The sequence below is a fragment of the Lemur catta genome, chromosome 16, assembly GCF_020740605.2.
Source record: "Lemur catta isolate mLemCat1 chromosome 16, mLemCat1.pri, whole genome shotgun sequence".
NCBI lineage: Eukaryota > Metazoa > Chordata > Mammalia > Primates > Lemuridae > Lemur > Lemur catta.
Window position 1 is genome coordinate 41,828,375 of NC_059143.1, and position 141,866 is coordinate 41,970,240.

The 141,866-nt window shown below is 44.2% G+C and overlaps 2 protein-coding genes and 1 long non-coding RNA gene across 4 annotated transcripts; 2 read left to right on the forward strand and 1 right to left on the reverse strand.

Moving 5' to 3' along the window:
- Positions 1 to 2,002: 2,002 nt before the first annotated feature.
- Positions 2,003 to 9,486, forward strand: ST8SIA3 (ST8 alpha-N-acetyl-neuraminide alpha-2,8-sialyltransferase 3). Its single transcript, XM_045527431.1, has 4 exons — positions 2,003 to 2,255; positions 3,521 to 3,643; positions 6,077 to 6,634; positions 9,151 to 9,486. Exons 1-4 carry the CDS (start codon positions 2,077 to 2,079, stop codon positions 9,431 to 9,433), a joined length of 1,143 nt encoding a protein of 380 aa, XP_045383387.1. The 5' UTR covers positions 2,003 to 2,076; the 3' UTR covers positions 9,434 to 9,486.
- Positions 5,135 to 46,715, reverse strand: LOC123621584. Of its 2 annotated transcripts, XR_006729189.1 has the most exons (4): positions 46,482 to 46,715; positions 45,368 to 45,403; positions 6,393 to 6,606; positions 5,135 to 5,169 (listed from the first exon to the last, which is right to left on the reverse strand). It is a non-coding gene; the product is annotated as an uncharacterized LOC123621584 (long non-coding RNA). The 2 variants fall into 2 exon arrangements; XR_006729188.1 differs by lacking the exon at positions 5,135 to 5,169 and having other exon boundaries at positions 6,106 to 6,606.
- An 8,088-nt stretch (positions 46,716 to 54,803) lies between these two features.
- Positions 54,804 to 88,144, forward strand: ONECUT2 (one cut homeobox 2). Its single transcript, XM_045527432.1, has 2 exons — positions 54,804 to 56,031; positions 87,858 to 88,144. Exons 1-2 carry the CDS (start codon positions 54,804 to 54,806, stop codon positions 88,142 to 88,144), a joined length of 1,515 nt encoding a protein of 504 aa, XP_045383388.1.
- Positions 88,145 to 141,866: the final 53,722 nt, after the last annotated feature.

Here is a 141,866-nt window from a genome sequence, read left to right on the forward strand (position 1 = left end):
TCCTTGCCATCATTTGTTATGTTTTTTCTTTTTGATAAGAGCCAGAGTAAGCTTTTGAAATCAAGTCTGCCTGGCTCCAGAGCCTGAATGTGTAACCACCACCCTGATGACTTCCCCACCGCATGTTCCACTGACTTCTTGTTCAAGAAGACTTTTTCAACAGGTGTAATTTCTAGATAGCTCTCATAAGATCTTAGCCCCTTTGGCATTTTGCATTATACTCATATAATCTCTTTTAAAAAAAAACCATAGTAATTTTCCAAAAAACATGGTTTAACTGTTCACCATATTCAGGCATGCAACCCTTTTCTGAATTTTTTTAAATAAAAGAAATAGTCACATGGGGGAAGGAAGATTATTTGTGTCCTCTTGACCCCATTCTTAGATTTTGCTGTAAATGTCTTCAGTGGGTGCAAAGTGACCCCTTTGTCATTGGAAATGGAGCATTCTGTGTACTGCTGTCCACAACCACACAGATGTGTTTCACAAGGGAACGCATCTGGTCCTCATGCCCTCTGTATGAGACAGTGTTGGAGAAAAGAAGACGTGGTTCTCCTTCTGAAGAAGCTTACAGCCCAAGAGCTCACCCCTTTGAGGACTTTCCAGCCCCCAGACAGACTATAACATTAGGTCCACAAAAGCCCATAAGGCAAGAAGTCCAGAAGAGAAAGAAATCATTACCACCCTGGAAAAAAATCTCAACTTGCTTTATTGGAAAAGGCTTTCAAAGTTCAATTTCTACCCTCCAGCTTCTTTCATTAGTGCTTATTGACCAGTATTGGGAGGACCAAGCCAAGAGCAAAGCTAGGGTGGAAAAGGCCATAAGGTAATTACAAGGGATAGAACTAAAGAAACACATGCGTTTTCCCGGTGCACCCTCAGAGGCTGCCTCTCTTACTTGGTTCTTGGGTTCTTTCAAGAGAGACTTCGGTGTGTTTATAATGCCCTCAGCTTCTGGGTGGCTCAGGCCACCTAGTCCATCCAGAAGGCCTGGCCCCAAGGATGGATCCAGAAACCAGGCAATGGAGAGTTAAAACAGGGCTAACTGCTCCAGGCCTGGGCAAGTGAGAGGCAAGTACATTGTCTACCAGCTGTACCCTTGGAACCAGGCACTGGGAGGACAGGGGAGAGGAAGCAAGGCCCTCTCCACTCACAGGACACTTCCAAACTTTGCTAGGCACTACTCACCTTTGAGGGATAAACGAAATACGTGGTGGGCATAGGAGGCAGATAGGGGAGACATTCTTGCAAATGCCAAGGAGAGCTTAAGGCTCCCAAGGCAAGAAGGCCCAGCCACTGTTTGGGGCTTCCTGTGAAGCGGACGGGGGTGGGGGGCGCAGGCGGGGCCTCAGTGATGAGCGGAGAAGCTTGTAAACACCTGCCTTCCTAAAACCACTCTCCTTGCAGCTCTGAGAAGCACCCAGCTGTTGTTTATCCTCCTCCAGGGGCAGCAAATCCGGTTATTTGTCTCCCTATTCCGTGATGTTATAAAGAATGGTCCATTAAACTAAGTTTGGGCGTCTGTCTCCCCACAGCCGCCTCCTGGCTGGCACCCTCCTCCGGGGAGGCCGTGGGCGTGGGCTGCAGCCTCCCAGGGTCTGTCCCTACCCTCCGCCCCTTCCCCTCTTCCATCCCTCTCCCGCACCTCCCCCCCCCCGTTATTTGGGAGATTAGAGTTCATTAATTAAATCCTGTGCTTAGATCGAACTGTAACATTATTCCAATCACATTTATCTTGCAGGCGGCGGCGGCGGAGATGGCAGCCTCGCTGGAAACGCGCGGGGGAGCCTGAGGCGGCCGCCGGAGACGCACGACACGGCGCGCTCCCTCGCCAGCCACGCCGCGCACAGCCCCTCCATCTTCCTGCTCAGCCTCCTGCCCCGCTCGCCCCTGCCTCGGGGGTCCCCTGCCAGGCTCCTGCGCGCCCCCACCCGCAGCCCTCCGCAGCTGCCCTGCCCGGGTCCCCTCCTCCGCCACACACGCTCACGCGCGCGCGAACACACTCACGCGCCAGCGAGCTGCTGGCCGCTCGATGGATCGATTTCCCCGCTCTCCCTGATCCCAGCCCAGCCCGGGATGAGAAATTGCAAAATGGCCCGGGTCGCCAGTGTGCTGGGGCTGGTCATGCTCAGCGTCGCCCTGCTGATTTTATCGCTCATCAGCTACGTGTCCCTGAAAAAGGAGAACATCTTCACCACTCCCAAGTACGCCAGCCCGGGGGCGCCCCGAATGTACATGTTCCACGCGGGATTCCGGTGAGTGCGGGCCTCCGAGCGCCCTCGGGAATCCGGTTTATGGTGTGTTTGGGGAGGGGACGGGGGTGTTTTGGCTTCTCCGAGACACTTAGGGCGAGATCACTGCGTGGTCATTCCACCACTGTCTCTGCCTCTCCCTTCCTCCTCCCCTTTAATTTTTAACCCAAAGCCCGTACCAGCCGTTATCCTAATCGATGAGGTTGCTTTGCTGGTATTCTTCCTCGGCATCCCTTCCCCCATGTCAAGAATGGGGGGGGCGGTTAAGGAGGAGGACGGTGGAGGGAGGGGGCGGTGAACCGAGAGGTGGACAGGCGCGAGGTGGGCGCCCTCCCCGTGCCCTGTCCGCAGACCCCGCGGGCCGGCTGCGTGCGGGGCAGTTTAATGGCGGAGGCGCCGGGCTCCCCTCGCACCCGCCTCCTCTCCGCCCCCCCCCTCCATCAAATGATGCGCGGGTTTCTTCGCATGAAGCCCCTGGGGCGTTCTCCCTGGACACTTTCCCCCGCCGCCCTCCCCCTTTCCGGGATTTCTGCAATGCCCCCGCCCCCTGCGGGAAGGAGCCTCCTAGGGGCCGCCCACCCTCGCCCAGGTCGAAGGCACGGCCGGGCGCAGCTGGGCGCAGCTCGCCGAGAGCCCCCGCCCTACCTGTGACCCAGGGCGCTCTCCCAGCAGGGCCTCCTGATGGGCAGGTGGCAACTACAAGCGGCAACCTGTGGTCCAAGCCGGGCCAGGATGTGGGACCTAGAGAAGCCCCGCCTGGGCGGAGGAGGGGAGCTGGCCGGGGGTCCCTAGGAATAGGCAGGGAGTGAAATCGGGCTTAGGCTCGGGAAGGAAGAGGTTAAGGCAGCAGCCACCGGCAGCCTTCCCCTGGGTCTCCAGCTTCCTCAGCCCTTGCTCCAAAAATCAATTCTCTGGGCGGCGGGGGCGGCGCGGGGCGGTCGCGGGGAGACGCGGCCGCTGTCCGCGGTGCTGACTCGGGTCCCCCGCGCGGCAGCTCGGCGCGCGGCTCCCACCCCGCTCTCCGCAGGACGGCCATTTTATGGTCTCTCCCGCACCCGGAGGGCCGGACAATGGAGACGGGCTTCCCTGTTTTCCTTCTTTCTCCCGGGTGTGCGCGGGGGCAGAGGGCGGATCGAAGGAGAAGGGGCTGCGGGACGGAACCGAGCCAGCGCGCGTCAGCCCTCCCCGCGCCCCGGCTGGACTTTAATGGCTACCTCGGCTCCCGAGCTGAGGCCAGCACGTTTGTCTGTACCCATGCTCCTCTCCAGGTCACAATTTGCGCTGAAGTTTCTAGACCCGTCCTTTGTGCCCATTACGAATTCTCTCACCCAGGAACTCCAAGAGAAACCTTCTAAGTGGACATTTAATCGGACAGCGTTTTTGCATCAAAGGTAGGATAGGAGGAAAAGGTCCAAAAGGTGCTTTTGAATTATGGAGCTCAAACAAAACAAAACAAAACACAGAAAATCCCCAACAACAAACATTTATACTTCCTACCCTCACCACCAGGTGTATTTGCATTGTTTTCTTGACTTGACTGCGCTAAGCAAGACCAGTAACTCTTTCATACGTATGCAGTGCCCTCTCCTAATAAGGAAACATCAAGAGGACCAATTTGAATAGCAGAAAAAGATAGTTTCAATATCCTCCCTAACTTGGGCTTGATCGAGCACCATGATTTACAATTAACAAGTCTGGCTAATACTACCAAAGCCATCTGTTTAAAAAAAAGAAAAAGAAAAAGAAAAGAAAAGCTAGTTGCAAAAAGACCACCCAATGCATTCTCATTCCTCCACTGGAAAAATTTGAAAAATAAAATGAAATGGTGTTGTTTCACTGAAACACACACAAAATACCATAATCCATCTCAATCAAATTAATAGTGAAAATGTTGGCCCAAATATATGTAAGTATTGAAGTGTGATTTTGTTTTGGTTTGGCCTGTTTGTTTTCATTAAGCCTTTACAGCTTTTAACTTACTTACTGCAAAGCTACCTAACTTCATTCTTACTAGTTGTAGCAGCTTTATTTTATACATGAAGGAGGGTATTTTTGTTTTGTTTTGTTTTTTAGGTGGGGGAAGAAGGATTTGTTCAGATTGATTTATTCTACTCAGTTATTCTGGTCTACTCTTAGCAAACCCAGAGTTAAATCATTACTCCTTCCCTCTTAGTGGGATTATTATGCTGCTAAATGGGATGTGAGCCATCTAGTGTATTCATTAGAGGTGTGAATACTTATTTTACAAACCACTCTATTTAGGGAGTTGTGCTTTGGTCAGAGCATTTCTAGTTATTGCGCTCTCTCTCTCTCTCTCTCTTTTAATTTTAATCTACTGGTAGAATTAAAACAAATTCAGTGGGTATCCATGGTATTGAGAAAATATTGTTTACTTGAAAAGTTGACATACAGTCATATGATTATGATTAAAGTTTTTAAAACACTTATGTTTAATTAGAAATTAGTTTATGAAAATCAATCTGTTCTAAAACCCTAGAAGTACTTTTTAAAATTTTGGGAGGGATTTTAATTCAATATTAATTTTATAAACAACCCAGAAGATTTTCATGGGTAGAACATCTTGTATCTTTCCCCAAAACACGTTTCCAGCTCAGTAAAAATGTTCTTCCCACACTAGACCATGTGACCCAAATGACCAGTCAGAAGAATATATTTCCTTCTCAAAACTCCCCTCATTTCAATCCATTCATTAGGTAATCTTTAATTAATTTTTACTAGTATCATTTTAAATTTGCCTTACCTTTTTAACAGCTTGTAAGAACAGTACTGGTAACTTTGGAAGTTTTGGATTGAAGATTTCAGTTTATGTTGCTCTGTACTTTGAAGAATGGAGTAATTTTTTAACATAAAATTCCAAGCAAAGTTGTGATCTGCAAAGCATTTCATTTCCTTCCTGCTGTTTTTTAGGCAAAAGAAACAAGAGATTCAATGTGATTGCTTAGCACTGGAGAGTCTAGCAGCAAAGTAACATGTTACTGGTCTCTCTTGAATATTTTAAATAGCTGAGACTTTAAAAGGAGACATTTAACTGTACTTAAAGCTCAATATGAAAGCAACCTGAAATTAGTTCCAAGTATCACTCTTGCTTTGTTTATGCTCTGAATTGTTAAAATATATATCCATTTTGAGGATTTACAATAGCCTCATTTTCCAAGGACTAGATTTCTTCAACTAAATTGTGTTTCTGTATAATAAAGTAGAAAAATATCCTTGTTCCATTATTCAAAGGACCTTAATGAGATTATCATCTCATTTCTATTAAATATTCAACTACACCCACTGCTATTACCATCTTCATATTTTAATAATAGATGGTGCTATACTGACTCATATCTATTTGGTTCTTATTTGAACACCAGTGATATTTGATATTCTTTGAACACTGCAGTCCAATAGCAAAGTAGACCCTAGTTACAAACTCTAAGTCACTAATGTTTGTGCATAAATGTGAGCTCTTTCAATTGTGTAAATTGTAAACTGTGTCTGACACAGTTTGGCCTATGCCTCCTGCCTGATCAAATACACTCTTCACATAGAGCAGAAAACCAAGGAATGCCAGCTAAAACTGTAAGTTGCACTTACAAGCCTCAAAAGATTATGTTCAGAACTTGACTGAAAGATTAAAACATGTCTGCAGATTCTGAAGCAATCCTCTCTTCAAAGACCACAATTATGAATGTGTAATTTTTCTTGGATTCAATGTGCCTGAGATTTTTGTCTGAATGAAATGGCAGCATAAGACATAAGATGGAAAATCAATTCTTTTGAATGGAATGCATTTAATGAATTTCTTTTTATTTTAGGCAAGAAATTCTTCAGCATGTCGATGTAATAAAAAATTTTTCTTTGACCAAGAATAGTGTTCGGATTGGACAACTGATGCACTATGATTATTCCAGCCATAAATATGTTTTCTCTATTAGCAATAACTTCCGATCACTCCTTCCAGATGTGTCACCCATTGTGAATAAGCATTATAATATTTGTGCTGTGGTTGGAAATAGTGGGATCCTGACAGGGAGCCAGTGTGGACAAGAAATAGATAAATCAGATTTTGTTTTCCGTTGCAATTTCGCCCCTACGGAGGCTTTCCAAAGAGATGTTGGAAGGAAAACCAACCTTACCACCTTCAACCCCAGCATCCTGGAGAAATATTACAACAATCTTTTGACCATTCAGGACCGTAACAACTTTTTTCTCAGTTTAAAAAAGCTTGATGGGGCCATTCTTTGGATCCCTGCATTTTTCTTCCACACTTCAGCAACTGTTACCAGAACATTAGTTGACTTTTTTGTTGAACACAGAGGTCAGTTAAAGGTCCAATTGGCTTGGCCTGGAAATATAATGCAACATGTCAACAGGTGTGTATATTTTATTGCATTTTACTCATACCCCACCAGATAGCAAATCAATATTGTAATCTCTTGGGGGAGGGAGTGATCCAATTAGTTAGTTGCTGTGGTTAGTTTAGTACTTTAGGGCAAACTCTTATCTTTTGTAATGAATCATTCTAGGTAAGAAGTTCAGTCTACCCCCAGCTGGTAACCAAGTGCCAAATGGCAGGATTGGTGTTTCATCAGTCTCCCTTCTCTATTGTCCATCCCCTCCCTGGGTAGTAAGCCTAACCAAGCAGTCATAGAAATCACCACAAATTAAGAATTTTGTTTAAATGGATAGCTGTGTTCCAATAATGCCAGTGATTAAATTAGACAAGTGGTTTTTTTAAAGCAGATGCATTTGGCTTAAATTTTTCTCTTTCATTTGACATTTAGGTGTTTCGTAGATATCCAAGATTAGCAAACCATCTAGATAAATAATAAGTTGTACAACCTGCCTTTATAATTTGATATTTGAATGCAAAAACATATGAAAAATATTTTATGAGCTTGTGGTTATCCCTTGTAATTTGATAGACAGATTGACCAGAGATGCAATATTTTAGTCTAGGCTGGTGACTTTCAACTCTGGCTATACTTTAGAATCACTTGCAGAGCTTTAAAAAATACCTTTTTCTAGACTCTACCTTAAGAGAGCCTAATGCAGTTTTTCTGGCGGGGAGGGAAGTGGGAACCAGGTACTCAGTATTTTTTAATAACTCCCCAGATCATTCTAATATGCAGTCAGAATTGGGAGCCACTAATCCAGAGTATTTTATAAAGCAAGATTAATTGTAAGGTATTTTTTACTTTAAATCATCTGAGAAAAATTGCCTCAACTCCAGATTCCCCTGTGTAAATAGCCCCACTGTCTCAACGTAGCCACAGATAGTATTATGAGTTGGAGTGAGTTCTGGGAGATCTGGTAAACAGGGAATGCTAAAGATTTTTATTCCATAATAGATTATTCCCATCCTGTAGTCTCTTAAAGTCCTCCAAATTTAAGATCTGTGTAGCTGATGCCACATAGGAAGAGGAATCATAGTCTAATGCACTGGTATGTACCTCAGTGGTGGTGTAATACCGTAATTTACAGTCCAAACTGGAACTTTTCTTTGAGAGAAAGGAGGTGATAGGAATAATTACAGCAGGGATAACAGACATCAGCTGGGGCTGTCCCAGTTTCCCAGGATGCATGGTCACCCTTTTAAGAGGTAATGTAGCCCAACTCCTAAGTTTAAAGCAGCAAGAATTTATTTACCCAAAGTCATTGCCCAGAATGGGCAGACCCAGAATTAATTAGAAGGCAGACCTTCTGCCAGCCAGTCCAGTGGTCTTTTGACCTCATCATTTTGCTCCCCTTTTGCTCAATTTAAGTTCAGCTGTGCCAAAAGGACAGTCAGAATCATTCTAGCTCCTTAGATAAGAACATTAAAACCAAGGCTGAGCTTTTCAATTTCATCTGGAAAGGGAAAGGTTCACCTTCGAAGCCTTCAAGTAGTGAAAAAGGAACTGCATGTGCCTAGAAACTTCTGGAAACTGGCCTGTGTGGCCTACCTGCCACCAAAGGCCTGTGAAGTTAACCATAATGTTTCACAGCCACTCAGGCTTGAACCAAATACATTGGTCCAGTGAAAACTGGAAGGAAATACAGTCCACAGAAACCTGATTCATGAATAGTTTAGTTCTGTCCACACACAATGATAAATACACCTCCCGAACCCCCCACAGAAGTCTCAAATATTTCAGGTTGTGGGTAAGAAGGCTTCAGAATACTATCTAAATATGAAAGGAACAATAATCATAATTTAGCATTTTTTTAAATTCAGAAAATGTGTAAATACATTTCCTATGTCCTGGCATGCTGAAGACAGGCTTGAGAACCCCTAGATAGAAGACGGGGAATCAGGGAATACAATTTTTTATAAGAGGGTGCTGAAAAATAAGGCCCTGCAGTCTTCCCAACCCCAGAAAGAAGGATTAATTTCTAGGTTTGGGAAGGGAAGTAACAGAGGAGGTCCCCCTAGGTTAAACAACCTCCTCCACCATATCCAGGGCCCTCTACATAGGAGAAGCAGCGCCATTCTCATTAGTGGCCATCTGTTGTGTCACCACTGAGGCAGAGTCACCACTCTTTTAGGAGGACCCAGAGGCAGGGCCAGCATCCAAGCTGTGCTAGCAGTGTGGCTGCAGGAGATCCCATGCTCAGAAGGGCCCGACGCTTGGTTTAATACTTTGTTCTCACATTCTTGAAATTTTCAATAATTTTTGACCAGAGAGTCCACATTTTTATTTTGCACTGGATCTCACAAATTATGTAGCCAAGTCATGCCCAAAGGGTTTTATTTATTTATTTATTTTGTGGTCTAAAAGATAAATTCAAAGCAAGCACTGTTTAAGTTACCATGGACAAATCCACCTCCCCAGCCAGTCATATTGACCCAGCTGATTGAAACCTTCAACACTGACCTCTGAATCCACATGTACTTATTGTTCTACAGGTACTGGAAAAACAAACATTTGTCACCCAAACGACTGAGCACAGGTATTCTTATGTACACCCTTGCGTCAGCTATATGTGAAGAGATCCACTTGTATGGATTTTGGCCTTTTGGATTTGACCCCAACACAAGGGAAGATCTTCCATACCATTACTATGACAAAAAAGGAACCAAATTTACCACCAAGTGGCAGGAGTCCCACCAGCTGCCTGCAGAGTTTCAGCTGCTGTACCGAATGCATGGGGAAGGGCTCACCAAGCTGACTCTGTCACACTGTGCCTAAGAACTCTGAATGGAAAGTGCCAAATGGCTGTTTAAAAAGTGCCCCAAATCAAATTGAATAGTCTTCAGAATAGAGCCCTAGAGAATGTCTTATAAGGATTGTCTGCCATTTAAAAGGAAAGATGTCTTTTCTCTCTTTTGCACTGCTCTTTTAAGAGTTTTAGCAGATTTTTAGCAGGACAAATGCATTGAAGCCACAGGATTGAAACTTGATTGATAAAGGGAATGTTGCATTTGGAATTATGCTGCTAACAAAATGGTTTGAAGTATTTTCATGTTTGTATTTTGATAATAAACTGCCTCCCATTTTTATGAGGACCAGAGCTATAGTTTCTACAGCTCTGCTCAGATACAGTCCTTGTAATCAGAGGCCTCTGGCCAATTGGGGCAGGATCTCAGTTTTGCCAGTGGGATCAGACTCTTCAAAATGGAAACATAAAAAAAAACTGGTTTGCATATCTCATCTTTCTATCTCTCTATCTCATCATCTCTCTCCCTCTCCCTGCACTCATTCCCTGCCCTATTACCATGGAGTTTAATAATTTGCTAGGAATCCTATTGAATTAGCTTGCCTGTATGTATTGCATTTGTACTTGATGTGTTTAAGGCTCTGGGTAACTTTGATGTTTCATGACCAACCGAGCAAATCATGATGGGTCCTCTCATGATTACTTTTGTAAGAAATGCCTCGTAGGAAGTCCTCCCTAGTCTACACAGTCATTCTCCAGTAGGGCAGTCCCTCTGTGGTGAGAGACATGTAATGCAGTGCATTTTTCTTGATCACAAAGAAAGCCCAGGTCATGAGTGGCATTGCACGTCTTGACGTAGGTGCTGTTGTGGCAAATAATAGCACTATGGCCACATCTGCAAGGGCATTCCAGCCTAGGTTTGGTGCCTCCCACCATCCCAACCCAAGCACTGGGCTGGGCATTTTCTCAGAATATAGAGGCAAGGGTTGGCTTAAGATCCTGGGGCACATAAAGGACAGACAAGAAGGATGTTTAGAAGTTGTCATGGAATCCTGTATACCCTGAAATGTTGTAACCATGTTACCCATTCAGAGCCTTTGAGAACTAGCAGGGTTAGAGTGGAGGAGAAGCTTCGAGGCTGGCCAGGCCAGGCCCCCTTATGAACACTGCTGAGGTGAGGTCATTGGTCCACCATGACCAATCTGGAACTATTTGTTCTCTTCAAGACAAGTGTAGACACTGGATATTCCCTCTTTCCACTGAAGTCAGATCTATATGCCTACAGACTAAGCATTTCAAAAGGAAAAAATCATTGTGCAGTGGCAAGATTTGGTACTAAATAGCCCTTGGAATTTGAGATTACGTAGACCTGCCATGAAGAAATTAGTTGCCCATTCTCTTTTTCATTATTTCAGCCTCAGGAGCAGAAATCACATCATCCCCATCCCTGGCTTTTTACTGAGCAGCACTTTGTTCTTCCAATTCAGCCCAAAGTCTGGCCAAGTCGATGTTAAATTTTAATAAGAGTTTCTTTCTTCTTTCCAAATGCCAGTCAAGCACATTTGTTATACATTTGAGTGGAGTAGCTTGTTCTTTTCCAGAAATCTCATCTAGATTCCTTGCAATGTGACAAATACTGTTTTAAAAAAAAATTGCTGTAGTTCAATAATCAGCTCACTGCCCCTCTTTGGGAAGGTATAATCATGCCGAAAATTACACCAAATACAATAAGGAAAGACACAGGCCTTCTGCTCATGTTCTGCCTGGTCCTAAAGCTGTCTTATTTTTTTCAGAATGCTGTGTAATTAGAGCAGCTTACAAAGATCCAGATATTAACTAGTGAAAGAAAAAACACTCAGCTTCAGACGTGTCACCTATTGTGTCACACCTTATGTCAAATGAATGGCAGTCGTGCAAATAGACGGGAAGAAACAGGCATGAATGTTTGAAATGGGCAACACTAAAACAGCTCTATACTTGAAATAATTATAAGGGGAGATATTCAAAACATTTTTAAATTCAATGGTATAATTTGATGGGCATCAAAACCACACCATGTCTGTTCCCTGTCACTTTAAAGAGGACAGTGCCACCATTCTCATGCTGTGCTCCGTTCGGATCACTGTGAGATTGATAACTGACAGAAGTGTTTAGTTGGCTGTTCTTAAGCACTTAGTTCATTTGGTTACAGCTAAGTGATATTAATGCCAGGATTACACGGGCCAGTTTCTGACTCTGGAGTTTTAATCCCAATGTGCCCGTTTGTTTTCACTAAATAGAAATGCATAGACACTTTTAACCTAGGAAGGTTAAAAGAGCAAAAGACCACAATTGCTACAAAAAGATAATTGTTCCATGGTAGACTATTTAAATTTATCTCATCATAATGCCAACGTTTCTGGTTTGTTTTTTAAGTGCAAGGAGATTTGTAAAATCTCACTGCACTCTTGGCTCCATCTCAACCTTAGAGTGGGAGGACTTTCCCACCCCATCACCATGTTATCTGTCAATTTAACAAGAACTCACAATAGTGAGGAAATGGACTTGTCTCCGGAACTAGAAGGGGTTAGAGATCAGGCTCATCCCTCCTTATAGGCAGGTCTTCCCAGAGATGATCCCCAAAAACCACCCTTCCCCTTTTAAGAAAAGCAGCTTCTAGCTGATCACTCAGAATCTCTTTTTGTTTTTAAAGACTGTTTCAAAGATTAAACCTATGTAATCACTTTCACGAACAAGAGAGTTGGTGGGTCCCAAGTGTCCTGATTAGAAAGGCTCTCCTATGGCTCCCAGGCTTGTGTAGTCAAGTGCAGTGAACTGGGCAGACGGGACCTTTGGGTCGTCCCTCCTGATTCAGCTACGGGTACATGCCCCTGGCTTTTGCATTGACCTCTCTTTGTTGATTTCTAGACTAATTACATCCTTTTGTCAGAACCTTTCCCGTTTTCAGGATACTCACAGCAGAGTCCACCTTCAGCTATTGGAATAAATTTCACCATAAAGCCCCCAAGGCTGTCTACACTTGACGCCAATACAAATGACCAATTAAGTTACAGAGGAGGAAGAAAACCCCACAGACATTTGGCAACCTGCTTAATGCTAGACCCTCGGTTTTCATCAGCTGTTCTGAGTGTCATATGCAGGTGTGTATAGATCCAAGGGAGACAAGACAAAAAGGTAGTATCAAGAATTCCTCCTTCCCCCACCAAAAGAGTCTTTTCCATATTTGATTATTAAAATGTCTATAGTTCCTCTGCCTTTGTGTCTGTGTTGTCTTAAGTGTCCTTGACAATTATAAAAATGCTGTATGTTTAGTAGAGTGGTGTGCCTAGCAGTGCTGACTGGGATTGCTGTGCCATCTCTCTGTGACCTTGATGTCAGGCACCAGACCGTGGGGCTACCAGCAAGGATGTGCAAAGGAAGGCCCCCACCCCCAGTATCCTTGTGCCTGGGCTACCGGTTGTCCAAGATTGTGAGTGCCAATACAAGCCTAATTTTGTGGGGAAGCCAAGGAACAGAAGAACATTTCTTCTGACTTGGGGCAAGGCAGTAGTTATTAGATACTGTCAGATAACAGAGTGGTATTGACCTGAGGTCAAAGAAAGCAGGGATACATTGTAGAATGCTAGGCCGCTGGAAATGGAAGAGACTTTGAGCTTCTCCAGTCCTGATTCTTAACTTTACAAATGAGAAAATGGGGAAAGAGAGAGGCTAACTGATTTGCCCAAGACCGCATAGGTAATTAGTGGAGAAATTTTGCCTCCTTCCCTAATACTTCTTAGCCTTATCAGCATCAAATAAAGATGGGCTCACAGGGAAAGTGATTTCAGTCTGGGATCTTCAGGGAACATAACATAAGTTAGAAAGGCTGTAAAGGAGGAAAAAGGAGTCTCCCCTTCCCACACCAGAATTATTTTTCAGTGTAAAACAATAAAGAAGATGCTTGCATTGGTATACAACAGTCCACTGGTAAGCACCTACATTCTCCCCTGAGATGAAAGAAAACCCCCTTGGTAAATCATGATTTGGTAAATAACAATTCAGTACTGATGGTTCAGTTGACAGCTGGAATCTTATCCAATAATGTATTTGTCTTAATAAAACTTTGTTTTAGTAATATGTATGCATAATTTAGAAGTTGAAGGCTGAAAATGGTTATGTACTTCTGCATATGTATGATTTTCATCAGTGGTCCCTTGAGTTAAGAAATGTCTTCCATATATTATAAGTAATTTCAACAGCAGACTTTAAATTATTATGTTTAGTTCAATATGCTAAGAAGATAGACAAGTCTATAATGAATAACTTTGGTGCATCTTCATGTGCAAAATGACAAACTGAGCAATTTTCTGTATAATTCTGGACCCTTAAATCCGTTTCTTTTCCATAATTGTTCTAATGCACTAGGCAAAAGTTTCTGTTTAAACCTCTACTTCTCCCTGAATGTGTAGAACTGTCCTTTTGTGTACAGAGAGAGTTGGGGCTGTGTGTCTGTGTCCGAAGAGCCCAGATGGAGCACCATGGGCGCTGGGGATTGAGGGCACCTCCGCCAGCTGACTGACCTGTCTGGTCTCTGTGGCCCAATTAATCAAGGCCACAGATGAGTGGATACCAAGCACTAAAATGACTAATTATGCCTCTCTCACACTCTGATTGCTTTACCACATAGATAGAACATTTGAAATGGGAAACCTTTTAGAATGTCATTATAGTATGATGCAGTATTTCTGAACATTTATTTTTATTGTGATGACTTATTATTGAAGACGTGTGTGTTTGAATAGATGTTTCTATCCTCCATGAAGCTCATTCTCTTGTTGTTAATGACAGTGGAGTCACAGTGAAGAGGCTGTTGCAGATTAACTGACTCGGATTTAAGATTATAGCGGGGTTCTGGGGTTAGGACCTGGAATACACTGCTGACCCTCCAAACAAAGCTGTATGAAATTAAGAACTCTTCAAAACACAGTTCTTGCTCCTCGCTCCAGACCTTTGACTCACAATGTCCTGGGATACGTCCAGTTTACAAAAATTCCCAGATGATTCTGATATGGTCAGCATTTGGAACCCAATAAGAACATGTAGCAGTCACGTATACTGTTCTGAACAAAGCAGCTAAATGCTTATCCCTCCTCATGCAGTTAGTATCAGATGTTCCTTGAAGTTATCGTGATACATGGCAACATAGGCACAGTCGTAGTGATGCAGCCACGCAATGGTGTTGGCTGAATTGACCAGTTGCTGGTTTGTAAGTGAATAGTAACTGGTCGATTTAGCCAGAATGGATGCGAGCCTGGAGAGAAGTGAGGAGCACAGCTTTAATGTGCTTTACCCCAAGGCCAGCTCTTTATATTTCACTCTTTATATTTCAAACTAGGAGTCGGATCTCAGGTCACTCATCTTTATAAATGGATGGATTGAGAAACGGGGAAGTTAAATGATTCATTCAGATTCAATTTGGAAGTCATTTCCAGAGCCTAAACTACCTCTCAAGGGGTCTGATTTCTCAACCTCTAGGTAATGCCCAAAATGCAAAAGTCTTCAAGCTAAAATGAAAGAAATCAAAAAAGGAAATTTAAGAGGTTAAAATTCTAAGACCAACACAGTATAAGAGAGGTGATCAGTTATTACTAGCTGCCTTGTACTGGCCTCTGTTGAACAAGGTGCCACCATCCTAGTGAAGTTTTGACCGGGCTTATTTCTATAACTGTGCGCGTGTAAAGCCTTTAATCATCAGGGACACTGAAGGGCTCCTTTGATTTCCCTCCTGTGTGATTCAGAGGCAGTTTCAGCTCTTCAGTATGCTGCTAAATATTTCACAACTGGCTCTGGAAGAGAGTGGGACCCCAATGTGTAGCACCTACCAATTTCCATGGTGTCAATATTCTCATCCTAGCCAATTTCAAGCTACTAACTTAATGTCAGCCAGTTGGAAATATAACAATATGTTTCCAAGAGCCAGTAGGAGTGTGCTCCTGTACAACAACAGGAGCTGGCTCCAGCACAGCACTGCCTGAAAAGTTTCTGAGTCAGTGTGTACCAAACAGGAGAGGCTAGCAGGAGCCTGGGAGGGACTCCTAAGTGCCCTCCTTGGTGAGTTTTGCTAATTTTTAGTAAAAGAGCATATTATTGGCTCTTTTAGGCTAAGGTCCTAAGGTGTTCAAAATATTTCCTATCCATGTGACTCTTAGGAACCTTTCAACAGACTCCTCAGTACCTTAGGTAATTACCAGCTTTTCTCATTTCTAAGGGTGACTTTTCAGGTAAACATCCTTTTATTTAACTGCCAGTTAAAACCATGTTTGGCTGATCTTTTTTTTTTTTTTTTTTTTGAATCCTATAGTTCATCATTTGTTTCCCCAATTCTGTAGTTTTCCCTGTCCACTTGCTCTACATCCTTCTGAGATGGCAAAAAATTCACAGGCATCAGTGAAAACAGTGTCTGCAAAGGAGCAGGGGAGAACAAGACACCCGTTCCACATACGTGGCCCCACACGTCTGGAGAGGCTCCGTGGTTCAAAGGTCTTTACCCCACCAGGGTACACCGAGCTAACCATCATGCCCATGCTTGAGTGTGTACTCCGCTGGGGCTCATTTGCCCTCAGAAAAGTCCCTAATGGTCAAGGAACACCACTGAATAGGAGCTTCTCCGGGCAACGTCAGTGGCTGACTGGGCAAACTTTTTGGAGCAAGGCGTCATGTGGTGCTTATCCTTAGATAAGCTAGGGTGAGGCTAGACCCTGAGGGGGGAAAAAAAAAATCTACCATCAAACATTTGGCTACTGCAGGCCTCTGGCATTGAGCAGTAGAGACACTGTCTTTCCTCACCACTGATTGTGAGGGCCCTTCCTACTGGGTGTTTAGAAATCAGATACCCTGGTAATCCACTGAACAAGCTTTGTTTGCACATTGAAAGTTTTTCTGATGGAAGTTTTAGGCGGGTTTAATTAAATCCTTTGGAAGGTAATGCTGGAAAAAAAACATGTATTTAATTCCTGGGACATAATGAGTGGCCATAAGTTTTTATTCTGCATGCAATAAAACAAAATTAGATCGCAAAGGATCAAATCTGCTTTCCTTACTACAGGAAAATATCCTACAAGTTCTTTAAGGCATTTCTAGACTTCAAATGTCTGAAACTCAAGTTGGACATTTTCTACACTCTGTTTAAAAGACCAGGTTATACCTGTTTTCTGTTATTCTTAATAGTCATTGAAATGAGCTTGTTTCTCTGTACTGAGCAAGCTACATTTTGTTTTAAATGAGTCAGATACACATTCATATGTTTTTCTGTATTCCCAAACAAATTGCATGTTGTTAGCCTGGGCACAAAGTACGCCTTCATACTCTGGCTCTTTTCCTGACACCGAAGAGATAAATCCATTGCTACAAGCACAAGGAACTTGACAGGTAGGCCCCATTTTATTGTGAACAAATTCACAGCGAAAACAGCAATGAAGAACCAGCCACACCCATAACATTTTTGGCTGGGGAGATGGGGAAGAAAAATTGGTAGACAGTGGGAGAATTTGGCAAACGTGTATACGTGGAACAAAATCATTAAAGACCTTGCAGAAAGGAAGGGGAGGCTTCCCTCTGAAATTTGGAATCTAGACCATTTTTCAAGACTGAGAATAACTGGACCTCATGTTAGAAATGCTCTTTAACCATATTTCAAGACCCAGATCTGAGCCCATAGTATGCAGAAAAGCATCCTTACAGCCAACAGCCTGGGAGGGGGTTATTGACAGGCTGAGATCCAATCACCAAGCGTCAGTAATTAGCACTGAAATTCTCCCAGGACACAGAACAAACATATTGGAACATCATTTACTCACATGTGACAATCACCTAAGCCCATAGCAGAACTTCACGGATGTGGATGCTATCTCAGGTCAAGAATCCAGATCAACATCTTCCATGTGGAGATGAGACAGCTGAGGTTCAAAAAGTTGGAGTGGCTTATCCACCCAGCTAGCTAACTGGGTCTCCCAACCCCCGTCTCTGCAATCCCACCCCATGCTGCCTCCATGTGTTGGGTGGGAAGCCGACAATCCATTGTGAAAGCATAAATTAGAAGTCAAGACAAAATAATGTTTGTGATACCTTCTCTCTCACTAACCTACTTCGGTTTCACCATTTCACTTTAGCATCATTTAAAAGAATGGCATATCTGTGCAGAATGAGGAACAAAGCTCTTTATAGAGGACTGATGGAACCAAAAGGTTGAAAGGTGGGAGAAGGATGAATGTAAGTTATTAAAGAAATGAGCAAGTGTCAAGGAAAATACACGCTGCTTAAATTGTTATTACCACGATGCCCTCCCCCTACACACACATTCATTCGATGCATTTTTTTTTTTTTTTTGGAAAATGCAATTTTCTGCTGAGAGACTAGTACTGAAGACTTCTCAATTTTTCCCAACTGCATCAGAAGTTCTCTTGCTCTTTGGGAGAAGCCGCAGCCCTTACAAAGCAGACTCACTTGTCTTGTGAGAGGCAGCCTCGCCTGCCCTTGGAAACAAGCTGCCAGACTACAAGGGCTGCAGAGACCCGAGAGAAGCCAGCACCGCTAGACTGAGAAACTTGTAAATATCTCCTGCCTTCTGGGTGAACAGGGACAATCACCTTTCACAGAGGCAATAGCGTGTCTATTGTAACTGTGGTTTGTGAAGAAAACACAACGGTTTGCTCCAACAGCCCCCTAAATGTACCTGTTAAGTATGAATGTGCCTGCCCCATTGCCTCACATGCCAAACAGTACTGAATGCGTTGTTTTTAAATAAACTGTTTTCTCGTGCATTGGAAAACACTGCTGGTTGTCTCTCTCCTATTTGGAACCCCGCCCTCACCATGCACACTTTATCCATCAAAGAGATTGAGAACATCCTCCTTTTAATTATTCTCAGTGATCTGAGGTCTTCTCCTAGGAGAGTTGTAGGACTCCAGAAAGGTTGGGGTTGGCTGTCTACAGCCATGAATTAATGGCAAACACCCAAAGCATCCCTGTGCACAATTTTTCCATGGGTCCTTTAAATGCTCACTAATCATGCACCAGGCCTTAACATTATTAATAATAATACAGAATGCTACAATTACACACATTGGCTGAGGGAGAGGTGCTGAGGGACTTTGTCCATACTGAGCAGTTAGTAATGAGTCAAAATGGTAGCTCAGCTGACCCCCTGTCCGAGCCCCTTCCCCTGCACCTTCACTACATCCCACTCTTTCTGAGTCACCTCCTCCTGGAGGCTTCCCTGACTGCCACTGTCAGCCTCTATCCCTTTCTCTGTGCTAATTTTCCTTATAGCATTTTCGCTCATGACTGGGAACAATACTGTTTGTTTAGTCATTGTTTACCTGTGTCTCCCACTGTATTACAAGCTCTACCTTCAACAAAGCAGGGAACTGCCTGTCTTATTCACACCATGCCCCCAGTGCCTAGAACAGTGCCAGGAGCTTAGTAGGCTCTCCTGTTGATGTTTGTAGGATGGACAGATGGACAGATGGGTAAATGGATGGACAGATGCACACAGAGTCTGTGTATCATTTCAACTCTTTTTCGTTACCTCCCTCCTCGTCTTTGTACCCACACTGCAGACACCAAAAGTCTTGGCTCTTTTCTGACTGTGCTGCCTCAGACAGCACCATGAACAAAACTCAATAAGCATTTGCTGACTGAATGAATGAACAAACAGTCCTAGGAGTTATTTTTCTGAATGTTTGTGCTCTAACATCAAAAAATGTCCCAGCGTATTAATGCATCAAAGTGCATCCTATTCTTGTTCCTGGCTGATTGCAATTTACCAGCAAAAGGAGGAACTCGAGTAGGGTAAAATACACAGCATTATTGAAAAGACCCCACCTTCAGCAGCTACGGTTGCACCTGAGAGGGCCTGGGGCTCCTTAATTCAAATCTAAAGTCCTTATTTTTCACTACGTATAACACTGGGCAAGATACAAACGCAATAAAAAATTTGCAAAATCACAAGGTTTATCCTGAAGGAACTTAAAAATCTTATTGGGGAAATGGTTCAATACATTACAAGGGAATATCTTTTATCCTGGCAAGCTCCAGGGGGTATTGGGAATGAAGGTAAGGGACAGGGAGAAAGAGAGCAGCGGAGTGAGGAAAGGGGGACCCCATTAAATTCAAGAGAAGACAATAAAAATTTTTGAGGCCGAATGTAATGCTCAGGGCCTCTGTTTCCTGAAAACTATTAGCCAGGCTGATGCTCCTCCCCCACCACACACACACACACACACACACACACACACACACACACAGAAATGGTAACTTGTTCTAAAACAAAACAAAACACTTCACAAACTTCAGCAAAACATGAAATTGACACCAAGTTTATTGCAGGCTCTCTGCCTGGGGCAGATTAGTACAAATTAAATTTTAAAAGTAGAATTTTTTTCCTAAGAAATTCATTACCACAGCTTGATCAAAACAAAGAGAATAAAAAAAAAAAAAAAAGGAAAGAAATCCCCCCACATAAGAAGGCTGACCTGACCCAAGGCTGCCAAGCCAGGAAAGAAGCTTGGCCTTCTGCTTCAGTCCAGGCAAGAGCGTGAGCTCCTTCTGCAGCTGCATTTCCATACGGCCCGAGGGTCTGGCAAGCACTTGGCACCAGCCTCAGCCCCAAAGTGTTCCCCTGTTTTGAGCGTGCAACTCTTGGTAAGTGGGGTTAGCTCTCGGACTAGGCTGCTCTGAACACTAACTCATACCACTCAGCACATCATAGGTAATCAGAAACTTAAAGATTCAATAAACCCAATGCTCTCATTTCCAGAAGAAGAAACTGAGGCTTGGGGAGAGAAAGTGACTTATCCAAATGTACTCTCCTAGTGAGCAACAATTTAAATACGTGATCAGTTTTTACAGAAAAAAACCAGAAAGTTATTTTTAAATCAACTAAAAATTCTCAACTCTAAATGGAAGTATTTAAACTGACAGTCTGCTCATTTTACTTCAATTAACTTATTCTTATTGTTATAAAACTGTTCATCGAAAAAATAGAAAATAAAGATAAGCAAAAGAATATTAAAATTAAAAAATGCCTAAACCTTTCACCTGTTTTTCTGAGTGTGTGTTTGTTCTACATCAAACTACTACTGTGTTTTCTTTTTTCCCCACTTAAAATTATATCAACAGCATCTTTCCACATCATTAAATAGTCTATGATAAACATAATATAAAAGCACTATAACTGATTGTTGTTTCAAATTTACATTTCTAGCAATTTTTCATTGCTATAAACAGTGCTCTGATGAACAGCTTCCTAATTAAATATTTGATTATTTCCTTGGATAAATCCCTTGAAGTGGATTTCCAAGAGATATGAATAATTTTTATAAGAGGAGTCTTTTTCAAAGCTACTCAGAAATATTCAAGTAGAAGCTCAATGACCAAATTTCTAAATCTTTCTTTCCTTAGAAAACTTACAAAAAGGTTAGGAGAAAAACATGCATCATCATTGAGGCTGACTTTCTCAACAGAAGAATATGCCTTTTTGTGTACTAAGTACGGTAAATAAATAAGCTATTGTTGTGTGCTACTTAGATTCAGTTACCGCATCTCTTGTGTAGGAGCTGGGAGAACTTCACACACTCAAGAGAGAAAGCCCAGCCAATTGCATTCTCATTACTAATCAAATAAGAAGCACCCAGGACCATCTGGGAGAGACGAGCCTTCAATACAATGATAGATAGCTCTTTTCCTTATTCCAAGAGTATGTTTATTGCTTACTCAATCCTACTGACCTAATAATGCTTCCAATTCACATTAAGTCCAAGAAGTCAAAATGAGGAGGTTGAACTAAACACTCTACCTTGGGGCTACACAAATCCTATAGATCACTTGTTTTTGTTGGACCTCTTTTAATCAATATCTCCACTTCTGTAGGAGAGATGTAACTTTAAGCAAATTCAAAATATGAACATATAGATGTTCACAGCCGATATTATTAAGGGTGGCCAAAGCAATCACCACAGAATCCCCTATCTACCACTGTCCCTTTCTTAAATAAATCTGGATTTGCAATAACAAAAAAATTCCATGGATTTATAAAGTATGGTCCATGGAACACAATTCAATGATACACAGACTCAGATGTACTCCAGGTGTGATCTGTCTCCTTCAAAGGTAACAAATTCATCCTGCAAAAGTCCAACAGCATTATTGGGTGACACACATTATATCCTCAAATTATATTTTGCAAAGCTTTCCACTATCCTAGACCATAAATGGATGCTTCCAACAAACAGATTCAGAAACAAATCAAATATCACCTCCAAAATCAACAAATTCTAAAGACATTCCTAATACACAGGAAATCATTTCCCACATCCAAGAGGTGTTCGGTGCCAAGTAGATTGATCTTGTGTAAGTGAGTTTTCTGGCTGGGTTGCATGCACCACATTGAAGAACATGGATAGAGAAAATATGAAAGTTGATCAACCTATGACATGAAGGGGTAAGTTCAAAAGAAATGTCTAAGATGTTTCAGTAGACACAGTTGTTCTACACCTTAAGGATCAATTTAAAACTCATTCTCATCTTTGCAGCAGATATCACAGATATATAGATATAGATCTAAACAACTTTAGTCACTAACACTAATATGTCTGATTTAGCTTCCAGCAACCTCTGTGACCTAATCAGCAAACAAAACCTATTGGGAACTAAGGTGGAAATTTAGTAGGAGATATTTTTCTCAGAAATGGGACATATTGAAACTGTCTTTAACAATGTGTTGAAGATAGTAACAGAGGCTGATTCAGTGATTCCAAGGACAGAAAAGTTGGAGTTCAATAGAAAATCAGAAACTAAAATGGCCAAAAGACTTGCTTCCTCCTGTTGGAAGTGCTATGTCTTTCAAAACAGAATGTGTGCAAGAAAGTTTCCTGCCTTCAAGTTTGTCAATACCAGAATGACTGCTTGGAGACTTCCTTCCTGGGAGACAAAATTATGTGTAATGTGAAGGCCTCCACGAGGAAAGAGCCCAACTGGTCCTTCCTGCAGGCAGCCTGGGGCATTCAGTTGGGAGGCATATCACATCACACCCCCCCAACCTGGGTGTCTAGACCAGCACATGATCCTCTAGTGCCAGGGACCACTGTGTGGCTCATTTGTTCTCATTATTTGATCTGGCCCTAAGAGAAAGTATTTTCCATGAGATGGATCCAGCAAAAGCCAGAGGAGGGAGAAGAGGTGAGGTACGGAAGAGGTGAGTGCAGTGAGTCTTTGGTATAAAAGTGGAAGGTCAGGTGGATCTGGATATTATCTAAAGAAGAGAATCACGAACTACAACCAGGGACAAGAGATCATTCACCATGTTCCTCACTGCTGAATACCTATACTGTTTCCATGTTGTGGGCAGAGTTTACTCTCTGACAACCCCTTTAAGTGATCTGCTTTGGTCTGAATGTTTGCTTCCCCCTGCCCCGATTCAGATGTTGAAATCCTAACCCCACGATAGGATGATATGAGGAGGTGGGTCTTTGGGGGTAAAGAGATCATGAGGGTGGAGCTCTCACAAATGGGATTAGTGTCCTTGTAAAAGGGACCCCAGAGAGCTGTCTTGCCCCTTTCCCCAAGTGAGGACACAGAGAGACAGTGCCATCTGTGAACCAGGAAGCAGGCCCTCACCAGACGCCAAATATGCCAGCACCTTGATCTTGAACTTCCCAGCATCCAGAACGGTAAGAAATAAATCTGTGTTGTTTATAAGCCGCCCAGTCTATGGTACTTTGTTATGGCTGCCCAAACCGACTAAGACATGGTCTCAGCATGCTGCTTCGGGGAACTCCTCCTCATTTGCTTCCTTTCAGCTTACGGCTAACCTTCCTCACATTTTGACGCTATAGTCTCCCTCCCACTCAGCTCCCAGCTTGCCACCACCTTCTTGCCTGCCCCGTATGGATTAAGTACATCCAACTCCAGACCTCATCTTGTTCTGTAACTGGAGATCACTCTTTTTTTTTTTTTTTTTCTTGAGACAGAGTCTCACTTTGTTGCCCAGGCTAGAGTGAGTGCCGTGGCATCAGCCTAGCTCACAGCAACCTCAAACTCCTGGGCTTAAGTGATCCTACTGCCTCAGCCTCCCAAGTAGCTGGGACCACAGGCATGCGCCACCATGCCCGGCTAATTTTTTCTATATATATTTTTAGTTGGCCATATTATTTCTTTCTATTTTTAGTAGAGATGGGGTCTCTCTCTTGCTCAGACTGGTCTCCAACTCCTGACCTTGAGCGATCCACCCGCCTCGGCCTCCCAGAGTGCTAGGATTACAGGCGTTAGCCACCGCGCCCGGCCCGGAGATCACTCTTGAAGTGCACAAGCCATAATCTCAGGCTTATGATGGTGCCCCCAGCATAGGCCAGGCCCTTGGGAATGACCGAGCAAGCCCACAGCAGCCAAGACCAAGTCCGTCTAGGAAGGGCAATCGGACCATCATCTCAGTAACTCCAGAAACTGGGACCTAGGAAACCAGCTTCATCTGCTGCCAGTTTGGGGACACAAAGAAGCCCAAAGTTTAAAATAGGAGGTGGCCTTGTGATGAAAAAAGAGAAACGAACTCTCATATTATCTCAGTAGAGGAAAGCAGGATCCATTTTTCATCCTACTGAGAAATTAACTTCATTTTAACAATAGGTTTTTTGTTTTTGTTTTTTGAGACAGAGTCTTGCTCTGTCGCCCAGGCTAGAGTGCAGTGGTGCCATCACAGCTCACAGCAACCTCAAACTCCTGGGCTCAAGCGATTCTCCTGCCTCAGCCTCCCAAGTAGCTGGGACTACAGGTGAGGCTCCACTGTGCCTGGCTAATTTTTTCTATTTTTAGTAGAGACAAGGTCTCATTCTTGTTCTGATCCCAAATTCCCAAACTCAAGCGATCCTCCCTTCTAACCCTCCCAGAGTGCTAGGATTACAGGCTTGAGCCACCGCACCCAGCCCATTTCAACAATAGTTTTTAACCTAGAAATATCAATGTCTTCCTATCAGAAAGTCTTTATTATTCCACAGGCATGGAAAGCAGCAATCTATAGACTGGAAGGGCTGAAGGCCTTTCTGGAACCCCTCTCGCTGTGCTGCAAACAGCTGTGCTGACAGAGCCTGACACGGCATCAGATTAAACAGAGCCCATGAGATCACTCATAAGATCTGACTCCTAGATGCAGACTGTTGCTGATACACCGCTGTCGCTTCATATGGTCCGAGACATTTTAGAGATGCTTAGTTATATGGCGACTGTTTGTCCCTCCTTGCCCAGGACAGGGGCAATTTACAACACTTGTCCTGGCATAATTACCAATAGAGCTTCATTTCACTCTCAAGAACGTCATGATTTGGACAATATATAATAACATGATCACCCTACTTATTGATCATAGGGTCTGGCCACTTCATAGAGGAGGAAACTAAACCCCAGGGTAGTGGATGACTGATGCCAGCTCCCAAAGGATGGTGATGCACTGGCTGACCCCTCCCCAGCCACCCAGCTGTACCAGCCTCTCTACGCATCGGTATCTTCAGGACTACAACACTCTGCTGACAGTACTGGACTTTTCCATACCTATAAGCTAGATTTTCCTTTTTCCTACTGAAGTACTATTTACATGTAATAAAGTACACAGATTTCAAGTGTTTAGTTTCATGAATTTTAACCCCCAAGACAACATATAAAGCATTTCAGTCAGTCCTGAAATTTCCATTGGGCTCCATTCAATCAATTCGTCCATCTCAGAGAAAAACACATTCTGGTTTCTATCCCCACAGATGATCTTGCCTGTTCCTGGACTTTACCCTGGGTAAAGTGCAGTGGTGTCATCATAGCTCACAGCAACTTCAAACTCCTGGGCTCAAGCGATCATCTTGCCTCAGCCTCCCAAGTAGCTGGGACTATAGGTGCACGTCACCACACCTGGCTAATTTTTCTATTTAAGTAGAGATGGGGTCTCGCTCTTGCTCAGGCTGGTGTTAAACTCCTGAGCTCAAGCAATCAATCCTCTCTCCTCAGCCTTCCAGAGTGCTAGGATTACAGGCGTGAGCCACCATGCCCCACCCAGCAGCAGTATTTTGCAACCTTCTACTCCGTAACAAGAATTAGAAGTCTTCTATATATTGACTTACAATCTCATTTTTTATCTGACACAAAATCCTAGAATTGAAGAAAGGATATCCATATTCTATCAAAGAAGGTTATGAATTATGAAAAAACATAAATACTAAAGCCTCAGATTTGTAAAGATGTTTGTGCTTTTCAACATCTGAGATGAGAGAACCACAGCACAAACAGCCAACAGAAATGCAGTCACAACTGGGCAGGTACTAGAACTCACACGCTTTGATTCTCAGTCTAGTTGTTTTCTTGCTATGTTGTATTTTCTCCATAACATTAGTGGGAGATATCACATTAGATTGAGAGATCGGACATCATAAATTAGTGAATTTTTTCACAAATTAATACACAAATGTAACACAATTACAACCAAAATTCCAACCAGATTTTGGAAATAGAAGGCAGAGAGCAAGGCAAAGACCAACTTAATGTGGCAAAATGACTATTAAGCTCAGCCTGAAGAATAACTATGAGAAAATCATCCAAAAATTATTAAAAAAAACAATTAGTAATGAATGACTAGCCTTGGAAGATATTAAAACATATTTTGAAAGTTACTATAATTAAAAGTATATTACAAGTGAATGAGTCGACATAAAAATCAATATATTCTGTTCTTGAACAGAAATCCTGAAAGCAGATCCAAGAATTCAGTACATGATTATAAAGACATCTTAAATCAGTGATTAAACAAATGATATTGAGGAAAATGGCTAAGCACCTAGAAATGAATAATAAGAAAGTTAAAGTTATAATCACTCAGGTTCCTGTATCTAAAGAGAGATTTGTTGTTGCTGTTGTCATTGTACTGTTGTTTTTAACACAATCTCTCATGTTCTCCTTCCATTATACTTATTTTTGTCTTGTTTACCAGGAGATTTTTAACAGGTTACTCAAATGTTTGGATAACTAACCACCTTGCAAACTGTCACTTACCCAAAGTAAGCAACATGTTTTAATGGCAGATTTTTAAGAATTGGGATTTATTTCATATTATTGGCTCCAATGAAAAAGCTAAGGAATATTCTTTAGATATTTCCAAGGCTGAAATATTATTTACAAATATTCAATGAATTAAGCCCATTCTATGGGCCAAGTAGTATCGTAAGTTTTGAAGATAAAGAAATGCGTAAGGCTCGGTCCTACCTTCAAAATGCTATTTTAACCCATCATTTGAGGCGATGGACTATCTGCAACATATGTCACCTCTTTGCTTATTGTGAAATCATATTGTTTGGTTATAATTTTGTTATAATAATAACAGCACATTGGGTAAAAATATGAAATACCAGGTAAAAATCTAAAATTCCAGAAAAAGTATTCAATACAGCTTTTGCTTATTAGATCTCCGCAGAGATTAAGCAGGATCACTAGAACCTGATGCCCGTGTCTGAGGACGTTCACTCTAGCAGATTTGCTGAACAAGATGGATCCTCCAGTCTTCCCTCCTCGCCCCACAAAGCAGACACAGCTGGGAGCTCCATCGCTGCGCTACCCTCTCCCAGAACAAATCTGACAAGCTGATCGCATTAGGCCGTGACATACAAAATATGGCATAATTGTAGACTGTAATCATCACGATGATAGCTGACTTGATAAGAGAGGTCAAATCCCATTTTTATATCCTGAATTTCTAAAATATTGTTTCGTCAAAAAAATCAATTTCTCATTTTTCTAGCGTTAACTTGAAAAGGGTATAATTGATCAAGCCTAAATCCCTTACATCGCCCAGGACTGTGTGAAGGGCTCATACCCAGCAAGCCACTTGAGTTAGGGCCAGGCAGACGGCAGTCGTCCCCAGCATCTAACACCCATGGGCCTGAACGGCTTCAAAGCAAGAACACGTTTTACATCCTTTGGTTAAGACTGTGGGGAAAACACAGGCTCATGGAATATAGATGCTCAGCTGGCTCATTTGGGTTTTGTGGTCCAATTTGTGGATGAGATATTTATAAAATCCGGTGATTACAATGCCATCTCATTAACATTCGTTAAGTGAAAACCACAAAGTGCAGGATGAGACTCCAGTCTGAGGCGAGAGGGAGGAAGAAGATGAGTAGGGAGGTTAGTTTTCCTACCTCAGCACAGGCAAAAACAGAGATCCAATGTAGAGGACCCCTCCCACTTCCTTTAAGTGAGACTTTCTTCTTACTGAAGGGAAAAGGGAGGGGAGTGGAAGGTGAATAGTTTTGCCATTTGTCAATTTTGTTTGATCTCTGAGCAAACAAAATCCAAGTCAAGGCCAAGTCAATTTTCCCACAAATTTGAATTCTCCATTCCTTGTAAGATTTAGCCAAGGAGACACCTCCTCCAGGATGTCTGCCTAGACTAAATTTGCCTCGCTAGATCTCTGCATGCTCAATGAGGCCATGTGGACTGGACTCTTGGTGTTTTCAGCACAACGTTGCTGTTGCTGATTTGTGACTGATGTCTGCCCCCGTCCCTGTGGGGAAGCAGTGCGGCTTCATGGAGAGAACCAGGACTGTGCAGTCAGAAAAGCCTGTACTCCAGTCCCAGCTCTGGCACATAGTGGTCCCAGAACCTCTGATAATATTCACTTTGCAAGGATGTTACGGTGGTGGGCAGTGTGGGAGGAGGGACCATATGAATTCCACAGTATCTATCTAATGAGGCCACTCAGTCATGGTAGCTACAATTATTATTATTTTATTGATGTCACTGACTTTTCTAGTCAATCTCAAACTCACAAGTGGTTTAGATAATGCATCCTATGCATAACCAGCAATGGGGCTATCCATTCAGTGGACAGTCAGTAAATACGAACTGAATGTATGAATAATGCTACATCCAGCCGGAGAACATTTCAAAGTTAGGCTCCATTTTCAATGATCAATCAACCTTAGTGATGATGGCTGTGGTGTGTGCAGTGACTTTACTTCACGACTCTGCAAAACTTTCAGACCAGTCTTTCTTTTTTATCAATTATAGAAAAATCTAGATCTCCAGCATTCTTCTCTCCGAACACCCTACACCCTAGTCCCTGTGACAGGCACACGTGTGCACACACACACAAAAACACAGCCTAGATTGTTTCAGTAGTCCTTAGGGTCACTAAATATAGAGCCAGAAACTCCAAACGAAAATACAGAGGCCCACAGCCAAAGGCTGCTGGACTTCCATAACACGCTCAAACACAAATCACAACCCACATTTGTACCTTTTGCCAACATTTATGTTTCTGGCAATGAGAGGCAGAGAGCCATCAGCTAGAAAGGACTGCTTTTGTGACTTTAATTCCACACTGTGCTTTTCCTCTGCAGACCAGAGCTGCATGCATAATTAACCCTCTGCAGGCTGAGTAACTGAAGCACAGGATTGCTGGAGCTACCCAGTAGAAGCAGCAGACTGAGCCTGTCCTTCTGAGGGCCAAACAGAGGCCAACACAATGCATCCTATGTAGAACTTGTGGAATGACAAGTAAGAAGAGAATTTCCCAACTCTGCTATCCTGAAAGCAATCGAATGGGCTGCCTTGGGAGATAATGCAATTTTTAAAATGATAGCCACAGGAACAACTGGAGAGATTCTTGCACTGGGAGGAAACAGAAGTGGCTGGCCCCTGGGGCTCCTTCACCTACTCAGACTCAGCAAGCAGGCGCCATGGAAAGGCTGGGATCTGGAGATGAAGTAAGCACCACTGATGCAGTGATTCTGCAGCAATTAAGGCTTCAAAGCTCTGCTGCTACACCTCTCTGTTCCTGATGGGTAGGTTCACAAGAGCAGATTGTTATACACAGAATCACATCAGTCTATTCATTGAAGACTTTCAGTAAGGAAAGGAAGTCTGGAGAAGAGATGTTGATCTTCCTCAGCATTAGAATCTCAAACGTCTTGGTCTCTCACTTGAGAGTTCCTTCCTCACAGCTGGAATCTCCTTAAATTCCCCATTCTATCTCCCAAACACACACTCTCTTTGCACCTAGGTTTCTCCCTCAATTCTACTTCATTCAGCATGAGTAGACTCAGCAGCAGATAGCTTGGACTGATTCAAAAGACAGTCAAATTCCCTCTCACCTAAAGTCTAGTTCCTCTAGCTAATTGTAACTATCCCTGAAACTACTGCTATCAGACAGACAGCTTTAGGTTAAAGAAGTTCTTCCAGAAGGATTGTGGTAAGTACATGGTGAGCCCCACACACATGGAGCACATATTATTTTACCAACTTCCTAGCAAAGACAGGGTCCTGAAAAGAGTAGGAGCAAGACCAGAAGGTCTAAATGGGAGGTGAGATAATGGCGTGAGGCTGACTATGCAAGGTGAAAAATGGATCGTAAAGTTAAGAGAATAGGAAGCCCATGAGAAGTTCCAAAGTTGGAGAAGGGAGCTGAGTAGCCAACAGGTCTGCAGTAGAGTGGAAAAGAGGACGTCAAAATAGAAATAGCAAAGAAGTAAAACGAAACCTGGTCAATATTCATTTATTCATTCATCAAACGCTTCCTGAGTGGCTCTATGTACCAGGCACTGTTCTGAGCACTGCATGGTATAGAGGAAAAGTCAGAGACTTTGATGCTTTCTATCCACTGAAGTTTTGGCTCTGTGAGTCTAAACTTTCTAACTCCCAAAGAAGGAACCCTACTACCTGGGGGCACAATTAAGAGTCCCTTTGAACCTTAAGCTATAGCTGCCACCCAATTATTTTGGGGTCCTCATGCCAAGAGACCAGCAAGCAAGTAAAGGAAGCAAGCATCTGGCAAGGGTAATTGACCCTGGTCAACAGGAGGGGCTTTGCTTCTGCTACGTGACAGAAGTAGGGAAGATCGTGCTTGGCAATCAGGTGTCTACTGGGAAGTCTCTTGATGCTGCTGTGCTCATCACTTAATGGTGAATGGGTGAGAGCAGCCACAGACTGAGAAGGGCACAGTAACCAGGGGCTCAGGACCCTCTGAGATGAGGTACTGGTTACCTCCAGCAGGTCAGCCGCCCAGACCAGCACAGGCGCCAGCCAGAGTTGAAGGGAATACAGAACAAGCGGTGAAGAAGGACAGAATGAGGTTTGAGATCAAGTGCAGCAGCAAGAACTGTGGTATTTCCTACTAAATCTTTACTCATAAGCTCCCAGGAAATCAGACCAGCCAAAATTCAACAAGAGATGTTCCCAAATAGGGTGAATTTATCATAAGAAGTAGGTGGATTTGAGTGACACAGGGATGGATTGTGGTGCTCACTAAGGTGCTGCACCCAGATTCCCCTTTAGGACTGGCGCACACCACACCCCCTCCATGCCCACTGCTAAGAATATCGAGCTCCCGGGACTCGCTGGGAGCCACAGGAGCTGCCTTGTCAGGGGTGACGACCTCTCCTAGGGGACAGCCTATGGTCAATGGCTGGCGAATGAAGGGATGGATGTGCAGGTCTGGTCCACATGCATCCATGCAGAACAGCTCTGAAGGGCCATCCCAGCTCCAAAGCTCCCTGTAGAATTGGCTGAGACCTCCTTTGCTGCAGGAATACAGGTCAGTTCCTCCACTACCTTACAGACGGACCTCCTGAAAACACTCACACCAAACTTTCTATGTGAAACCCTGTCTCAAAGTCTATTTCCTAGTACACAATCTCGGACAGCCCTGCTCACACACAGCACCCCACAGCCCAAGCAGACTGAGCTGGAACAGAGAGCAGGGGGGTTCCTTGTCTTGGCTCCATCTCCTCAAGTAAGTTCTCTGTTTAATCAGATCTACCCACCCTCTCAGAATCTAGGTGAGTAATCCTCCATCCATGCCTCATTCTGAATCTATGAGGCTACACAAATAATTAAGTAAACCCTTTGCAAAGCACATTGCCTCTTCCAACACAAGTGACCAATACAGATAGTGAGGTAAGGGCATTTTAACGTCAGGAAGTTCACGTGAAGGTATCATGGTACCATGATAGACTGGTCCATGAGAAAGGGTTAGAAAGACTAGGTTGTTAAGGTCAAATGACTATGGAAGTCATTTAACCTCTGTGAGCCTGTTTCCTGATCTATCTAAAAGGCTTGTTCTGACTACCCCCAGAACTTTCCTGAGACTCTTCTCTATAACAATAACAGCACTTACCACATGGGGTTCTTAGAAAGACTAAATGAGATAACATATTACAACATCTGGCACATAGTAAACACACCATATATGGTCAGTATCAAATGAAAAGATACTTGCAAAATGACTTTGGAAATTCTAACATGCTACAAAAATTCCAGCAAATATGATTACAATGCAATATATTTAATATGTAATATTTTACATATTTTCAGAGGGTTAACTTTGTCACCTAAACAAGAATAGGATCCCTCTTTAACAAGAACAGGATCCTTCTTTTCCAGTTCATTTAAGTTCAAAGCAACCAGTGCAGTGTTTGCCACTTGGTAAATGCTTAAAATCTTTTTCCTCACTTGCAAGGCAGGAATCAGTGAGGAATACCGTGCCTCAGCACCCTGTGACTACTAGAAGTGCAAATGCTTCTGTAATGCTCTGTGGAAGAGAGATTTTTTTTCATTAGATCGAAAAAGGGGAGGAAGAGCTACATTTTCCCAAACCACCCACAACATCACCCAATGATTTCAAATGCATTCTCATTTTGTCTGAATGTACTCTATTCAAGAGTTATTTCTAACTATCTGATATTTGATATTTCAGGGTGCTGGTGTATGTTCCACTCATTTTCCTTTACATTTGATTAAATGAGAAATCAAGGATTACATCTATCCTATGCTCAAACTTTTTAATGGAATCAAAATCCTCTACGGATTATCGTAAAGCCAGGTAATATTTCTAAGTGGGACCTGAATTTAGCCAAATAGCTGCATGGTTAGAAACACGTCTATCTGTCTTCTTAAAGTGATTCCATGACTTTGGATTTCTGTATCAATGATCCGTGCCAATTTTGGCATATATATTATGAAGAAATTCAAAAAACATTCAGATAAATGGCAGTATGTCTCTAGATAAGGATGGTTAGGCAGCCCCAAGCTGTGTGAGGCTAACTTTGTCCTCTATCCCTCATTTCCTCATCTCCTTCTCTTTATCTGTGTTGGTACCCACAGTCTCTGCATCAGCCAAATAGCTTCTTTTTCCAGAATCTTCAATCTTTTCTCAAAGTTGACTTTCTATTTATGCCTTCATAATACACAGTAATTTCTAGAATTCATCTCACGTGTGAAACTTGGGATTTCCCCCATGTAAATGATCACTGCAGAGTGCCAAGCCAGAGACTTTGTTCAGCCTTGGTTCCTCTCCACCGGACTGCATCCAAGGCAGGAGCAGCTGCCGGCTATCTTGGAAAAAGCTGCAATCGTTACCTAATAATTACCTAAAACACTGAGTAGCATTTGGTATTTGAGTGACAGCTCTCCATTTCACAGAGGAAACACAACTACAGCATTTTTTTATTCATTCCTATTATAAAATGTCATTTCTTCATATTACCAATCTACGTTGATATTGCTAGAAGACCTGTGAGAGTCACTCATACTTGATTAACTTGGGACGGTGATTGCCATAAATTCCAGCAGCTACATCTCAAGCCAACTGTTGCACAGCACCTGAAAACATATCCTTGCTGGGTTCCAATCCCTGAGTTACTGTTCTATGCCAGAAGCATGAGTGCTGAGGTCTCGATAGCTGACTATGTTACTACATGCCTTTTCATGGCACCTGTTTTTTTGCAAGGTCTTCACTGGCTGACCTTAACGAAATGAGAAGGAATAGAAATTTCAGATGCCCTGGAAAGCCCAAGAAAGAGTCGCTTTGGGGCATAAAGTTCTGCAACTCTATCAGGTCATACCATGTAAATGGTCACTTTTATGTCAAGCAGATTCCACAATGTTCTTAGATGTTATTTTTCCCGGTGTACAAATGACCCAGTTGTGTGAACACACAGTGGCTTGTGAGACTTGAAATTTTCAGGGCTAAGAAGAAACACTCTTCACATCAGCCACAATACTACTGTCCAGGGTATTCACTCCTGCCTTCTCCTCCTGTTACTAAGCTTCAGATGAATTTCACATCTGACCCTAATGCTCTTAAATAACAGAACTTGGAATAGACTGACCATACAGAGTAGTAGTTAAAGGCATGGTTAGGCAGACCTCCATTCAAATCTCACCTTTACAACTTACTATCAGCAAGATCAAATTACTTAACCTAATCCTCAGTTTGCCCTTCTGTAAAACAGGGATAATAGCAGTCCCTGTCTCGTAGGTTTGTTGTAAGGATTAAATGCTATCAAACAGGTGTAGCCATTACATAGTACAACACACTGTAACAGTTCTATCAATGCATTGTTTTAGCCAACATTTGGCTACTCAGAAATCTATCCACCACCAAAATATGCCAGCTGCAAAACTGCTATGACATGCTATGAATGTACAACAACTTAACTCAATTTACCTATCTCCCATCTTTTATTTCACCATGCCATTTTAACTCTGTATATGTTACATCCCACAACACATTATTGTTTTATGTAATCAATGTTCTTTATATTTTCCTATGTTCTTGTTATTTCCAATGCCCTTCACTCCTTCCTGCATTTCTGTACTTCCATATGTAATCATTTTCCTTCTGCCTGAAGAACTCTAGAGGTCTACTAGAAAAAACACTCTCAATTTTGTTTATCTAGAAATGTCTTTATTTTGTCCTCATATTTGAAAGATTTTTTCACTGGGTATAAGATTCTAGATTTGCTTCTCCCCCCAGCACCTTAAAGATGTCATTCCATTGCCTCAGCTTCTATGTTATTGCTCTGCCAATTGTATTTTTGGATTCTTTTTATGCATTGTCTTTTTTCTCAGGCTTTCTTTAAGATTTTTTTTAGCAACTTTATTATGAGATTTTTTTCTTTGTGTTCATTTTTGTTGAAGTTCATAGAGCTTTTAAAACTGTTACTTGATGCATTTCATCTGTTTTGAAGGATTTTTGGACATTATCTCTTCAAATATTGCTTCTACCCCATTTTTCCCCTCTTGCTATTCTTAAACTCCAATTATGCATATGTTAGACCTATTCATAGAGTTATATAAATTTCTTATATGCTTTCCTGTATTTACATCTTTTTCCCTTCCATGTTTTAGCCTATATGTTTTCTACTTACCAGTATTCCGGTTCCCCAGGAAAGCAACCTGGCCTTCTACTACCATCTGCCAATAACGAGGCAGTCCTCCTACCCTTCCCTGGGAACTGTCAGAAGAAGCTAGCTAAAACAGAATGTTTAAATAAGATCCAAGGTCTCATAACACAATATACAAAATACCCATGGTTCAGTGGAAAATCACTTATACAAGTAACCAAGAAAATCTCAACATTAATTTAAAAAGGAAAAGCAATAGTCACCAACACTGAGACGACAGAGATGTTAGATTTTATGACAAAGATTTTGAAGCATTCATTACAACTACGCTTCACTGGCAATTATAAACACACTTGAAACAAATGAATAAACTATCTCAGGAAATAAATGCAAGATATGAAGAAGCAAATGGAAATTATAGACTTGAACAATAAAATAATCAACTTTTTTTTAAACTCAAATGATGAGTTACACAGCAAAATGTAGTGAGTAGAGGAAAGAATCAGTGGAGCAGAAGATAGAACAATAGTAATTACCCAATCTGAACAACAGAAGGAAAATAGACTTGAGAAAAATGAATAGAGCCTCAGAACTTGTGAGACTACAACACAATATTTGTGTAATTACAGTCCCAGGAAATGCTGAAAATGTACTTGAAGAAAGAATGACAAAAAACTTCTAAAATTTCACACAAAAAAAATACACCTACAGATTCAAGAAATATAGTAAACCCCAACAGTATAAACACAAAGATGTCCACACCAAGATAAATTGTAGCCAAAGAAAACTAAAGACAAAGAAAAAAATCTTGAAAGCAGAGAGAGAGAGAAATGATATTTTGCCTGTAGAGGAAAAACCACTCAAATAGCAGTGAATTTCTCATCAGAAACCATGGCAGCCAGTAAAAATGTGGCACAATGTTCTTCAAGTGCTGAAAGAAAAGAATTGTTGACCCAGAATTCTTCATCTAGATAAAATATTCTTCAGGAATACATGATAAATCAAGGCATTCTCAGATGAAAAAGATCTAGGAGAATTTTTTTGCCAGCAGACCTACCCTAAAAGAATGGCTAAAGGAATCCCCTATGCAGAAATAATATTGTAAAAGAAAAAATCTTGAAACATTAGGGAGGAATAAAAATATTTAAAAAAGCAAAAATATTAGTAGATACACTACATTTTCCTTCTCTTCTTGATTTCTCAAAATCATAGTTGACAATTGTAAGCAAAAATTATAACACTATGTGATGAAGTGTTAAGTAAATGTAAAGGAAATATTTAAAATAAATATAAATGGGGGAGGTTAAGATATGAAAAAGGAAGTAAGATTTCTACACTTCACTTGAACTGGCAAAATGTCAACACTAGCAGACTGTGATAAGTTATGTATATGTAATATAATACTTCTGGCAACCACTAAAAATGTTATACAAATAAATAATTTCAAAAATATAACAGATAAATCAAAATGAAATGTTAGTAAATTTTCAAGTGACACACAGGAAGGCAGAACAAAGAGAAAAACAGAGAGAACAAACAGAAAACAAAAAATTAACCCCTAATATATCAATAATTATACAAAATGTAAATAGTCTAAGTAAGCCATTAACAGACAGAGATTGGCAGAGTGGATTAAAAAACCATGACCTAACTATATGCTATCTACAAAAAACTCAATTCAAATATAATATATTAATAGATAGGTTTAAAATAAAAGGATAGAAAAGGATATACCATGTAAACATTAATCAAAGAAAGCAGATATGGGTATGTTAATATCAAAAAAAAAAGTAAACTTCAGAGAAAAGAAAATTACCAGCAAAAGGGACATTACATAACGATAAGGTCAATTTAATAAGAAGATACAGCAATCCTAAATGAGTTTTCACCAAAATCAGAGCTGCAAAATATATTAAGCAAAAACTGATAGAACTGAAAGGATAAATAAAAAAATCTACAATTATACTTGGAAACTTCAACACCCCTCTCTTAATAATTGACAGAACAACTAAAAAAAATAATCAAGGTTACAAAATTCAATATCATCAACCAACAGGAACTAATTAGCATCTATAGAACACACCACTCAAAAACAGAAGGATATCCATTATTTTTACATATTCATGAAACATAGACCATATCATGAGCCATAGAGCAAATCTCAATAAATTTAAAACAATTGAAATGATAGAGTGTGTTCTTTGTCCATAAAAAAAACCGAACTAGAAATCAGTAACAGAAGAGTTAACAGGAAATTTCCAAACATTTTGAAACTAAACAACACTCTCCTAAATAATTCATTAAGGGGTCTCAACATAAATTTAAAAATATTAGAACTGAATGAAAATCCAATATATCAAAAGATGTAGGATGCAGCTAAAGCAGTAATTAAAAGGAAATTCATAGCACTAAAATGCTAACATTAGATAAGAGGGAAAGTTTCCAATCAATAATCTAAACTCTCACCTCCAAGAACCTAGAAAAAGAAGAGCAAAATAAATCCAAAGCAAGTAGAAGGAAGGAAATAAAGAGCAGAAATCAATTAATTGAAAACAGAATGCAACAGAGAAAATCAATGAAACAAAAAGTTTTTGAAAACAGATCAATGAAACTGACAAACCTCTAACTGACTAACAAATAAAAATGAGAGAAGACACAAATTAGCAATATCAGGAATGCAACAGAGGATATCCCTTCAGATCCTGCAGACATCAAAGGGACAATAAGGAAATAATATGAATAATTCTACACACAAAAATTTAAAAACTTTGGTGAAATGTACCAATGCTTCAAAAAGCACAAATTAGTATTTAATATGAAATAGATTGAATAGTGCTTTAACTATTAAGGAGATTGAATTTGCAACTTTAAAACTCCCAAAAAAGAAATCTCCAAGCCCAGGTGATTTTACCAGAGAATTCTACCTAATTTTCCAAGAATTAACATCAGTTCCTTTTGGGGCATGGTGGGGCCCCTGCCTGTAATCCTAACACTTTAGGAGGCTGAGGCAGGAGGATCACTTGAGGCCTGGAGTTTGAGACCAGCCTGAGCAATATAGCAAGACTCTGTCTCTACAAAAAACTTTAAAAATTAAATAAAACTTTAAAACAAGATCAACTTTTTTAGATTCTGCATATAATTGAGATCATGCAGAATTTGTCTTTCTGTGCCTGGCTTATTCCACTTAGCATAATGTCCTCCAGATTTATCCATGTTGTCACAAATGACAAGATTTCCCCCCTCTTTAAGGCTGAATATTATTTCACCACGTGTGTGTATGTGTGCATATATACACAATAGTCTTCACCTTATCCATAGTTTGGCTTTCTGCACTTTCAGTTACCTACAATTGACCACAGTCCAAAAATATTTGCAGTCTTATCACTTTTCTCATTTTTTTCTAGACATAAGGAAAGAAGGGAAATCACAGGCTCTCTTTTTGGTACCAATTACATATGATGTTCCATCACCATTGCTAAAGCAACTACCTAACAAGAACATTCTAATTTTCCTAGAAAAATTGGTGCTTACAGTCACTCTCCTTTATGTTCATTTCTTGACTCAGCTTCCACTATTCTCCTACCTTCCTTGTCTCCTCCCACTCTGCTCACTGTGCTCAAACATGCAGAGCACACTCCTCATTGGCTTTTCTTTCTCAGCCTCTTTTGGTACTTTCTTCTCATGTTTCCAACAAAACAATTCCTGTTTCTTACATTTTCCCTATTTACATCCACTTTCTAGATGATCTCAACCAGTCCTATGTCTTCACATACCACCTATACACAGACAATTGTTAAATTTATATCTTTAACCCCAACTTCTCATCTCTACCCCTGACTCATATCCAATTGCCTGACCCATGTCTCCTCTAGAATGACTAGTAGACGTCTATACTGAACATGGACAAACATCTGATTTCTACCCTCTCCCAAACTGTTCCTTTCCCTGTCTTCCCCAGCTTTCCTGGAGTTCCCTAATAAATGGTATAATAGTTTTAAAACATGGGCCCAAACTCTGTGATGCTCCAATGTCCCTCCTTCTCCTTGAATCTGGATGGGGCTGTGAATAATTCTAAATATAGAATATGGTGGAAGTGACACTATGTGACTTCTGAGGCTAGGTCATGAAAGGCCATGCAGTTTTTTCCTGGTTCTCTTGGAGTGTTCTGTGGACATTTCCTAATGGAATCCTCCCTCTTAACACCCAGTCATCGTGCCATGAGAAGCCCATGCTAATGGAGGTAGTAAAAAGGGTTGTTTAAGTCCACTACTTCTGGGATGGTTCATAGTACTAGAAAATGGGAACTGATAGCAGGTTTACTCTTTTAATTATTCAGACGAAAAAGTCTAAAGACATGCTCGACCCCTTTCTTTCTCTCCCATGCCATAGCCAATCCATTAGCAAATCTTGTCAGCTCTCTCTTCAAAATATGCCCAAAATCTGAGCAGTTCTCACTGATCTGACCAATTCTGACCAATACTTCATCTATAAAAATGGAACTTTCCTTGGCAAAGTTCTTTGTGGGAAACAATGGAAACCAACTCAGGCTTTATCACAGACAAAAAAAAAATTAGTGGGAAGAAAAAGCAGATGGTTCACAGAATAGACTGAAAGGAGGAGAACCAAGTTCAGAAAACCATGTGAAATCAATACAGTTTAGGCACAAGGAAACACAGCCAAAGAACCAGCACGGCTGATGACAGAATGCACCACCTTGCCAGCACGAGCTCTCGGCTGTCTCCACACTTTGGTTTCTTTGGCTTCTGCCTTCAAAGAGGCTTACCTTACCGGTGGAGCTAAGTAATGTTTCTGAGTCACAGCTACCAAAGGATGGTAAAAAGGAGGGTTTGGGCTTTTGGGGTTTCATAGTAAAAAACAGAGTCCTCTCTCCCATCAAAACTCATTTCGCAGTTCATTCTCTAAGCAAAAAAGTGGAAATAAATTCTGAGCAGCCAACTAAAAGTAAATGTCTATGAGGAGGGTTGGGTGAGGAGAAAATGAAACATTTTCTACAGCAAACAAAAGGTTCTCAAAAGATGTTAATATGTTGGAAATATAACTAGACTATGAATTAAAGCCTTGATTCAAGTCCTGTTCTACCACTTACTGAACGTGTGGATGTTAACAAGTCACTTAAATTCCCTGAGATTCAGTTTTACATCTTTAAGATGGGAACAATAACATCTGCCCTGCTTATCTTACATGTTGTTTTGAGGATCAAATGAATGTGTGAATACTTTAGTCTCATTCATCTTTGTAACAATGTTGCCTCGATTAAGGCCAGCCTGGAGTAGGTGTTCCATAAATGTCTACAGAATGAGTAATAGTTATAGAAAGGATTTATATAATGAAATCCATTAATTAATTGATGCTACTAAATCCTCCATCTAGGTCAGAAAAAGTGTGATATTGTCACCTAGAGCCAGCCTTAAGTAATATCAAATATGCTTTGGGAGGAGACCCTTAACACTGATAATTTTTGCCACTGACCTCTTTATAAAATAAATATGGAAATGGCAGAGCAACTTATTCTACCATTAAATAGTATAAATTTGGTTCATAGAGCAAATTCCTTCTGTGACATGGTTTAAATGTTCTTGCCACAAAAAAATAAAGATATGAGGTAACACATATGTGAATTAGCTCAATTCAGCCATTCCACAATATAAATTTCAAATACAAATTTCAAAACATCATGTCATATACCATAAATACATTTTTTATTTGTCAATTTAAAAAATAAATTAGAAAAAAAGAGTCTGTCCTTCCTGAAATGTTCAAATATATATATTAGGACCACAACATAAAATCCATTTCCTATTATGGATCTCAAATGCAGTGTTAATGGATGAGTAGTGTTTAAAGTAACATAGAGAAGGGGAGGATAAACCAAGGAAAAATCTTACCCTATTAAGGATCAATAAACTCCTATAAAATGTATCTCCTCCACTGCCCACTTCACTCTACTCACCCCACCCCAAACACTCACCACTGTAAGCAACCCCAACATGCACAAATCAATACTTTAAATAAATATATATTTGTAAATTGTTGTTTGGCAGTTTAAGGGATTATTTACTTTTAAAATTGATCATATAGAGGGCTCACTTCAAGGCAAGTAACTTTGGTTTATTTTGTTGTTTTGTTTTGTTATTTTTTTATTTCAGCATATTACAGGGGTACAAATGTTTAGGTTACATATATTGCCTTTGCCCCGCCTAAGTCAGAGCTTCAAGTGTGTCCATCCCCCAGATGGTGCACACTGCACCCATTAGGTATGTATATACTGATCCCCTCCTCCCCCTCCCATCTGCCTGACACCCAATGAATGTTACTACTATATGTGCACATGTTTATCAGTTAATACCAATTTGATGGTGAGTATATATGGTGCTTGTTTTTCCATTCTTGTGATACTTCACTTAGTATAATGGGCTCCAGCTCTATTCAGGATAATACAAGAGGTGCTAGATCACCATTATTTTTTGTGGCTGAGTAGAACTCCATGGTATACATATGCCACATTTTATTAATCCACTCATGTATTGATGGACACTTGGGTTGTTTCCACATCTTTGCAATTGTGAATTGTGCTGCTATAAACATTTGAGTGCACATGTCTTTTTTATAGAATGTCTTTTTTTTCCTTTGGGTAGGTGCCCAGTAATGGGATTGCTGGATCAAATGGTAATTCTACTTGTAGCTCTTTGAGGTATCTCCATATTACTTTCCACAGAGGTTGTACTAGTTTGCAGTCCCACCAGAAGTGTATGAGTGTTCCTATCTCTCTGCATCCACGCCAACATTTATTGTTTTGGGACTTTTTGATAAAGGCCATTCTCACTGGAGATAGCGATGTCTCATTGTGGTTTTGATTTGCATTTCCCTGATGATTAGAGATGTTGAGCTTTTTTTCATGTTTCTTGGCCATTAGTCTATTTGTTTTTGAAAAATTTCTGTTCATGTCCTTTGCCCACTTTTTGATAGGGTTGTTTGATCTTTTCTTGCTGATTTTCCCACGTTCTATATAGATCTAGTTATCAGCCCTTTATCAGATGTGTAGCATGCAAATATTTTCTCCCATTCTGTAGGTTGTCTGTTTGCTCTTGTGACAGTTTCCTTGGCTGTACAGAAGCTTTTTGATTTAATCAGTTCCCATTTATTTATTTATTTTTGTTACTGTGATTGCCTCTGGGGTCTTCTTCATAAATTCTTTGCCTAGGCCAATGTCCATAAGAGTTTTTTCCAACATTTTCTTCTAGAATTCTTCTGGTTTCATGCCTTAAGTCTATTATCCACTGTGAGATGATTTTTGTGAGAGGTGAAAGGTGCGGACCCTGTTTCAGTCTTCTACATGTGGCTACCCAATTTTCCCAGCACCATTTATTGAATAAGTATTCTTTTCCCCAGTGTATGTTTTTGTCTGTTTTGTCAAAGATTAGATGGCTATATGAGGATGATTTTATATCTGGGTTCTCAGTTCTGTTCCATTGGTCTATGTCCCTGTTCTTGTGCCAGTACCATGCTGTTTTAGTTCCTATAGCCTTGTAGTATAGCTTGAAGTCTGGTAAATTGATGCCTCCCAATTTGTTCTTTTTGCTTAAGATTGCTTTTGCTATACAGGGTCTTCCCTGGTTCCATACAAAGCATAGAATTATTTTTTCTAGACCTGTGAAAAATGATGTTGGTATTTTAATAGGGATTGCATTGAATCTGTAGATCACTTTGGGTAGTACAGACATTTTAACAATTTTAACAATGTTGATTCTGCTGACCCATGAGCATGGTATGGTTTTCCACCTGTTTATGTCCTCTGCTATTTCATAGATCTCCCTGTAGAGGTCTTTTACCTCCTTAGTTAAATATATTCCTAGGCATTTTATTTTCTTTGTTGCTATTGTGAAGGGTATTGAGTCTTTGATTTGGTTCTCAGTTTGACTGTTGTTGGCATACAGGAATGCTACTGATTTGTGTACACTGATTTTGTAATGTGAGACTTTGTTGAATTTGTTTATCATTCCAGTAGTCCTTTGGCAGAATCTTTGGGGTTTGCTAGATGTAAGATCATATTGTCAGCAAAGAGCAATAGTTCGGCCTCTTCCACCCCCATTTGAATGCCCTTGATTTCCTTCTCTTGTCTGATTGCTCTGGCTAGGACTTCCAGCACTAAGTAGAGTAGAAGCAATGATAGAGGGCAACCTTGTCTGGTTCCTGTTCTAAGTGGAATGCTTTCAATTTTTTCCTGTTCAGTATGATGTTGGCTGTGGGTTTGTCATATACGGCTTTTATCATATTTAGGTAAGTCCCATCTATGCTTATTTTGTTAAGCATTCTTATCATGAAACAGTGCTGAATTTCATTGAATGCTTTTTCTGCATCTATTGAGAGGATCATATGGTCTTTGTTTTGCTTCTCTTTATGTGGTGAATTACATTTATAGATTTGCGTATGTTGAACCATCCCAGCACCTCTGGGATAAAGCCCACTTGGTCATGATGGATTATTTTTTGAAAAGCACCTCAATTCGCTTTGCTAGGATTTTGTTGAGAATTTTTGCATCTATATTCATAAGGGGTATTGGTCTGCAATTTTCTTTTTTTGTTGTGTCCTTCCCGGGTTTTGGTATCAGGATGATGCTGGCTTCATAAAATGTGTTGGGGAGGATTCCATCCTTCTCGATGTTGTGGAATAATTTCTGCAGGATAGGTACCAGTTCTTCTTTGTAGGTCTGGTAAAATTTGGGTATGAAACCATCTGATCCAGGATTATTCTTTTTAGGAAGGTTTTTTAATGCACCTTCAATTTCAGTACTTGATATTGGTCTACTCAGGAATTCTATTTCTTCCTGATTGAGCCTAGGGGTAACTTTGGTTTAAAATGTGTTCATTTTATTGACACCCAATTTTTTTCAGAACACCAAGAACCCAAAATATCTAGGGTTGCTGCTGTTTGCTTATATTGTGTAACAAACCCAATGTTAAACATGACCCTTGAAATTGTCCTCACATCTTTCCCAGTCAGATACTTTGATGATATAGTAAATATCACTATAGTACCACTCTGAAGAAAAAGGGTTTAAATATGGATTTGGCCCCATCAAATATTTTTTCACATAGAACTTAAAATCCTCTTCAAAAGAAATACCCACTTAAAAATCTATAGAAAACTCCAAGAAGTGACATAACTCTAAAGCAATTATGGTCTCAGCAATCACTTTAAATCATGATAAGTTTTTGTTTTTCTCTCATTCTCTGTCCTCTGTTCCTTCTGCCTTTCTTGATCTGAAAATTAATGACAGACAGGAGCCAAAAACTCAGAACATAATTCAAACTTGAAAGCAACAAGCCCATTTATCAAAGTAGATCATTTGGAATTAGAAATAAAATTCATTTTTGAAAAAGAGAATTCTGAAAGTGCTTTGTAATATGAAGTCAATCTTTATAAATTTATTCCATCAGAAATAGCTTTTTAAGGATATAAGCCCCAAAACTACTTGGATTCAGATTTAGGATATCTAAAGAGCCCAAAGGAAGTTAACCCAATCATCATAAAGACCCCAATTTGATAAAAGGGGGTCCATATCAAATCAGACTTTAAGCATGGAAGAGACCTTTAAAACATCTATCTACAGAAGGAAACAGAGGCTCTTTACCACACAGCTATACAATGATAGGACTGAGGCTAGAATGAATATCCCTGCCTCTAGACCCAGAACTTGTTTCTACTATGCCCTTGACCTTGATACATAGGGTGATGGACTAGCTAGACACAGCAACTCCTAGTCATTTCTAACTCCCATGACCAACATCCACCCACACCAAAAAAGAACAAGGAAAAAAAAAATTTAAAAACCAGGGAACTTAGTCCATTGCTTTGAGATAGGTTCTGAAGTTGTTGTTTTATTATTGTCTTTGTTGTTTGTTATTTTTTTCTCTGTATACAAAAAAGTGAACACATCATCATCACCTCACTAAAACGCAAGATCCATGAGAACAGGGACCATAGCTAACTCATTCTCTGTTCTATTGCCAGCACTTAAGTGGTGATAAATTTGGGTGTGCTTCTTATTTTGTTTCATTTGGTTTGGTTTGGTTTTTTACTGCCCACTATTCAAATACCTTTCCGATTTTGAGGTTAGTCCTTAAAGTGTGCTGTAGAGGTAGAATGCAGCACCCCCTTTCTCACTCCCTGGTGGTTAGAAACCTAGTATATTTCCTGGGAGAGGTCACCCCTCAATTGGCTCTTATAGAGGTGACTCAGAAACATAGGTGTAGCATGAAGTTACAATTGGCAACAGCAATAGAGACAACAGTGTTAGCAAAAGCTTCCTAATCAGTCTATTGCATGGTGTGACTTTAGTTCTGTTCCTGCTCCTACTCTCCCTTAGTTCCTACTTAACTTTCCTGCCTTCTTATCACTTCTGTGAGCTAGTTTCTTCCACAGACATTCTTTTCCACTTAGGTTAGTCTAAGGCAGCTTGCAACCAAAATCTCTAATATGCACATAGTAGGCACTCAAACATTTCTTAAATGAAAACATAAATTAATGAATTGACTGTCATCATAATTTTTTGCGTAAGTTTACAATTTTCAACCACTCCCCCATATCCTAATCATTGCACCTGGTTACTGACTCATTTATGTTCCAGTTAAGTTACAATACTTAACAAAGGCAAGTCTTTCTTGATGCAAGAGTCAAGTAAAAAAAAAAATTAAATCTAAACTAGGCTTAAACATTATTTTTCCAAAATATGCTATGAGATCTCACTGTTGTACTCACCACTACGAATGGCTTCATTTGAGTAATATGGAAACCCTAAAAAAGAAATTTAGAATATGAGATAGTGAGTAAGAGCTGGCAAGTATGGGGCATGAAAGTTAAAAATTCTTCAAAGGAAATGTGATGTACACTGAAGAGGTCTAGAAAGGAGAACTGAAACTTCAGATAGTAGCTGGCATTCACCAGGTGCACTGAAGGTGGAAATGGTTCATGCACTGAGGGAACAGCATCTGCAAAGGCAAAAATTATGCCCTTTCAAAATATAAAAATCTTTGCTTTAATCATATGGCTCTATCTAACCAAGGGGGTGGGGGTTATGCGGTTTGTGAATTCTTAAAAATTCCCTCCATCTACTCTACCTCTACTTTACTAGAAATTGAAGTCAACCATAATTCAAAAATTAAATGGGAAATTTTATGAACTTTTTACATTTATAATTACAAATGGTGTTTCAAAACTTGATGTTTCAGAATTGCCCTAAGAATTCCATGATCTCGTTACCAATTTATATTGATAAGGTAATTTGACATAGCACGTCTTATTTGGTTTATGTGAACATAGACAACTTTCCCCAGTCTGACAGTTGGAAAATCGTCACAAAATCCATTACACCATCTCAGTAAGCAAGAGAGGTAAGGACATTTTGTGCTCAGTACCTATATATACTTAGCCCCATGGATTATGTAGCAGGCGAGGCAGTAGAGCTAAGGTCCCTTTATGACTCTCTATATCTGATCTTCAAGGAGCCAGTGCACAACTCTTTCCAGGAAAAGTCTGAAGAACACATTTCACCAACAAAAGAAGATAGTACGTACTTAAGAGTAGTTTTAAAAAGAAAGAAAATACGAAGCACTGACGATTAAGTGTTTAAACGTTTGACGTTTTTGCTCCACACAGTCTATGTATTTCCTGTATAATTTGTGATTCCTTTAAAATGTATTATTAGTATAAAATTTTCAAATTGTAATGAAAAGCCGTATGGCTTTAAGACGACCCACGAAGAGGACACAAAATGATACCCAAAGACTACGCAATGCTTTTCTCATATAGATACTAAAAAAGAAAAAAGAAAAAAAAAGGAGGTTTCGGTATGCTGTCTGAATACATCACTTACTTCCTCTTTTTTGTGTCAATGGTGAGGCATTAACTGAAGTGGCTTCTTTAGCACGGATTCGCCTCACGACTGGGCCATCGCCTTGTTCTGAGGACACGCGGAGGCTCCTCCCCAGAACCAACCTTCCCGACTCGGGGCTGGGGCTGAGGAGGGGTCGCGGCCGCCCGCCGCCCTCGGGGCTCTCCCCACCCCAGGACTTGTTGCTCGGGCGGGACCTCGCGCGATCGGCGACTCGGGCACACCCTGCCCACGAGGAGCGCGGGGAGCCGGGCCCGGCCGGGCGTCCGCGTGGCGGCGGGGAGCGCGGCCCCACGAGCCGCTGACCTTCGCCCGCCTGGCCTGGAGCGCGGCGGCGGCCTCCCCAGGCCAAGCGCCCGGTTCAGCGGGGACCGGAAGCGCCCGCAGCCCGCCCTTCCGCCTGCGCCGGGCCGGGGGCGCTCCGGGGGCCGCCCCTTCCCCGGCAGGCCTCGAGGGAGCGTCTCCCCACCCTCCCGCGTTCCGTCTTCGGTACCCCTCCGTCTCCGGCCCTGCGCGGCAGAGCAGGCCCGAGGCGGAAGCTCGGCCCGCGGCCCCACGAGCTCCCACCCCGGTTCCAAGGCCGGCCCGCCGGGCCTAGTGGAAGAGGCGCCCGGGCCTCGGCGAACGGAGCCTGCCCCGCGCCCGGCCGAGGGCACCCGAGGGCCGGGGCCGACTCCCCTCCCTTCCCGGCGCCCGCGGCCTCCCAGCCCCCACTCCGCCCCGGAATCAATAGTGGCCGCTGATTTTTCACGACAATTGCAGCTGTCTAATTCATCAGTGAATAATTAAATCAGAGGCAGCCAGGCCTGCCTGGTGTCGGAGACTAAGGTCCCCCCTCTCAGATTCCACCAAATTGGGGGCCAGCGGGGAGCGGGGAAGGCGGAGAGGGGACCGGCCTCGCCCTGCGCCCAGGCTGGGAGAGCGGCCTGGACCTGGCGCGGTTCCCCACCGCGGGGGCGTGCGGCCGGCAGCCAGGTGCGGGGAGTCGGCCGGGCAGGCAGGGGGGCCGGGCAGGGCGTCCGCTCCCGGCCAGCACGGCCCTCCGTGCCAGTGCAGAGCCCGATCCCGCCCTCCCGCGCCCGGGAGCCTCGCGTGGGGCCGCGGTTCGCCCTCCTCTCGCACACTTTGCGAAGGGAGAAGAACCCCACCCTCGGAGGCGATTTGCCTTTGAGGAAGATGGAGAAGAGCAGAGAGAAAAGCCTAGAAACCGCATTGATTTAGACATCAATCCTGGCCAGCTCCCTCCGCCTCCGGAGACAAGGGGCCGCACCCCCTCCCCGGGAAGCGGCTCGGCGCGGGCCCCGGGGCCTCCGGGTTCGGGGGAGCCGGAGAGGGGAGCGGCCCGCAGCCTTCTGCGCCGCGGCCTCGACGCCGACCCCGCCCGCCCCGCAGGCCTCGCGCCGCGCCGGACCGCGCAGACACAACGCCTCGAGGCCAACAGGTCGCCCACGGCCCTCGGTGTCGCTCTCCCAACCTGGGCAGCAGGTCGCCCTCCGAGCTCGGGTTCTTCAGGGGCCGCCAAACCAACTGCGCCCCGCTGGGGCACTGGTTCGCGCGGGCCGCGGGGATGAGTCCCGCTCGGGCAGTGACCACGGCCCCCACGGCTACGAAGCGGCAGCCTCCAAACCCCGCGGTCCGCCCGAGTGGCTCCCTCGTACACGTTGGCAAACACAACAATTCAAAATCCCTATAGTGACATCGAAGCGATTTTCCAAAAAATAAAATGCTCCTAAAATAATCTGAATGTGCTCTGTTACTTTTGATCGTGTTATCCTGAAAGATCAGCTCAGATTCACTTGGTTCTTTAATTTTAGGGGGAGCTGATACTCGAGGAATCTAAAAAAGGTATCATACGCGTTTTTAAAAAAAAATCTAATTGGCATAAATATTTTAAACCCGACCCCCGTTGGCTTTGTAGCTTTCAAATAGAAATATTTCCTTTGTAATCGGAAATAATATCTCTCAAGTTTAAAATCTGGACAACTATGTTTTAATACTCCGTATTAAATTGTTTTGCATAGTACCTAGACAACTGAAATTAAACGCAAAGATTTTTAAACTGTCCTTTTTTTCATTGGGAGGGGATGTAGTAGGTATTTGTAGTAACGTCTAAACAATATTGAATCCTCAGTCAAAAATTATGATTTCCAGAGAAAATAAATTATATTTTTAAGAGAGTAATAAATAAAAAGTAAGCCCGTGCTTAGTGTTTCGGGGCAACTTGAAAACAGCTCCACTTTCAGGGAGTTAAATTTGTCCTTTTTACAATCAACTGCAACTTTTGCCGTCTTTTGGAAAGGACAACAAAAAGATTTCACGCACAACTTGACCTGAACAAAAGCGACATCACGCCAGTTTTTCTTTTGTGGGGTGACAACTGGAGGAGAAGAAAACTTTATTTTAAGCACACTTGAGTTGTACTTTTGGAACCCCCCTTGAAAGAGAAAATCTGAGACAGATACTCTCGACTTAAAACTCGAGGCTATCTATGATGCTTTGGGAGACAGGGGACAAATAGTGAGAAGGGAACTGAAAATCTACCGGGCGAAAAATTTTTCTTCATTTTCAGACTAGCAAATTGCTTATTTAAAATGCAACGAATCTTTGAGGGGAAAAAATGTCGGTTCTTGTAAGAGCCATGCTCCCTCCTCCTTCTCTCCAAAAAAAGCTCCGGAGTATTCGCAGGTTCGAATCCCCAACTTCCCTATCCCTTTTTAAAATTACATTTTCCCCAAAGAGGAAAATTGTTTCCCCCACTAGCTTTTCCAGTGTTAGCAGCCACGAAGACAAAACGGATGGGTGGAGTTGTCGAAAGCGCCGTGGGCCCCAAATTCGGGGGAAAGGAAAGCGCCCTGGCAGGAACCGCAGTCCCAGCACCCAGTCCGGAGGACCGCCACCGCCTGTCGGGATCAGAGGCCCCAGGCACCCACTCCCACCCAAGCCCCTCACGCGAGGGGGCCGGGGAACCCTGAGAGGGCAGAGAGGGGGCGACCCAAAGAAATGTATGTGTGTGTATGTATGTGTCAGAGACGCAAGCGGTCTCCGAGGACACAAAACTCCAGCAGTCCCCTACCTACGGGGGCAAAGGAGGGCGATCAAGGTCGGCAGCCCTTGTTCCTCGCGTTCTTTAAAACTAGGCAAGTGGACGCTCTAGCAGCTTAGTTGGCGGCGCTTGGGATTCCGGCTGCGGCTGCCCCTTCAGACCGACGGCCCCTGGAGCAGGTGCCAACGCTCTTTGAGGTGGGATCGCCGTTCCTTACCCCTCCCTCAAGCCTGACCACTCCCTGCGTCCGGAGTACTGAGGAAATTGTGGGGTTTGCTTCCCACAGCCTTGCTCCCCACCTTCTAATGCAGGCGCTGGGCTTTGGGCTCTGCAAGAACCCAGCTCGCAGGGCTCCTGGAGCTTCCTTTTCCTTTTCCTAAGAGGCCAGATGAGGGTGAGAACAAGACTAACAACCCCATATCTCTCTCCACCTCCACGCAAAGTAAATTTTGTCAACCAAAAAGTTAGGGGCAGTCCCTGCAAGCTCTGCTAACCTGGCATTTGATATTTTAACAAGATCAACTGAGAGGGGAAAAAGGACTCGTTCAGCCTCTTCACCCAGAAAACTTTTTGTCAAAAAACTTTTCTAGATCTAAGTGGGAACCTGACAAATGTCGGCGAATTTCTGAGCTGAGAGGCCGATGGCAGTTAGTGGAGCTGGGTTTCCGGTTTTTAGTTTTCTTCTCCCTGTACTCAATCAGCCCGAGCTTTCAGACAGAAGAAAATTAAAGCTAATGGAGATATCAAACAGAGCCACAATTTCGAAGGCTCCTTTTCCGCCACAAGCACCCACCGTCCACCCGCACATGTAATCACAGAGATTTGCGGCGTCTTCATCACCAGGGACTCCGAGGAAAGGGGAGAAAATTCTTGTGAAAAAAATAAACCCGTATAATCACTACTATTATTTGTGTATAGCAACATAAGAATTTCTTTCTCCTCTTAAAATTCCCCCACAATATTGAAACACCATTTGTTGTCCGATTCATGCAAACGCTTGAGGCCTTCTGGAAAACCATTACCATTCAATGGCTAGAAAATTGCTCTCCTTCCTTTTAAAAAAAAAAAAAAAGGCCGGCGCAGCAGCAGCTACAACAGACAACAAAAACTTTCTCCCACATAATCCTCGCTCGCGGAATGACAAAGAAATGATATTGACTTACCCCCGAACGGATGATGTGTTTGATAAGGGGGGGACTTTTTTTGAAGATTTCTGTTCGGGAGCTGTACAGACAGCTGCAATTCATGGGCGACGCTGATTGCCAGAAACGCTATGGATTGGCATGGGGTCTGCAGCTCACAGATCCTGATCAATACCCCTACACTCACACGCCAGATGGTTTGGGGAAGGACAAAAATAAAATAGTCCAAATCAACCCACCATTATGTCTTTTTGTATTGCTCTGATAAACCTAGTCATAGCACAAATGTGTTCTGCCCAACACAAAACCTGGAGAGATTTTGAGCACTGGGACAGAAATAAGCAGCTCCCCTCTTCCCTAGAGTTGGGTTGTGATTACTGTTGTTTAGTAAAAACAAAGCTGTTGGGCCCCTTATCCAGATTGGGTTTACTTGTGGTCTGTTTATTTTTTCGTGAATAATTTATAAAGTCTCTGTTTTAATTGAATAATCCTCTCACTCTCTGCCTAAAAACAATTTCAATGTGATAAGCACTTATGAAAAATTCTGACAATAAATATTTTCAGTCTTTTCCTGCAATTGCTAACTCAAGTTCAGTATTTTTTCTTTTACATTGCAATAGCCTTCGTTTGCTGTCAAAGCTGCATTTTATTGTCATGCTTTTTTTTTTTTTTTGGACCTATTTAAGTTTCTGGTCTTAAAGAAAAGTGGACCTGCAGATGTGCTATGCTAAGAAGTGTATATGCTGAGACTGATACAATGCTTGGCACACTGTCCACATTCTAATAGTCATGAACTAGCACTTATGATACCACATTTCTATACAGTCTATTTGTAAATCAAATGCTGTGGGGGTGGGCAGAGAATGGGGTGTAACTTCAAATTTTAAAAAAATCTGAGTTGCAGAACTTCTGAAGGTTAGAATATGGCTACTAAACAAGGGGCAGTTAAAAAGCAACTCTTCCTTTTTATTTTCTTAAAGAAATATAGAGAAAGAAGTGTCAAAAACATTTAAAAACATATTTGAAAATATTTTAGTATTGCTATTCTTAATATTACCTTGAAGTAGAAAATAAATATTTTTCCTTTTTAGAAAGAAAAAGAGTATCCAAACCTAATTCAGTGAAAACTGGGGTGCTCACTGAACAAGCACATTCATTTTCCTTTTAAATGGGTTTTGGGTTGAAACGTAAAACCTCAAACCGCCATTAGAAAAACAACATGAAAAATCTGCTTTAATCTAGCCCAATGAAATTATACACAAAGAAGCCAATACGATTTCATGATTTCCCTGAGATCGCCAATATTGATCGAGGGAAGGAGGGAGGGGTGGTGGAAGGGAGGGAGGAGGGAGGGAGGAAGGAAGGCAGCAAGGCAGCAAGAAAAAGCAACTCACCTTTCTGCTCCCAGGCGCACTGAAATGCAATTCCCAGGAGCAGATTTCTCTTGGTGGCCTGGGAAATGAGTTTATCATTTTGAAAAAATTATTTAAATGTCAATTTATATACTTAGGTTTCTGTATGGAGGCAGTGCCAGCTTAGGGTCACTGGCCACTCTTGAGCCTGAAGCCAGGGCAGCGAGGCTACCTTTAGCACCTGGGCACATCAGACTGACTATTTCCCAGTCCTGCTCCTCTCCTGCTGCATTTCAGTCACTGAGCACTCATGGACCAAGACCAGGTTGCACTCTTGTGAACTTTTGTTCAACCCAGTGTGTATTTCAAACATTAACTGATTCAAATTATCCCAAGTGTCCTGCTACCGTATACAAGGTAGGGCGTGGGAAGAGGGACAGAGAACGAGGGGGAGAGGAAAACCAAAGAAACAAAAAACTCAGTTATTTTACCTGTCTCCTGTTGTGACACTAAATATGTGAGCAGCCACAAAAGTATGCCTGGCAAAGCAGGGTATCTGCTGCTGCTTTCTTACCCAGGCTTTGATATCACAGAGAAGATGCTATTTGAAAGAATAATTGGCAACGTATTGGCCAGAGCTCAATAAAGTTGATCTATGAATAACGTCACTGTACATTCATGTGACAGGAGGGGGCTGGTTTGCTCTGAAGCCAGAAGAGAGAGGAGGGCAGCAAAAAAGGTCACCGAGAAAAGAACTGTTTTCCAAATGAATTAAACCTTTCTCTAGAGCCAAGAAGGCACATACAGCATTCTAGGCTGTGTCCTTGTTTTCTTATCAAGTTTTCTCTAACAGCTGGAAGTGGTGGAGGGGACTGTCTTAAGAAGACCCCCTGCTCTTCTTTTGACAGCTGATCAAAAGAAAATAGGTCACGCTTCTCAAACTTATGTCCACCCTGTCCTTAATTACTGTCTCTTTAAACAAAGGCAACATCTGCGCAACCTCAGCTAGCTTGAATCTTCGGAGGCAAACAAGCGCAACCTGCTTTGGAAGAATCTGTTACTTTTCTGGCTTTACGCTGGGTGTTGGCCTCTGTGGCTGTTTTCCACCGCCCCTCAACCCCCACCCACCCAGGCCGCGGAAATCTCCACCTCCTCTCTCCCCCAGTTCCACTCCCACCTCCCGACCTGGGATTGCCAAACGACAGAAATTCTAGGAAGACAAAGGTGCACTTTTTAAAGCTATGGCTGGCAAGCGTTCTGGAGCTGGCCGGGGCCCTGGTCTTTTCAGAAACACGGTTCGAATATACAGATGTCAGCGGAGGCTCGTGGTCAACTACCCACCCCCGCAACCTGGGGCTTTCCTCTCCCGGGATTCGAGAGAAACTCTGTGTGTGTGTGTGTGTGTGTGTGAGTGTGTGTGTGTGTGTGTGTGTGTGTGTGTGTGTGAGTGTGTGTGTGTGTGTGTGTTAGGGGGACTATCCGCGGGTGTCATCCCAGCTGGTTTGCATACTTTCTGCCCCCAGGAGAAGTTTGCTTACTACGGGCACCAGCAACATTCCTCACCCCCACCCCACCAGTTCTACACTGTCCCCTTTCTTTCCAAGTCGCTGATGGAGTAGGCACTTGATCACCTTGAAACCGCAGCTCCTGGAATTCTAGTTTTGTTTTGCAATCTAGCAGGGTCCTTCTGAAGCCTCATAACTGGGAGATTTATGGGCTCGCCGGGTAATTAAATGATGTTATTGTGTTAACTTTGCATGCAGTACCGCTGCCCGCGACGCGCGGGGGCAGCTGGCCGGCCGCAGCTCGCAGGCGGCGAAGGCGCTGGAGTTCCTCTCGCCCCATAGACATGCACGCCCCAGCCTCGGGAATTTACCGTGCATTAGAATACATTAGGGGCCTGCCTTTTAAAAGGCTGAACTACTGGCTCCCAGCTAGGGACTCCCGGGAAGTGGCTTGCTAGGCGATGCGTGTTTGTTTTTACACCAGCACATAGCGGAGTCTTTTCCTCCCGACTCACTCGCCTGGAGAAAAGCTTTGAGGTGAGGCGGAGGGGACTGAAGCAATGCCCCTTGCCCCAGATCGCAGACACCCGGGAGGGACACAGCGCAGCATCTTTCACATAATCTCTCTTCCTCGCTCGCACTCCAGCCTCTCTCCCTCTCCCCACCACCCTCTTCCCCTCCCTCCCTCTGTATCCTTGACGTTTGATTCCAGTAGCAAAGGAGGAAAAAAAGGCACCGAGCCGTCAGCCAAACGTGAAACGCGCGGCCCCGCCCCCTCCAAGTCCATTGGCAGCTTCGCACAAAAGGCCCGCCCCCCAGGACAGCTGCAGCCGTGGAGTGGCTGGTCGCGACGCCCGTCGGGCGCGGCCCCGCCCCAGCTCCGGGAGGGTAGGTTGGCTGCCCCGGCGAGCGGCAGAGCCCTTCTGGACAGCTCCCGCTCACCCAAACAGAAGACGTCGGCGCCGGAGCGGGCTCGGACATGGCGAGGCAGCGTGCCGGCCCGAGCGGCGGGGCCCGGTGATCCCTCCCTCCCTCCCCGTCCCCTCCCCTCTCCCGCACGCACGCCCCGTCCGCCCCCACCCCGCCCCCACCCCGGGCGAGCCCGCAGCCCGGGGCGCACACCCGCACGCTCGCTCCCCCTCCACACACTCGCGCACTCCCGCGCCCGCCCCCGCTCCGGCCGCGGAGCCCCGCCACGCGCGCTTTGACAGCCCGCCGGCCGCCCCCGCCGCCCCCGCCGCCCCCGGGCCCCGATGGACTGAATGAAGGCTGCCTACACCGCCTATCGATGCCTCACCAAAGACCTAGAAGGCTGCGCCATGAACCCGGAGCTGACAATGGAAAGTCTGGGCACTTTGCACGGGCCGGCCGGCGGCGGCAGCGGCGGGGGCGGCGGCGGGGGCGGCGGGGGCGGCGGCGGGGGCCCGGGCCATGAGCAGGAGCTGCTGGCCAGCCCCAGCCCCCACCACGCGGGCCGCGGCGCCGCCGGCTCTCTGCGGGGCCCGCCGCCGCCGCCAACCGCGCACCAGGAGCTGGGCACGGCGGCAGCGGCGGCGGCGGCGGCGTCGCGCTCGGCCATGGTCACCAGCATGGCCTCGATCCTGGACGGCGGCGACTACCGGCCCGAGCTCTCCATCCCGCTGCACCACGCCATGAGTATGTCCTGCGACTCGTCCCCGCCCGGCATGGGCATGAGCAACACCTACACCACGCTGACGCCGCTCCAGCCGCTGCCACCCATCTCTACCGTGTCCGACAAGTTCCACCATCCGCACCCGCACCACCATCCGCACCACCACCACCACCACCACCACCAGCGCCTGTCGGGCAACGTCAGCGGCAGCTTCACTCTCATGCGCGACGAGCGCGGGCTCCCGGCCATGAACAACCTCTACAGTCCCTACAAGGAGATGCCCGGCATGAGCCAGAGCCTGTCCCCGCTGGCCGCCACGCCGCTGGGCAACGGGCTGGGCGGCCTCCACAACGCGCAGCAGAGTCTGCCCAACTACGGTCCGCCGGGCCATGACAAAATGCTCAGCCCCAACTTCGACGCGCACCACACTGCCATGCTGACCCGCGGTGAGCAACACCTGTCCCGAGGGCTGGGCACCCCGCCCGCGGCCATGATGTCCCACCTCAACGGCCTGCACCACCCGGGCCACACTCAGTCCCACGGGCCAGTTCTGGCGCCCAGTCGCGAGCGACCACCCTCGTCCTCATCGGGCTCGCAGGTGGCCACGTCGGGCCAGCTGGAGGAGATCAACACCAAAGAGGTAGCCCAGCGCATTACCGCCGAGCTGAAGCGCTACAGCATCCCACAGGCGATCTTCGCGCAGAGGGTGCTGTGCCGGTCTCAGGGGACTCTCTCTGACCTGCTCCGGAATCCAAAACCGTGGAGTAAACTCAAATCTGGCAGGGAGACCTTCCGCAGGATGTGGAAGTGGCTGCAGGAGCCGGAGTTCCAGCGCATGTCCGCCTTACGCCTGGCAGGTAAGGCCAGGGGCTAGCCAGGGGCCAGGCTGCCGGGAGAGCTCACGGTGCTTGTGGCCCAGGTCTGCGCGCCCAGTCACTTCTCTTGATTCTCTCCTCTTCTCCCCTACAAACTTCTTCTTTTTTCTCGTTTTTACTTTCTTCTTTCTCTTCTCTTTCTCTTCTTCCTCTTCTCCCTTTCCTTTTTCTCTTCTCTTCCTTCCTCCTTGTCCCTGAGCTTTCATTTATGGACCCCCCCCTTTCCTTTGCCCTCTTCTCAATGTGCCGACCTTTGCCCTCTCTTTCCGACCTTACCCAATACTAAGGAGGTGGGATGGGGGTGCGTGGTGTCGGCTAAGAGCACTCGCTTTCCAAACCTCACAGAAAATGGGAACTGCCCTTATGCAAAATCTTGTGCACTTCAACTCTGTTTTTTTCAGACAGTTTTTCAGGCTGCTTAGTCTCCCTATATGGAGGCAGTTGAGGGCTTTGCCCTTCAGAAGGGAAAAAGAGCTCTCCGCTCTGCTACCCACTACTATATCAGGGAAACTTCTTTGGTCATTGGCAGGAGGCACAGCCTTGCCCGCGCGGGGAACAGAAGGCCAGGATACAACAACGCTCCCGGAGCCCATCTCTGGCCTTGGCGTTGGCGCAGAGACTTTCTGACCGGGCTTGACTTGAAAGAGCGGGCTCGGGCCAGTGTCACTGCCTACAGCAAGGGGAGAGTGCACGGACGAAGGTTGGACTGTTACATTCACCAATCTGGGAGGACGTGGGAGAGACTGAGGGTGGAAAGCGCCCTGCCTCACTCGCCGCCTGCCCTCGCCCAGCTCCTAGAGTTTGCTGGGATTTGCCGAGGTTTGCCGGGGCTCTGAGAGATGCTTAGCCGCTCGCGGGAAGAAGTGCTGAGAAATTAAAGATTCAGGTTAGTTAATGCATCTCGGCGGGCCGCGGGCTGCAGGCTCCGCCTTTGCATTAAGCGGGCGCTGATTGTGCGCGGAGCGCGGCGGCGGGGAGGGTTGGCGGCAGGCGGGAGGGGACGGATAGACGCGCCGGTTACATTGTTCTGGAGCCGGCTCGGCTCTTTGTGCCTCCTCTAGCGGCCGAGCCGCGAGGTACAGCCCTCTATTGTTCTAGGAATACGGAAACCTCCTGTGTGGGCGGCGGGTGCTGTAGCTGGAGGGAAACACACAGTAGCGGCTGCGACTGGCACGCAGTTGCGCGCTTTTGTGCGCACAGACGCCGCGCCCCGTGCGTGGCGACTGCGCTGTCACCAGGAACGAGCCACGGACCCGGAGGGGCAAAATGTCCAGGCCCCCCACTGGGGAGGACACACAATGCGCTATTGCAAGCCGGAATGGACGGCTTCTCTTGGACTGGGGGCGGGAGGAATCTCTCGGGATTGTGGGAAGATCTGGGGGAACAATTCGTGGTGGCACTGATTTGCATAGCGTGGATATTGGGATTCGCGCGGATCTGAGGCGGCCGCGCACAGCGCGCTTCCACAGCTGCGAGCTCAGGCTCCCACTCCCGCTCCCCAGGGCTTTGCTCGCACCGCTGAGCCCAGCTTGTGGGGCGCACTCGGCAAATGCCCCGCAGAACACGGGGATGTGACAGGCAGCGTGTTCAACCCCCGCTCGGGGAGGGAACATTTCCGCTCTGACAGTATCTTTTTTCGCTCGCGGCGAGAAAATTCCGACCTCCAGTCGGTAACTGCTCCGCAGCGTTGATTTAAGATGGTAAAGAAAACCAGCTTTCTCTTAAAGAGCTTCCCCCAAATCGGTGGGCTCCGAATACTTTTGAGTGGATTTAGAAATCTATGTAATCTTTCTTTCTCCTTTAGTTTACTCTTAATCCTCTCCCATAATTTTCTCCCATTTGCTCTTGTTTCCTGGGAAAGATAAAGCAGTGATCAGAGAGTAGTGATAAGAAATAAACTGAAGGCTTACTGACAATTCTTAACATTGTAGTACCCCTTTGTCTTAGATCCCCCCAAATGCCCCAGGCCCTCTCCTGAGGGCTCCAGCACCAGCTGGCTTCCTGGGCACAGGGGGCCAGAAGGAACTTGGCAGCTGGTCTTGGGGAATACAGTTAAAGACAGGATGACAGCTCTTCTACTCTGGCCCATCTCAGAGCGCTGCCGCCCCCTCATGCCTGTCGCGCAAAGAACACAGCTTTAAAAAAAAAAAAACCACGTGCTTTCTGCCTGTATAGGTCCGAAAGTGACGTGGAAAGAAATGCTTCACCTATTAGCGCATTCCTGCTTTTACAGTGACCCCAAGCATTGCTGGGATGGGGAAGAGTGTGGCATCATCCCGGGGGTTCCTCAGCCCCATTCGTGCCCAGGGTGCGACACACCAGGAGCTGTCCCTGGAGAGCATGGCCCAAGCCGCTGGATTTTCAGGGGAGCAGCGATGAAGCCGTGGGAGACTGAACGCCTTCTCGAGCGAATGGGAATGCCTGCTGAGGACCCCGCTTTGCTCAAGCATTCAAATGTGTCTGTTTTATTACCTTGGGTTGAAAAGGGACAAGAGCTTTAGCCTTTTTATCTGGCCATTTTATCAGCAACTACAAGTGTGTTGAGTGGTTATTATTACATAGGAGGCTTTTCAGTTTGGGGTCAGTAGATCAGTCTCTTCAGACACTGACGCAGAAGCTGGGCCGGGTAAGTAGGTATTATGTGCTCAGGAGCGCTAGGGGACAGGAGCAAATGGAAGAGAAAAGCGGAGGTCTGCTCCGCCCGGAGTATCGATCCGAATCCCCGCCGGGACGCCGCTGAGGGCCCTCGCCGTTGGGCCCCGAGGGCTTAACTAGCCCACGGCTCCGCTGGGCGTCCGGGCCAGACTCCCAGCCTGGAGCCTCGAGGACACCGCCCCCCATCCCGCCAGACCCGGCCTCTTTTCTCTTTCTGTCTCCTTTTAGCTTCCCTTTCTTTTTCTCATTTTGCCCCCACCCCGGGTCCTGCCAGAGGACCAAGCACGCAGGGGTTTGGGGCCTCAGAATTAAGTTGTCTGATGTGGCCAATGCCCACAAACCTCACCCTTAGGCTAAGTACGTCCCGTCACTACAGAGGCAGGTCCAGCCTCTCCTTCCTGCCACTTTCGCTTAGTCGCAGTCGAGGGTGGCACTTAAAAGGAAAGGGAGAAAATGTCGCGGAAACTCAGATTGCCGCAACCTTAGATTTCAGAAAAATGGACTCCAAATGCATGGTTTCGTTTGGAAAGGGCGGCTAGGGCAGCAAGTGGTTGCACCCCTGCTCTGTTGGGCCTCGTCGGCGGTTGCCAAGGACGGCCCTCGCAAGGGCAGTTTTTATTAACCTAGCAAGAGACTGCGAGGACAAATTCCCGCGGGTTCGAGCACACACGCTTTCCGGCTTTGAGCCCAAGCTGCCTCTGAACCAAGCACTAACAGGAATAAGGAGGAACTGAGAGAACCCAGGCAAGCATCTGAACCGGCGTCCCGCAGAAGAAAAGCGAGGCCCCCGCGGCGGGCGTGATGATCTCTTCTAAAGCTGGGAAAACAGAGCGGAACCCCTCCAGCGTCCCCGCCCCCCGCGCCGACCACGTTCTCTGTGAGCCGGGCTCCCCCCGCGGCCTGCCCCGAGCCTGCCTCCAGTCCACGCCGCGGACCGACGCACGGCCCTCTCCCTGCAGCTCCCCAGCGGCTAGTCTGGAGCCAACTCTGTTCTGGAGGCCGAGGGCCCTTAGCCAACCCGCCAAGACGTCTCCTGGGCCATCTGACGTCCGCAGCGGCGGGACACGGCCCGGGCAACGCGCCGCGGCTCCTGCTAGGGGCACCACGTGCGTGCGTGTCTCTTGCTGCGCTGAGACGTGTTTGGGTAACGCGGCCGCCAGGCATCTCCAAGCCGAGGAGCAAGAAGGGGACTTCCTTCGCAGCATCTTCCCCACCCCCACCCCCTCTCTCGTTGCTGCGGCTCCCGGCTCAGCTCACCTCTCCTGGCGACTTAATTAGGGATCTGAGCCCGAGAGGCCGAACGCAACCCACGCCAGTACGGAACAGACGATATGTTCGCATGCTGGCTGGTTGGATTAATAATTGAAAAGCTCGCTGCAGTCCTTGCTTCGTGAAGTCCCGGGTGCCGGGAGAACACCTTCCTAACACGCATTAGGGTGGGCGGGGGCAGGCGAAGGAGGCAGGACGCGAGGGAGGGGAGCGAACCCGAGCGCGATAAGTATTCCAGGCCGCCAGGCGCCCTGGATGCGAGAGGCTGGGCATTTATTTTTATTCCAGGCTTTCCACCGTGTGGTTATGTCACTTTCTCAAACAAATGTGTATATGGAAGGAGATCGATGCTGATAATGTTTAGAAGATTAAAAGAGCATTAATGCTGGCAACAATAACGTAAACGTGTGGACCCAGATTTCATTGATCTGGAACCTGATCCGGCGCGTTTCCAGTAAGCCCGTCGGCGCGCTCTTCCCAGCAGAGCGCTCGCCAGCGCCCAGGCCGGCGCTCCCGCCGCGCCGCTTCCCCAGCTCGGGCCGAGATCTCCAGTCTGACCGCAGCTCTCCCCGGCGTGGTCCCAAACCGCCCCTACTTCCCCAAGGTTTTCTCCTGCTTTCACGGGGCTCCCTGTCCTTTCCCCCAGCCCCGGCGCGCACTCGCCGCTCCCTGCGCTCCCAGAGGACTCTCCGCGTGCCACGGACCGCGGAGGCGCTGCGCCAAAGGGCGCCAATCCTCCCAGCTCTCCTGTCCTGGGCCTGTGTGGCCGGCATCTGGTTCAACAGGGCCGGAAGCAACTTCTTTTTGCTATCGAAACCGTCCAGGAAAGCCCCGATGATTTCGAAATTCGGTCTTGATATGCATGAACGACCAAGGCCGAGTTTGGAAATGACGTGGCTAAAGCGGCCTGCTAACCGCGGAGCTCAATGATTCGCAGATCCCCTCCGATCCTATATATTCTGGTACTAAAAGTCCCTCTCGCAGACTTTTTACGCAAGTGCATTAGTTGGACAACTAAACGGGGCCTCAGTAACAAAAATCTGGGCTTCACTCCTGAGAACAGTCAGCTCTGCTGTGGGCTAGCTAGGTCAACCAGAGAAGAATCTTTTTCATACCTTTGCTGGGGCAGATAGGCAGGAATGGCAAACTGAAAAACCTCCCTGCCACCCCTTCCCGGCAGCAGGAGGGAACCACCTGCGCCCTGAGGCCGGGTCACAGGCCCATCCTGGGTAGGGTGGTTTTCTCTGAGACGCCTGCATTGACTGGAAAAGAAAGAACTTTTAAGTTCTTCCTTCCAGGCTGGGTGGGACAGCGCAACACCCTGCCCATGGCTCCCATGGCCAAACGGTGACTTGTTCTTCCAGAAGGAAGAGTAAGGTGAATTTTAAGGAAAGAATGAAAGAGCAGGGACCAAAGTGAGGGGGGGGATGAGAACTAAATTGTTCTAGGTTTTTGTTTGTTTTGTTTTGAAATTATAAGTCCTTCAGTTAGGGAAAGGTAAACTTTCCCTTCAAGAGAAGATCTAAATCTAGAGGAGGAAAAATGTTTTCCCTCCTTTGCCAAGAACAATAAGAAAAAAGAGAAAGGAAAGGGAAGAGAGAAAAACGAATCTTGTGTTGTTCTGCTTTCAGATGAGACAGAGGGTGAGTAGGCATTTCATTCTTCTTCCTAAAAGAAGGGAGCTTTGATACATCCTCTTGGTTCCTAGTCAGAAAGTGCCCTACTCACCTCCTAAAAACTATAATGAGGGTAGGTCAGGCCATCATGTACAGAAACTTAAGGAGGGTGGATGGTTTCCTTTTGGCCTGGAGGACAACTGCCCCCTCCCCATTGCTCCCACATGAAGGACTCTTAGGCTGGGGGGGGTGAGGGTGGCCTTTGGAGGGTGGGGTCTTAGATTCTCCCACACCCCCATCTTAGAATCCCAAGACAGGGAAGGATTCCTGGTGAATGGTAGTCAATGGGGACAGGGCAGAGGATAAACTGATTACCCCTGACCTCTGTCCCCTTACAAGGCACCAGCAACTGCTCCACTCTTCCCTTGAGCCAGGTCTGCCCTGAGGCAACAGCACCCCAGGCGGAGTTTTACCTTCCTGAGCTCCACACCCCAGACCTGAGAGGGAAGGAGAGCCAACCTCTCCTGCTGTCTCCAAACCAAGACTTCATTTTAGGGTCACCTCATGATGTGGGAGGGATCTCCGCAGGTTTTCTGGCCTTTAGAAACCTGCTTCTAAAGCAAGACCAGAGGAACAGGGTCGAAGAGTTCTCTGGGAGAAAGTCCTGGGCCCCACCACACCAGGCCTGGTGGCTGAAGTCTGCAGAAACTGTCTCCGTGAAAAGTGGTATCATGTAGGGGGATTCCCCAGAGGACCGCAAACCTCAAAGGAGAAGCAGAGAGATTTAGTTTCTGGGTTCTTGCCAAAAGAAGGGAAATGAGGGAATAAATAGAAATAATTGCCTCGATAAAGGGCCCTGGGGAAGAGGGTGAAGATGGAGGTAGCCTGGGCCTTGAACTTCATCTGTGGACTCTCTGGACTGTGCTTACCCTGACTCTTTTAGGGACCCCTATTTTTTCTGACCTGGGGAAAGTTGCTTCCTCCAGGGAGATAACTCTTCTTGGTGGGGACAGTCCCTTATGAGGGAGCCCCATGGGGTCATTTATGCTGTTAGGTGCAGAGCCTGACAGGGCTGGCTAGTCCTGGGGGGCCCATTGTTACCCCTCATTGGCCAGTTTTTCCCCCTAACCAGCCTCAGTGCCTTTGGAGGAAAGGCTTTTTGATTTCCAAGTCTCAGGCAAGGTGATGATTGAAAAATGTGGATGGACTTTTGTAGGGGGTGGTAGGAAGAAGTTAGGGAAATTGATAGGATAACGCAGCCCACCTGCTGCCTGACACGGTACAGATGGGCAAGGCATAGAGGCAGGCTGTGGGCTGTGCAGATAGAGATGGTCTCACTTGGGGAGCAGGACTCCTAGAAGCTGTGGACATTTATTATGAAAAACTGTCCCACACAAATTGTCCCAGAGGGAAGGGAGGCTCTGCATTCCACCTTGGCGCCTCTCTCACCATTTGAGGATCCATTACTCTTCCGTAGAAAGCAGACTTTGTTTGGGTTGGAAGCACACCTCCACCGTAATTTAATCAGCATTGGACTTTGGCTCGTGTAATCAAATATACATATACTTTCTCTTGCAGGAAGAAAAATAATTTCTCAGTAACTGATATTGACTTGAAGTCATGTAATCTCTGGAAAGCATCACATTTTTAAAGGGAAAGGTAAAAATTAAGGGGGAAAGAACCCACAGTGTTAGTGGTTTACCTTGTCCTTACTAGGAAGAGCCACTTACCACTTAAGAAAGGGCAGAAACAGCATTCCTAGAGCTCATATGCTCAGGCTACTCCAATTGTAGATATTTCACTACAACTCCCTCTGTGTAGTCAGCCTCCAAGATCTATATTGATAGGAAATTAGACTGACTCACCAGATCCTAGAATGTGGGTCTTATATTTGTGTGTGCGTTGACATCCTTGAAGAAAACTGGTGTTCCATTTTTCTACCCTATTTGGAGAGGTCACAGGCAGCAGCAGCTCCCTGAGTGCCAGTGGGATCTGGGTGGGCTGCAAGACCCATCTTTTAAGGGTGATTGGTAGTCATCACCAGCTTGCTCTCTGCCCTACTCTGGGGCTTTGAACACGAAGCTCTGCCCTAGAGTGTCCCTCTGGAGCAAGCTTGGAGTCCCCACCCCCACCGCACCCCCATGGCAAGGGCTCTGGGCTTTGCCCAAGTTGAGTCTGTTAGGAAATCTGTTGTAAACACAGATCCATTGATTTGCATTTGTCAGAGAGTAAAGTTAAACCAGTGAAAAGAGAAGCCCTTACCCTTTTATGCAGGGCCAGGGAAACCTTTCATATTGATCTTATTGATCCAACCTTTCCCTTTAAGGAAACCACATAGTTAAAGACCCTCGTTCAATAGATTTACCCTTCATGCTTGTGATATTCCTTTAAGTGTCCTCATCTAGGATAGCTGGGCATTAAGCCCACACTCCAAACCAAACAAAAATGAAAAGGGGGTGGGAGGAGAAGGGGTCAGGAGGCAGAATTGTGGGAAGTGAAATTAAATCAAACTGAAATGTGTAATGACCCAGTTGGGGATGTTTTTCTCATTCTTCTAAGATGACATGCAGGGATAAAGACAAAATAGGTGCATTTAACATCTCTCTTTTTTTCCCCACCAAAGAAAATCTGTTTATATGCATAGAGTAAAAATGTCTCAGGAACGTCATTTTCTACTGTAAAATTATTTCATTCAAGCCGCTAGCTTGGCTCATTTAGCTAGTTTGCTTAAAAGCAGTAATACTGCCACAAAAATTATTTTGGTTCATTTGTAGTGAATCAGGAATACGATTTTCCCCAGAAATGCAATATTTCAGACTCCAGATGAGCATAAACACTGAAGTCACTTAAGAAGGGAGTGGGGGGAGCTTGGAGTTGTGTGTTCTGATGGAAGTAGAAGAAGCTAAGAGCAGGGTACAACTTCTGTTGTAGAGCAGTGTAGATGGAATAGAAATTGCCAAATACTATTCTGTATCCCTCTTGCTTGCAGATATGAAAATGAAAGTCCTCTTTGTCTCCAGAGATGTTGGCACGATCGTTTCATTTCTTCCCTGACCCTTTTTTGCTCTCTAAATAACATCCATCTGTGATTTTTTTTCACCATGGTACATGAGCTATTCCTAATTGGCTATCTCTTGGGTTGTTTTTAGACATTCATGTTTGTTTTATGTGATTGAAAAATATTAATGATTCCTTAGGTGAGCTAACGTATTTATCTGCTGAGCGAGTTCAAAGGGCAGAGTTCAGCTATGGTTCAGGTTAATTGAACAGGAAGCAGTGAGCTCTCCAGAATGTGTTGAACAAGGGACCAGTCCCTTAAAATATCACACTCAGCAAACACACAATTTCACTGGCCTCATCCTGGAGTCTGATGTAAGAGGCTCAGATCAACTTGGACTGCCTGTTTAAAAACCCAAAGCAAAGCACAGCAACTACAAACCCTGGAGTCCCCCTCAGGGAAGAAGAGTTTTCTCATTGGCTAATTGCTTTATTGGTAGCACTGACCTGCAGAGCAGCTGCAGGGGCCTGGATGAAGGCTTAGGCCTCAGAATAATGTGCTCCATTAGAACAGGGCAAGGCATTTTTTGTTTACTCAATTGGAGCTCCCTGCAAAGTGCCATTAACCCTGGCCCAACCGCTTGTGTGCTGCAAAAGCCAAAGGTCACGCCAGTCAGCCAGTCAGTCTGTAGGCGCAGCCAGCTCTGCCCTGGTAGGAGGGGTGAGGTGCACATCCTGCTGGCACTGCCCTCCCCCGCTGGCCCTATGGGCCCCTCCAGGGCTTTGACCAAAGCAAGCAGTTGCACAACTTGTTTACATTTCCCAACTGCTGAATCATGTTTTGATGATTAAACAGTTTTCATCTGAACCTATCAATCACACACACTGAAAAAATCCTCCCACTGTCCCTCTATTTTCTATTTATATTCCCTTCATTACTGGCATTACAGTAAATAGAATTGTGCAAATGGTGCTTTTAGCGGGAATACAGTCTGGATAAGTGCTTGGATCAAGAGGAAGACAGAGCTCCAAACATGGCTGGGGGGGTGTTTGGCTATAGGGAGGTTTGAAGTGGATCAGGGGAGCACAGTCAAGGCTTCCCCCGCCAGCACTTGAACTAGAGTGCCACCTGCTGGGAGTCTTCTAACGCCTTGCACCTCCCGCAAAGTCCACCCTTTCTTCACTCTGTTCCTAGTGTCTGTGTTCTCATTCCCCTCCAGATCACCACCCATGCAAACATTACCTTCCTGGAAGTTGCTTAAGGGAGTTTTTCCTGGTCCTTCTGAACTCTAATCTCTGCCTCTTCTAGTTCATTGTCAAGGAGAAATCAACAGTTCTGCTGCCATAGGTGAGATTTGCCCATCCTGGACATTGAGGTAATTAGTCTCCCGCTTAGTTGGAAAGTGCTTGGGGGAGGAGAGGCAGAGAAAGCAAAAAAGTATCTATGGGAGAGAAGAGGACTATATGGAAGAGACGTGGCTGAGTTGGTGGTGCCAGTGAGGGCTGTGCCAACTGTAAGGTGCTCTGCAAAGGTAAAATATTGCATAACGGAGAGAGGATGGAAAAGGAGTAGTCTCTGCAAGCTGGAGGTGGGCTCTGTGAAATCCCCTGGGGAGAGAAAAAGTGAACCAGCCATTTTGCAGTTGCAAAGAAGTGAGCCAACGAGCTAGACGTGGAGCCAAACCGGCTGTAGCTCTACGAGCGGCAGCTGTTGCCAGACTCGCCTCGCCTGGATCACTGCCGGGAGCCCCTGGCAGCTGGGCGCCCGGGCGTGGGTCGCCTGCGCCTCGCCCGGCCGTGGGCGTCAGCACCACGAACAGCGCCACGGAGCGTCCCGGGAGCCGGCGCGCCGGGGCCGCAGTTTGAGCGAGTTTGCATCTCAACCCTCAGAAAGGAGATGGACCCTCTACCCGGGTTAGATCCGAGCGGGACCCTGACCCGTAGCTCCAGCTCTGCAGATCTCGGTGCCCGCGACAGAGCGGGGCCTCAGATCTCCCTCTCGCTCCCCGCGGCTCCTTCGGTTCTCGGTGCGAGGTCAGCGATAATCACGGGAGAGGAGGCTGCGTCGGGCTGAGAAGACAAAAGATTTCGAACGACCCTTTCCTTCGGAAAAAGAGGAGCATTACCTCTGTTGGGGGCGGGGCAATTGAACCATTTTCTCCGTGTTGCTGCCTTCTGCAGGCATGATTGCCGCTCTCAACGGGATATTTCAGGTTTAAGATTCCCTTTCAAGGTTTATTGTCTGGCTGCCCCCCACATAGGTATGCACACATGAATGCTTTTCCTTCCCCACCTGCTGGCTCCTGATTTTTAAAAACATGGTTTGCATTATGGTAAACAGTATTCTCACATTATATCGGCAGTAATGTCGCAGGGAGAGCCAACTATGGGACGTCACTACCTCGGATAAATCTAGAAACTGGGTTTGATTTCCTGAGATTCTGGTGATGAGGCTCTTGTTAAGAAGAACGTTGCCACCACGTCTGCTCCCCCATAACAATGGCCAGAGATGTTGAGTCACTTCCTGTGGGCCACACAATGGAGCCCCATAGCCCTGGCCAGAGTGAGAGCTGACGTTAGGTACTGACCCCTGACTCTGGCCTTTTTCAGCCACTAGCTCTGCTTCATTTGTGTTTTTATTCCAGAGAAAAGCGACAGGTGGGTCCTCTTTCTTAATGATAGGGCACAACTCACATCCCCTTGGGTTTCTAGTAAAATGGCCCTTGACGTCCCAAAGCTAATTAAAATATAAAACTTTTGCTTTTTTTCAAGGAACTTTAGTTCAGGCCTAATTTATTGCTAAAGTGGTTCTCAGAGGTGGAGCATAGGAACAGACCAGTGTGTTCCATTTAAAAGAAAGCCTAGGGTATGGTAAATGAGATGATAAATGTGACAAAAGTTTTCTATGTGTCTAAATACCTAAAATTTTGCTGTAAAAATAAGCAGGAACATACCTGAATCAGATCTAAGACCTTGTCTTAAATCTATTTCATAAGCTTCGAATAAAGGAGTTTCTTAAAGCCATGCAATCTTCCAACGTGCAGATATGCATTTCTTAGAAGTTGTTGGGTTACACGATCAAAACCTTTTCCAGGAAAACATGGATTTGACAGTGAGCATAGCCTTTTTTAAAAGTCAATTTTATATGTATCACTACATCTTATTAAAATAAGGCATTTTATTTTGCAAGGACTGATACTGAATGCATTTCCTTTGTAGTGAACTCAATATGGTTTTTAAAAAATATTTTAACAGTACTACCATGTAAACATGACCTTTCCTGTAGTCTTTTTTGACTCCAAATGCTGAAAAATGTGTGGAGTAAGGTAACTTTATTCTTTTCTGAATCAGTGCCACAGATCCCCAAATCTAAAAGATTCAGGAACAAAAATCCTCTTGGATGCAGTTGCCTCCTATTGTATAGCAGTGTTCAGTTCAGTTCATGTTCAAGGGACAAGAGTGAGTTCTTTATTCACTTTCAACGTCTACCCCTTCTCATCCTTTCTTCCATTCTTCTGAAGACGAAGAGGTGGTCTTCCTGTTGAAGGCCAAATCCTCTACCTTGTCCTGGGCCCTGGCCTCTCTTGCCTTATCGGGGTCCCATCCTTTCCTGTACTTATAATCTCTTCCTCTCATTGGCTTTTTACCATCAGAATTTTTGTGTTCTAGTCTCTTCTATCTTTTTAAAACTGCTCCCCCAGTACCTGTTCTGGCTTTAACTCTTCCCTCCCTTCATTTCTGGGAGGAGTCGTCATCACTCAGTGTCTGTTTCTTACTTTCCCCTCAGCCTCTGCCCTTTTCAGGCTGGTTGCAGCCACTCCTGTGTACCACACCTGCTCCTGACAATGTCACTATTGAGGTCTTTGTAGCTAAGTCCAATGGACACTTCTCAGTTTTTATCTTCACTTGGCCTCTGCACAGCACTTGACACATTGCTGACCATTCTTTCCTCTAAACTCTTTCTTCCTCTGATTTCTGAATCACTATACTCTTGCTTTTCTGTTTAACATTCTGGCCATTCCTTCTTAGTCTCTTTTCTGGCCTCTTCTTGGTCTGTCCATCTAGCCCAGTGTTCTGGCCTGGGCATTTTAATTTTTTCACTCAACATACTCACCCTGGAAGATCTCATCCATTTGGTTACCATCTTTCTATGTGGAGGACTTCTCTGTCTCTCTTCTGTCCTGATATCTCTCTCCTAAGCTCCAGGTCCATATGTCCTTCTGCATCTGGACATCCTTGTCTGCATGCCTTTAAACTCAGCCTGTCTCAAAGTGAACTCATTTCTTTACCCTCCAGCCCCGCTGACCATCACCACCAAATATAAGTCTCTTCTTTTATTCCCTCTCAGAATAACATCACCACATATGTGGAATCTCAAGCCAGAAACCAGAAAGTCAGCTCTGACCCTTTCCTTTTCCTTTTTCCCCATCAGTCAACCCTATTAGCCACATGATTAACCTGCAATGAGGCATAAGCTTAAGGTGAAGAAAACAGTGCTCATGAAGGCTTGGTTAGTAGCCAAGGTTGGCTGGCCACAGTTGCTCACATCTGTAATTCCCAGAACTTTGGGAGGCCAAGGCGGGAGGATTGCTTGAGGCCAGAAGTTTGAGACCAGCCTGGGCAACATAGCAAGACCCTTTCTCTACAAAAAAATTAAAAAATTAGCCGGGCATGGTGGTGTTGCCTGTAGTCCTACCTGTATAGGAGCCTGAGGCAGAAAGATCACTTGACACCGGGAGTTTGATCTGTGATTGTGCCACTGAACTCCAGCATCTGGGTGACAGAGCAAAACTCTGTCTCTTAAAAAAAAGCAAAAGTTGTTCTGCTTCCACACAAAGCCAAAAATGTTACCTGCCTCAGAGCAATTAAACCAGCAATCCTATCAGCCAGCAAATCAGAGGAACTAGTTTCCTCTTTTAAGTCATTTTAATTATTAGTAAACTAAAATTGCATATAAATGGCCATTACTTGATATACTACAAATTCTTAGATTGTTATTAACTTAAATTTACCTCTAAAGAAAAAAGCCAAAGGTTAACATTTTTATACTTATAAGTTTTTTCTCTTCCTTTGATGAATACAGTTGTGCCTCCACAGTACTGAACTAAGTAATTGAGAGAGGAAAAACATTAACTAGCCCTTGTCCTGTTTGATTTTACTGGATCTTTAAGATTCGAGTGGATAAATGGTCACTTACGTTTACAGTATCCATATGGGATTGAGGGAGAGCAGATTTTATTATCCTAACTTTAGTGAGAAACTACAACTAAGATAATTTATTTGCTAGACATCTTATATGGAAATTACATATTGCTTTGTGATATTTTATCTTTTTTACATTATGTTTTGACATTCATATTACATAAATAACAAGATATGAAGACCAAGCATATATGAACAAAGTTTAGGGTTAAAATTAAAACATTCCAGACTTTGATTTCTTGATGCCTTTAATTGAATTCATTGCTGTGCTACGTGATACTTAGGTATGCACAGTAAGCAATTGACTTAAGTGACTGTCATGTGTGTGCCTTGCATAGCCAAACCAAGTTTCCTTTGACACCGAGGCAGAGACAGGCAGGGTTGAGCTGAACAGGAAGCAGCTCGGAGGCCTCGCTGAAGGGCCTTAGACCCCCACTTTGCCGGGGCGGGGGAGGGGGATGGTGGTGGCGGTGGTAGGCAGGGAGGTTTCAGAGACCACCCTCTTCTCTGGCGGGCCATAGCCTAGACATGGCTGGTACCGAAGGCTCTCAGCCTCCTCTCCTGCCACCCTCCCCAAGGAAGCAGGTAGGACCAGGAAGAGTCAGTATTGCTGACCTTGCCACCCCCAGACCAGTTCTCCATCGAAAGCTTTAGATTCGGGCTTCCATAGACAGATTCTGGAAGGTCAATTAAAAGGTCGGGGTTGGGAGTATGTAAATGATTGGATTGGAGGAAGCCACTCCAATGGTGATATATAGACATCAAGAGATGTCTAATAAAGCAGGACTAATTCTGGCCACAAATAGAAGGTAAATGTGAGAATATTTCACATTCCTGAGTAACAATCCTATGTCCACCTTGACAGGAACCAGGTCTCTTTGTGGTGTGATGATTTATAGCATGTTTGATTTTCTCTAATAGATCGTAGCAAGTGGGGACCCTGAGCTTTGTTCTCCTGAGTCTTCCTTTTAGCCCTCCCCCAGTGCCTGACACATAGTTGGCACTCAGTAAATGTGCAAGGCTAAATGATCCCCAGGGTCACACAGTTTTAGTGTCCTAATGGGAGGTCTCCTCTAGCCCCACCAGGAGATTGCAGGTATTTTAGAATAAGGTTTCATTTTAAACCTTTACATTTTTTTTTCCACTGAAATAATCACCAAACCTTAGAGGACCAAGTCAGTTGCCTGCAGAAGCTAAGGCATCCAGTTCAGGTTTGGGTTACTCTGTGTTGACAAAATCTAAACAATGTGAACCCTGCTTAGGGTTTGCCAATGAATATAGAAGCAAGTTGAGGTGAAACCAAAAAGATAAAAAGATTTATTCATTTGTGACTTTAACAATGTCTAAGTTTTGGGTTTTGTTTTTGTTTTTTTTTTTTTTGTAACCTCAGGTTCTACATCTGTAGCATGATTTTTTTTTTAAATCATAAACAGTATTAAAAAAATACTTGACAGTTTTGTCTTGATTCTTAACACGTGTGTTAAGGGATCCTTTCCATCAGTGAGTATGTCCCTGATCGTGTGTTTATTGCATCTTCCTTCTCTTCTGCCTGTCCCCTAATTATCTGGTACGCATTGGGCTACTTGAGCTGATTTATATGGATCTTAGTAGCTCTCATTTGTGCATACTTAATTCAGAGGGGTGAACACATTGATTTCCAGACCCTACTTTTTAAGACATTGTACTGACATAGATATCTTAGCTGCTCTAACTACATTGTCTGAAAAGGAAAACATTTTAAACCTTTGGAAGCAATTTTGATGGACATTTCATTGTGTTCTATATTACTAAACTAATTAAATTTCCTTCACGTCGAGGTCTGTTTAAAATTAAATTGAGAAATATTTTTGAGTTCCATTGGGCAGATAACTTCGTTTAGCTGGATTTGTTCTGCATATATATGAAATGGCATCTTATGAATCAATATCCAATGCTTACACTGGCCCTGGATGTGAAGAAATGGCACTCTTAGTAGGCAGATGTAGTCCCCTGTTTTTCATAACAAGCTGTCCCTAGATATGAACCATGTTTACCCTGTAATTCCTAAAAGGGCTTGTGTTTTTGTGCCTGTGGTTTGGCATGCCGATTTATTCAGATGCTGAGCATTGTGATCAAAATCCGTTAACTTCTTTCCTGGATTAGCTAGAGTCCTGGGACCCCTATTTACAAACTCACAGTTCAGCTCAGGGCAGCAGCTTCCTTTGGTGCATACAGAAGTCTTACTTGCATAGCCAAAGGGGTGTAATTCCAACTTGGGTTTGAAAGCAAATGGGGTAAATTGTCAGATTTATTCCCATTGCATCTTTAGAAACACAGCATGGGAGCAAAGCCTTATCCTCAACTCCACCCACCTTGCCACTGAGGACAGCACAGCAGAGCCTCGTCATCTTTTATCCTGGCCCTCCTTGAGACATTCCATTCAGTTCTATGGCAAGGGGGCCTATGGTGACCGAGCTGTAATTGGACAGCTGGCATTCCATAAGCCCTGCTTAAGTATTTTAAAAAATAGTACCAAAGAACTGCCTTTTGTTGCATTGTTAATTAGCCATTGAACATTTCAGAATCCATTAGAATCGTCAAGGTCTGTCAAGGTCTTCAAGGTTTATCTTGTTTATATTTGTGCCTCACAAAAAAGAGGCATGTCATAAGGTTATCATGAGCCTTAAATGAGCTAGTGCATTTAGATGCTTAGAACAATTGGTTATCTCGTGGACACTTGCTAATTTAGCTGCTATTATTATTAATTGATTAATATTACCTTTGTAACTTCTCTGGATATCACCAGGAGATTCGGTCTGAGTCACCGACTTTCATATGGCTTTTATATATTTAGAGTATTGCTTGGCATTGTCATAGAGAACATGAGCTTTGGAGTCAGGCAGATCCAGTTTGTGTCCAAACCACCATTTACTACCTCCGTGACCTCAGGGAAGGGACTAACTTTGGAGAGCTTCAGTTCCCTTCTCAGTAGAAGGAGGGCAAGGGTACTGACATCATCCAGTCCATGTGCAGATTACATGAGATACCACAAAGCACCTGGCACACACTACAGCTAACACCTTGTTACACGTAGACGCATCTGTTCCTCAGCATAATTTGTGTGTCATTTTCACTGGTGGGATTTATGATGGGCAAAATTGCTAGACTCTACACCCATCACTGGGCACACTCTTTGCAAACTGGTCAAACACACGGCAGGATTTGTTACACCCTACCAATAGTGTCCTTTTAAGACTCTCTTAACATTTGTGGTCATTTTGTTACGCTTGTGCTTAGAACCCGGAAGTTGACTGTGCATACAGTAGGTTGTGACTGAATCCTTACAGACTTATGTTGGGATAAAGTCCATTTTCCAAGTGTGGTATGTGTTGAGCAAACGTTTTACATTTCCTGGAAATTTACATATGAAAATTGCGGCTGAGGAGCCAGGTGTGGTGGCTCATGCCTGCAATCCCAGCAACTCGAAAAGCTGAGGATCTCTGGAGGCCGGAGGTTTGAGACCAGCCTGGGCAACATAGAGAGATTGCCTGTACAAAAAATAAAAAATAAAAAAATTAGCCAGGCATGGTGGCTTATGCCTGTAGTCCCAGCTACTCAGGAGGCAGAGGTGGAAGGATTGCTTGAGCCCAGGAGTTCAAGGTTACAGTGAGCTGTGATCACACCACTGCACTCTAGCCTGGGTGACAGAGCGAGACCGTGTCTCTAAAAAAAGAATTGCAGCTGAGCCAACAAGGCTCAAATCATCCATCTCCATAATGATCACAGGTTTGAGGGGTCTTATCAGAAACTTATTTTCATAGACAAGCAGGTGGTTGTCAGGTTAAAAGCGCTGAGGAGAATGGTTTCCCCTTTAACATCTTTTCTGGTTTCAATAAGTCTGGGTTGGGCTTCTTCATCATGTTCCCCAAATCCATTCATTTGGTGCTCATCACACTCCCCGAAGGGCCCCCATTTTGGTTCCCACCATCATCTTTATTCCCCAATCCAGGAACCTTCAAAAGAAAAGGAAAAGAAAGAAAACCCATGAGCACCCAGCTGTTGCTTTTCCAGAAGTAGTAACTTGCTTGCTAATATAAAATTTTGAAGCCATGGGCCTCTGAATTCTCAACATGCTAGTCTGTTTAAACAGTCTCTAGTATCCTTTCCTGACCCCAAATTACTCTCAAGCATTAATTGTCCTAGTGGTTTCATGGCCACATTATTTCATATTCATTAGTGTTTTCATGAAAAATTATAACACTAATTAGAGCAGCTTCCAGTTAATTCACTTGGTGATTCATTACTCTCTCCCCTCTTGGTGTTCTGCATGTGGTCATCCTGGAGAAAGCATCCAAGGGGTAATTGCAGCTCTATTCCCTGAGTGATTGCCTAATGCCATTAGTTCTGATCCACAGGCGCATCTCGGGCAGCTCTGATGGGGTCTGGTTACAGCTGCACTCTCGTCCCTGCCCTTTGGAGGCTGGGAAGGAGGGAAGCCAGCAGTGAGGACTGGCCCTGGGGAGGGGGTCTAGGGCAGCAGAGAGGAGGGACATCATAAAAAGAGGAAGTCAGGAAGGGGGGAGGGACCTGGGAGATGTGAACATCACTTCGACATCTTCTGGGATGGGGGTAAGGACAGGATGGATTGAAATCTGCTCTGGGAACTTGTACATAGGAGAGAGTAAGGAAGGCGAATTCTCTTCCATTTCAGCAGATGTTTCAGTGTGGTCAGGCACTGAACTAGACTTCAGAAGCCTGGTTCCCTCTCAGAGCTTTGGCATCCAGTTCTTCCAATTAAAAGTTGATTTGGCCTCACACCCATTAGGAAAGTTGCTGTCAAAAACAGGAACTAAGAAGTGTTGGTGAGGATGTGGAGAAATTGGAAACTTGTACACTGTTGTTAGGAATGTGAAATGGTGCAGCCGCTATGAAAATGGTATGGCAGTTCCTCGAGAATTTAAAAATCAAATTACCATATGACCTAGAAACGCCACTTCTAGGTATATATTCCACAAGCACTGAAAGCTTGTGAAAGGGTCTCAAAGAGGCATTTGTACAACTGTGTTTAGTGCAGCCTTGTTCACAGTAGCCAAAAGGTGGAAGCCAACTGTCCAGGGATGGATGAATGGATAAGCAAAATGTGGTGTGTGTGTGTGTGTGTGTGTGTGTGTGTGTGTGTGTGTGTGTGTGTATGCTGGAATATTATTCAGCCTTAAAAAGGAAGGAAATTCTGACACATGCTACAATGTGGATGGATCTTGACATTATGCTAAGTGAAATAATCGAGTCCCCAAAAGATAAAAACTGTATGATCTCACTTGTATGAGGTGTCTGGAGTAGTCAAACTCATAGAATCAGAAAGTACAATGGTAGTTGCCAGGGGCCAAGGAGAGGGGGAAATGGGGAGTTGGTGTTTAATGGGTAGGAGTTTCAGTTTTACAAGATGAAAAAGTTCTGGAGATTGATGCAATGTGAATATACTTAACATTATGTAGCTGTACCCTTAAAAATGGTTAAGATGGTAAATTTTATGTTATGTGTATCTTACTACAATATTGAAAAAATATTGTCATTTATATTGTAATGATTGCTCAATTGAAAATATTGGAAAATAGAAAAATTAGAAAAAGATCCAGGTGCAGCAGTATGTGCCGGTAGTCCCAGCTACTTGGGAGGCTGAAGCAAAAGCATCTGTGCCCATCAGTGTCTAGCATCACTATGGTGGTCTCCTAGGAGCAGGGGACCACCAGTTTGCCCAAGGAGGGATGAACTGGCCGAGTCAGAAACAGAGCAGGTCAAAACTCCTGTGCTGATTAGTAGTGGGACTGAACCTGTGAATAGCCACTGCACTCCAGCCTGGGCAACGAAGCAAGACCCCATCTCTTTTTAAAAAAATTTTTTTTTCAGTTCTACCACTCAAAGACAATGATATTAGTATTTTGCTTTTATTAAAATTATTTTTAGTTATTTAAGTCATGCATTAAAGCATTCTACTTTTAAAAATCAAAACATTAATGATTTGCCCACCTCCTTTAATCTCAATCTCCATCATTACCTCCCAGCAGTAACTACTCTTATGGCTACACAGGTGTCTGCCTATCCAGGTGCTTCCAATGCATTTATTTATCTACATAGGTACTCATAGAAATTCTATAGATACTTAGATAGAAACATAGACCGATAGCATAGGTTTGTGCATGGTTTTAATGTAAGTGGCATCACACAGCATGTATCGTTCTGAAGCTCCCTTCTTTCATTCAGTAGTATGCATATAACTGAGGTTCCCCCCAACCTGAATTTGTTACATAGTATCGTTGTATGGGGATTTGTATTTATTTAGCCATTCCTGTATTGGTGGGCCATTAGGCTGTTTACCGTGTTTTGGCTATTTGCCTTCTTTGCTGAGCAATGTTGAGTGAACATCCTCCAATACACCTCCCCGTGTACCCGTGGGAATGCTTCCTGGGGTAGACACTGAGAAGCAAAGTGCTAGGACATGGAGATTCACATGCTTTGATTTTGACAGACATGACTACACTGTCTTCCAAGTTGACTGCCGATCGGCAACATGAGAGCGAGCCCCTAAATTCCCCACACTTGCCAAAAGTCAATATATTATCCACTTTGCTTTTGTTTTTGCATAGTTGATGGATTAAAAAATATATAGTTGCTTTACTTTATTATATTCTTGACCCCTACTTCATGTCATGCCCTGCTACAATGCTTATCTAGCTATCCCAGCTCCATTATTGGAAAGAACATACTTTCCTCATGTTCTGCATATCCGATCTTGTCATTAAATCAAGTGTCCATATGTGTATGGATCTATTTCCATGTTTTTGGTTCTGTTCCGCTGGTCTAGAGTTGTATATCCTCGTCCCAGTGCTACACCTCTGCAGCCTTCTTAAAGGTCTTGATAGTTGATACAGTGAATCCTCCCATCCTGTTCTTCTTTGTCAGGAATACTCTATTATCTTTGCATTGCCAGATAAGTTTCAGAATCAGCTTATCAATTTTAAAGACTCAAAGGAAAGAAAGAAAAAAGAGAGGGAGAGAAATCTGCTGAGATTTTTATTGCAGATTGCACTGTATCTATCAGTCAATATGGAAAGAATTCAACTCTATTAAATTGAGTCTTCTAATCCATTTATTTAGGTATTCTTTAATTTCTCAAAGTTTTATAGTGTTCTCTGTCAAAGTCTTGCATACCTATTGTTAGATTTATTGTATGTACATACTTGATGTTTTGATTCTATTATAAATGCTTTTTCATTTTCTGTTGTGTTACATAGAAATAAAATTGATTTTTATCTACTGATTTGAGTCTAGGAAGCTTGCTAAATTTTCATATTAATTCTTACAGTTTATCTTTGTATTCTCTTGGATTTTTATGTACACACAATCAATATTGATTTTCTATGTTCATTGTGACCACCTTCCTTAACTTTCTTATTAATTCTAGTAGTTTGTCTTTCAAGTTCTTGGGTTTTCTAGGTAAAAAATCACATTAACTTATAAGTGTGAGAGTTCTGTTTCTGCCTGGAGAAGCATTTAGGGTAGCTGTTAGGTACAAGGACTCTGGAGTCAGATGACCTAAATTTGAATCTCAGCTCCATTGCTTACTATGTAACCTTAAGTAGTTTACTTAATTCTCTGTATCTCAATATCATTCATCATCAACTACATCATAGGGTGGTTGTAAAAATTAAGTGAGTTTATATGCTTAGAATTGTGCCTCTCAAATAATAAGCACTCAGCTTATATAAGCTTTTGGCATTTCATCAATTCGTTTCATTCATTTCTAAATTTTCACTTCTTATTTTTTCTTATTTTATTGTATTGGCTACCTTTCCAACATAATGTTGAATAGTAGTGCTTGCATGCCTCATTTGAATGTTTAACACTTTGAAACATTTCTTTCTAGTTTTTTTCTATAGGAATGTTGTTTTGTTTTGCTTTTCATGTCTGACATATCTGAAATCATCTTTTTGGGGGGTCTGAGTCTCACTCTGTGACCCTAGCTAGAGTGCGGTGACATCATCATAGCTCACTGCAACCACACCGTCCTGGGTTCAAGCGATGCTCTTGCCTCAGCCTCCTGAGAAGCTGGGACTACAAGGTATGCACCATGAAGCCTGCTAATTTTTCTGTTTTTAGTAGAGATGAGGTCTCACTTTTGCTCAGATGGGTCTCAGACTGAGCTCAAGAGATCCACCTGCCTTGGCCTCCCAGAGTTTTAGGATTTACAGGTGTGAGCCTCCTTGCCCGGCCTTGAAATCGTCTTTAACTGTACTTCAGCCTCCTGAGTAGCTTGGACTGCAAGTGTACACCACCATGCCCGGCTAATTATTTATTTATTTATTTTTGAGACAGGGTCTCACTATGTTGCCCAGGCTAGCCTCAAACTCCTGGTCTCTAGTGATCCTCCCACCTCAGCCTCCCAAAGTGCTGGAATTACAAGTGTAAGCCACCACTCCTGGCCTTTAAGTTCTTTGTCTTAAAAAGTATATAGATATAGTTTTTGAGTCATTAAATAACTCAGAATGTCTCCCTACAGAAAAGACCACCTGAACTGCATAAAATTCCAGGATTATAACCACAGTGTCAGTTTTGCTTTCAATTTCCTGCAGTGCTACTGTATTTCTCATTTTCTTGCAATTTTCTTTTATTTTACTGATCTTTTTTCTTCTTTTCATTACATACTATTACTTACAGATTTCTGTCTGTTTTCTTCTTAATCATTTTCTGTTCCTGTTTTATAAAAGCCATCTCTTTTGGTATCATACTGTGATATCAGGTGATTTTCTAAAATGTTCTTTAAGTTTCTGGAAGATATGAGCACATGAATTTTCTCTGATTTTCAGATAATGGTCCCTTTTTTTGTTTTCCACTATTTTTTCATCTCTTTTATAGTGTGTATTCATTCTGAAATGAGAAAAGAGTCATTCGGGTTTAATGTGGGCAATAGAAAGGGTGTGTGTTCTGCACACGACCCCCTTTCTGGTTGTTAGTGCGCTCATTCTCTAAGACCTGTTCTACGTCGTTAGATGATACACCTGATGGAGTGTCTACCATCTAACCAGCTTTCTTGCCATTCAGCTCTGCGGGGATGACGTGAATTCATCTCCTGCACCCACTCCTGGGGTGCTGGCAAGCTGACCAAATGGAGTATGTGCGGAGGTCCCCACTACACTACACGTCAAGGGCTCCTCTTGTCCCACCTGCACCCAGAGCACCCTAGACACTACATCTTTCAGGGAGTGATGTACCACCCCTGGTGTCCCTCTTCCCCACTTCCCCCCAAGTTTTTTTGCCCAATTGTGTTCTGAGACTTATGGTTCTCAGCTGGTAGGTGGAGGGGAGTGGACAGCACTCTGGCTCTTTCAAAAGGCAGCCCCTGCCAAGCAGATTGATGGCTACCAAATTTAAATTTCTGAACAGTTGAAGGACTCAGGTGTTATTTTTTTCAATCCTGATGATAGTCTCCAATCTAGCCCCACTGGCCTCACATGTAGGTGAAAATTCCCCAGGAAAGCCCAAAACAGGTTGACCGAAGTCCTAGTTTTCAGTGTGGTAAGTTTTATGTTTTACTCTGTGTCCTTGATATGATTTTAGTAGGCAGTTGAAGAGTCTGTCCCAGGCTCTCCTAGCCATTTGAAGCCAGATGTTTCCATCCCTAATTAAATATTTGTTTTAGCAAAGCAGTACTTCCTGGATGGCTTGGAGGAATGCCGCTAGGCAGCAGAGCTAAAGAGCCCTCTTTTCCAGCTTCCTGCATAGGCAGAATACATGGCATGAAATTGTGATTTCAAAGGCTGTGTGCCCCAAAAGATTTCTTCTAATAGGTGGGTGGGAAATAAAAGCCCCACTGGGCTAGATGGGAGGGTGTCTGGGTCCTCAGAGCTCTGTCTCTGGGTCCTGAGAGTGTAACTATGATCAGTGTTGGGCAAATGTCAGCTCTAGGAGTTCCAATGTCCTTATCTCTAAAATAGGCGATTGGACCAAATGATCTCTAAAGTCCTGCTGTTCTCGGACTATGCGGTTTTACCAGCTGGCCTGGACCATCTGCTATTAGAAACCTATTCTTCGGGGCTTCTTTCTTTTGCTCTCAGAGCATCTGCTGAAGGGACATGGAGGCAGGAGGCACATCTCACCCCCACCCCCACCAGGTGCAAGCTCCAGCCTGTTTCCTATGGGCAGCACCTGCGGGTGGGGCCAGCTGGAAGGGGGCCAGGGCCGTTGCTGAGACCTGCAGCTTCCTGGGAGATCTGCCCCCGGGGCCACGCCGTCAGGCCCCGCCTCCACATAAGCGAGTTGTTAGACATCCAAGAGCCCTCATGTCCTGAGTCCCCTTCAGTGACTTTGCATTGGAAGTAAAAATAGGTACAGGATGTAAAACGTGTTCTCTAGTGAATGTCTTTGAGGCTCGGGAGCTCAGGATGGTCGCTGCAGCATGCCTTCCATTTGTCAGGAAGTGGACATTGGAGACTTGCTATAACCTTTGTCAAGACTCACTTGCTCATAAACCTCCAAAAACCGTAGTGAAAGCAGAGGCGGTGGTGTGGAGAAAAGTGCAGAGATTTATCAGTTATCCTCCACATTTTCCAAATGAGAGGAAGAAGTGACTGCAGGAAATACCCATATGGTCGGAATTTTGCCCCATGTCAGAGGTGAAGCCTGAGGCATGGCTCAGACAGATAGTCAAGGGCAACGCTGAGCCTCCTGGGACTTCGGGCATCTCTCACCTTGGGGACGTGACCCCCAAGCTCTGGGGTCTCGTGATGAGGGGAGCGCGTGTGCGTGCACCACCCTCTGCTCTCCCTTCTCCCTGCTCTGTCCTTCTTTCTCTCCTTTTCCTCCTGCCAAATGGGTTAGAGGTTTTTCCTGCCAGAGCTTTGCCTACACCCACAATTAGAAGGAAATGAGGGGAGGAGAGGGAAACTCAACAACCAAGAAAAGCTCCAAGTCCATTTGCACTGCACGTCCTCCCTGTCTCTGCTCTTGGCCTCTCAAATGGATGTTGGTCCACTGCCCGAGCGGACTGGCATCTGGTCGTGAAGACGGCGTGTCTGGGGAAAGCCAGCTCTCAGCCTTGAGACAAAGCCATTAAGTTTCTCATCTGACTCAGCCCAGAGATGTTTGGAGAAACGAGGGTGAAGTTAGAGTTTAGCTCTCGGAGGCCACGTTCACCGTATTGGCTCCACTGTAATCTGGACCAGTGTGGCCTCTGGTGATAAGGCACGAGTCACAAGGAAGCAGAGAAAACGGCAAGGCATCTAACTGGGAACTATTTAGAGTTTCCAAAATTTAGGGAGCACAAAATGATCAAGTGATGATTTTTGTTTGTTTGTTTGTTTGAGACAGAGTCTCACTCTGTTGCCTGGGCTAGAGTGCCGTGGTGTCAGCCTAGCTCACAGCAACCTCAAACTCCTGGGCTCAAGCACTTCTCCTGCCTCAGTCTCCCAAGTAGCTGGGACTACAGGCATGCGCCACCATGCCCAGATAATTTTTTCTATATAGATTTTTAGTTGTCTGGCTAATTTCTTTCTATTTTTAGTAGGAACAGGATCTCGCTCTTGCTCAGGCTGGTCTTGAACTCCTGACTTCGAGTGATCCTTCCGCCTCAGCCTCCCAGAGTGCTATGATTATAGGCGTGAGCCACCGCACCTGGCCTCAAGTGATGATTTTTTAAAGGGGCCCTTTCCCCTCCACCACGCCTTCCCCCTCCCTGGTGGGTGATCAGTGCGTTTGGCACCAGCTGGCCCTGAGTGGCCTGTGGAACTGCTTAGCGCCTGAGCCCCAAGTCTTGTGTGCTGGGCCTCTCCCTCCGCCCCAGGTCCCTGTGGCAAGGTGCTGGCACCGAACCCTTTGCTGTCCCCAAGAAGCATACGTTACTGAGATTTACAAGCATTGATGGCTTACTGGGTATTAAATAGGTATTATCAGAGTGTGTAATTCTTCTATTTTCTTGCTTGCTTGTTTGAATGCAAGGGATCCTAGTATTTTTAATATTTCAAAGGCTCTTGGACACGCGAATGAGTTCCAGAGGAAGGGTGCTGTCCTGCTCACCAGCACCTCTCCCGCAGGCTTGGGGCTGTTCTGTCAGCACCAAAGGGCTACCCATCCAGAACACGGAGGTGAAGGGAGTTATTTCCCTTCTTCTTACTTCAGAAGCCCGTAAGTTTCTCGGGGAAACCAGAGGTGCAAATGTGAACTCACTTTGGTAATTGATTTTTCCACCGTAACCCCGGTTGATTGCCTTGGTTGATCTTTCCAGCAGAGCTGCAGCCCCTGTGTTCTCCCCGGAGTGTGCCCTCCCTACAGGAGAGGGTCCCTCTCCCCTCTTCGCACAAGCCCTTGTAGGAGGGGCAGCTTCCGAGCTCTCCAGCCGACAGATGAGAAGGATTCTCCTGTAGGCACACTTTTCAAACGTGGGCACTCGGAGGTTAAGTGTCCGCTGACAAATGCAGGCCCTGCTCGGTTTCCTTCCACCCCCACCCTGTGCCCTGGCAAGACCATACTGAACTATTCAGGGAAAGTATTTACTGAATGCAAGGAGACCAGAGCACTTCTGCATTATTTATTACGGGCTAACAATACCCATCATACGCAGAATGTATTTGGACATAAATTACTGATGTTAGGAAACACCGGTGGTCCAAAACCTATTAGGATCTCTGACACATATGTAAAAACACGTCGCAGCAGTCTTACCTCTTGTATGACGAGGCTGGGAATTCGCTCTGAGATACCTTCACAAGGAAAACAAAAATCTTTAACCTTTTATGTGCCATTAGCCCTCTGGGCAGTTCATCTACTGTTGAGTCACACCTAGAATCGTGAATTCTTAACTTCACCTTCTTACACACCTTCTTTCTTCTTTCTCCATGAAGGAAGAAAGAAATGTTCATCATGTTCGCTGAGCACCTACTTGATGTCCTAGAGTGGTGGGCATTAGGATCCCCACTTTATATAAATAGGGAAACTGAGGCTCAAGGTCATGCAGCTGATAAGTGGCCAGCATGGCATAGGAGACCAGGTCTCAACCTCAGGCTGAGGTTTCTTACTCCCCATTTGGCTCAGGCCCTGGGCGGGAAGGCAGAGGTTGTTCTTGACTTCTGTATCTGTCACCTATTGCCACGATAATGCTGCCGAACACAGAACCGCAAAATGGGTGGCACAAAACAATAAACATTGATTTCTGCTCAGGAGTCTGTGGGTTGGCTGGGGGGTTCTGCTGATCGAAGCCGTGCCTGGCTCTTCTCAGCCGGGCTCACTCGTGCACCTGCCGTCAGCTGCTGGGTCAGCTGGGGCGGGCCGATCCAGGATGGCCTGGGCCGGGACAGCCCCTCTCCTCCCGCAGGCTGGCCTGGGCTCTGCAGTTGGGCACGGTTCCAAGAGCGTGAACTAAGCACACGGCTTCTTGAGGCCTGGTCTCAGAACTTCCACACGGTCACTTCTGCCATGTTCTGTTGGCCAAAATAAGTTATTAGGCCAGCCCAGGTTCATGAGGAAGGCGGATAAACTGCCCCCCTTGCTGGAGGAGCTGCAGTCACACTGCAGGGGATGCAGGTCTTTGCAGGGGAAGAACTGGGGCTGCCTTTGCGTCAGTCTCCCTTGGGTCCCTCTGCGGGGGCTCCTGTGCCCTGTTGGTGGCACCTGCTTCTCTGAAGCCTCAGCTCTCTCATCTCCTTCCTCTTAACACCTATTCTAGAACCCTCCTTTCCATCTGCACTAAGGGCAGAATGGCTTCGGGGAGGTTACCACGGGGAGAAGTTAAAGTGACCCTTTTCCCAAGGGCAAGGGGGCAGTGTTTCAGTCTGGCAGGAGTTACGCCTTCCACCAACCTGACTTGGCTGAAGCGGAGCGATGGTGCCAGCCTGCAGTGAAGCGGCTGCATCCAGATGTCCCCCTTCAGGAGCGGCTTCCCTTGCCCAGCTCCTTCATCTGACATTGTTTTGCTTGTGGAGCCAGGGGCCCCTCCAGCCTTCCCACAGCTCTCTGCAGTGACCTCTCTTTGGCCTACTTGCTTGTGGTTTCGGGGAGGAGGGTGGGAAGGAAGAGTCATTTCCGCAGCCTCCCGGTGTTAACCGGGCTATGCAGGAAAGGATGCTGGCCGCTGGGGGAGGCGCCTGGAGGGAGCGGTGGATTCCAGGAGGACAGGGATGGGCCAGAAAGCTCATGAAAAAGAAATAAGTGAGAGTTGAGAGCAAACAGGAGAGACAGGAGTTTGTAAATCAAATGTGAAAGATCGGAGATGGGAGGACAAGCCCACGTTTCCAGACACTGGGGACCCAAGCAGATCACACTTCGCCTTGCTGCTAACTGGCACTCGAGGCTTGCTCAGGCCATGTCCCCCAGCAAATAATTCATGAGCACTCACTAGGGCCGCTACTAGGAGGTCCCAGAGGTTAATGACACCCCTGGGGGGCTTCTAGTCTGGGAGGGAAGAGAAGCTAGCTACATCCTGATTCCATTCTCGAGGAGCTGGCTGGGGTAAGTGTCCCGGGAGAGGTGCCCGGCCAGCGTGGGCCTGCGGAGACAGGAGGGCCCATGTACAGTCGCAGCTCGCACACAGCAGCCTGCAGTTGCCACGGTTCTGCTGACCACTGAGGGAGAGACGAGAGCAGTGGCCTGAGAAAACAGTGTTTGCCTTTGGCTCGAGAGAATAAGTAAAATTGTACCACATAGAGGGGAAGACCACGGGAGGCAAACCCGGCGCAAGGGTGAGAAGGACCTGTGCCATCACTTCCAGTCCAGTCGCCACTAGGGAAACTGAGGCACAGGGAGGCCAAGTGACCCTACCCAGGTCACATAGCTAGTGAATGGCAAAGCCAGGCTCTGGGCTTAGGTCTGATGGGGAACTGCCTCGCACTTAACCATTTTAGTCTTCTCCCTGTGCCAGTTGTGTCAAAAAACAATAAAACTATAGACAGGGATTCTAGTTTTCAAGTTTTAGGATTGTCATCCTTTTGTATTAGCCACTTTCCCTTCCTGCTGCCCGGGGGCTGGTCGGTGGGCAGAGCCAAGGGCCGGTCGGCCCCACTCTCATGGCAGATCAGCGCTGGCCCCACAGGGACTTGGGGTTGGGGGTGTGAAGGACTCAACTGTGGAGAGACATTCTCTCTCTCCCCGTTAGCGAAGATCAGCTCCCGGGAAGTAGCACATCCTTGGGCGATGCACTTCCTTTGTCCTGTTTCTGATCCCCTGAGGGAGAAAGCTACAGGGGCCACCAGGGAAAAGGCACGTTGGTGTCTCAAGATCTCAGAGTGCTTATGCCCAAGACAAGAGCTTCCCCTTTTATTATTTCACCCTGGGAACTCAGTGGTTTGAAAACTTAGTCTACCAAGGAACCTGCATTTTTAGACAGTAGCTGGCTGTTGCCTTTGTTGTTAGTCTCAGAAGATATGTGAATGTGTGAATATCTGCTGATCCCAGGTGCCGGCTACAGAACACAGCCAGCATGATCAATCAGGGTCAATGTTACTCCTTTCAAAAGCTGGGGGGAAGGCACGGCCTGGGTAGGTAGCCTCACTGTAGGTAAACGCATGATTTCCACGAGTCTTTGAAATAGGAATGATCTCTTGGCCCTCCACGTGGTCCCACATAGGAACTGCTTGCCCTGAGAGGAGTGCAGGTCAGAAATGGCTGAGGGCTTTCGGGATCCCATCAGGCAACGGACATCACCCCTGGCATGTCCCCCCACTCCCACTTTTCTCCCAGAAGAGGTAGGAGAAGAAACAGATCCAATTATCTAGAGGAGGCTTGGGCTAACCTTGAACCTTTTGTCACAGAATTTAATTTGAGTAGCTGGTCAGTGGAACCCACTGACAAGCAGAAGACTGGCGAGACTCGATCCATTGACACCTGTTTTGAGTTTCTAACACATCCCTGGGTTGTAGGGAGCTACTTGGCACTTTCCTAGCTGTTCAGAAATGGGTGCATATTGACTATAGAGTGTGGTAATTTAACCACACCAAAACCACTTACACTCTGCTTGTGCCCGCAGGGAAGGCTGGCTTCACAGCATGGTTCTGAGAGTTCTGACGTTCACAACCTCACACTGGCTTCCAGATTTCATTGCATCTGTCTGCTTTTTCTTAGACTTTCAGAGTAGGTGTTCTCCCTGTTGTTTTTATTTTCTGTCAGCTCCTGACCAACTGTGCTTATAAGCATTATCGGCTGGTGAGTGTGAGCTGTAAAAACTCTGGGCAACTCATGGACCTGCTGCCTCACTGTCTTGGGCTTTGGGACTTGCCGTACACTTGCAGACTGTAGGCTACAGCTTTGCATTTGCTGCTGTGGAATCAGGTGGCTTAGAAAGGCATAGGCGGGATGTATTGATCTGTTCTTTCTCTGCAGTTTGCTGAATGTTAAGTCTTTAACATTTTTCTCTTAAATTAAATATATGTACATAAAATTTTAAATATGTCTCTTTCTCCCAACCTGGCAAGGCAATGTGGACCTATCCCAACACTGCCTAATCACCCTATTAAAAGCATAAATACAGCATTATCTGAAGAATAATCAATATTAGGATGAAAATTAAGAGCTGTCTGGTTAATCCAAAGGAGCATGAATTGACAGGACCGCAGACAATGTTTGCAGAAGATATTTGCCCGGATTTTGTTGCCAGGAGATTATCATGCATCACTATTTGTTCAGAAATCTCTGGATGAAGGCTCGGCACCAGGTTTCCCAGGAGGCTGGGACAAGGACAGTAGTCCAGGGACGTGAAGTGGCAGTGGGGACAAGCATACTGGTTCCCACATCTCAGAAGGGTCTGCAGGGGGTTGTATTAAATAGAAGCACAGATTCCAGAATGTGGTACCACATGGTGAAAGTCAGAACCTCTGGAGTGGAGCCCCAGACTCCGCCCTGCAAAGAGGCCCCTCTGACGTGCAGTCAGGTGCAGGGGCCGCTCCATACAGGAGGAGGGTGGATTCTCACCCTGGGTCTGCAGCAGGTCTGGAATGTGGCCTCCGTCCATCACTTCCACTCCTAGGTCTCCATGTATTTCCTTTTAAAATGAAACTAATTCTGCCTGATTTGCCTAGGTCAGAGCTACTGGAGCAGTGCAATGAGAGTGAAGATTTACCTACATTATCTCACTTAGGCCTCTCCAGAGGTGGGCATTTTTATTTCCTTGTTCAGATGAGGAAGACAGATGCTGAGAGGTTAAATAACCAGCAGGATCTCAGTCTTGGAGGTTGAGGAGCCCAGGTTTGGATCCAGAGCTCTCCATTGCATAACGTGCTCCTCTGAGATTTTGGACATCAGGCAGACCCTGGCTACTCACACTGAGGCATATGGGCTGGCAGTGGGGGCCCTATCTTGTAGCTCATGAGAAATGCAGAATCTAAGGCCCCCCCAACAGGCTAACTGCATCAGAATCTGCATTTTGATGAGCCTTGCAGATGATTCCTGTGTACTTTACAGGTTAGCAGCACTGCTATAGCAGACTTGACTAAACAAAATTTTTCATAGTCTTTCCCTTCCTGGCTTTTTTGTTTTGTTTTAATTTTTCAAAATTCTGAACGAAGGGGATTTGGGTTGGGATGATATCATCATTCTATCCCTTCTAAGTTCATTCTGTTACCAATTTTTAGAGTCCCATGGGTAGAAGCCTTGATTTTGAGAAACTATGTGCTTTTAAGTTTTGACTCCAGAAGGTAGTTTCAACTCAGCTGTAAACAGTTCTAGAGGGTGACTATAAAGAGGAGCTGCCTGGCCAGGCTTCCCCTTGGGGACCTGAAGTCTCTCCTCCCTTTGCAGAGCCTGATAAAGAATTTTAAGTGTATGCTGGAGGTGGGGTGTAGGGGTTAAAAGAGAAAACCAACTGCAGTTGGCTCAAAACCAGACTGTGTAAGACAGCCCTGCTGCCGTCTCCTTTCTCCCACCCACCACTGACTAACTGACGCCTTCCATCACCCAGAGATGAACTGGGGAGGCTGGTTATCGACAGCTGGGCAATTTGCACAATAAAGTTTAACGGTTTACATCCCCTCGTACAACTCTGTCAATGTTTTCCACGCATCACCTTCTCGGGTGATCCCACTGACTCCTCTCCTTCTTCTCTTTCCTTTCAAGCGTGCAAACGCAAAGAGCAAGAACCAAACAAAGACAGGAACAATTCCCAGAAGAAATCCCGCCTGGTGTTCACTGACCTCCAACGCCGAACGCTCTTCGCCATCTTCAAGGAGAACAAACGCCCGTCAAAGGAGATGCAGATCACCATTTCCCAGCAGCTGGGCCTGGAGCTCACGACAGTCAGCAACTTCTTCATGAATGCCCGGCGCCGCAGCCTGGAGAAGTGGCAAGATGACCTGAGCACGGGGGGCTCCTCGTCCACCTCCAGCACTTGTACCAAAGCATGATGGAAGGACTCTCACTTGGGCACAAGTCACCTCCAAATGAGGACAACAGATACCAAAAGAAAACACAAAGGAAAAAGACACCGAATTCTAAGCTGGGGCCCTTCACTGGTGATTTGAAAGCACAATTCTCTTGAAAAGAAACTTCTATTCTAGCTGTAATCATAGGCCAGGTGTTCTTTTATTTTGTTTTGTTTTTAATGGCCATGTAGTCCAAGTGCAAGCTGAAAATTAATCTTTTTGAACCAGACACTGTCCTCTGAGCATGCTAAGCATCCCAGAAACCCAAATGGGGTCTTCCTGGAGCGAGTTAATTCCAGTACAGTGTCAACCAAGCTCAGGATTGCTTAAAATGTCATCAGTCCCACTTTGGGTCCTGTCAACCTCTTGCAGTCAGAGTTCCCATGAGTAACAATGGGGATTTGGCCTACGTAAGGACTCCTGAGTTTAGGCTTCCAAGATGCTACAATAAGAAAAGACTGTGGCAACAAGAATGACCTCATTTGCTTTCCAAGTGCTTAGCCTCATTATACCACAGTACACCAAAATCCACAGCCATAACATAAAAAAACATCAGAATGGTAATTACTGAGCACAAGTTTTAAATGTGGAAGTTAAAAAAAAAAATCCGAGGACTTGTTTTTCCAACTCAGGCATCTTTTCATTGAATGGTTTGGAAAGCTTTAAGTTGATCCAGTTTGCAACTTTCTTTCTTTCTTTCTTTTTTTTTTTTTTTTTTTTTTTACCTCCTGGAAATCTCACATGGTCTCGGATCTGTCAAAAAACAAATCAGTTCACTTGAGCTCAAAGTATCAAGCACAACGAAGATAAACAGAAGTAAAGAAGATTCTGAATTCACCACATCGGGATTTTCAAGACACCTATTGTGAAGTCATTAGGGAATCATTGGGAATATGGCTTCAAGCACATTTTGCAGTTTGCTACAAATCCTGTTTGTACTTAATGCAGACGCACACTCAGGAGGCCAATTTAACTGTTACGGTACATGGAGCAAATGCAGCATTTTAAAAGATCTAGATTTTTTTAGATCATTAATGTATCCTTCTTCGTTTATCAGTCATCGGGTTCCTCCTATTGTGCATTGTGACCACCACGTAATTCATTCTCACTCTTTCTGATTTGGGTTGTTCCCTCATCATCCTATTAGTAGGGACACTTTCAGTGTTTTCTAACAAGAAAAAAATCAATCAATCAATCAAACCTCCATACATGTTACTCATGACTCATCCAGTCCTAAATCTCTTCCATTGTTGAATCATCCTTACAAAACAGCTTAACACATCTGGAGAAAACACAGCACACCAAAGAAGCAGAATACTGCAAACCAAAGACATTTATTACTTGCCATTTTCTAGCCTAAAAATACTGTGATTACTTTTAGAAATCAGAAAAACCTCTGCAACTCCGAATGGCATTCAGCTCTTGCATTTGGCACACCATCGGGCTGAGCGGACCAGCCGCGCCAAGGACGTTAGCCAAGCCACCCAGGGAGCGGCCTTGCCACGCCAGCTCTGGTTCCTGGCTTTCACCTTCCCATAGCAAGCGGAAGAGCGCCCACAGAACTCTGGGAGATTGCAAAGGTCACGACGTGCATATTTACCAGTGAATGGCCCCAGGTGGGCACCATGGGGGTGTTCAAAGCAAGCCAAACGCTGCAATGATTCTTTACAGACACTTGAGACTGACTTTTTTATGAATTACTTAATCGAAACCAAAGAAACTTTTTCTGCACCTACTTCTGCAACAAACAAAACTGTCCCATTAAAAAGATTAAATAAATCCGTGAATCAATGGAAATCACCACCAACAAGAAGGAAGCACGCCAGAAAAACAGAACCAAAAACAGCGAGACACACTGTGTTCAAACAGACCTCTTGGGACATTTTTTGGAAGCAGATTTTTAAAGAAAGGGTTGAGACAAGGATAGAAATAAGGAAGAGCCTCAGTGGCTGCTGCTTCATTTGACAACTCACGTGGTAATCTTAAAGTTGAAGATTGTCTTTAATTTGTGCCTATGCAGTTTTTCAAAAGAACATGGAACAGAGCAACAGAAACCTCAACAGCTACAATACCAAAGATGAGGATTTCTCATACCTTTTGTTTCAGTTCATTATCTCCTCTTGCCTGGCTAAAATACTAAGCGCCATTGATCTGTATAAAGGTAATCAATTATGTTTCTCTGAGCAACAAAAGGAAAGGGTCATTTATTTGATTTTATGGTTTCCTTTTAGTTTTGTTTTATGGCTTTTTACCCCAACATGGAATCTCTCAAAAGCTTCCATGGACTCCAAGTTTAAGATGTTGGGATATTGAACAATTCTCTCCCCTCTGCTCAGCAGAGGGTGGGGAATGATATTGTCGTTTGAATGTCCTTTGCTTAACCCTTAGACTTGGTTTCTTCTGTGTTCAGAGTCTTATCATCAGGGGAGGGAAGGGAGCAAAGGTCAGGGGTAAGGGTCTTGGCGATGCAACCTCTCCCAAGCCACAGAACCAAAGAGTTTATAGAGGTATTTGCAGCCTCGTCTTCACGTGATCACTACATCCTAGCAGGGCTTCATTTGGGGGTGGGGGGAAACGTAAAAATAATTGCCAGTTTCTACTTTTCTATTAGCTTTTTAAAAATCAGCTGTAAAGTTGCATTTCTAATGAAAGATATATATAATATATGAATACATATATAGATCAACTTGACATTGGTGATAACCCAAAAGTATTGCTGTCCAAATTCATGTCTTGTTTTTGTCAAGTGCTTCATTCGTTAAGGATTCAGTTCAGAATTGTTCTCATTTCCTGTGCCATTCCAGAGTTAATTTGCCTTTTTGGATCATTTGGAGTATTCAGATCTCTATGAAAGTTTCTGGGAAAGGTTTAAAGTCAAGTTCAAGCATTCCAACATTTAACCCGTTGATAAGTGGATCCATGGTATCAGTGAGATTTGTTTGCATTTGGAGTCATCTCTATTCTATGCCTCAGCCTGGATCAAGGTGGTGAGTGAGGCATAGCCACAAGACCCGGCCCAGAACTGGGCCCTGAGAGTGGGGTGTTCATCTTCTTAACTGCTGGGAAAGATCAGTGGTCCGTTTCCACCAGTTATGGGATATGAGGCCAGACCGGAAATCTGTTCTCCAGGAGCTGCCCTGTCCCATCTGGGTGTCCCAGATCCCCCTCAGTGAGTACATCCACCAAAGGGACTTCTCATAGGGGAAGTTCAGCTCCTGTTGCAATGGGTTGATCAGGCTTCCTCAGGGTGGTAATTACCAATTGGTATTGACAAGCCTGTGAGCAACCACGGCTAGCACTGGGGCGGGGCAGTAGTGTTGCTGGAGGGGGAGGGGGTCTCAATCCTAGAGGGAAAATATAAAGCAGGTTTTTGGGAGACTCCCAGAGTCCTGCTCCTGGAGAGCCCCATTGCCATTCTTTGTGCTACTTCCTCATTCCCACCGTGTGGGTCTCCCTTGGCAGGGGCAGCAGCTGTGGAGCTGTGACAGAATGAGGCTCTATGTGATTTTTGTAATTCATCCTGCCTGGGGGATTGTTCCTTGACTTTTCCCTTGTGTCCCTTGGTCCCTTGCTCATACTCCATGTATCCTTTGTCAAAGGACCTAGAAAAGAGCATATTTCAGCAGAGGAATGTTCCCATCTGGATTGATTTCAACTTGGGTATTTCTAAGTGAGTCATTGTAACTTGTGGCCAACGGAGATAGTTGTTCTTCTCAAGTTTGGATTGAGGAACGGAGCCTGCTTGATTTGGTCAGTGATTCTTTGCCACACTAATCTCAGTATTTGGGTATTTGGGTGTCTCTGGCATCCTCTAAAGATGTCTAGGACCACAAGAAGCTGCCATTGTGGCCTGACATTTCAACACTGGTCAAACCAATCCTCTGGTGATCAGAGGAAGATGTCATAATATAAAAGAAGGCAAGAATTTTCCTCCAAGGACTTTTGATAAATGTCTCACACCCTGATAATGTCATATCAGAAAGAAGTGCTTGCTTTTAAAAAAAAAGTATTTATATGCATATATAAACATATATGTGTATCTATACATTTATATATCAAAATTCTAAACCCTGCAGAATTTCAGTTCATTAGCAATCTGAAAGAAAAATTTGCTATATTGAAAGGTAATGGAATTTAACCCAGTGAGTTTCCTGAAGGATTTTTAAATTTTATTTTAAGTTAATAATTTCAGAGAAAATAACCATTAGGTCTTGGTTATAGTTTAGGATCCATTGCCTCAATCCAAGAAAAATTCCAGGCATTCCTCAGCCGTCAGCAACAAAAGGGACAGTGTGAAGGAACAGTTCTCAACCAAATTTCACACTCTTGCGGCAACAGAAATCCAAACACTCACTGTTATCAAGTGAAAAGATGTTATTCTTTATTCCTTTAGATAAAGGAGGCTTGCTTTATTTTTATTTCAATGTGATTTTGGTACTGGGGACATAATTCTTTCATTTCAGGAATAATAAAATAAATAAATAAATAAATAAATACAGAGCCAACGCATTCCTTTTTAAAAGGAAAACACCAACAACAATAAAAACTCAACACCAATATTTAAAAGCTTTTCCAAAACGTTAAAGAGTGTTGAGGTTGTGACATGCGTAGAGGTACAGGTTAGCCTGATCCGGGAAGCGAGGCGCTTTCTCTGGAGATACGTGGGAAAAGTTGCCTCTATAGCTTCTTTATTTTCCCCCTGCAGGCTCTTGGCATTTGTGGGTTTAGGTGATGAGAGCTAATTTTTATTTCAAGCTAAAATAAAATCAAAATTAGGAAGGTAAATCTGACACACACACACACACACACACACACACACACACACACACACGCAATTTCTAAGTCAAACAATATATTTCAAAGCCAAATATAAATACCTTTTAGATAATCAGCCACATCTATGCTGGACACCCACCTATTAGTGCCAATAAATTAAAGTTGAACAGATTTTTTTTTTTAATCACTATTACTTGGGTATAGGGGAAAACTTTCCCACTTTTGAAAATGTTGGCATAATAGAATTACAGGAGTGTCTGTTTGATTTTCATTACCAAAATGTCATGACAGTATGCCTTTGTAGTAAACTCAGATTTTCAGAAGGTTGTATAGTTGGATTTTTTAAAATCTAAGAACAAAATGGTTTCCAATGTTGTTTAAAAATAATGTACTCTATTAAAAAGTGAAGAAAAAGAGATGATACATGTGGTCAAGGTTGACCACAAGGCCCAGACACAAGTACTTTGATGATAATTCTAGATTCATTACAGATTAGAGCTGACTTTTTGTTGTTGTTGTTGCTGATGCTGTGTGATTCAAACTTACTAGCCTAAGCAGGAAGAGTGAGTAGAAATGGTAGGCAAAGAAGGAGTAGAACTGGTGGACCTATAACTTTCTGATATTTATCTACAAAACTGGATAGATTAATAATTTTGTACTTTTAGCTAAGATCAAGTCACCTCTGAAACAACAGGAGATTCTAGTCTTAAAACAAGGCCACAGAAATCCTTACTAAAGGAAGAATGGTACCCCAGTTTGTTGTATAAATCTCATAAGATAATGACATTGGCTTTAAACATGAATGTCTTAATGCCTATTTTCTATCAATAATTTGTTTCTTTCCAAGGTGGGGAAGGGGAGAAGGGAGGGTTTGTTTGTTTGTTTGTTTTAGAAAGTCCCAGAATACTTATAAAATATGAAAATACTTAAAATATATAGGACCTCACACAGGTAAATTACAAAACTTATCATTGAGGGTGACAGGCTATTATGTGAATCCCACAGGACCTTAAAGGCTCATTGTTCTTGGATACCAGAATGACTGTGACAGTCACACAGCCAGAGCCCAAGCTTTCCTTAGAGGTTTTTGAGTTAGGTTGGTGGAATTAACCAGCTAATACCTTTCTAGTAGAGAAAAGGTGTGTAAGATAAAACACATTGCTACAGGTATGTTCGTTTCATGGAAGTCTTCCACTCTGCTCCATTCTTCTCAGCAGGCATTGCACACAGCATACACTTTGGTAGATAAGTTTGCCTAAAGCTTAGACAGTCTGTCAGCTTGGATGTATACAGGTTTAGATACATATTTCAACATGTATTTTCATAGATGTCTTCACAGCAACACACATTACCTGTTGGTGTCTAGACTGTGTACATGCAAGTGTATACAGACATGCTTAGTACGTAAATACTGTGATTTGTTACAATAAATACATTTTAAGTCATCATTTAACTTGTATATGATACTTCTACAATGTATATTGTTTTCATTAGTTATTGTAACATTGAAAACCAAAGTGCAGGGGGAAAAAAGTATCCCAGCATCTTCATTGTGTATACTTGGAATGAATTTCATTTGGGCACATCCAAGATAAACTTAACTTTCAAGAAACCTTGTATATTATTTAATCATCTGTGTTAGAATGACATCTATGCTTGATGACTTCGGTTAAATAGCTTTATTCTGGATCTCTCATAACTAAAGCTAAATCCAAAGACCTGAAAAAGGACAAAAAAAAAAAAAAAAGAAAGAAAAGAAAAGAAAAAAAGAAAAAAGAAAGAAAAAGAAAAAAATAGCAAAGTAAAACACAAAGCAATGGGGAGAAAGTGGGCTCTGGTTTCCAGGGTTGAGACGATGGTGCTGTGGTCTTGGGGAAGCTGCGCTAGCTAGCTGGGGGAGGGGTGTTTTTTTTTTCATTCTTGTCACATCTAAATGGTCTTTAACATGAGAAAGCTTTAGAGATTATAATTTCCTGGATTATTTTCATTTAAACTGTGGAAAGAGGTTATACATTTTGTCAGTTAAAAAAATGAAGACACCCCCCGCCAAAATATTCTTTTTATCTTATCTCTTTGGGTTATGACCCAACATGCTGAGTATCATTAATGTAATTAATTTATTTAAATTAGTTTCTAGTACAAAAATGTATAGCATTTGGGCAAGTATTTAATCGTCCTTTCTTAGTTTGATTTTTACCCTTTGTACTTATTTATCCAAAGCTAGACCAATGGTGCATCAGAGATGCAAAATCCTATTTAGAATTCTCTCGAAGTTTAGTTTGCTTTATAAAGCAGTGAAATTCTGTTACAGACAGGGAAGAAATACAGGTTACAACAAAATAATTTGGGGTATTTTTCCTTCTTGAATGAACTCTTAAAGTAGTTTAAGTAACAATTATTAACTTATTTAATTTAAGTTCGCAGCCCCACCTGGTACCAGGCGAACTTCATCTCTTAATTATATTGTGGCCCTCGGAGGCTTCATATTGTAACTTATTTATTTAACTTATTCAGCATCTGTGAAAGGTGCACTGTATAGTTTATATTTTTTATTTAAAACAACAGAGAGCACTACAGTTTGTTTGCTGTCAGAACAACAGAGCAAATTTTGTGGACGAGCAATGACTGTTCAACCTGAACCTGTGCACTCAGAAAACATAAGCCGAGACCCTGCTTCACCAGCCTGGATTTCGGGGCTTCTATACAGAAACTGGAAATATAAATTTTTAAAAAAATCATAAACAAAAAGAGAGAAACCCTTACATTAGCTGCTTCCAAGAATGAACTCTGTGTGTGTAAAGCAACAAAACAAAAAAGGAAAAAAAAAAAAAAAGCAGAAAAAGGAAAAACTTTCTATTCCTAGTGAGAACCAAAGAAGGCTACCTCACTGACTTTTTCCATTTGTAATTTTAATCGTGTTGATGACACCAAAGATACCAAAGATTTCTTTCTCTGTGCGGTCTGCATTTTGCTTGTGCTCTTTTATAATTTGAACTATTCTCTCTGACATATGGTATGTACAGCCACAGCTCAGATACCCCAAAGAAATAATTATCTATGTGACGGCGGCTGCTAATTTGGAAAGGGATATTTTCTGTGGTTTTCCTCATTTGTTCGCTGTCCCCTCTACCTGTTCAGGATGCAAGTCCAGGTGCTGCTATAATTGGATTCCTTAAATTCTGATTCCAAATTGGTGAAGAAAACTGGTTGGAAATGGCCTTCAGTCTTAGCCATGGCTTCTATCCCTGCTTTGGAGCTACCACAGTAGAGATTTCCAATTATTGAACTGTAGAAACTCTAACCACCGAATAGCTGAGCTGGAAGGGACCTTAGAAATCATTTAGTCCAAGCCCCTGGGGCCTGGAGGAGTGAAATAGTTACCCAAGTCAAGGAAGTAACTATCTAGAGGCAAAGCCCACCCACGCCTCCTGGCCCCTGCCCAGTGTTCTATTCATTCTGTGGTGTGGCTTCTGCATGAGACGGGTCACACGTTGGCAAATAGGAAGGTGGCAATCCTTTAACAATGAGCAGGGACTGGGGGTTATCACTGAACATTTTCTTCCTGTAAAAACAGTCACAAACGTTTTCAGTATCATGTTAGTACCTCAACATAGTCCCATATGATCAGTTGCTTAATAAAGGTGACCTGCCTTGAAATATCAGGGCTCATACAGGGGTTTTTGCCCTGGGAAGTACGTATTGATCCAAAAAAAATGTGACGGCTTTTGAACCTCCTCATTACAAAGTGTTGTGTAAATAAGCTTTTGATTCAGTGGGAGGAGAAAGCTCATTCTTGGCCTATTGACTTTGATGATTACGGATGATTTTAAGTCAGTATTTATCAAGAAAAGGAATTTGATCACCATTTGCACATGTGACATTTAAGCTCTTCAGCTTTTTTCCTTTTCATTTGTGGGTGTTTATATTTCATTTCTAAGCCAACTCTGGTTTTATGAGAGAAGTTGAAGCCCTACATCATTTGATGGTAAAGGGTTATTTATTGTAAATGAAAAATGACCCCAAAATTTCAGAGGAAATGATATGCCAATTTAAGAAATGGTGACTTAGAAAGTTGCTTCTCTCTTTCCATCTTACTCATGAAATTAATTGATCTTCTTTAAGTTTCTTTTGATTCCATTAAATGATTAAATCATGATTAATATCCATTCATCAAAGTGATTTGTGTGTTCACCAACAAGTCTTTCTCAGCATTTGACCACATACATGGGTTTTAGACACATACAAAGATCCACCACTAGTCCACATAGCTCTGAATTGAGCACTAGTATTTTGCACTTCATGTAATGTGTTGTCTTTGAGCTTTTTAAGGGTCCATTTAGACAAAGAAGCTAAGAAAGGAAAAGACCAATCAACTCATCAGGGCCATGCATCAACACAGCATAGTGAGTAGAGGAATATAGAAGACAGACTAACACACTGCAGGAAACACTCAGTTATCCTCTTTCTGAAGCTTCCAAGCTTCCTGATCTATGGTGAACGTTCTCTCCTGTCCTAACAAGCTCAAAGCCCCATCTTCTCCCTATATAAGGCAAACCTGGAAGGCCTTTCTTCCAAACAGCAAATTGCTTTGGTTTTCTTCCCAAATTCCTATTGGAAATAGAATTCTCAGAATCCCTGGGAGACACTGCAAAGATGACCTAATTCACTGAGCAGCACAGTGCTCCTGGTAAGCAAACGTCACCTTCCCCAGCCTTCCTACCACCACACCCTTACGAGAGAGGATCTAGAAAGAGCGATGGCAGCCTGAACACAGAAAACATCCCCCGTTGGCAGACCCCTCCTCAGCAATCCCCCCCAGCCTCATGCTTCACTTGCAAAGTGTGACATAACCACGGGACGAGTGCCTTGCTTGAACCAAAGCAACGATTTAGCCAGTCTGGACCTCTCTGCTTTTTTTAATCCTTCCTGTGAATACCTCAGCTTCAACTGGGCCTCCATACTCTCAATGGGTGGGCTTATTGTACTGTGGTGCTTTGCAATGCAACCCTGCAAAGAACAAGATTTGTACTAATACCAAAGGTTCTTTATATCTCCTCCTCTGCCTCCCCCGTTCTTCCCTTTTTTCTAGTTCTTCACGGTTCCAAAGCTTTACTATGAACCTGGGCATGTTGGCAATGCAGACCGCGCAATTCCTTACCGAATTTTCTCAGATATACCTCATAGATAATAGTGTTTAGAGTAATGTTATTATAGCGTATGTAATAAATTATTCACTGTTTCTTTTGGTAACTGTGATTTAAAAAAAGAAAAAAGAAAAAAAAGCTTTATACGTTTTAGGTTGTGCTTTTGTAATAGACGAAAAGGTGCGCTTAAAAAAAAAAATGTATGTTCTTTTTTTCCCCTTTGGATTTGATTTATTCTGGATTGGGGAAAGTTGCAGAATGAGCCCAAAGTTTACAGTTTCATATTTTGCTGAAGAAACAATCTGTGTTCATTTGCTCTGTTGAAAAAAATAATTATTTTCTACATTTGTGCTACTTGGTCTGAACAATTAATTGTTCTGTGTTAACAGTGTAGTATTATAATTAGCAACTGCCAATCAGTGCTATAATTTTATGCATGAAGCTAAAAATTTAGCAGTGTGATGCATTGTGGTCTTAATAGCAACATTTTTCATTTTGAACTAGATCTTCCCCTTTGGTTCAATGGACTTTATTTATGCATGGGCGCCTATTGTTTGTTAGTAGTTGTGGAACAGTTGTGTATACATTAAACTGTGAAAATGTGCACAGTTCAGCCTCAGACAGTGGTAATATTGGTTTTATTGGGAGATGTCTCACCTCAAAAATACCTTTACATCTGTTGGGATCTCAAAATGAGTCAGATTGAATTGGGTTCAAATTTTATAATGAGAAAGGTCATCCTAAGTTTGAGTTAGCCAACCTGCATTCCACAAACTAGGACCCTCATAACCCAGATATATCACTATATCCTAGAGGGGTTTGAAAAGAAGTATTGAAACACAATTCACCACTGCATTTTTAATTTCCACTAAAAGGAGTTATTTTAACTTTATGTTCATGACCTTAGACCTAACTGGCCCTGTATATGGAGATGCTAATTCATCCAGCTCTTGCCCTCTTGGATCTCTGCTCGGGAATGGTTATTTTTGACTATGTGTGGTTTCTTCTAGTATTTTTGTTATTAGGTCAGTTCCCAGTAGAAACTCAAATGGCATCAATATCAATAATTCTTCTCTGACTTTTTTGTCCACTCTCCTGGACATCCCCACCAACTGTTCTGGTGATTTGGGCAAAAATGCGTTGCCATTCCCCCAAACCTCACCTGTGCAGCTATATCATGGTTTGTCCTCCCTAGAGTCAGAGGTGACTCTAACTTACTTTTTATCTGCCCCACTATGTTACATCTACTTTTTAAAGGGGAGTATAAGAAGGAGTTTTGAAACCCAGTTTAGGAAAATCTTCTTTAATTCCCCCAATTATCTCAGCTCTCTGTATCTCAAAAAGTACTTTTCGGTGGCAGTGGATTGGGCAAACTTGTTCTTTCTTATATTTGGGTTCTGAGACCCATTGTCGAGTTCCATACCTATTTCCCAAACCAATATGCTTGACACAAAGCCAGATCAACTGCCAAGCACACTTTATTTTGCATAGGAGAGTGCAGCTTAGGAAATAATGATAGAAAAGCAGCCGTCTGCTATGCAAAATATTGGAAATCACTGATAGTAGAGCATTCATGTTATCTGTCAGTGAGAATATATTGGGAATGTTCTCTCATTAATAATACAAAGAAACATATTTTTATTTGGCCTTATCAAGTAGATTATGATCCTGAAAGCTCTGTAATGCAGTCTTTTTATTTTTCCCCTTATTAATCTGCCAAAGATGGGAATGGATACAAAAATTTTTAAATTGGCTTTTGTAAGGCAGTTGATTATTGTAATAGTGTTTAATCTTCCAGAAAGCTTTATATATTCTTCCACAGTAAAATGGATATTTGTTTCAGTAAAATTCTCCTCCCACTTACAAACTCACAAACTGTTTCTCTTGATGCAGATATTGTAGTATCCACAAAGTTCGAATGCATTTGATCCAAAGAAAACAGAGGGGTGTTTGAGACATGAGCATGCCCAGCCCTTTTTATCACAGGCAACCATGAGTCTTGGTTCTCTAGGATTTGCCAAGAAGACTTGTCTTATGAAATTCGAGGTATATTTTGTTATGCCATTTTATGTCCTTTTTTTTTTAACATTGTGGAAAGTGATATGTTGAATCAAGTGTAAGCTGAGTTTTCCAGACAATTGAAGTAGCTACATCGTGAATGTTATTTTGTTATTAAAGGGTTTTTACTCAATGCTTTGTGCCAGTGGATGTCCTTTTCCTTGGAGACACAGAATTATGGAATTGTCTCAGGTTGGCCTGGTTTTCTCTCCTGTCCTCATGGGGGAACGTGGGCCTGGCCTGGGAAATGGCAGGTCACGGGCTAGAAGGTAGGTTTTGGCACTAGGAAGAGATCTCTATATCTGTCAGCTTTAAAGAGAACTGGGACAAAACTCTCTAACCTCTCTCTCTCTCTGGACCCCAACACTTCTCTGTGATCCCTTGGCTTTGAGCACATGCCAGCATAAAGGCAGACCCCAATTCATACGGGAAAGACAAGAAAAAGAAAACAAGCAATTTCAAATCTTGTGTGACCCACCAGACACTCACCTTTCCCCAAGTCAGGCTCCGCCTGGCCAAGGCTGTAGTGGCCCATCTGGTTGGCTTTACCTGGGACATCAATGAAGGCATCTTCTTCCATCCTGACTCCCAAAGGGCCCAGATCCCTTCAATATAGTGGGGCTCTTCCACATCAGACGCTCCCTTCCTACCCATACACTGCATCCTGTGTAGCTATCTCATCTATAACTTTGGGAGATGATTATTTAGAAAAAAAAAAAAAAGGAAGATATAGAATGGGGTTTTCTATTGTTTTGTTTCTAAGTTATATTTTAGCTATTCCCAATTCTTTGATCTGGAAAAATACAAGAGGAAAAGGAGACCCCACTGTGCCTCTGTGCCTTGTTCCCATGTCGGCGCCATGCACTTGCTGTTGATTTTTCTTTGGAAATAGGCTGAACCACCGCTATTGAACCAACCAAGAACATGGACCATCAATGCCCACTTGAAAGTCCTATGAAAAGAGTTGTAGAGCTTGGGGATTCTCCCCCATATCCCTTGCTCTAGATCAATTTGGCATTTAGCTTAAGAGTGAGCTTACTGTCTAGAAAATTTTTTTTCAGATTATGACAGGGAACCTGCCACCTGGAAAGAAAGGTTAAGTATCCAAAGACTATCTAGCTATTGGATGGGTAGTCATATCATTAACAGATACTTCAATAAAGGTAGAATATTATTTCCTTTCTTTATATGTTGTTTTGTGTCACAGAAGCCCAAATGGTGCCTGCAAACTTCTTACCATTAAAGGTTATAAAACACCTGGCATACTGAAATTCCTGAAACAAGAACACAAACTTCACGCTGACAAATTGATAACAAACCACTGAAGTTTGGAGGCAGATCTGAGATGATAAAGGCATGATCTTGGTGTTGGTTTCTCTTTCAATCCATATATTCAGTCATCAAACCTTATTTTTTAACTTCAATCCTAGAGCAGTTCAGTCTTTTCTCTCCAGGTTTAGGATGCTGAAGAATTTCATAGGCAAATGTAATTAGGGATTGACCAACATTTCTATTAGTTCTCTTCTTCATCCTTTACTTTTCTAAAAGGTGTTTTCCTGAACTGGAGAGAAAGAGCCTGGTCAATTTTTTTCATCCTTCATATTCAAATATTTCCACCCAAATAATAATTTATTGGCACAGGTACTGTAGGTTCCTTCTCAATGAATTCTTCCAAGGGAGGCTATTAACATCTTCCTATCAAAGTGAATGAAAACAAGCTCCAATGTCTTTTCTTCCATTCTATTTTGTTCTCAGGATCCAAATCAGCCCTGGTTCTTCTCTCACTTTAGTCCCTGGCCCCAGATGTATTTATTTTGGTATGAAAAATACCTTTTAATTTCACATGCTGGCCTGCGGGGTTTGGATCCTTTCTTCTCATCTGTTAGTTGCTTCATGGCATTTAAAGGTGACTACAATGAGGTAAAGAGAGAAGAATTTGCCCCAGCTCTGTTTAAAGTTTTAAAATGGAAAAGAGACCCATTATACCATGGGGAAATGGCTACAGAGGGTGAGCCTCCCTGTCAAAAACCGTGCTCTGCCACCTACCTTCTAGGTAGCTGTTCCAGAAACCCAGCTCTTTAGTAGAGACCCGACTATCTTTCATAGGATTCTTTCCAGATTCCAAGAGGACAAGAGATCAGACAGTCACATGCTCACCTCTTGTTCTATTTCCTTGCTTTTATAGATGTTATCTCCAAGAAAATGATAGGGGAAAACTTTAAACTGTTCTTTTTAGTCAATCCCTTTGACATCATCTCTCATGTTTAAAAATCAGGAAAACACACCCCTAAAATTTGTACTGCTTTCTGTTTTGAAAAAGAAAACCCACACACTAATGTACGTTCTTATTGTCCTTTCACCCTGAGCTATCTTTCCAAAGCATATTCTAATCCAGATTTTGCCCCATCTCAGACATGTTGAGTCAAACTGTGCTGAAAGATTTTCCAGGGATGGTCAACAGGGTATATGTTCAGTGGCTGCCCTGAAACCCCGGTGGGGATGAGGATCACACGTCATTATCGAGGGGATGCTCACCCCTTGATGAGCTCCCAGTCCTTTGGAATATTTCTTTGAATGTTAATTGCATTTTCAGTTTTGCTCATTTCCCGCCCTGATGTTTTGTCTGCAACATTGCTTACACTGGATTCTTTCTATTTTTATTCCTATCATTAAATGGTAGTGCTGTAAATTCTGCAATTAATGTTAAATAAACTGCTTTAATTCATTGACCATGTGTCAGTTGCCTTCTTTGTCTTTTCAACGGAAAGAATTAAGTGACCTTGCCCCTACTGCATCCCATTGTGGTTTGATAAAGAACAGTAAAGCTGCTCTACTTCGTGAGACTGCAACTTCTGTTTCTGATGAATGCAAAGTACATTTTAGAATCAACAAACCTGTCATCCTTGTTAGAAATCACAAAATGTTGGGGATGTTCCATAAAGATGATCTTATTCTTAACCCATTCCTAGTCTTTGTACAGGTTCCATATGAGGTCACATGTGGTGAGTCAAAAGAAGGATCATGTTATTGTCACCCTGTAGAACAATCAAGGAAAACAGATGAACACAAATCTGGAGTCAGAAGGCCGCATATGAAGTCTAGACTGTGCCACAAATTAGTTGTATGGTCTTGAGCAAGTCATTTAAACCCTCTGGGCTTCCATTTCTCCTACTGTACAAAGTCAAGGTGAAAATAGGTTTTATCTATAGTCCCTTCCATCTTTTCATTTGCTCCAAATTTTTGGATATGTTTATATTTTGTGTACAGATCATATCTTGGCTTATTATTTTCTATAAGTTAATGAGTTAAGGAGTTCTTTTATTCATTTTAAACTCAAATATCCACAATCTTCAAAGAAGTCCCATTAGGTTAAGCTTTGGTCCAACCCACCTATAATCCAGCCCATGAAGCATTAAGTGCCTATATCTAGACTAGTGGTTCTCAACTCTAGAATCACTCAGAGAGCTTTCAAAATACACTGATACAGACCAGGTATGGTGGCTCACACCTGTAATCCTAGTACTCTGGGAGGCCAAGGTGGGAGGATTGCTTGAAGTCATGAATTCAAGACCAGCCTGAGCAACAGCAAGACACTATCTCTACAAAAAATAGAAAAATTAGCCAAGCATGGTGGTGCCTGCCTGTAGTCTCAGCTACTCAGGAGGCTGAGGCAGGAGGATCGCTTTAGCCCAGGAGTTGGAGGTTACAGTGAGCTATGATGATGTCACTGCAGTCTAGCCAGGGTGACAGAGCAAGATTCTGTCTCAAAAAAAAAAAAAAAAAATACCCCCCCCACACACACACTCTCTGATACTAATGCCCATCTCAGACCAATTAATCTAATTTGATAGGGGTGGGCCTCAAACAGTGGTAAATAAGTTAGTTTTTGCTGCATAACAAACCACTCTAAAATATAGTGGCTTAAAAGAACAACCATGTTTATAACTCACAATTCTGTTGGTTGTCAATTTGGGCTGGTCTCAGCTGGGTGGTTTTTCTGGTCTGGGCTGGGCTCACTCACACATCTGCAGTCAGCACCCCAGTTGGCTGGGAGCTGGCCAGTCTAGGATAGCCTTAGTCTGGACAGCTGAGCTCTGTTCTTTCACCCTCCAGCAGGCTGGCCTGAGCAGGGTTGCAGGAGACCAGTGAAACACGCTGGGCCCCTTGAGGCCTAGGCATGGAACTGGTATAATCACTTCTGCTGCAACCTGCTGACTGAGGGAAACCATAAGTCAAGCCCAGACTCATGGGAGAAGGAGTGAAAGAAACTTCACTTCTTGATGGGAAAAGCTGCAAAAGCACATTGTCAACAGGAGAATGAAGGATTGCAGCCATTGTTTGCAATCTACCACAATCTGTATTTTTTTAAAGCTCTCCCGGAGATTCTAATGTGCAGCCAAATTTGCAAAACACTACTGCAAAGCCTACTGTTTCCTTATTTTTTTCCCACAACCTGAATCCTTATCTGTGTCAACTCTCTCAAATGCCTTTATTGTATAGCCTGAACTCATTTTATGAAAAAACAATTACAACTTCCAAACTTGTAGAGCTGTTGTCACCTACAGGCTGAATTTATACAGTTGAAAAAACAATCTTCCACAAACCAGAGTGATTTAGACACTTTTTGGCAGATGAACTCCCAGCATCAGCTACTGGTGGCTGCAACTACTCAATAAGCCATTCCCTGTGCAGGGCTGGGTGGCCGCCCTGGGAAGGCAGGAGCCACAGGTGGGGTTCCACCTGTTAGAGGAACCCTGAGTTGTCTCAGGCACATGCCAAGAACATTCTTGGGCCTAGCATCACCTTGGGGTGAACCACGATGGTCTTGAATGCGAAGCAGCATGTTCCGCATTTCTAAGATGAAATCCTGCTTACCCACTGCTGGCACCTTTCCCAGATGGCATGCCCTTATTTATTCGCAGACCTCTGGACAGAGAGGATAATCTTAGAGAACAGTTGCATAAACATTCTCAGCTTATGCCAAGGCCAGACTAGATTATCATGCAAACCTCTCCCACCTCTGCCATCTCCTGCCTTGAATGGCCCATCACTGTTACTCAGAAAGTGAAACAGTGGCTAAGCCTGGCAGATTTCAAGGCTAAGGATCCCTGGTCTCCATTTAGCTACATCAGGATAGCCAAAACAAGAGAAATTTTATAGTCCAGGTGGACCCTCTGAATGACAGAGCGTGCTCATTGGAGGAAGATACTTCCTTGCTTTGGGAGCTCATTTATGTGAGGATATCTGTCAGCCTTTGGATAAAGCCACATGATGGTACACAGTATCCTTTACTCAAAATGCTCCAAATTTTTGGCAACATCCGTTGCAAATTCCTTCTCTTTCACTTTTATCTGCTTCCTGGACTCTTTTTCCTCCTTAAATTGGGCTATTTCTAAGGGGTAGGGGTGGGATTACTTGCAAAAAAATTAAAGGCAAGGATACATCCATATTTATTTATAGATTTATTAAGCATGAGGAAGCATTGGTCAGGTCCACAATGGTTCACTAAGCATAATTACTTATGGAAATAAAGATGGTGGTGGCCAATCTTGGAGACAGCCACTGTCTATGCTTTCACTTCCAGAATACTCCTTCCTTGCTCTGCACAGCGGTGATTCAGGGCACACATGTTAGGGCAGGGTGCAACGATGTAAGGACCAAGTGGTAGAACTGACATTCAGACCGAGACATCAGGATTGATCTCCTGCAACTGGTCCCTCATTGCTGCACCATGGAGACCAGGAGATTAGTGAGGTGTTCTTCCTTTGGTTGGAGTGATAAAACATATACCATCACATCACTCCTGCTCTTGGTATACTTTTAAAGGATTCTGAGGTACTGAGGGTTTAGACGGCAGCACATGAATTGGTGGGGTAGCGAGGGGAGACACAATTCTACCCATAACCATCAGTGTGAGAAAATGTTCCTGGCTCTTAACCTGGGTCAAGACTTCTTGGTCCTATGGTTAATTAATTAATACTTTTCTTCTTCATTTAGATATTTTTGTAATTTCCTCTAAATATTTTGTGAGGCAGAAAGGAAAGGAAAAAGAGGGAAGAGGAGAAACCGAAGGGAAAAGGAAGGGAAGGAAACGAGAAAGAGAAGAAGAAGGTGAAGGAGAGAGACAGTGTATCAATGACTGTCACACTGCAGGGCCTGGAGTTGGTGATCAGGGTTTGGGTTTCTGCAGCCTCTTTTTCCAGAGCCACACCAAGAGTAGCTGCATCCCCAAATCTGCCTCCATGCGACTACAACCGCAAAACACTAATGACAATGTTCGTAAAACTTGAATTTCACAAGATCTAAGGTGGATTTTACAGCAAGGGGAAGCTGAGCAGGAGCAGGCTAACAGGCCTCTTCTCCCCCTAGATTGGCCTGTCTACAATTAGAGACAGTCCCTTCCTAAGAAGAATTGCCTAAGGTGAAATATTGTTTGCCAAGATCTGCTGCGGAAAGGTCAAATCAGCACCATGGACAGCTTCCCAAATCACCCTCCGTCCCCTGATCGCCCACTGTCCCTCTGCTGCCTCCCTCCCGGCTGGGCCTCAGCGAGCTCAGCATCCAATGGCGATGGCCGGTCCAGCAGAGACAGGAAGGAGCCAACAGTGGGTCCTGTGATGTTTCTGCTCGGCGAGGTGACAGTGGCCCCGCAGGCTCTCCACCCGCAGGGCAGACCAGAACACAGGACAGCAGGCCCCAAGTCCTTGCTCCCTGATGGGTATGAAGAACATTCAGGCTCACTGTACCAACAGGGCAACCGTCTCCCCTCAGAGGAGCAGCTGCATCTTCCAGACCCAATTTAGCCATTTAGCCACTCAGGATGGAGCCATGCTCAGACATTTCTTTCTGGGCAGCTCCTCCCTAATACCACGAGTCTAAGAAACAAGGAATGACTTTGTACCTCCCGCATGCACAGTGGAACCCTCCCCCCACCCCACACACAGAAGGGACAGCAACCACTATGGCATCTGAGATGAAAAATGCCACTTGTTCTGACACTGCTGCCTGAAATCCCACCTCTCGTAATACATTCTTTTGAGTTAAATGTTGCCCTCTTTGGATATTCATTTTTGTTTATTTATCTTTCCCTTGGATATATATTTTCATTCATTCCCTTTTATCCTTGTTCTCTACACTGATCGTTCTCAACCAGGGGTGATTTTTTTTTCTCAGGGTACTTTTGGCAATGCCCAGAGACATTTTTGGTTTTCACAGCTAAAGAGATGTTACTGGCAATTAGTGGGTAGAGGCCAAGGATGCTGCTAAACATCCTACAATGCACAGGACTGCTCCCCACCACAAAGAATCCTCCGGCCCCAAACGTCAGTAGGCCAAGGATGAGGCACTCCACTCTATACCTATTCCCTTCTCTCACAGCAACATTATTACTTTGTATGTGTTCACATAAAATGTAAATTGTTGGGTGCACATATGTACCCAATTTATGTAACTGGTGTTGTATTAGATTATCTCATCCTGTTTATTATACTTCCTACTCATCACCCTGTTTTGTAAGGTCCATTTATATTACTGTGTGTACTACGATCCGTTGCTCCTAAGTGCTACATAGTAATACATAGAGTGCATCACCCCATTTTTCCCATCTGCCACCCCAGAAATAGGCCCCCAGGTTGTCTCCCACTCTCTGCCACCATAAACACTGCTGCAGAGAACATCTTTGTGCATGTTCCCCTATGACCCTGCATGAGAACATCTGTCAGGTTAATACCAGGAGTGGAATTGCTGGATAGAAGGCAGAGGTATAGTGAACTTGAACAAATAGTGACTGATGGCTGCAGAAAGGCTACCCCAGTCCACACTCATACCAGCAGGGCATGAGGCTTCCTAGCTCCCTGATTTAAAGTGCACATAACCTATGCTAAGATGAGCGTATTAAATTACCATCTCATTCTGGAAGAATCCATCAGACTGTTTTCCTCACAGGAAGTAGCTTAGGTGGCTTAGGTGCCTTGGCTTCAAGTAGGGGACACAAGTAGAAAGGGGAGATGGGAGGACCCAAGGACAGACACCCCCCAAGAGAATTTTTTTCACTTGTCAATTCGCTACTATCCATTTTGATGGGTTATTTTGTGTCTTCCATTATTAAACTTTTTTTTTTAAGTTTTATAATGTCTTCTTGAAGGGTCGTTCCTTTTCCCACAAACAGTTTCCTCACAAATCAAGAGGAACAACCAAGAGAAACAGAAGCACATAGGGCTCAGACTTCTCATCGTGGTATTGTTCGAGCCTCCTTCCTCATTCAGCTTGCCCACGGGACACAGGGATCAATAAAACAATAGAACCACAAATAACAGCAGCCTATCAGCAATATATTAGCAAAGAGTATTTAAAAGCAACTTTTAAAGAAGATTCAATAACATTCCATGCTAAAGTTGGCCATCTCCAATGTCCTGAAGCTAAAGCCTAGTCCTACTGAGTTAGCAAGGGGGACAGTGAGCCCTGACTGTCAGACAGATGGGCCTGGGCCACTGGGAAGGCAATTTGGGGGTGACGGAGGGGCTGGCTGGACATCAGGGATCTCCCTGGAAGGGCTTATGCTCCCGATGGCCATGCTTTGGAAGGCCAAATGTCCTCAGAGGTGGATTAGGACAAAATCTGCTCTAGAATAAAAACCTCCTTCAGATAAGAAAAGGGATTCTTTAAAATCCCAAGTTACTTTATTGTGAGTTTCTTCCCCTCTTCAACCTCAGAACAAAGAGTAGCCTCTAGGAAATCCCTTTTCATCCACTCCCATGGGTCCTTGGGTAGGTGAGATGAACTCTGGAGATTCCAGTGGGCACCCCCAGGGATCCAGGTCAGAGACAGAGCACCTGCTCCCTGCCAGGTACTGGGCTCAATGTTCAACAAGGCAAAAAAAATATATACATAAACCACTACAGCCAGGCCCAGCACATGGTATGAGCTGTACAAGTGACTGTTGTTATTGTTTATCATCATAATTGTCATAATCATAATTAGATTCTGAGGATTCAGACATAGATAAGGCAAAGTCCTTGCTTTTAGGAAATTTATAGATGAGTAGCACAAAGACACATAATAAACCGTTAAACAAATGAGCATGTAGTTGAAATTTATAAGTGCAGTGAAAGAAACAAAGGGCTGGGAGAGAGAATAATGGTGATGCAGGGATCTCAACCTGGGATTAGGGTGTAAAAAAGAACTCTGAGAAGATGCTATGGGCTTGTGGTAGATTTGAGCTGTGTCTACTTAGATCTTTGTATCTCAGAATTTTCCTCCCCGCTTAGTTCTGGGTTAGCATGAATGTTAGAGACATTTTGCATAAGAATTGAAAATCAAAAGTAAAGCAGCAGCCTGTGTGTGTGTGTGTGTGTGTGTGTGTGTGTGTGTGTGTGTGTGTGCATGCGCGCGCGCACATGCCAGGCTATTGCAGACCACGTACACACGCACACTGTCCCCAATCTGCCTGCTCCTCTTGCTGGTGCAGGACAGCAGCCCCTTATCTTGACAGTTTTCAGGAGTACTGGTCAGGTATTTGTAGACTGCCCTTCTATTGGTATTTATCTGATGTTTTTTCATGATTAGGCTAGGGTTATGGGCTTTGCGGGAAGCCACAGAAGTAAAGTGCCATCCTTATCACATCCTATCAAGGGTATATACTGTTGACGTGACTCATCGCTGTTGATGTTGACCTTGATCATCTGGTTGAGGTAGTGTGTGTCAGTCTCCTCCACTGTAAAGTTACTCTCCCTCCCCTGCACCCACATCCTGTCCTCCCTGGCAGGAAGTCACTATGTGCAGCCCACATTTAAGGAGTCGGTACCTTTCTTCTCTGCCCCTTGTTTCCCATCTTTCCAGAATCTTCAGCTCAGTGCAATTCTAGACTGAGGGTGCAGAGCCCATTTACAGTGACACAGACCTGCAACCTGCTCCACTTCCTCCCTTGGGCCTTTCCAAGCTCAGACTCAGGAGGAGCAGCCCCATGTTTGCAAAATGTTACCTGACTCTACCTGTCTCCTGTTGCAATGGAGACAACAGCCTCCAACTTCCTAAGAAAGTCTCAGTCTCAGCAGTTCAGTCCAGCATTCCCTAAATATGCTTTGATCCTCATCTCAGGAAAGAAAACACCAGATCAGTAATGTGCACGCGCGCACACACACACACACACACACACGCAAAATGTGATGTAGAGTGGACTCAGCAAAATTCTAAAGCTGATGGAATTTATCTTGGTGCCCTCTCTTGCACTTTTTCAGGCTCTCCCCAGAGGCACCCATGCCATGGCTGAGAGCCCAAGTCTGGCCTATTCTCCACTCACCTGGGATCTCTTTGCCTCACCTCCCTCCTAAGCCAAGACACAATCACAAACTAAGTAGCAGCTGAGTTTGCAAACTGTGTCCGGGACAGGAATGGTGGGATGGAGACACCAAACCCTCTCCAGGGGAGGCGAGAGGCCAGGAAGTATGGGTTGGCAAAAGCAATGATTGTAATCTATTTACCTGTCATTTCCCAAGAACTTTGAAAGTTTCCTACTTTTATGCTTTCAACCTATAGAAAATGCAGTCATCATCGAATAGTGAAACATTGATTCTGCCTCTAGGTGTTTCTATTTAGTCAGGGGATCCAGAGGCAGCTCAGATTTGCATTTCTATCACTCCCTCTCCAAGCCTGATTAAGATAACCTGTGCTTCCCAATTGCCCCATTATTTTTCACAGTGGTTACCTTTGGCTTCTCACAGTCCTAATCCAACTCCACTTTGGAACTACTACTAGTCATTTCTCAGAAACTTAGGAAACTATCTCCCTGTGTGAAGTTTTAGAAAAAGGTTTATTTTCCCTTCTAGGCTTATTTTACTTAGCTGAAGTCATTGGAGACAGCATAGACTTTGCATTTTTATCAGACCTCTTTCAAATGTGCTGGCACTGCAGCTGAATTTCAATGATTGCATTCAATGATTTGCAATAGAGCATATCAAAAAAACGCCCACTTCCAGAGCTTTCCTGTTGGGAAAAGTCCAGACAGCACAGCATTTACTGCCTAGTTATTCTCAAGACAAGTACATTGTCTCATTCCTTTCACAAATAATTACGAGCACTCTTCATTTGGGCCCCACATCTATGTTAACAACCAAAAGCACACAAAAAGTATAAGATAATCCACTTTCTTTCAGAATCTCATAATCCAATTGGGAGTCACGGCACACACATAATACAGTTAAATAACATCGTAAAGTAATATGAATGTGTTTCAGACACACGCTCTAGGACTTACATATCTAGAGTAGTCAACTTGAGGGACTAAACCCTCATTCCAACAGTACCACCATGGCTCAAAATGTGTACATTTGTTATAATTACTGAACCATTCACTCACAATTAATGAAAGATCCAGTTAATGGATTTTTCATAGAGCTAACTCCAGTGCTAGTTGAACAATCACAAAAGAAAACCAACTTCTCTCCTTCAACATTAGAGCTTGGGTTTTTTGGTTACTTTTAATATTATACCTATTGATCACCCACCTTCTTCAGAAGATTTGACTAGAAATTATTTTAAACTATGATCAAAAATAATACTTATTCTCAAAAGAGTTTGTTTCAACCTATTCCATTCTCTCCATCCATCAGCCTCCTGCCATCTTATTCCTATCCAGTCTAGAGCACTGAACTTACCCTCTGGTGACGCTCTTGCTAAGCTCTTTAACTCCTTCACTTCTGTGGGCTTCCATTCCACACACCTGGAGACACCCAGCCTAGGATTCATCCCCTCTCTGCCTCCTCTGCTCCACACCTGGGTCCTCAGGCTCAACAAGAAAACCACCGAGCACAGCAGTTTCATACTAGCACAGATTGGGCACCTCCAAAACCAGCACCTACTCCCACCATGGCTTGGCTTCACTGTACTTAAGTTCAGCCCCGCCCCCTGCTCCATGGCCCAGGTTTTATAAATAATTCTTACTCTTCTCAAGCCTGCTGTATTTCCACATCTACCTCTCTCTCAGCTGCCCCCCATGCTGCAAGAATGCTCTCAACAAATTGCCACCCTCCAAACTCTGTCTTTGCTTCCATTCTATGTTCTGCTGATTCATCTCAGGAAAGACCTGCCCTCCTGCCTGAGCTTGTGCCCTGGTGCTGTGGACACTGCTCCTTTCTCCTCTGGGCCTCCATCAACAGGCCCCTGTCTTTTGCCTTGGCTCCCATATGTCTGTCTCCGCTCTCCTTAATAAATAAACAAACAAAAATTTAAGACCCTCTACCTATCCTGGATCTCCCTCTCGCTATTGCCTTCTTTCTCTTTCTCTACTTAACTAGATACTTGAAACAATCATTTCCTCTCCCACAGCACTGCCTCAACCCACATTCACTCCTCAATCCCCTGTAATCTCATGTCCACTTGAACCACCCTCCCCAAACGGCCCTGCCGAGAAATCTCAACCCCTCCTATTTAGTAAACCTAGGGGACCCCTCCAGTGCTTATCTTACTCTTCCTCTATGCAGCACCTGACACTGCGGACCCCTCCCTCCTCTCTGAAACATGCTTCTCCTTCGGCTCCCCAATTGCCATCCTCTCCTGGGCTTCCCTGCATCTCTGAACACTCCTGCGCAGTCTCTTCCGAGTGTCCATCTTCCTCGGACCGGCCACTGGAAACCCCTAGTGTTCTGCCTTCTTCGAAGAATCTTCCCAGGTGGCTAATCTCACCCATACGCTGATGATTCATGAATCTTTACCTATAGGCCAAATCTTTCTCTTAGGCTTCATATAAATACATCTAATTGTCTGTCAGATATCCCTTAAACACCTGAAACCCTGCTTAAAACTCTACTCATCGTTTTCCTCCACAATCAACCCTAATTGGGCTCTCCATCCTAGTGAAGGGCACCATGCCACTTAGCGGCCTGATCCAGACACTGGCAGTTGTCCTTGACTTCTCGCTCTCTTTCTTCTCTTTACCTAACTGGTGACAGTTTCACTTGCTCGGTATCGCTCAGCTCTGCCCCTTTTTCTGTCCCACAGCCACTGCCCTTGGCTCAAGGCCTCACACCCATCACTTTGTTATTGGATCTTTAAAAAGTATCTTGACTAGGCCGGGCACGGTGGCTCACGCCTATAACCCTAGCCCTCTGGGAGGCTGAGGCGGGTGGATCGCTCGAGGTCAGGAGTTTCAGACCAGCCTCAGCAAGAGCGAGACCCCATCTCTACTAAAAATAGAAAGAAATTATCTGGCCAACTAAAATATATATATAGAAAAAATTAGCCGGGCATGGTGGCGCATGCCTGTAGTCCCAGCTACTCGGGAGGCTGAGGCAGTAGGATCGCTTAAGCCCAGGAGTTTGAGGTTGCTGTGAGCTAGGCTGACGCCACGGCACTCACTCTAGCCCAGGCAACACAGGGAGATTCTGTCTCAAAAAAAAAAAAAAAAGTGTCTTGACTGATCTTGCCTCCAGAACTGTCTCTCTCCAATCCACTGTCTCCATCGCAGCCAGATCACTTTTTCTAAATCATTAAGCTGACTTTCTCACTTCCTTACTGAAATGATTTCAGTGGTTCCCCAGTGTTTTTAAGATAAAGCCCAAAGTCTTAGTATGTCTTTGAAGGTTTTTCTGGATCTGGAATCTGTCTACCTCTCCAGCCTCACCTCTGACTATCCAACCTAGGGCCCCAGCTTAGAAAGCCACTGGCAGGTACCTCCAGACTCCATCCACTTTTTTACCTGTTGCCCTTTATATACACTCTTCCTGCCTTCTGGAATATCTTTCTGTGGCTGATGAACTCCTACTGACCTTTGAAGACATGTGTCTGGATTGGAGGTCTCTCCCAGACCCTTCCATGGTGTCCTGTGTTTCTACTAACCAGAGACCTGCCCCTGGACTGGTCATCTCCCACGGTGCACTGTGAGCTGCTTGGAAGCAAGCGCCAAATTCTCCTCCTTTTTGTAGCCTCAGAAGCCAGCATGGTGTCTTCCAGATAGTTCATACTCAAAAGTGTTTGTTGAATGAATAAAAGATTTGATGCCACAGAGGACATTCAAAAGGAAAATAATAGTTCATACTTACAGAGAGCCTACTATGCGCCCCGCACTATCCTAAGCACTTTACATATATTATTTCATTTTAATTATTACAAGAACACTCAGAGAGAGGAACCGTTGTTATCCTCTGTTTCACAGATGGCTCACAAAGAGTTTAAGTAACCTGCCCCAAGTCACAATGGGCTGCAGGCTTTTAAAAGGCCATTCCAAGAGAAGAATTCCCCAGACAGCCTCCGCTGCCTGGCAAGAGACAGCACCGTGGTTGCCTTATTGGTTACTGATGATGTCATGCTCTTTGGGGCTCTCGCCATCAGGTACAAACAGCCCCTCAGGAGCACTGAAGTTATCATCTAAAATTATTTTGCCGAATGATGCCTCTAAGGACCTAGGTTTGAGAAGAACAGAAGCAGCGAGGAGAGTTGGGAGATGAGTAAAGATGATTCTCTGGAGTCAAGGTGAGTCAGCTGTTGCTTCTGAGCCCCAGCTCGAGACAGCCAATTCCGCAATTGATTTTTGCCTTTTCCTATCTGAGCTTGGTGATTGCTCCCAGCACTGAACCTAATCTCGCTTTTCTCCGGCTTCCCTGGCCTAAGGGGAAAAAAACAGAAAACAAAAGAACAACAACAACAACAAAAAAAGCCATCTCCACTTCCAAATTAAAGAAAGAAAGAAAGAAAAAAAACCTTGTCACAGCAGGGGAGGTGCCACACTGGCCAAAGAGCCACATGGGAGGAGGGCTCCCTACGTGTATGCCCCTTGCCTTCTCACTCCCCTGTGGCTGTTTCTTTTCTATGATCTTAGTGCTCTAGTGAACTGATTTGCTGACCATTCAAGGTCCCAGGATGGTTTGATTGCAGGTAAGATGACAAAGTCTTCCTCCTGCTCTATGCCTATAACAGGACTCAACACTGACTACACGTCAACTTATACGCTCAACGAGGAATTTTAGGGAAGCCAGCAAATTTCACGGCGTCTTCCTCTGAGAGCTTCCATTGGCTCTGTCCACGGCCTTCCCACCTCCCTTCCCTTCCCTCATCACTGAACGCAGGACAAGTCGCCTCATAATTGGCCTTGTTCCTTTCTCACCTTCCATCCCTTCCCCTAAGACATCGTCCACACCACAGCTCAAGGTAAAATACCAGAGCACAGATCTGATTATATCTTTCCCTTGCTCTGAAACCTTCAGTCTCCTCGGTTGGCCACAGAATAGGGTCTAAACACTGTGAGGTGGCATTCAAAGCCTTTCAGAGTGATCCTTTCCTGCCTCCCAGCCTCCTGTCCTACGTCTTTGCTTCTTTGCATCTGGTGCTCCAGCCACATGTTGCCACTTACTTTTCCCCAACGCCCCCGTGCACTTCCCCAACCCCATGTATTTGTTCATGCTTTGCCCGCTGCCTGGAACATCCTTCCCCATCTCATCCACCTACTGAGTGCTTACCATCAGGAAAGGCAGACTAGGTAGTTCAGACAGATTGTTCCTTAGGAAATAATTAGAAAATCTGGATGAAATACAAAAAATATTTTATTAAAAGCATCAGAGACCTAATAAGGTTGTGAAAAACTACTAACCAAAATGTGGGAGGCGGTTGGTACCCAGAGAGGGAACCATATCACCTGGGGCAGCTTTCGTCCTGGGAGCATTTGCTGATGCAGAAGTGACTGTTGAGATGCTGGGCTGTGCTTCTGGCAGCCTTTCAAAAGCTGAGGGGACAAAAGACAGCATCTCGGGGGCCCACCAATAGCTGGCATGCTTAAAGACTGCATCACAGGCATTTTGGTAGCTGGAAATAAATCAGTCCTTGTGGGGTCACCTGTTCAGCCAACAAAATGTCAAGCCTTGAATGTGCATCAAGTTTGCTACTCCAGACTGCTAGTGTCCCCAGGGAGTGTGGCAGAAACAAGCAAACATCTCTCAGGTTGAAGACGCCATCATATGAGGTCATAAATATTTTTATAAACAATCTTTCAAATTCAGTGCTCAGCACACAATAAAAATAACCGAGCATCTCCAGGAGTGGGGCAAAATAAGGGATTAACACTGGGCTTGGATAACTCAAGGGTGCCTGTTACATTTCTAGAGTAGCTTCTCATGAATAGAAAAGAATGTAGACCTTAACTAATAAGGGAAAAAAATGCAATAACAGTAATCAACCCAAAAGAAGACAAGAAAGGAGAAAAAGGTGAACACAGAGCAGGAGACACAAATTGAAGAGCCATTTATCATTGAAGGCACAGTTCAGATGTCCTCTCTTTCCCTAATGACACAAGGGGCGTCCCAGTGAAGGGAGGAAGCCCCCTGAACTCACCAAGCGGGTTCTTGGCTTTGCGTGGGAAAGAATTCAAGAGGGAGCCAACCAGCGACAGAAAGTTTATTGAGAGAGAGAGACAGAAACTAGATCCTACTCCACAGACACAGTAGGGGTCCTTTCCCAAGCAGGAGGGAGACCCCTTATGGGGCAATGGTAATGTTTTTCAATGTTCAAAGACTACACAGGTGACAAGCATTCTCTGTGGTCAGGCCATAAAGGCTAATCATACAGTGCTGTCACAGAAAGGTGAGCATGAACAGTTTGTATGGCATCCAGCTTAGTAATTCCCCCCCCTCAAGTGGCCCCAGGCCGGTGACTTGCTGGAGACTTCCTTGTTCAGGATGGTTAGGGTCTGGTCCGGGTCAAGATGGCTGCACTCAGGCTCTCTCGACTTCCTTTTCCACCTCATCCCTACATTACGGATGAGTCTCCATCTCCTCCCCACTGCTCCCTCCATACCTTATTCAGATTTCTACTGGAGCACTTACCCCATTGTCATACTTAATTGTTCCTGTGTTTACCTTCCCAGTTGTATTCTGCATACCCTGAAAGGAGGCATTCTGTTGGTTCATCTTTGTATGTTCAACACATGGCACAGAGCTTGGCTCACAATGGGCATTCAACAAATATACATCAAAATAAATTTGGTGAAATGGATTGACTGAAAGAATACTGAGGAGTGGAGCTGGTGGGGCCATCAGTCAGCATTTGTGCCCACAGAGAGGGGCATGTGGCCCAGGCAGGCTATTCTGCTACTTATTCCCCTTCCAGAGCATTAGTATGGGGCATATGAGCCAAGTGGCACTATCCAGAATTCTTCTGTGGGATCTAATGTCCAAAGAGCAACAAGAGAGAATTGGATTTCCTTTTGTATCACGTCCCATAGAAGCATGAGCTGGGTGATCCCAGAAACCATATTCCTTCCTGCCTGGAGAGAGTCATGTGAAAATGTGGCCAGAGCACCAAGCAAAGGGAGCTGCAGATGGCAAGAGAGACAGATCCTCAGATTCAGCTACGACTAAGCATATATGCACCCTGACTTCCTTGGTTAAAGAGACAATAAGTTCCCTTTGTTACCTAAGATAATTTGATTCGGGTTTCTGTGACTCATAACCAAAAAGAGTCCTGACAAATAGAAGAGACTTGTATGAAAAATTGCATGTGAGGTCTCTCAGGCTAACTTGTGTTGGGATAGGCAGCAAGGTAGAGAGGGTCTGAAGACATTTGGAACCCTAGACAGGACTTAGTAGAGTTAGCTGTAAGGAACATAAAGCCCAATGAGAATATAATGCCACTGATGTTTTAACAAACACATTAGAATTCATACATCCAAATGTGTGCTGATGCTTTCGTAGTAGCTACCTTAGGAAACCAAATAATTATTCCAGCCATTTGGCAAGAACTTGGTGAAAGGTCAAGAGTTTGTCTGGAAAGGGCCCCCAAATTAGGAAGGACATGAGGTTTAGAGGCAAGTGGGGAAGAGTGAGGATGGGAAGGCTGAAGTGCAGAGGAGAGGGGGGCCAGGAGCCGTCCCACACAGAGGAATGAGGTCAGGAACTAGCCAAGTGTCAGCTGCAAGCTCATGGGTGGAGGACTAACAAGAAACAGGGCCCTGGGCCTCCCGTTTGAGCCCTGGGGGCTTATTTCCGATAGGGCACACCATCCCATGGCCAGAGCAAGTCCTGATGCCAGCTCAAGTGGAAGGGCAGGAACTGCACATCTTGCGGGAAGGCTCTGAAAAGTACCCAGACACCGTGGCCACTGAGAACACTCAGGGGTCACAAGCCGACAGATTTGCTTGGGGCCAGGGGCACAAGCTCTGGGCAGCCTGCAGAGCCCTTGACTCTTCTCCCATTCCTGAGGAGATGAGTAAGGTTGCTGTAAGTTTCCTCATTAAGTTTTCAAACGTCTCAGCAAAAATTTGCTTCCTTTCTGTGTGCATCTTTGTCATGTATAGACACAGTGGCCCTGACAAGAAAAGTCCCTCTCTTATAATATGAGCTCCCATCTCTCTCCATGCCATTCCCCACAAATGTTGATACAATATTTATTAAGGCTTAAATAGCACTGTTAAGTGCACACGTTGATTTAGAATGATGGAGTGTGCCAATGAGCGGAGCAGGAAATCAGCCACGGGTAGGAAGCCCCAAAGGACAAGTAGATACATCATTAGCTAAAGACTCAAGCCAGCAAATGTCACCAGCAGGGAGGAACAATTCTTTAATTAGGGCTTTCTTTACACCTATTGTTAACACCAATTTTTTATAAATATATTTTTTAAAGACTTAAAAAATATATATGCATAAGGTTAAAAAAATGTAAACAGTACAGACGGATATTAAATGAAAAGTAAACTCTCCATGTGGCCTCTCCCAACCAGGTCCTACACTTTGGAGGAAACCCTTTTAACCTTTTGTCTTTAATTCTTCTGATGAAATAGCACCACAATGCTAAGCAATATGCCTAGATCTCCATGTCTTGGCTTGCCAGCAGGAGATAATACCAAGCCACTTCCGCTCTCTTTAAGAGAGGAGGAATTTAGTTCACTTGGAACATTTCCAACCATCTCTCCCTAGTTTGAGTTTTGTTAGTTATATTATTATGTTTGGTTCTTCAATTAGTTGCCTTTATACTTTTAAATAATGTATTTAATCCTCTTTGTTCCATCTTCTTTACCCCATATCTTTTGTCTCATCCTGAAGTAAAATGAAGACAGTTGCACCCCACACCTGCCCTTCCCAACTCCTGCTCACAAAGCTCACAGCTTGAACTCGGCCGGCTGTAGTAGTAGCACTGTCTACACGGTGTCACACACTTTCTAGTCTATAACTATAATTAAGTCTTCTGTTTTGATTATAAAAATTGAAATCAGTAACCATTTCATGGTAATTATGTAAATATGATTATATAACTATTAGTCACTGTAGGAATAGCGTGATCCGATCCACTGAAAAAGAAATAGGATCCTATGTCACTAGCCAATTCTCTCAAAGGAGAATGTCCCCGGGATCAGGGCAAATGGACCCTGTTTTCTTATGTTCCATCCATTGCTCCAAATCAGACCACATTTTTGCTATTTTTGTATTTGAACCAAAACTTTCTTATCTGGTTTTTCCACTTTTTCTTGGCAATTCAAATTGTGCTGCCTTTTTCCCCATTGAGAGAAAACAAACAAAAAACCAAACCAAAACAAACAACAACAACAACAAAAACCTGTCTTTTTCCCAACTGGGCTGAGCTTTTGCAGCTTCTTAATTGTCCTACCTGTTAACTGATCCCACTCTACTCTCAAAGAGATTTTTCCAGGGTCCTCTGACTTCGTATTCTAATGTGAGCCATGTTTCTAGACCTGTGTGCAGGTGTCCCCGAGAGTCCTTTCCGTTTCACACCTAAAATAGTAGCCGTGTTTCTTGGACCACAGGCTGCTTCTCACTGTCCTATATTCCAGATGATTGTTTGGAAAGGAAAGAGCCTGGATTCATTCTGAATCCTGCATGGCTGGAAAAGCGTGTATTTCATCTTCATATTTGATTGAGAGCTTGGCTGGATAGTGAATTCTAGATATATGGTCTTTTTCCCCCCAGAAATTTAAAGACCACAATCTCCGTCTGCCAGTGTTTTGATGGGAAGTCTGAAGCCCATTACACTCTCATTCTTTTATTAGTAACCTCTCTCTTTATCCCTGTCTCTCTCTCTGGATATTTCTAGAACAGCACTGTACAATAGAAATACAACATGGGCCATATATGTAATTTAAAATATTCTAGTGGTAACATTAAAAAATAAAAAAATACAGGTGAAATTAATTGTATAGAATATTTTTATTTAACCCATTTCTGTATATCCAAACTAGTATTTCAACATATAATCAATATTTTTAAAAAGTTATGGTTTAGATATTTCACATGATTTTTCTCATACTAAGTCTTTGAAATCTAGTGTGCATTTCATGCTTGCAGCACATCTCAGTCTGGACCGGCCACATCTGAAGCGAATAACAGCCACGTGTGGCTCCTGGCCACTGTATTGGACAGTGCAGGTCTAGAATCATCTTTTTATCTTTGTGGGGTATCGCTTCACCTAAAGATATCCATCTTTTTTCATGTAAATGACTGTCGTACCTCACCCTAGGAAAGTTTCATTTTGAAGAACTTCTTGGGGGCGAGTATCTCTCCTCAACATTGCCAAGCTGGGTTTTGGGAACTGCCCTAAACCCACTTCAAGTCCAAGAAGGCTTTGGAGCCCAGATCCATGCGAGAACCTGCTGGAACTCACAGCTTAGACCAGCTGTCCTGTCAGCCTGTTCCACGTGCCAGTCCCCAGGCCACACCTCTTTCCAGTGACCTCCAGAGCCTCCAGATCCAACTTGCAGGTCCGTGCCCGGCTCTGAGTCCCCCCCGGGAGGAGCACGCGTGCCCACGCTTTGCACCAAGCCCCCAAGTGCCCGGCACGGTCCAGGCTCCTGCTGTCTCCCAGGGGCCCTCGGGCCCTGCCAGAGCAGCGTAATGGCAGGAAGCCATAATATAGTAAAACAGTAGATTAAAACAAACAGGAGCATTTTGGATCGTGTTACACATCACTTTCCTCACATCTGACAACAGAAAAAAATCAAAGGCGGTAAAAGACAATCGTAGACCATAATGGTCTAATAACTTGGTGATAAAAGTGCTTGTGGGAGCAGCGTGGGCGTCGGCTGCTCCTGGTGCAGGAATCAAAGCTCTCCTCCAAATCCACAGTGGTGTGCTCAGAGGCATTACTGCTTAAGTGCTCGTTTAAGACTTCCTCCAAAATGCAGCGCACCCGCTGGAGAATCGTAATTAGGCCTCAGTTGTGGGCCATATTCACACGTTGTGCATCATCCTTAAAGATGACAGAAAAAAATTACCCAGGGCTATATAGAGTGGATATTAGATCTTTCACCATTGTCCTCTATGGAAAAAAAAAAAAAAAACACTTAATAATCCCCTGTCTAGACTCATAGCTTTCTGAATACTGAGCAATGTGACTTTGGTTTGTTTTGAAATGGAAGAAGAAGAGCTAGGAAAACAGGGAGTCTGTGACCGCTAGACCCCTGATGTTGATATTATATACATGCTATGGATGTGGTCAAATCCACAGGAAAGTGCAATGTAGATGATTTTCCATTCGTGGGGCACTGTTGAAACCCAAGCGGGGCAAAAATTCCAGAAAAATCACAGATCAAGTTAGAAAGAAGTATGCCAGCCCAGATCTGATTAGACATTTGGAACATGTCATCTTTTGAAAACTACTTTCATTTAATAGAATAAAATGCCACAAAAATGTCCAGCAATTTCTCCATGACTACTCCTCTTTCCTTCCCTAGCATCTCAGCCAAAGCCCATTCCCATCCCTAAGTTTTGGCTCAGGAGGAACCAAAGGAATTGCCAAGCCAATCTGCCCATTGAGCATGTCCCTTCGAGCATGCCCCCCATGCCAGCATTAGTCCCTGGCTTGCTTCCTTTCCCCCTCGCGGAGAAGATTTCTTGGGAGAACTTCATTCAGGTCATCTCCCCAGGAAAGCAGACCTGAGCTCGATTTCATGTCATCTTTGTTTTTAATCTGAACCTACCTACTGTGTTATTTTTTCATCATCTTTTCTAAATTGATTTCCTCCCCCCCCACCCCCGCCAAAAAGTGGCATATATTTATTGTTTTGTTGTCTGTTTCCCATAACCAAGAATATTTATGATTCACACCAGCCCTTCTGTCTCCCCCATTTTGGCTCTTGACCATATATTGCCTGAGTTCACTTGGCTTTTACGTGGGTGCAGCCTTCTCTCCTCTACACAACAGTCTGATCTGTTTCAGTGTGTCTCCTACCAAGACCAGTGCTCCCGGCAGAACCTCAATAAATCCTTGTTCAGTTGACTGAACTGATAAATACAGCCAGCTCTTCTCTGGAAAGCTGAGGAATAAGGATAATGAGAGAGAACTGGAATCTCTAGACAGTAGCTAAATTTAATTTCTGCTGTTAATTTTTTCTTATACTATAACCTCCCACCCATCTGCACTCATCCCCCAAAGAACCAATTCCCTCCCCATCTTTTAATAATATAAGACTTGGGAGAAAACAGTCTATCTTTTCTTCTCCTAGCTTTGTCAAGATGTGAATATGAGCAAAGAGAGATACAATTATGAAACAGAAAAAGGAAAAAAGCCATATAATCTTCATGATAGCTCAAACCCAACGTAATTGATAATTGACTGCATGTCATCGTGCACATTTTCTTTAGAAAAATGGTAAGCACTTTGGCATTCATTTTCTCTTTCTTAAGTTTTATTAGCCACCAAAGCATTTGTGGAATGTTTCAGAGTTTGAGAAACCATTTCACATAAATTTATCTCATTCTATTTTCATGACAACCCTGAGTGGTCAGTAACAGGTTATGATTTTAATAATAAGAGCCCCATAGCTAATGAGGTAGGTATTAGAAGTCATTGAGAAATGAGTGAATTGCTCAGATGTGATTTTAGAAAAATTGTCTTTCTGAGTGGTGGGAAACATCTAAATCCTCATCTCACATCATAAAATAAACTCCAGACATATTAAAATTATGGTACCTAAAAAACACAAAAAACTATAAGAAAATGTAGGAAATATTTATCTGATTCCTACATCGAAAGAATTTCCTAAGCACAAAATAATGCAGGAAGTCACAAAGGAAAAGACTAACATATTAGATCACGCAAAGATTTTAAACATCTAGATGTCAAAAAAATTAAAAGCAAACAATAAAATGAAAAAATATTAGCCACATACATGACAGGCAAAAGGTTAATATTCTTACTATATAAGGCAATCATACAAATCAATAATAAAAAGAAATAGAAAAATGGGTAAATGTTATGAATAGATAATTTACAAAAGAGAAAATACAAATGTCTGGCTAATACAAATAAGAAAGCTATTCAGCCACAAAAGGAACCAAAGAAATTAAAAATAAAGTTGCCAGATATAGCTTCTTGCTTATCAAATTCGCAAAAAATAGAAACATTGATAGTACCAGATGCTACAGAGGTGAAATGAGAGGAGAATATAAATTATATGACCTTTCTGGAAGGCAGTGGGCAATATGTATCCAGAACTTTGAAAATGCTCATATTCTCTGACCTGATAATTCCTCTTTAAGGACTTTATCCTAAAAAGTAATCAGAAATGTGGGCTGAGATGTTTGTGAAAGATATTCCTCAGAGAGTAAGTTAGACCAGTAAAATATGGAAACAATGTCCCCCAATAGGAGAATTGTTAAAATTATAGCACATCTGTAGAATAAAATATTATAAAGACATTACATTTTAAAATAATTTTAGTGGCATGGAAAAATACCTAGGAGATAATGTTAAATGACAAATGCTGCCTGCAAAATGATATATAGTGTAAGATCTGAAATATATAAATATATGCCCAGGAAAAAGAACTGTAAAGTAATATCAACAGGGGTTACTGATGAGTTGAACAATGGACCATATTTTTAAAAACATGTTTCAAATTTTCTACAATGAGAGACATTTATTTTACAACCAGAAAAAAAAAAGAGAAACTCTCTTTTTATTTTTTTCATACAGACTACCCATCTGACAAGGGCTTCATAACTAGAATATATAAGAAGCTCCAACAACTCAACAGGAAAAAATCAAATAATCCAATTAAAAATGGGCAAAAGATCTGAATAGACATTTCTCAAAAGGAGACATATAAATGGCCAACAGGTGTATGAAAAAATGCTCAACATCCTTAGTCATCAGAGAAATGTGAATCAAAACTATAATGAGATATCACCTCACCCCAGTTAAAACAGCTTTTTTCAAAGACAGGCAATTGAGTGTATAGCTCAGGGGTAGAGCATTTGACTGCAAAAAGACAGGCAATAATGAATGCTGGTGAGGATGTGGAAAAAGGGGAACCCTGATACACTGTTGGTGGAAATGTTAATTAGTGCAACCATTATGGAGAATAGTATGGAGCTTCCTGAAAAAACTAAAAATAGAACTACCATGTGACCCAGCAATCCCACTGATGGGTATATATTCAAAGGAGGGGAATTCAGTATATCAGAATGATATCTGCACTCCCATGTTTATTGCAGCACTATTCACAACAGCCGAGATTTGGCATCAACCTAAGTGTCCATCAGTGGATGAATAGATAAAGAAATTGTGGTATACATATACAATAGAATATTATATAGCCACAAAAAGAATGAAATCCTGCCATTTGCAACAACATGGATGGAACTGGAGAACATTATGTTAAGCGAAATAAGCCAAGCACAGAAAGACGAATCTCACATGTTTTCGCTCATATGTGGGAGATAATAATTAAAAACAATTGATCTCATAGAGACAGAGAGTAGAATGATAGTAACCAAAGGCTGGGAAGGGTAGTGGGGAGGGGTGGATAAAGTTGGCATGGTTAATGACTGGCAAAATATAGTTAGATAGATAGAATGCACAATATTTGATAGTACGACAAAGTGACTATAATCAACAATAAGTTAGGATATACTTTAAAATAACTAAAAGAGTGGAATTGGAATATTCTTAACACAAAAGAATATTAAATGCCTGAAGACATGGATATCCCAATTACTCTGATTTAATTAATTCACATAGTATGCCTGTATCAAAATACCACAAGTACTGCATATAGACAACTATTATGTACCCATAATGATTAAAAATTAAAAAAAGAAAGGAAAAAATTCCCATGTACCAGCATAGTCGACATGTATATCATGTTAACAAAGTGCCAATCATTGCTACGTATTCACCAAACTGTTCTTCTTTTGCCTTGGGCAGATAGTGAGACTACATTTCCCAGGCTCCCTTGCAGTTAGATGCAGCCATATGACTGAACTCTGGTCCCTAGGATGTGGGTAGAAGCAATGTTGTCTCCAGACTTCCAGATCCGGTTCATGAAACCCTCCTTGCTATCCTCTGTTCTCTCTCTCTCTTCCCTCATCTACCTCTCAGATACAGGGAGGAAATGGAGCCACTAAACACAGGAGCCTTTGTCCCTGAGTGATGGTGTGATGTAGAGAAACCCCTTTCCCCAACCAAGCCACACTGGATTGTGATGCAGGCAAGAAATATACTTTTATTGCGCTAAGCCACCAAAGCTTGGGGTTGTTTGTTAAAGTAGTTATCCTGCCCTGATCCCAAATACTTAGCTACTATCCCATTGTCTTGACAGATCATAGTCTGCTTAACTACTTTCCTGTCTTGGATATTTTCATTGTGTCTAAGGAATGCCATGATTATCGTAGAACAAATTATGGTTTTTCATTTGCTCCTTCTGGCTTATGGTCATGGAGTATATTCCCCAAAAGGGTATTACCAATGCATGACCAGGTGGTAAACTGTTTCATAACTCTTATTATGCTATTTCCAGCCTGCTCTCCAGAAATATTAGAGCAAACAAATGCAGCATCTGCAATGCATGGTGTCTCCCCACATCCCCAGCAACACTGGGTTTTATTATTTTTAGTTATGTATGTTAATGCTGCGGCAGCAATTAAGAAAGTACTTTTAAGATTTTTCTGAGGTCATTTACACTTGCAATACTTAGTGACAATTCCTCTCACTAAGACTGTAGATTAAGTGGCAGATAATATTTTTATCTATAAACCCCTCTCTGCTGACTCACCCTTTAGCCTGCCCTCTGATAAGGTGGCAGCCACAGGGACATTCGTGCACTCTGCCTTAGGGAAGTGATGACATTGCAAAATACAGTAAAAGGAATCAAGCTTTCACTTCTTTGTTACAAATGGGCTTCTGGAAACTCCGCAGCAGAGACTATAGTTCTAAGGGGGGAAAAAGCGTTCTACGTTTCAAACCCTAGCTTTTGAGCATAAGAAGCCTCAGGCCTAAAAGACTCAGGGCATAGAGTTTAGGCATAAATAATAGATTTGGAAGAATATGTGATCAGTCAGAGCCAGACAGCTCTGCCCCAGGCTAGATAAAGTTTCTCTGGATGGAGGCAGTGGAGAAGCAGAGAAGGAAGAAGAGGGCTTAAACTGTGGGTCCTGAAGGCAGAGAGCTACGACGGGAGCCGTGTCCCCTGCACTCTGCACGTGCCTGGCGGTGCAGTGGAGAGAGCTGCGCAGACTCGCCCGTCCATTCAGAAGGGTCCCCCGCAGGCGCTGTCCTGAGGGCTGCGGTCACAGCAATGAATGAAAAAGCCGGAGCCCTTGCTTCTGTGCAGCCCTAAGTTGAGCGAGTCTATTGGTGCCATTTTTCCAAACAGCATGTGCTCACTTCATGTCTCTGTGTCATATTTTGGTAATTCTCGCAATGTTTCAAACTTTTTCATTATTATTTCTGTTGTGGTTCTCTGTGATCGGTAATCTTTAAGGTTACTATTGTAATTGTTTTGGGGTGGCATGAACCCACGCCCATATAAGATGGCAAACTTAATTAATCAATGTTGTACGTGTTGACTGTTCCGGCCTCCCTATTCCGTGAGACAAGCCGATATTGAGATTAGGCCAATTAATAACCCTATGATGACTTCTATGCGTTCAAATGAAAGGAAGAGTTGCATGTCTCTCACTTTAAATCAAAAGCTAGAAATGATTAAACTTAATGAGGAAGAGATGTCAAAAGCCAAGGTAGGCCAGAAGTTAGCCAAGTTGTGAATGCAAAGGAAAAGTTCTTGAAGGAAATTAAAAGTGCTACTCCAATGAACAAACACATAATAAGAAAGCAAATCAGCCTTATTGCTGATATGAAGAAAGTCTTATTGGTGTGGATGGAAGATCAAACCAGCCACAAAATTCCCTTAAATCAATGCCTAATCCAGAGCAAGGCCCTGACTCTCTTCAGTTCTAGGAAGAAGAGAGGTGAGGAAGCTACAGGAGAAAAGTTTGAAACTAGCAAAGGTTGGTTCATGAGGTTTAAGGAAAGAAGCCACCTCCATAACATAACAGTGCAAGGTGAAGCAGCAAGTGCTGATGGAGAAGCTGCAGCAAGTTATCCAGAAGGTCTAGCTAAGATAATTGAGGAAGGTGGGTAGAATAAACAACAGATTTTCAATGCAGATGAAACAGCCTTCTATTGGAAGAAGATGCCATCCAAGACTATCATAGCTAGAGAGAAGTCAGTGCCTGGCTTCGAAACTTCAAAGGCCAGGCTGACTCTCTTGCTAGGGGCTAATGTAGCTGGCAACTTGAAATTGAAGCCAATGCCCATTTAACCACTCTGAAGATCCTAGGGCCCTTAAGAATTGTGCTAAATCTACTCTGCCTGTGCTTTATAAATGCAACAACAAAACCTGGATAACAGCACATCTGTTTACAACATGGTTTACTGAATATTTTAAGCCCACTGTTGAGACCTACTGCTCAGAAAAAGATTCCTTTCAAAATATTACTGCTTGTTGACAAAGTACCTAGTTACCCAAGAGCTTTGATGAAGTACAAGTAGGTTAATGTTGTTTTCATGCCTGCAAGCACAACATCCATTCTGCAGCCCATGGATCAAAGAATAATTTTGACTTTCAAGTCTCATTATTTAAGAAATACATTTTGTATGGCTACAGATGCCATAGATAGTGATTTCTCTGATGGATTTGGGCGAAATAAATTGAAAACCTTCTGGAAAGGATTCACCATTCTAGATCACCATTAAGAACATTCATGATTCATGGGAGACGGTAAACATATAGATATGAATAGGAGTTTGGAATAAGTTGATTCCAGCCCTCATTGATGACTTTGAGGGGTTCAACACCTCAGTGGAGGAAGTCATTGCAGTTATGGTACAAATAGCAAGAGAACTAGAATTAGAAGTGGAGCCTGAAGACGTGACTGAATTGCTGCAATCTCACAATCAAACTTGAAAGGATGAGGAGTTGCTTTTTATGGATGAGCAAAGAAAATGGTTTCTTGAGATGAAATCTAGTCCTGGTGAAGATGCTGTGAACGTTGTTGAAATGACAACAAAGGATTTAGAATTTCCATAAATTTTGTTGATAAAGCAACAGCAGGGTTTGAGAGGATTGACTCCAAGTTTGAAAAAGTTCTACTGTGGGTACAATGCTATCAAACAGCATTGCATGCTACAGAGGAATTTTTTGTGAAAGAAAGACTCAATTGATGCAGCAAATTTCATTGTTGTCTTATTTTAAGAAATGGCCACAGCCACCACAATCTTCAGCAACCACTACCCTGATCGGTCAGCAGCCATCAACGTCAAGGCAAGACCTTTGACTAGCAAAAAGATTAGGACTCCCTGATGCTTTCAGATGATCATTACCATTTTTAGCAATAAAGTATTTTTAATTAAGATATGTACATTGCTTTTTTATCATAATGCTATTGTACGCTTACTTATAGTATAATATAAACATAACTTTTATATGCACCAGGAAATCAAAAACTTTGTGTGACTCACTTCATTGCAATATACACTACATTGCAGTGGTCTGAAACCAAACCCACAATATCTCCAAGGTATGCCTGTGTGTGTGTGTGTATGTGTGTGTGTGTGTGTGTGTGTGTGTGTGTTTATATATATATATGCATATACATGTATAATGTCAGTGGTGAAAAGTGCTCTAAAGACAAATGGAACAGGACAGAGAGTGATGGATGGTGGTGTTATTTTAAATAAGGTGGTCAGGGAAGGCCTCTCTGACAATGTGCCATTTGAACAGTTGGAGTGGGAAGAGAGCCACAAGCATATGTGGGCATGAAACATTAGGAAGTAAGAACAGCAAGTGCAAAGGCCCTGCAACAGGAGTGTGTCTTGGCATAGTCAGACCCGTGAGAAGACCAGTGTAGCTGGAGCAGATGGGAAAGAGGGGCAGAGAGATGGTGGGAGAGAGAGTCAGAGACAAGGCAGGGAGGCCAGGGCACCACGGATCAGGCTGTGTGGGCAGACACGGTGGGGGCAGCCTTAGTTGACACAAGGCGTCTCTCCTCCTTTCCCAGGGTAGTGTCTAAGCCCCAGAGGGCTCTGCGGGGGTGGGGGCTGAGGCAGTGAGAATGGGGTACTGGGGTGGGGGGAAGTGTCTGGATTTAGCTCATGGTCCCTGAGGACTCCACTCCCTCTTCCTGGCCCCCACCACTAGCCTGATGCCCCTCCCTGCCTCTGAGCCTTTCCTAAACACCCAGCAGATGGCTGACTTTCCCTGCACCTTGCAGAAGCTGCTGGAAGGGTGCTAAGTCAAGTCCAGAGGCCTTCGAACCCCAGCACCCACTTCCCCACCTCTTTCTTGAGCTCAGGAGTTCAGACTGAAGTACTCTGATTATGTGAAGAAATAACATATACATTGAAACAGGAGTTAACCCTTTGTGGAAGTCAGTCACTACCTAACACAAATAAGTCTCTAATTAGGTGAATGTGGAGGAGTTTTTTCTTTTTAGCAGCATCTTACCTATTTTTCCACTCTGGCAGGTGAGCCCATGTACACACGTGTGTGCTCACGCACACACACACACACACACACACACACACGCCCGCATGCTCCAGAAAAGCAGAGATCAGGAATCTGGCACCAGCTACCGACAGATGGCCACTTCTGTTCTAAATGAACTGCCGGCCTGAGCCTCCTTTTCATCTCGAAGGCCATTTGGCATAACCCCATTCATCTGCACAGACTGTCAAATTCTCTCTCCCGGACTTCTCCCGTGACCTTCATTTTATTCTCTGCTCGTGCCTGAGTGCAGTGGCTGAACTGGATTGATTAAAGTTTTAGCCCTGTCTTGTTTTAATTCAAGAGCTAAACTGAGCATTTAAATGAACTCAACATAGCAGGACTGACTGTCAGGACTCTGGAATCTGGTTAACATTCCTCCCGAGGCAATCTCACCCCCCATTATCTCTGCTCTGTGTCCAGATTGGCTTCTGGGTGAAGTTCACTGTTGGTTAAAAATGACATCATCAGGGCGAGTGAGAGTCGATGGATGTTCGCTTCCATCCACCCATTCATCACCGCAGAGCCCGGGGCCATTACAGGTGCGCCAGGCCCGGCCTCCCTCCACATCCCATAATTCATCCCCGGGTCTAATGAACCAGGACTGAGTTTGTCAGTTTCCCCTACTTTTGACTAGAAGGGACAACAATTCTTTGGTGCCCAGAATGTTTTATCCTAGAGAGAGAAGGTGACGAGAAGGGGAGAGAAATCCCAGCACGTGACATGTCAGAGCGTGCTCATTCATCATTTCTGTTCACAAACACCGGGAAGGGCTCCCTCAAGAGCTGGGACACTGAATTCACACCTCTGCCTCTGCCTGGGTCTGTCGGATTGCTATTTTCCAGGGAATCACCTGGTCCCATCATTCCGTTATTCCTCTGTAATTGCCTGTGGTTCCTTTTACGATGGGAGGGAGCATGGGAGGAGAGGCCTAGGCATCCATCACCCAGGGCTGGATCAGGCATATAACGTCACACCATGCCCCCCCTAAATTCTCATGAGCCCACTTATCTATCCCTCCATCCGTACATCCATCCATCCATCCATACTTCCATCCATCCATCCATCTATCCGTCCATTTATTTGATTCAGAAAGTGTTTATCACTTGCCTTCTATGTAACAGGTACTATGACACATGCTGGCATGTTTTAAAATATACCCTGGATTTGTTTTTATTCAGGTATGAGAAGGCCAACAGATTAGGAGATGACCGCCATTGAAAAGGTAGTTGGTTACTCAGAGTTCCCAAGTGGAGGGGGCGCACCTCCCCACCCCACGCAGCACCACACGGGAAGCCCGGGGTTGGTCTGCAGGCCGAGGGAGCAGCGGAAAGGTGGGGAAAGTCTTTACTGGGGTTCTCAAGGGAAAGAATGAGCGAGCTCAGGTGAGCAGCTGAGCAAGTCTGGACTGGATAGTTTGAATGACTTGGGTGTACTTTGGGCTACCGGGGTGGTCCCTGGTTGTTTGCTACCCGGCCCTCGGGTGATTTAGGGCAGGAGGATGGTGTCCAGGATTCAAACAGGTGGAGAAGGCTGCAGGACATCACAGGCCAGTGGACCAGGGTAACCGGCTCTGCAGGTACTTGAAGGAGAACCGTCCTCCCCACCCTGCCGTGAAGAACAGGCCCCAGCGGAAGGCGTTTTCTGCCACAGCCTCGGCTCTGCCTCTACTTCCCCACGGGGTGACTTCTTTCTCGCTCATGCAAACCAGAGAAACTCAGGGGCTTAAACCGCCAGTGGCCCAAGTCCAGGCAAGCCCGAGGATGCAGGGGGGGTCTTCTGACCTCTCAGAGAGCAGGTGTCAGGAGACAGGGCAGGGATTCGGGGAGACCTGGGTTCACTCCTGCACAGATGCCACCTCCCAGAGGCACAGGTGCATCAACGGCCGGAAACCCAGAGCCAGTTCACAGTCAAGCTGTGCCTCTCCCTCAAAGTCACTGCCCTAAGAAGACAGAGAGAGATGAGAGCTTTGCTCCTGCTGCCCAGATCTTCCCAGGAACGAATCCCTGAATACCCAGGGCCCGGACTAAGTATGAAACCCAGTCATCCCAAAGAAAATGTCCTTCCTCTCTTCTCCCTCCACATTTGCAAATCCCTCCGCAGCTTGAGAAGAACCAGCCACCCTGCCAGCCATCGATCGCCCTTGGGGGCTGTCCTCGTGTCCCTCTGCTGACCCCTCACCCGCAATGTCCCTCTCCATACCCCTACCTGGCCCCTATTCCTCAGCTGCAGTCGACTCCCAAATATTCAGCCTAAAATTCTTGGATACCCGCCTGGCCCTGCTGAGGCCTTCAAGCCCACAGTGTCAGGTCTGAGTTGCAGGTCAGGAGTGTGCCCTTACCTTGCCCTTGGGGGGAGCTCAGATTTCCCTTGAAAATGTCCCTTCCCTCCACTTGGTTTGGACGTAAGAATAACATCTGGGGATAGATCTCTCCGAGTCACCGCTAACATGGGGCTCAGTTTCCCCGTTTGTGCAGTCCAGAGTGGACTCTGACCTCTCTCCAAGGACAGCCCCTCCCCACCGGCATCCTGTTTATGGGCTTTTTTCCACAATGGCAGCTTATCTGTGGCTGCAGGCTTTCAGCGGCGCTCTGCCTTGCTCCTTTCTGCTGCCGTGGAACATTTTCCATGCCACTAGGGAGTGTAAATGCTCCTCACATGCATTTTTGAAAGACCTCGGAAACCTCTGCATAAATCAGTGGAAGTTCATTTATGGTTTTAGAATATTCTGGCTAATTTATTTGGTGTCAAGGATCCGGAGCTCGAGCCTTCGCTTTCCAGCGTGGGCCGTGCAGGGCTCCACTGCATTTCCCTTGCATGTTTGTTTGGGCTGGCCCTGAAATGCTAGCCGGCCACAAGAAGACCTTTATCATCTTTCCAAATAGATCTCCCCCTTTCTGATGACATACCCTTTGGAGGCCTGACTCAGAGCCAGTGCTTTTTTCCCCTTTTAAAAAACCAACAGCTAGTGCAGAGCTCTTCCTTCCGAGCCACCGGGCCGTGGCTCTCAGATTTCAGCCTTGCCCTGATGTCCTTCCTGCAAGTTTGAACTCTGCGGTGCCAGCAGGTAGGCTGTCCCGATGCCCTCCCACTGTCTTCACGCTGGCCAGGGTCAGGCAGCCTACAGGAACCTGCTTATGGTGACACAAGAAAAAAATAACACTAGACCCCTAGCAGTCTGCAGGTGGGCATGTTTAAGCATTCTTGGGCTCCCTTTCCAGAAATGGCCAAAGATAGGTGCAGCTGACATTGTTAGCAGTTAGCTCCATGTCCAGCCCCAGAGGCTTTTGTACATCCCTCCTGGCTACGGGTTGAGATGTGAATGTGCGATGCTCCCTGCTCTTTGCTCTCTGAGTATTTCCTTTCCCCTGAATCACGTGGCCAAGCCTTAAACTCCTGTCCTTTGAGGACAATCAGAATGACACCTTTAGTGTTTGTGCCTTATTTTATGGCCTCATGATCTTGTGCCCTTTGGAGTTCAAAGGTCACATCAGGCAGCAGGCCGGGAGGTTTTTGATGTAACCTTTGAACCCCAGAAAACAAAAGAGCGGAGGCCCAAAGAGACCATCCATCTAAAAATGATCCCATAAAGAATGCAACTCAATCAGCCCAGAGCATGCAAATCACCGAACATTTTTATGGAGCGCCCTGCTAAATCCAGACTTACAGCCAGAAGGAGGGACACAAACCCCATGATCCCAATACATAAATCAAAGCTTGAGAAAAGCAAAGACGTGAGTTTACAGCCGGCTAAGAAGGGAAGGATTTGCAAGATGTGATTTATAAATTGGTTTCCTCTCGTCCTCCCAGCTCCCGCCTGCACACAGGCACACGGTCATACACACGCTGGTCAATACCACGCCACCACCGGAAAATTCAGCATTTTCTCTTCCAAAGGTTTGCCCCGTGCTAAGCCTGCCACGGGCAGACGTGGCAGAGCCATCAAAGGCCAAGAGCTTTCCCCTTGGCCACCAGAACCATCCTCAGGGACAGGCAGAAAGTCCGCAGAGCAGGCAGCAGATAAGCAAAACCAGGGCTTGCCAGATAGGTGAAAGGTGGGCCCCACAAAGAAGGTCACACTCTGTGGAACAGATGTCACCTCCCCAACTACACAGCTCGTCCCTCAACAGTCCTTAATACCTGGCACACATGTCCCCAGGGCAAAGGTCAGACTAATTCCGGAATTGATGAGAAACACTATTCAAATGGTCGGAGAGCTGAGCAGGAGGTGCTCCTGTTTTTCATGACTATTGAAGTTCTGTGTTTTAAAAAAAGAAATACTTCAGTGCGTGTATCTAGATGTCTAGATAAGACGCTGATGCTGGGAAATAGATCTTGAGAACTTTGCCAGAAAAGTCTGTGTGAACAAACGTGCTGGTCAGAGACTGGAACCACGGGGGGAGAAGGGTGTGCCTGACCCTTAAATGAAGGTTGAGTTTGCAAATAAAATAGGCGTCTTCTTCTACAGTGAGACTGAACAATTGTGTAGGTGCATGTAGATCCTCATCGAGGATATTACATTTGGAAGAATCTCTCTCAGCTGTCTTACCTGGGCTCCTCTCCTTTTATCTTTGTACCATGTTACAATGTCACTGGGAGCAGTGAATATATTTTTAACTCTGAACAGTAGCACAACTGTGTCCAATAAAAATGTGTCCTGAGCAGTAGGACCCCCAGAGCAATTTGAGATGAAATAAGAATCCTAGAAAGAAAGAATCCTGGCCTAGAGTTGGAAGACCAATTCTGTGTGACCTTAGACAAGTTGCTTCACCTCTCTGAGCTTCAGCGTCTTCATCTGTAAATATAATTGTACTTGTCCTTTCTGACAGCCTGCTCTGCACAGGCTCTGTCCAGGTGTCGGGACAACCTCTATCCTGTCAGACTTAACACTGCCTGACCTCTCTGTTTCTGGGAGATCTCATTTAGACACAAGAGAATGAACTAAACAGCTCCTTCTCTAACCCTATTCTTTCACTCAGGAATTCCACCACCTGTTTCCTTCTCAGGAGACGTGAAATACAACCCGCTGGAAGAAGCACCATTTCCCAAATGGGACCCGAGCAGCGAACATTATTTTGAAGTTTTCTGCAAAATTCTCCACGCGATTTTGGAAGCCCAGTCTAAGGAATATATATGAATTGTACTAAAGCTGGTCAAAAATAGAGTAGCCAGAGTCTCAGAGTCTTTCTGGAAAGTTTCCACCAGATGGAGGGCCCAAGGCTGTTGCAGCCGGAAAGGGTGGGAAATTACCCTGTCTGATCACCACCTCTTCGTACACTCCACAGGTGCTCAGAAGGGTGGGGACCCGCCAGAGGTCACAGGGTAGTTGGGAGCAATCAGGACTGCAGCCCAGGTTCCCCCATTCCCTGCCCACGGCAGTGGCTACTCCAGAGAGCAATTACCTTGGTCCCAAGCATTTGCGTTTTACACATCATCTCGGTTCCTCTGCACAGCAGAGCTGTGGGTAGATGTTACTACGCACACCGCAGAGCTGAGGAGCCCGGGCCCCAAGAGGTCCTGTTATGGGCTCAGACCTCACAACTGACATGTGGGGGTTCTGGGATTGGGTCCCCGGTTCTGCCAGATTCCGGGCCTGTGCTGGTAACCGCCCATCTCGGCCCTGACACCCACCTCTGCCTTCTAACTGCACAGTGGTGCCTCCCAAGCTGGAGACGCCAGCCTGCCAGAACCCAAGGAATGAGGGGGGTGGTTTTCTGGGAAGGCAAGAAGGGGCACGTGGTGAGTTTAATGGTGTCCCCCTAAAGATGTGTCCACATCCTAAGCCCCAGAACCTCTGAATGTGACCTGTTTTGGAAAGGGGGTCTTTGCACATGTAATTAAGGAGCTTGCAAAGAGATCATCCTGGGCTCCCAATGACAAGTGTCCTTAAACAGAAGGGGAGAAGACACAGTCACAGAGGAGAAAGCCAAGTGAAGACGGTGGCAGAAATGGGAGTGATGTAGCCGCAAGCCAAGGGACGTCTGGAGCCACAGAATCTGGAAGGGCAAGGAAAGATTCTCCTCTAGAGCCAGGGCAGCCTTCCCTGCCGACACCTTGATTTTATAACAGAACTCTGTCCTCCAGAACTGTGAGAGAATACATATCCCTTGTTTAAGCCACCCAGTTTGTGGTGCTTTGTAACCGCAGCCCCAGGTGGCTAAGACAGGGCAGAATGAGGGTTTTCCTCCAGAAGAGCCGTGTGCATACTCGGAGATGGGGGTGCAGACCAGCCAGCCCCTCATGTGCTGAGTCAGCGATCTTCTCACTGGGCCGAGTAGTTGGTTACTTGGGCTTCTGAGGCCAAGGCAGTGGGTCCTGCGGAGCTGACATGTCCACAGTTCCGGTAAGGACAAGAGCCGGGAGGTCATCTGGTAGTTCAGCACCAACCCCAGCCCAAACTCCACCCTGTTTTTCTCACGCTCTTTCTGATTACACAACATCCGAGAACGGAAGGCTCTTTGCCTAATGGAACCCAGTTTTCTTCTCGTAGGAAGACTTGGCAAGACACATTCTAGCCCAAGTTCAAAATCTAGATGGAGATTATCTGCATCAGGAGTGTGTTGGAGAAAGATTCTTTACTTCAGTGAAGGTTTCCTATAGATCCCACCCCTCCCATATACATTTCACTGCAAGTTTTGTATTTATAAAACTTCTGTTTCCATGGATATTTTCGGGAACACACCTGTTAGTGTAAAACAAGTTCCATGGCACAGGCTGCCTGCTTGTTCCCCGGAGTCCCAGGGTTATCAGACTACGAAGGTAGAAGGGGCTAGACTTCCTTATCGAGACCCGCTACAGATCCCTTATCTGAGACGGAACATTCCAGCAGGCAGAGAGGAGATGAGGAAGCTCCTCCTCACATCAGCACTAACAGATTGAAAGATCCTTTTCTAGATCATTCTATTTTGGAAGCCTGAGGATGTGGACAGCAATGTCTGCCCACAGCTTTGCTGCAAAGGTGAACCAAGATGACGTGTAAAAAGCCAAACGCTCTGGACCAAGGTGATCGCTTGCTAGAGCAGCCAATACGGTCTGCGGATGGAGGAACCTGTGCTTCAGTCCTGACTGTCCCTACTAGCCGTGTGCACCTATTGTTCTCACCTATAAATTGGAAGGACCATCTACCCTAAATAAGGGAGTGGGTTCAAAAGGGAACGGCACAGACTACTTCCTAAGCTGTGAACTGGGGACATGAAGGTACATTTGATTGTCATGCTTGACACTTTATCCCAGTGTTTCCCAACCTTTCCCAGGTAGAACACAGGTCAGATCCTGCTTTGCTCTGAGCAGCCCAGGACAGCACCATTCTCGGGGGCCACAGATCGCCTGTCTGGGAGCTCAGGCCACCTCAGGCCACACCTAGCCACCCCATGGGCTGAAGGGACCAATAAATTCCCAGGACAGCAAGAAACCTGCCCAAGCACGAGAGTCTCAAGCTCTGCCTTACATATATCATATATTTTTCTATTTATTCAATTTTAATAAACCCAATTTTTTTTAAACAAAAGTAACGGGGTCTAAATCCTCAGAAGCAAATCTTGGAAATATGGAAATATTTGAAGATGCCTCCAGAGCAGATTAAAGGCAAGTAGAGGTTTTTAAAAATAGAAGCTTAGGCTAAGATTTTTTGATAAAATGAAATCACCATCATATAAAATTCTCTGAGACACTGCTTCCACCTGGGAATCGTGCCAAGGAGTAACCACTGCTCCCTGGGCATTGAAAATCCTTGTGGATAGTGGTTGCAGGGAATATAAAAGACCCACTTTCCCCTACTTTCAGAATAAAGACTCTTTCCATCCATGCTCTGACTCCCCCAAACTTCAGGTGCACACATGTGCACACACACACACACACACACACACACGGAATGAAGAAAGGAAGGAAAAGAGATCAGTAATGAGAGAGCCCACTAATGGATTGGCTTAAGTATAGAACAACATCCCATCACTGTTCTAGAAAATAATCAATCAAGCACTTAATTTTAAACATAAAAGTAAGCTGCCAGGAGACTGTTAATAGATAACCAAATAAATTAACAGTTGTAGGTGGGATTTGAAACCAGGTCAGATTTTTCACCAGGCTCCAAGCTCCCTGCATGCAAAGGACTCAGCACTCCATCTCACACTGTTTCAAAGTGGGAAATCTCCTTTTAGCCAATATCCCTTCTCAGCGGGCTCGTCACTACAGGGACTTGTCCTTTGTGCGTCTTCCATAAATTTTATAACACCGCTACTTTAAAATATTGATGGGCAACTTGGCCTTGGCCCAGGCCCTCAGTGGGTTGGGGTGGACATGAAAACCTTCAGGAGGGGAGAAGCAGGAAGAACACGTTCCCCGCTGCCCTTTTGTAAAGGGACAATTGTGTAAGTGCCGTGGTTACCTGAGCTGGAGGCCTGCCTGGCTTTGATGGATGGCCCTGCTCTCTGGGAGCCGGCTCAGGGCCATGTGGGGACACACACAGGCAATGCTAGGTGCCCGCAGACCCACAGAGGGTAAGTGAAAGCCACACATAATCCCTCACGTTGTTCTGAGACTCAACTTTCTCCCAGAAAACTCTTTGCAAAGTTCCTGATAAAGAAGAATCAGTGGCTTTTATAGCCCGTCTCTTCTCCCTCTGCTGTGGCCCTATCAAGGCAAGTGACCAAAAGTAAATGACAATAAGGATCAGAAAGAGTAGGACAAGAGAACTGATCCCTAGGTTCCTGGAGGCTCTGAGTGCTCTGAACTTATCATATCCATTCTGCCATTGCACTCTGTTTAATAATAACCCTGGGAAAAAAACACTGTAAAATTCTACCTCCTAGAATAAAGTCACCACTGAGAACAATACAGCAATAGTCTGCTAACCAAATTAATAACACAAGTTAATAATATTATCATTTATTGGGCCTTTAACACACATACACACACATGCCTACCCACATATATCTCAAACACTGCACTGTACTAAATACATCAGATATGGGATCTCATTTCATCCTTTTTTTAAAAATATCTGTAAGAATAGCCTTCAATCCAGAAAAATCCACTTCCAGGAATTTTTCCTATGGAAATGATTAAGAATATGTCCAAAGATTTTGTCTATAAGGATGTTTATCAAATCATTGTTTAATAATAAGAAAAAATGAAAAGAATAAAAACTTTGAAATAGTTGAGAGGTGGTCAATCAAATTATAATATATCCATATAATACTGTGTAGCCAATTATAATTATGTTGTAAAATAATACGTAATGACAAATAAAATATGTCCATGAAATACAAAGTGAGCAATACCGAGTATAGAAGAATAGGAACAATGTGAATATTTTTACAATTTACCATGCATAAAATGTATGGGATTAGATTCATCAAGGTGTCATTAAATCATGGGTGATTTTCCCCTTCCTTTTATATATCTTTCTAATTTTTTTATAATTTGTAATAAGAAAAATATTTTTAAAAATTATGACCTAGGTGCTATGTTCGTGTATTCATAGATGTTAATTAATAATAGCCCACTACACACACAAAGCCCTTTCCAGTCTACACTGTGGTTTTACACATTGTCTCAGGTGATTCTCATGCCAACCTCTTTAAGTGGGCAGAGCTGAGGTTTTATAATTCTGAAGATTTTCAAACATACAAAAGAATTAAAGAGAATAGTAAAAAGAGCCGGGAGCCCCTCCCTGTGTCCCACAGTCAAGCACACTCTGGCCTCTCGGAGAGGGACTGTCCTTGGGTACAACACAGGATATTTGCTCCAAGCTCCCAATGTCCAACTGCTCTGAAAGTGATCTGCCTTGTTCCTCCCTCCGCTTTCCCTGTTACTTCCTAGGTTCTCTGGGATTCTGCTCTGCTCGGGAGGAAACATTCCAGAATGCACAGTAAGCAAGGTCTCTGACAGGAATAGAGTCAGTGGTGTGTTGAAGCTGGCTTGTGCTGGCTCATGAAAGCCAATGATCTGCATCTCTTCCCAGCTCTACGGTCAGTGATGTCACGTTGGTGGCTAGGAGTCGGCTGTGGTGGTCTTTACACCATGGAAATCAGCAACTGCTACAAATCAGGGTTCTTTTTTCTCCCAGAGAGCCAGTTGTTAAACACGTACCAGCACACCACTGGATGGAGTCTCAGAAAAATCCACATATTGAAATGGTCAACTTCTCCAGTCCCCTGCTTTAAATAGGATTACGTCTGCATAGACTAAGCAGGCTGTGAATGTTGTTTTAAAAATGATAATGTATTGGGCGGGAGGGGTGGCTCACACCTGTAATCCCAGCACGTTGGGAGGCCCAGGTGGAAGGATTGCTTGAGTTCAGGAGTTTGAGACCAGCCTGAGCAAAAGTGAGACTCTGTCTCTACTGAAAATAGAAAAAATTAGCCAGGTGTCATGGTGCACACCTGTAGTCTCAGCTACTCAGGAGGCTGAGGCAGGAGGATCGCTTGAGGCCAGGAGTTTGAGGCTGCAGTGAGCTATGATGATGCCACTACACTCTAGCCCAGGTGGCAGAGCAAGACTCTGTCTCAAAAAAACAGATAATGTATTATTCAAAAAACTGTTTCAGTATTTACAAACCTTGCCAATTTTCCTACTCTCCACCCTCCTGGAGGCCACATAAGTTTGTTTCCTTTCACTCCATCCTCTTCAGAGTCAAAAACAGGCCACCTGTGCACTTCTTTTACTGCTACACCTGATGGACCCAAACAATGGTTGTAACAGACAGCCGAGCATGGGCAGGGGCGGAAGAACATCCTGCTCACCACTTCCGTGGCCGTGTCTGTGTCAGACAACCCCAGGCTTGTCCCTAAGTGAGACCTCACTCAGGTGAATGGCGTGACGGCTTGTTTGTCCCTGTCCTCTGACTCCCTTGTTGTTGGGCCACCTCCACTGGCGCCTCGTGAACAATCTCTGCTCTCTCTGCACTTGAGGACGACTCAGCTGGGAGTGAAACACGATCAGGAGATAATTTGGCCCAGCTGGGACTACTGCAGGCAGAAAATAGCAGGCAGAAGCATTCAGCTGTGCATATCCTTAGTCTGGGGGAACCCATTTAAGTTTCTTTGAGAAGAGATTGTAACCAAGCAGCCCCATACCCTCAAAATGCTACCTCATGTTACACAGCTGCAATAAAATGTCAGCTCACGCTCCTGAAGAGACATTCGGCTTTCTAGAAGGTAATGCCAGGCTCACCTTTGCTGTTGGACACCACCAGGGCTCTGCTGGGAACGTGGCCTTCGGGGGATACGGAAGGGATCAGGCATAAAACCCTGAAGATGTTCCTAGCTCCTGAGGAGCGAGCAATTGCGGCAAAGAACAACACTGCAACCGGAAACGAAGGAAAGTGTCGCACAAACGAGCAGCGGAAGGGAGCTCGGAAGAGGCTCAGAAAGGGCTGAGGGACGCCAGACGGTGAGGTGGCTGCATAGGGCAGTTGCCTCTATTTTGGGCAAGTTCCGAGGCATAGGAAGAGGTTGGCATTCACTGTCTGACACAGGTTATTCTTTTCCATCATGTCATCAACAGGGGAAAGACACAAATAAAAGAAACTGCTTGTCTGCAGAGCCTAGTCTTGGGAAAAGATCGTTTTGCTTCAGGAAAAATAGGAACTGTGCAACCTTAGGCCCCAGAGTATGACGGTGACGTTGTGATGAGAGGGTCCCCCCAGTATCAGTGAAAAGACAGGCTGCCTTCAGGGGCCGGCTGCAGTTCTGCAGCTCTGCACACGGAGCTCATTTCATTCTCCCCGGCTGTCACGGACATGCCAAGGTTTGGCCCTACCAGACTGGACAGGATGGGCCCTCCCCTGGGAAATAAAAGCAGGCACAGAGAGAGCCGTCGCCTAATCTTAAGAATGAGCAATTCACGTTCCCCTGAAAAGTACCAACTGCTGTGTGGGGTCCTCACCCATGACAATTTTCAGGGCCGAGTAAGATGAGACAGACCTTTGCCATGGGAAAATTCTTCACCCATCCAGCTCTCTGGCTGGAAC

Bases quoted from the DNA above. Each gene is read 5' to 3' on its own strand.
- ST8SIA3 (XM_045527431.1), top strand. From the start codon at position 2,077: ATGAGAAATTGCAAAATGGCCCGGGTCGCCAGTGTGCTGGGGCTGGTC. The intron at 2,256-3,520 runs GTGAGTGCGGGC...GCTCCTCTCCAG, and splicing joins ATGTTCCACGCGGGATTCCG to GTCACAATTTGCGCTGAAGT. The intron at 3,644-6,076 runs GTAGGATAGGAG...TTTTTATTTTAG, and splicing joins ACAGCGTTTTTGCATCAAAG to GCAAGAAATTCTTCAGCATG.
- ONECUT2 (XM_045527432.1), top strand. From the start codon at position 54,804: ATGAAGGCTGCCTACACCGCCTATCGATGCCTCACCAAAGACCTAGAA. The intron at 56,032-87,857 runs GTAAGGCCAGGG...TTTCCTTTCAAG, and splicing joins GTCCGCCTTACGCCTGGCAG to CGTGCAAACGCAAAGAGCAA.